Raw genomic sequence first — 141853 nt, forward strand, 5'->3', positions numbered from 1 at the left:
TAGAACTTTTCAGCATGTGCCACTCCTGACGTTCTGCTCTGCAGATGTTGCTATCTGTGTTGGAAGCGTCTCCCCTGCTGAAGGTCACTGCAGTGCCATCGAGCTCCGAAATAAACTCCCCGTGTCTCCTCAGGAAAATGTCGCTGTGACAGTAACTGACCCTTGGATTGTCCCATTAAAAAGCTACTAGAAACTTCATGAACTTACGTCAAACTCTGATTTCTGCACATGTGCACTACTGTCCTTTGGCACTGTAAGCCACAGAGACACAAAGAGCTTCATCGGGCACTTCTGAGTGCATTAGCTGCCTGCCACTCTACTCCTTCAGGAACTCTTTCCCAGAGTCCCAAACTGCAAATCGATTCAGAGAGGCAATGTTAAAAAAACAACAAATCACCAGGTAAAGCTTCCTCCTTCCGTGAGCAGACAGCATTCAGATTTCTAGGCACCTCTCCGTCCTTCCAGCACTCAGAGAGAGGCATGGCTGGGCTCAGGGCTGGGAGAAGGGGACTGCTAGTAGGTAAAGGATGTGCCCCATTTGCAGAGGGAGCCAGTGCTCGTTTCTTGACATGTGAAACCACTGAGGTATCTGAACTTGCAAGTAGAAAATGCTGTAGGTTATTTTCAGACGTTTTTATTTCTCCTCTGCTGTATGAAGGCTGATTTAAATGAACTATAGCTTTTCTGGGTTAGCAAACTTTGATTCCGCAAATGAATATGGGAACTTTTTTTCAGTTATTGATATTAAGAAAGCATGAGAGTACAAGTAACCCAGAAACAGTCTTGTGTTAACAAAAGTGTTACATCATGGTGTCATATTTTAGCTGCTTTTCTAGCCCTGACTTTCTGAACCATCTGTTACAAGTTAAAAGGTTTGGAATGTATCTGTAGTAACAGATAATTCATATTGTTAACAGCAATCAACTGAAACAAAAAGGAGAGATGATTGGAACGTTACTTTAGAGATCCAAATTGATGTTGTTTAATTCAATAAAGTAAAATCCAGTAACCACAAAACTCATTGTGATACATTCTTCTCTCTTACACAAGAAATCACTGAATGCTTGGATTCGACTGTTTTCTTCTAGCAGGATCCATTTTGGAGAAGAAGGGTGGTAAGATTTGGTAGTTCAGGATATGTAGGACTTCACTGTGAGTCACGAACAGGAAAGCTTTTCTCCCACCTAGCATATTTTAGTGGTTTTTTTTGTTTGTTTGTTTGCTTCCTCATGTTAATGCTTTGCTTTTACTCCAATCCCCTCTTATCATCAATCCAATCCGTGCTCTTGGCCCAGGTATTTTCACATCCACAGGACAGGAGAATTGCTCCTGTCACTTTCACCAGCCTTTGTGGTATTGGTGACATCACTTGATCTCACTGTTCCTCAGTTTCCCCAGCCCCAAACAGCACAGCGTTTTCATTATAAAGCAGTATGAACCATGCTCATGGACTACGCAAGATTATCAGGCCACGGTGTGCAGCTTTTCCCTTATTCAAACATGCACAGAAAATGCTGAAGGAGAACAGCACCTCATTTTTCATATGCAACCTAACAATAACTCAGTGCATGCAGTCAAGAATTAATGGCTACAGTATAACTGTATAATGGAACAAAAGATGGAACAAAATGGAATCTCAAAAATCTGCATAGAACAGCCTTCATGCTGTACCGTTTGGCATCTTACAGGCATTGGACTCTTGTTTTTTTTTAAGAAAATGAATCATGGAGGAGCAGGAAGGAGAATGCAACCTGGTATCTATCTCATTTACATGACCCTAGCTATTCTGCTATTGTGTTATTTTTGAGTATGATTATATTCAAACAGAACTATATGAATATGATAATTCAAAAATAATACTTTATGTTTGGTAAAACACTGACATGCACTCTCAAGACAGAATTAAAATTTTCTGTCTAGACGTAGATTTTGAAACACTTCACCAGCCTGGGTAATAAGGAACACCACAAAACTCCTTCCCTCTCAGCATGTATGGATGGAAGAGTTAAGTGCTGTGCTTGTAAGGGATCTGGAATCCTTTTGCAGCTGCTTATCACTAGTTGGTATGTCTAGGGCCTTCTACTCTTACTGTTGTAAGAAGTGGACGATCTGCTCCCAGACTGCCAAGGTCTTTTTGCTATTTGGGAAGAACAGTTCATTCTACCTCTCTTGGTAGTTTGCTCTGGCTGTCATGACTTCAAGCCGAGTTGAGTCCTTCAGAATTATCACTATATTTAGCCTCACAAATCTTCTCTGAACTAGCAAAAGAGGAGAATTAATGCTCAAAGAGAAGGAAGTGTCTTCCCTGAGGTGTGCCAGTGGCATGGAGGAACTGGTATCTTTTGCAGGGAGTAGGGCTGAAGTTATTGAACTATGCTCTCTTCTCCATTTTACAGGAAACACTGCAATCATTCTCTAAATGCTCTTTTATTTCTTTTTTTTCCTTTTCTCTCTTTCTTTCTTTTTTTTTTTTTTTTTTGTTAATGAGGGAAAGAGACAGTAGAGAGATATTTTTTTTTTCCCTACTCAATAGTTCCACATCAACATATCCAGTTGTAGAAAACTGCTTTGTGATGTTAAATGACATTCACATTATTCTTCTCAGTATCTTTGTTGTCTGCAGGGTATAACAAGCAGTGAAGCTCATGGGAAATGCATCAGTTCTCATTCCGAGTCTGGCTAACAAAGATACGAACACTTAATTAAGATTTCTTTCATCTCATGAAAATAGCCCTGAAGATCTGAGCCTGTCATGAGAGCTGCCAGCAAGACTAGCAAAAGCAAAGTTTCCAGCTGTGGAAGATCTTCATTCAAGAACTTGCCCTCACAAACCACATTTCTTTAAATTGTGAGTGGGATCTAGGTGCTTCTAAGTGGATGACCTAACTCAAGCAAGAAACTCTTCTGACCCACTCTAGTCCTCTGAATTCCTCTCTTGCACATGGAGAGACCTACAGGAGGGAGAGCCTCTTTGCTCTGCAGGAACGATGGAATCAGTTCAGTTGTGAATGCTGCAGAAACAGTTGGCTCAGGCTTCCCAACATGCCATCTGTGAGAAAACAGATATTTTAGGTGACTGATTCCAAAAAATGCACATTCTTTTTATATTTATTTACATACTTACATTTATATTGATTAAAATCAGTCCGGTTTAGTTACATTAAATTAGTCTGTTGATAATTAAGCATCTGTGAACAGGGAACATTAGGAGCACTGAAGAAACAAACAATAGTTTATAACAGGATCATTACAGCAGTCTTAGCAGCACTTACAACATGTTTATTCAAAAATGAAATATGCCCTAAGGAAGAAAAACGTCGATTATGGAACATGGGGGATTTAAAATAAAAAAGGTCAGTTTTAAAGCCTTTAAGTAAATCATTTCAAACAACTCAGCAACAGTTCATGTTTAAAAATAGACTAAGTAGCTCAAACAATAAAATGTGTTAATTGTAGGATCTGGAATGTATCAACGGGAGAACTAGTCACCCTTGTTACCTTCTCATTGCTCAGAGCGAACCACCATACTGACAGATAAGGTACCTCTTGGTGTATATACACACAGCAAATATTTAAGTTCTATGAGTGTCTCCAAACAGTTGTATACAGCCAAGAAGGAAACACTTGCAGCTGCAGTAAGGTTAAAATAAACCATGCACGTTTCTGTATCAACACAGCAGGTCTGCAAAGGCAGGGCTGTGCTCGGGTCGGGGGAAGGTTACGGGTGCTCCTCTTACGGGAACAGGAGCACTCCTTATCTCTCACACATACAAAAGCAGCACTCAGGATCTATATACATTACTTCTAATCAATGCTTAATAGCACCTGCAGCTTTCAGTGGGACTAGCAGTGCTGTCACCACACAGGTACATGGACGTGGAACTCATACAGAATTTAAGCACGTGAACCTCTTCTGTTCGCACTTTGCTCATGCATCCTCTCACCATGTAACGCACGACATGAATAACGAGGATTTTCTCTGGAAGAACAGCCAAAGGTTTAAGCGAATCGCAAAGTACTAACTGAATTTCAGTGGAATCTGTGGGATTTGGGTGCTCCGAGATCCACTGAAGTGACTTCGCTGTCCTTTCAAAGGGCTGTAACAAAGGGCTGTCTGCAAAATTGGTTTCGTAATGTTTTACGGCCGCCCCCACTGGCCCTCAGGAGGAAGCACCCCAGGCACCAGCCCCACACAACACAACACAACGCCCACCGCCATGCCAGGCTGCCTCCGGGCCGAGGTGAGGGGGGGCGGGCGGCTCCTCCCCAATATGGCGGACATCGGACAGCCCCTACCGCGCGTCGCCTCAGGTGAGCTCCACCCCGCCGCCGCGCAGGTGAACGGCAGGGCGTTGCACTCGGGGCGCTGCGATTGGTCCGCGGCGCCGCCAATCCGCTGTTGCCGCGGCGACGCGTAGGCCCTCCCTCGGGCACACCCCTCAGCGCCCCCGCTGTCGACACGCGATTGGCCGGAGAGGCGGTGACGCGCGAGCGGGGGTTTTACGGCCCTCAGCTGAGGGGAAGTGCTGGGAGAGAGCGAGTGGCGAGTCCGGAGGAGGGCGTCTGGCGGAGCGAGCGCGGCGGAGCAGCTGCCAGCATGACGTTCAAGCGGAGCCGCGACCGTTTTTACAGTACTCGTTGTTGTGGTTGCTGCCATGTGCGGACCGGCACCATCATTTTAGGAACCTGGTACATGGTGAGCAGCTGGCGCGGGGGGCAGCCGGGGGGGCGCCGGGGGGGCGGTAGCGGCGGCGGCGATGGTTCCGGTTGAGCGCAGCGCGCGTGCGCGGGGCTCCGGCCGTTGCCCGGCGGTGGGCGAAGGGTGGGCAGCGCGCATGCGCCCTGCGCGGGGGGCGCCGCGTGCGGTTGGGGCGGGCGGTGTCGCGTGGGTCGCGGTGTGGGCGCCGGCTGTCCCGTGTGTGCGTGTCGTGTGGGAGAAGCAACGTGGGCTTCCCGAGGTGATTCAGCCCTCCCGGTGTTGCCTAGCATTCGACGTCCCTCACCGTAGTGAGGAAAAGTGCAGCGAGACTGAAGACCGTGGCAGCTGAGCTGTTAGCGTTCCTCTTCCCCTCCTTGGGGGCTTAGAAGCGGCTTTCAGTCAGTGCTGAGCGTGTCCTTGGCCGGGAAGAGCTGGAGGAAGGTGGAATTCGGGGCATGTGGGGAATAAAGCGATAAGAGGTGTGCCTTCGAGTGGTGTGTAGCCTTTGAGAGGCAGGTGCTGTGTGAACGTTGAGCAGCTTCGGCTGTCCTTTGCCCTCAGCTCTCAGCACAGCTGCAGTGGTGAAGCTGAGGGATTAAAGACTGTTTTGAACTGAAGTGGGGAACTAAAAAAGTAAAAACGTGAGAACAGTACCCACGAGTTAAGGCACAGAGCAGAGTTCCCTTTTATTCAGTTTCTTTCCTCATCTTTCCTTCCTCTTACCCCCGTGGGCAGGGAAAATGTGGGGATGATGTAAACAGGTTGCATCACAGCTTTTCTGTTCTCCCAGAGCTGTAACCAAACTATGTGCACCTTCACACTTTTCCTGATGGTAAAAATGAAAAACTGAGTTCTTATGCCGTGGCATGCACACAAACTGATTCGGCAGAAGCAGAAATAGTGGGGATTGAAGTTTAGCGAGTTCATGGTCTCTCATGAGTATTGAGAGATGCCTGGCTTTTTTTCTTTTTTTTTTTTTTCTTTTTTTTTTTTTTTTTCCCCCACTGTCAGCAATAGTGTTCTGGTAAATGATAGAATGACTGGAGAAAGTGGGGCAGGGTGTAAGAAATGCAGCAAAACTCTAGAAGAAGGGGTATTATTATTTTTCCAAAAAAGAATAGGGAAGATGATCTGGCACTGATTTCACTCTAAAATTCGTACAAAGTCCATATAAAATAACAAAGACCTTTGTTGTAGTGAACATGTAACCTGTTGTGGAACGCTGTGAAACTTCTGGAAGTTGATCAATCTGCTGTGTCAAGTAGAAGTGTAAGCCTTTGCTCGTAAGGAGTTGTTCATGTTGTTATGAATCAAATGTACCTTACTGCATTCCACACTTTTGCTTCCTGGTAGCAGGATATTGAGAAACCCAGGATCTCAGAGGGACGTGGTTCTGCTTTCTGTTTCGCCTGGCCTGGTAGCACTCAGTTTTTTCCTGTGTTTCTGAGCTGCTGTTTATTCTTAGCTCATGGGTGCAACCCCTTTTCATCCTCTCTAAATCTAAAGATATACCGCAGTGCTTATAGACTTGGGAAGGCCTTGGTGTGGTGACAGAGTGTCCTGTGGTCTCGTGTGACTGCAGGCTATTAGAATTAAAAAGAGTTGAATTCTGGATAGCTGGGTGCTGCTGAGGGGCTTGATTGCTGTGTTTTGTTATAAGCCTACCAAATCCTTTGAAAACGTTTCTTTTGGTTTCCTCTGAGATGCCAGCTGAGAAAAGGTGCTGACTGTCTGTTCTGTTAGCTGTCTGAGCTGAAATAGGATCTTAACGTGAATTCTTAGGTGGTTTGCCTTGCCTGATGCTTTAAATCAAAATATATTTTATTATTTAGCTGTGTTGACATCTAATAACAATTCAGACAGTGAAAATAAAACTAATCTTTCTGTTGAGAAACTTTTCCTTAAAAAACAAATGCATAAATGGGTTAAGGCACGTCAGGTTGTTTGGACATTTTCATTAGTAAGCCATTTATTTATAATTTCAATCTTTCAGACGCTAGCTGGTGATAAATGTTTCTAAACCAATTTAATGATCTGCTTGTAAGTTATGGTGGGACAGATAGGGGGAACTTCAATGTCCTGTTTCTTAGGAGGCAGGTAGGATATGCAGTCCAGCCGTAGGTTGGTGTGGCTGAGGCCTTGGCACCAGCCTGCATTCAGTGGATATGCTGCTCTCGTGCTGTGCACCCCTGGAGGAATTTGATAGCAACCATAAAATGGAGTCCTGTAGCAATCTCCTCCAGATGTTTTAGTAAGATAAGAGGTTGGGCCTTTTAATACATATGCGTTGTTCTTATGTAACACTTCAGGCATTTTTTCTGATTCTTTGCTTATACAAATACTTTAAAATCTCGTATCAGATGAACTCACCTCCTATTAAAGCAGCTACATGTTACTGTCCTGAAGGTGTACTTCTGTCAGTCTGTGGAGAGCAGTGGCGTTATCTCCAATGCCTGCTCTTGGTGCCGTGTCACACACCCGCCTGCTCTAAGCACATGCAGTCTGCTTGCTGCTGCTGCTTCTGATAAACAGATGAGCTGTTTATGTGGAAAACTGAGTTCAGACCGTTTCTAGAGGACCATGCTTAATTTTCAGGACTAGTTTAGCTTGATTTATTCTATAATGCTCCCTGCTGTCCTGCGTAGGAAGGAAAGAAAACCTCCTATTCCCAGCTTCGTAATTGCAAACATGTGGCTTTGAAGTTTTTTTTTTCTTCCTGTAAACTTTCTTATTAGGCACAGTGCTTTCCAGAGACCGGAAACATGAACGCTGCATTGGCAAAATTGGATCAGAATTCAATAAACAGCCTGAAAGTAACAGCATTGTTTGGGAGGGAGCGGCTGTTTCATTCTGGCAGGAAACTTCAGCGATGGAATCAAAATGATGCGAGTGCTACTGGATAACAGGAGCATCTCTGGAGATGGTTCTTCTCCGAGCACAGCTTCCAAATGTGAAGGATTATAATAGTGCTGGAAGCTGTGGAATACCCTGTTGAAAATATGCTTTTCTCAGTAGATCGGGGGGGGAAAGAAAAAGCAGGACTAAAACGCACAGAAGAACCCACAGGCACACAGAAAAGCACTGCCAAGAAACTACCTCATTTTGTTTCTTCAAGGATGTGTTAAAGTACTGGGAAACTAAGAGAAAGCTGGGGAAATGTAGTTGTGCAAGGCAGCTTCACTTTATTTCCCTGCTCGTGTAAGCAGATTGCAAGTAGGAATTGTTTTTAAGTCTTGTAAGCACTCAGAGTGCTGGGGGAAACCTACATTTCATGTTTAGGCCTCCAGAGATGCAAAGCAGTGCGTGATTAGCCATTAAATATATACAGTGGAGATAAGAGCTCAGTAATTAAAAAGCTAATGCTCATTACAGTTCAGTCTCTGGAGTTCTGAGCGTACAGGGAGCTGATATTTCTGTGTGTGGAATCACAGAATGGTTGAGGTTGAAAGGGACCCCTGGAGATGTCTTCGTGCAACCTCAGTTTGTTACCTGGTTGAAGTAGTAGCTGGCAATGTAATAAATGACTTTCTAATGTTATTTGTGGTGAGTGGGTTCTGTTAAAACTTGGAAGATGCCTTGCAATCCAAGCTCTGGCTGTTGTTTGCGTTGACTGTGGAGCTGAAATGAGCCTTGTGGTTTTGCTGTTATCAGGCTTGTGTGGAATAGCAATGGCTGCAGCTAAAATGCAGGCTCGGGCTTGAAAGGATACCTTATTTGGAGTTGTTTGTAACTTAATATAAATCCATATGTTGTACATGATGAATTGCTCAGTGCTGTGTATGATTCAAGTAGAGCAACAGTGCAGCAGTGGAAGCCCTGCCGTATTAATTAGCAGAGGTGTTTGGTTTTTGCTCTCTGATCCAGGCTGGAGGGGGGGAGGATCAAACCACACTGTTCATGTAGCAAACCAGGGGCATTCAAAAGCCAATCCGTTTTCCTTGCACTTTCTGGCTGAGCTCTGATACTCTGAACTTAACTGGTGATGTCGCTAAGAGTTGGTTATGCTAAATCAGGACCGTGGGTAGAAGGAAAACCGAAACAGTGGCAGTTGTAGCAATGGGAAGGCATTAAAGCCTTCAATTTTAAAGACCAGACTGACAGCTAAAATTTCTTCTGCACTTCTGCGTTAATGCAAGTGCTGCTTGGCCCTTATCTGCAGGCAGATAGCCTGTCGCAGCAGTTAAACTCAGCAATGAAGTCATTTCAGTCTGAACTTAATCACTATTCGAGTTAAAATGGTGATGGTGTATAAACAGTAAGTGAATGGGCTATGACTGAACAAGTCTCATTGTGTTTTATGAAGTAGAAAATAATGTTTCAGCAACCAGATATCCAGACTTGACGTGAGCTTATAAGGGTAAATACAGCCAAAGAAGTTGTTTTCCAAAACATAGGTTGATACCTCTGATTCATTCACAGAGAGGAAGGAAATAAAAAGCTTGAAAAAGCATTGAGAGCAGAAAGGCAGAATAGAGGAGGAGGAAATGAGGGTGAGAAAAGATCACGTTCTGTACCTCCAAGTGATGGTGGAACAAAGTCAGAGCATTAAACCAGTGGCAGATGAGTAGGTCTCCTACAGGGCAAACTCGTGAGGGGAAACATCAGTGTATTGTGACAGGGAAGATAGTGGTGGGCAAACTCAGTGCCAGTTCCTAGCAGCTGCTGTTTCTAAGGCGTAAGAGCAAGGATACCAAGGAGAACCTGGCGTGCCTAATAAGTTCTCCTAATGCACGATGCCATGGCAGTGCTTTACACCACTGCCACCTTTCACTGAAAGGTTCTTTTCGTGTAAGTGTTAATCTCTAAACCTTAATAGCTAAACCTCCTTTTAAATGTTGTCAAACTATTTGCCTTACTTAATGTAAGGAAACTTCTGTATTGTGCATGGATTTGCCTTTGCTGCCATCGCAGGCTCCTGGAACACTGCCAGTAACAGAAGAAATCTCTGGCAAATAATCTTAGGAGAAACTGCGGGGCACTGTGTGGGATTTTCTTTTCTATTTTTTTCTTGCTCTTTGCCTCTTTTGGAGGCTAATTGTAAGAGATCCTGCTGCTGGTGCTGAATACTGATGCTGAATACTGAAATGGCTGCGGCTTGGAAATACTGCTGCGAAGGTTTCTAGTAGGAAACCTTTTTCTTTGGCCTATCTCTCCAGGTAGTAAGAACCAAAACTATGCCCTGTAAATCCTGACCAGCCTATAAATGCTGTGAAGGTAGTTTTCCAGAGCTTTAATCTACTTCTGACTCTTTGAGCCTTACTGAAAGCATTTCTGGTTTGTACCAAACAGGGGAGCAGGAGCAGTCTTTGACAGTAAGGAGGAGTGCTGGTAAGCATATAGCCAAGTGCTGAATGCTTATGGATTTTTGGAGTTCAGCCTTTATGCAAGATTTCTTCAGCTTTCACTATTTGTTTGCTTAGCCTGTCTGATAAGACTTGAGGAGGTTTTAATAAATGTTCTAGGTAGGAGAGAGCCAGTTCTCCATAGCTTCTGTAAACTGGTAACATGGAGGGATGGGGAGGGCTGGAAGCAAGCTGCAGCTGAGGATGTGAGCTGTAGCATGGATTTTCCCCTTTGCACATCCATTTGTACTGCCTTACCCTAGCACCATTTGGAAGAGTAGCATGCAGTACCTTATTTGTGTATTAAATTACCTCTGCCTTTCAAGTTGTTGTAGGAAGCAAAATCTCTTCCAAATGTGCTTCATTGTGTCCCTCAGTGTAATCTTTCATTCCTGCCTCTTTTAACTATTTCCAGTTCACAGATCTGCCTTGATCAATTAGTATCTGTGTTGTTTGAATGACTGCGAGCTCTTCCATCCTCTTCATCTGCAAAGTTACTTCGTTTTGAATTCATTAAAGCTAATCCAGTGCATTTTTTGGGGGCATGGCTTTAACTAAATTAGCTTGCAATTTGATCTTAAGTTGTCCTGTGTTCCCTTCCTGCATTTTCACAATAGGCAAAGCAAAGAGCCTGCTTCTCACTGAAGTGAAAAGCTTACTGGTGTTGTGAAGATGATCAGAGCTGTTACAGTAACTTACCCAGGAAACTGTGATCTTTTTCAGGTGGTGAACTTGCTGATGGGCATCTTGTTGACTGTAGAAGTGACTCATCCAAACGTAGTGCCAACTGTTAATATCCAGTATGAAGTCATTGGAAACTACTATGCTTCTGAGAGGATGGCTGGTAGGTGCATAGCTCTTCCATGCAATTAAACACAAAAATGCAGTGTCATAGTGTACTTGCCTTGCAATGGTGTATCATGAAGGCGTGCAGCTTTTAAAAATGATTTCCTTGTTTGTTTGTTTGTTTTTGAGTGTCTTTTGAATTACTAGTAATTCAGGTCTGCTATATGTGTAAAAAGGTTAGTGGAATATTATTTTTACTTCATGTTATTCCTAATCCTGTTGAACAGCAGGATTTCTAAAGGTTTCTTAGCCTTCTTCAACACTCAGTAAATGTAGAACATCAGTACTTTGCTTTCTCTGTGAACATTTGGTGTCCTTGCTGGGTCAGTAAAACAGAAATAGAGCTTATTTTTAGGAAGCTCTTGGAATTTGTGTTGATCTTCCTGAATGTAGGGAAAGAGCTCTACAGTCTACAGGCTTGGAAGTCTACTGAAAGAGAAGCACAGTATCTTTCTAAGAGAGAAAATCAGACTATGAAGTACTTCAGGGAAGTATTTATTCTGTACATCAAATTTTGAGAGAAACCAAACAACAGAAAGCATAGAACAGAAAGAGCAAAATTAAACCTAGTTTTTGGCTTGTTGTTACAGATGAACTGTATGATGCTCACAAAGGGAATTGGTGTCAAACTCTCATCTTCAGTGACCAAGTTTCTTAGCTCCAGTGTGACATGTAATCTTGTGTACATACTTACTAAGTTCTGGGTTTGTTTTAAGTGTGCAGGAATATGCTGAGTGGCACTTCTAATGTGTCAGGTCTTCTGTTATACTGAAATTTAGCAAGATCTGGTATGAAGATGAATAGTACAGCACAAGTCTGGGTTTGGAGAGTTCCAGTTCAGTCTTTGTTAGTTATCATACAGTCACAGAATCACCAAGGTTGGAAGAGACCCCCAGGATCACCCAGTCCAGCCATCACCAATAGCTCTCATTAAACCACGGCCCTCAGCACAATGCCCAAACATTCCTTGGGCACCTGCAGGGTCGGTGACTCCACCACCTCCCTGGGCAGCCCGTTGCACTGCCTGACCACTCTTGCAGAGAAGCAGTGTTTCCTAACGTGCAGCTTGAAGCCGAGTTGTTCGTGACCTGGCTTCTCATCTGTAGCCATAACTCATGTATGTTAGTAGTTAAATGGGAGCAGGAGCAAGGAGCAAACAAGGTTTTGTGGCTACAGAGGGGCTTCACCCTCTTGCACGATCAAAATTCTATTGTGTGAATTCTATTCTAAGGATTTGTCAGTATGAGTTTAACACTTGTTTATCATTCACAATTTCTGATGAAGACAGTGCATTTCAGGAGGGCCTTCTCGATGCCATCTATGTGTGTAGTTATTATCTCATAATGAGTTAGGTATGCAAATGTGGTATGATTTTCAGATCAGTTGCAGATAATTTCTTTTCAAGCATGTTGAACCACGGGAGTTTGGCTTCAGCTTTGCTAAAATCAGGAGCTTACAACATCTATAGGCTCGAGCTGGTTTCTTTCTCTGTGTTTAAAAATACAACTGTGCTTGCTGTAGGACAGTGAATATAATCTAACTGGTGGAAAGCAGCTGTGCTTCTGCCATCACTAACTGTGTTGCTCAGGGGGGATCTTTATCATTCAGCTTCCATGGGCGTCCTGGATTCTGCTACCATTTGGCTTCTGTTCAGCTGCTTTTTCTCCCAAATAATAGGATACCTTCCACACGGCGATTTCCTGTTTTCCTTACTGGTACTTAAGCAGCAGTGCAGTTCCTGCTGCCAGTGACCAAATTATATAACCCAAGCACTTTAAGCAGAAAGGTTGGCGTTGTGCTGACTTCACTTGGAGTCTTTCCAGTAGTAAAATTAATCACCCGCATCCTTTGGGCACTGACATACTGCAAATAAGCATTGTTACGCTGCGTTACAATTATACGATGTCAGGCTTCTAATTGGTATGTCTGAGCTTTATGAAGGCTTTTGATTAAGGTAAAGCCTTTTTTGTTTTTTTTTCCAGCTGGTTTTCTTGAGCCAAACCTTTTCCTCTTAGTAAAGAACTGAGTTACTCAAATCTGCAGCTTCCAGTTTGTGTAGATAACCATGATTTCCCTCTCAACTGTTTTATGTATAGAGATTGTGTACCAGTCAGTGTGCTAACGTGAAGTAATGATTGACTCTAAATTGTTTTTTCTTTTAATGCAGAAAATGCCTGCGTTCTCTTTGCTATCTCCCTCCTCATGTTCACAATCAGTGCAATGATGGTCTATGGTGCAATTGCTGTAAGTATACTCAGTCTGTATCTTTAAAGTTGCTATTTGAACATTTAACTGAATACCTTACAGATGGCTTTTTTCTTTTCCAGCACCGTGTAGGCTGGCTGATCCCGTTTTTCTGTTACCAACTCTTTGACTTTGTGGTCAGTTGTCTGGTTGCAATCAGTTCTTTAACCTATTTGCCAAGAATCAAGGATTACTTGGATCAGTTGGTAAGTGTTTGTCCAGCTCGCGTTAGTATCTCTCGTCTGAAGTTGAACTTTGGTTTGATAAGTGCTACAAGAACTTGAATTATTTTCCACAGAGAAAAAAGGCTCTGGGGGGACCTGATAGTTACCTTCCTTATCTAAAGGGGGGCTGTAAGAAAGAAGGAGATGGCTTTTTTAACAGGGTCTGTTGTGGTAGGGCAAAGGAAAGTGATTTCAAACTGAAGGAGAGGAGATGTAGGAGTTTTCTTAAGTCACGGTGGTGAAGCACTGGCACAGGTTGCCTGAAGATGTAGTGGAGGCCCCATCTCTGGAGACACTCAGGCTGGGCAGGGCTGTGAGCACTGATGGAGCCATAGGTGTCCCTGTTCATTGCAGGGCAGTTGGGCTAGATTGCCTTGAGAGCTCCTTTCCAACTCAAACAATTGTGACCTTGTAGCTCCTTAAAAAAGAGTAATTTGGACTGCAGCAGCCATAGGGGATGACAGGGTGGTTGTGAGCATGAGATCTTATCAGAAGTGGAAGGACTGATGCTGTAACTTCTCCCTAAATGGAAACCTAAGGGGAGGAGAGAAGTATCTGTGAGGGGAGATGTTGGTTTAAACTCTTTGTGCTTAATTCACTTGACACAAAGATTTTGCAAGCTGAATAATGTGGTTCTGTGGTACGTTTGTTACTGCAGAATAAAAACATCAACTCTTATTTGGTTGGGGTGAGAGGGAAGGGTAAGAGTCAGTATAGGGCAGGACTGATGGATGCAGAGTCTACAACATCATAGGATGGAGCCTGAGGTTCTGAGGGTTCTTTTTTTTTTTTTTTTTACATCCTGTATTGTTCTCACTTTTCAGCAAGACTTTGAGGAAACAGCAGCAGAATGTTCATTAATGCTGCCTATGTTTAACTGTGAAAAGATGCAGTGTGTTGGATATACCAGCAATTGAGTTGGGTGACAAGCTTATTTCTGGCTGGTGTGTAGATCTGTGCAAGCAGATGTTTAAAAATGAATACTGAGGAGGAGCCCTGTTAGTGTGGTCAGGGGAGAAGAGAGTGAAATTTGCAGCAGCTCCTTGCTGTGTTTTGGCTCCTCTTCTAAGTTTGGAGTCAACTCTTCTTGCTTTCTGCTTTGCAGACATAACATAACTGGTTGGACTGATAAGAGGTTATTAGTACTAAGGCAATGAAGGCCTCTCAAGTAAAGGACCTGTATGGATGCTGTGCTGCAGTTGCTCAGAAGGAAATTTCATGGATGTCTGTCCTACTATAAGACAGAGAAAATGACAGAAAGTACACTGCTTCCTTACAGCTCTCTTTTGCACTGACCCATTCTTGCAGGACAGAAGCAGGATAAAAGCTCTGCTTTGCGAGAGGGTAAAGAAGGAGCAAAGGAGAGAGTAAATTTCTCATTGTTTCTGAGAGGATAATTTAGGCAGGACTTGGTGGAGTGTGGGTGTCTGATATTTATAAATGTACTGTTTGTGCTCATCTCCTCCATTTCTCTCTACCCCCCCTATTTATTTTTAACTAGCCGGATTTCCCTTACAAAGATGATCTTCTTTCACTGGATTCCAGCTGCCTTCTGTTTATTGTTCTGGTGTTCTTTGCTTTATTTATCATTTTAAAGGTAAGTTACAGTTTTAAACTTGTGACCATTTAATGAGTTGCTCTGTTCACATGCTATCAGTAGATACAGACATACTGAATTAACTTGGAGTGCAATTGCTGACCTGTTAGGATGTTCAGTTACGACACAACTCCAGTCATGCATGTGGTGTACTGTTGTCTCCCATGAATTTGTGCTGCCTGCAGTGGGGCATGTTTGCACCTTAGTAGGGAGCAGGAAAGCACAAAGACCCCAGATACCTTTTTTTTTTGTATATGTGGAAATAATGTTTATAGATAAGCTTATGAAATAATATTGAATTGTTGCATGCAAGTTACTTAAATAAAACTTTGAAGATCTTAATCATAATAAACCAGGGTGCGAGGAGTATAAAGATTAATCATAAAGATGAAGTACAGTCATCAGAGCGTGACGGTGTGTCCTTCTGCAGCAGCTGATGTTAGCTTAACATCAGGCTGCTCTGCTGTGCTGTCCTGTCCTTAGTGCCTCAGGCTTCATTCTCTCTTCTGCATGTGGTTAGACAAATAATAACATGAATTTGGGTAAGTGGAATTGTGCTGTTGGCCTGTCCTCCTCCTGCAAGCAAGTTTGGACTGAGATGCACAGAAGCATAAGCCAGTTAGGGATCAATTTGACTAGCAGTTCTGAGGCACGCAGATGAAGTGGCTCGATTGTGAATTCCTTTGCTAAGATCTGTGGGGCTCATCCTGTCCTGAATCACTGTGGTAGCAAGGCTAAACAGGACTACACCTGCTAATAAGCAGCATCCCTCATGTGTGTATCTGTATGTCAATGGACATTGCTCCTTTTTGTCACACAACAGTTATCTAGCATCTAGTTTCTGAATCAGCTAATATATATGAGGTCTTTAAAAAGAGAAATCTTTCCTCTTTCAGGCGTATCTAATCAACTGTGTATGGAACTGCTATAAATACATCAGCAACAGAAATTTGCCAGAGATAGCAGTGTACCCTGCTTTTGAAGCACCTCCACAGGTAAAGCCTCTTTGTGAAGGGAATCAGAAATTAACTTTGGAATAGAAAAGCACAGCATCCATGTTTACATGTCTTGTCTGGATTTCTGAACAAAGAATGGGAGGATTAATATCAGCTGCTTTAACTTGTTTAAGGTAGATTGGCATTGCGTTCTCACAGCACATAACAGGAGGGCTTTACAGGGAGGAATCTGGTGGGTTTTCTTGTAATTGAGGGAAGCTTTCTGACTGCACCTATCAAAGCCTTCTTGCTGCTTGCAAAACCAAGAGGCAGTGGGGTGGAACTAATGGCCTAGGGGAGCCCAGCAGTGAACTGCTTGTGCACCATCTTTCACTTTGTCACTCATGTCAGCTCATTGGAAGCATCGCTAGGTTCCTACATCAGCCTGCAACAGAGAATTAAATTGCAGTGGGTGTGTGTAGATATTTCACTCTGGGCTTTTTGTACCCTCAGCCTTCTGCATTAATCTCTTCAACATGTTTTCTCTTCAGTACGTTCTGCCAACTTACGAAATGGCAGTGAAGATGCCTGAGAAGGAGCCTCCACCTCCCTACATACCTGCCTGAAGCACCCTGGATGGTCGTTCACACCTGTACCAGCTCCTTGGGGGTTTTGTCTTTCAATCTTGCAAAACTGCTTAAGTAATAGAAATATTCAGGACTTTAGGAGCAAACTGTTTTAAAATGTTTGATAGAAACTTACTAAGCAAAACTCATCTGGGAGTGATTTTGTTTGCTTTAATTTTTGTTCTCCTTAATGCTTTTAAACATTTTATTGCCTTAGGGCCTTCTACTGCAGGAACTTCTGCGTGTGACTAACCAGTGGCTTTTCCTAATACCATACCTGAGCCCATCTGTGATTCAAGTTAGCTACAAACATAAGTGTCTGCAGGACTGTGCCCTTAATTTATATTCATTTTTTGTAAAGTAGATCATAAAGACAATCTGTGCAGCAGGATGACAGTTTGCCTTTATTTGGTTTTTGGAGGGGAAGGGGTTTGAATGTGGTATATACATGAATTTTTTTTTTACTTTGCACTTTTCTCATATGTTACCTTACTGTGGGTTTTTTGTTTTATCCTATGTCCTGAAACATAGTATTTTCAGGAAGAAGCGAGGTTGGCACAGGACTTGTATTACAATGTGCTGTCAATGCAAGGGAATAAATAGAAACGTAGATGATGGTTGCATGCTCCTAATCTTATACGTATTTTCATCTTTGTGATAAATGATACTTAAATAAATCTTTTATGAAATGTTTACCAGTAGCCTGGATTGGTCTGCCTCTTTTTTAAATGCTGAAGTCCTTCAGTGCCCTGCAGGCAGGTTCACTAAGCCGTGTCTGTATGGCACTGACTGAGAATGGTGTTGTTCAGCGGTTGATCCGTGTTCTCTAGCAGAAGTCCTCTGTATAGAAAGCATGGATTCCCTTCAGTATACAAGCTCATATTGCAGCCTTGGTTGCAGTTGAACGACTCAGTGACCTTCTGTTTGTCTGGTTGCTACTTATATAAGCTGAGTAAAGGGAATTGTACTCAAACCTTCCAGACCTGTGGGCAAATTTGATGCCTGATAAGGTCAGATGTTAAGAGCAGGACAGACACCCAGTGGGACTAGAGCAGTACTTGCACTGGAGAATGTCCAGAGCTGTTGGGTGTATGCCATACATTCAGTACTGTTCTCTTTTTAAACAGATGAAATTGAGATCTTTCTATTCTTCCTCCTTTGCAGTAACAGAAAATACATTTTACTGATTTGATACATCTGAAGAGGAATTGGCTTCCTACCATGGTAGACGAAAGGGATCTGTGATTAAACTAGGGAAAAGGGGCAGGCAGGCTGTTGGTTATTCCAGTCAGCTGCAATAGGTACCTCCTTCCTGTTGCTTTGCTGTTTAAGAAAATGCTTTTGGTCATTCCCACGTATCAGCACGAGGCTGCTTAATTTCTACCTAAAATGCCATCCATGAGAGCACCTTGTGCTGCAGTAGTGTATGGACGTCCTGTGCTGCCCTTCTGCACCCTGCCTCTCCCGTTACCTTTGCACACTGGTGTCCTGTAAGTGCGCTCAGTTTTTGAGTTCTTGAGAGCTTGAGTTCTTGAGAGATTCTTTAAGAGCAAAGACCACTAAAATACAAGTTTTTGGAGGAGAGCTGGAAGAATTGATCACCGAAGTTAGAAGAGATCTTCCAGGCCATCAAGTCCCAGCATCAGCCTGACTGCAGAGTGCACCACTGAACCATTTCCCTTAGTGCCATGTCCACATCTCTTAAATACCTGCAGCTGTGCAGACTCCATTCAGCAATCTGTTTCAATGTCCATCCACAGAGAAATTCTTCCTAATATCCAATCTGAACCTCCTGTGGTGCTGCCTGAGATAGTGTCCTATTGTTGGTAACCGGGCAGGAGAGGCCTTACACCCTCCCTGCTGCAGCCTCCTTTCAGGTCACTGTAAAGAATGTGTGAAACTGAAGTGGTCTTTAACTACATCGCATGGAATTGTAGGGCTTGGGGTCTGCAGCTCTGAATGGTGGTGATGTGGCCCCTGTGCTGCTGTCTGTCAGCTCTGCAGATGCCATCATGGCCTCTTCCAAAGTCAGAAAGGCAAGTGGCTGAAGCGACTAATGCCAAAGGCTATTGCTGGTGAGGTGAGAGGCTGTGGTTCTGTTCCTCATCACAGGTAACAGTTCCCCTTCCAGAGGTCAAAGGAGACGAGCTCTGGCAGCCCTGCCCGTGGCTCTGCACGGGAGTGAGCTGCCCGCAGGCACTGGATGATGGCAGTCCTGCGCCACAAGTCAAGTGTTCGGCCGAGGCTTACGCCGCCTGCCCCGAAATTGGCTACCGGGCAGCGCAACCGGGATTAGAACTGAAAACAAAGGCGGGTTTGTGCGCCTCGCAGGTCGCCCGTGAGCCTTTCCCCGTATTCTTCGCAAACGTTGCCTTGGAGACGCTCGCTTGAAGCTCGAAGGGCAGCGTTAACGGAGCCATACGAATCATTTCAACGAGAGCCATGAGTTCAGCCCTCCATCCCCTCCGCTCCGAGCGCCGAGCCGTCTCACCCCTCAACCCTTCCCTCCGAGGCTGCGCGGCCGCGGGGCGGGCGGGGGCAGCGGCCGCGGGCTTTTAAAGGCAGCGCGGCGGCGGCGGGCAGGCGGCACCATGCGGCGGGCGCTCGGAACGCTGGGCTGCTGCCTGGCGCTGCTCCTCCCGCTGCTGCCCGCGACGCGCGGCGTCCCGCACCGCCTGCGCCGGCAGCCGCCGGGCAACGGCCCGGGGAGGCGCGGAGCGGCAGGTACCGCGCTGCTGTGCCGCGCCGCCGCCCGGAGCTGCCCGCTTCCCGCTGCGCTGTGCCCGGCTGCCGCTCCTGCCGCATGCTTTGCTTTGCTCGGCGCTGCGCGGCCTCTGCGGGCCCCCGCTGCCCTGGCTTCCCGTGGGGCTTGCTGCGTGCTTGCTTCTGTAAGTGACTGCCGGAAAGTTGGGTCCCGAGGACATCTTAGCTGCAGCTGTCCGGGGCCCCATGCGTGCAGACAAGAGCGTCAACTGCTTGGACCAGCTGACCTCCAAGGGTCCCTTCGAGTTTTACATGATGTGATTCCTTTTCCCCTTCCCTTTTTCCTTTTCCCCTTCCCTTTTTCCTGTTCTTTCCCCCTTCCCTCTTTCCTTTTCTTTTCCCCTTGCCTCCCCCCTAACACCTGATTTGTACCCACTGAATTTTCAGAACGTCTCTATTTCAGACTCAGAAGGAGTTGGCTGCTGAAAAGTTTTGTTCCCTCTTCTGAGATAGATGATCATTTTACCTGCAAATCTCACATTTGGCCTTTTCCTTTGTAGGATGAGAAGTGTGCCTCTTTCTTTCATATCTTCAGAGGCACATGCATGTACTAACATTACCTTACATTTTCTGAGCTTCAGGAGGGTCACAGAGCTGTGCTTCTAAATGCTAATGCAGACAGCAAGCTGTGGGATGCATGTAGAAGTATATATAAGGTGCCTGGTTGGGATCTGCAGTTCAGCTGACAGCTTCTCTGTCCCAAAGCAAGTCTAACTGTAGTGCTGTTTCCTGGCTGTGCAATTTGATTTTTTCCTTCCTTCTCACTTGTGCAGGAAGTTAATATGCATTGAATTTTCATGCATTGGAAGAAAACATTTTCACCTCTACTTTGAAAAGCCTTCTGAAGACAGGGATTTATTTATCTGTTTTTAAACCATAATGAAATAATAGAAGTCAGCTTGGTAGTAGCTGGACAAGTGTGTGAGATTACACTCTAAGTGTACTCAGGCTGCCTGAATGCTTAAGATTGTGCTGGCTAAAGGGCTGTTGGGCAGAGGTGCCTCTATGCCTCTTTTGTAGGAATACTTTGCTCCTGGGTTGTCTTTTTTTCTTGTGCCAGTAGTACAAACCCCTTCCCTGATGGCAAACCCTGTTTACATCAAGGTCAGGGTTTCAAGATGGGGTTTCAGAGCATACGGCTGAGGCTGCCTCCTGGTACCTATGGTTCTTTCTGAGTTTTCCTAGCAGAGCTGCTTGTCTTTGCTCTGAGCTGTGGTGTCTCTGCTCAGTCCAGATTTCTGTCAGTGAGGAACTGTTGAAGCTACAAATATGTGTGTATATTTTTACATGTGAAAATACTTTGCTCTTTGCTATGGAAGCTTTAAAGCAGCAACAACAGTATTTGTAATAGCATCATCTGCCTCTGAATTTCTTCTTGCTGTGTACTTTCACTTTGGAATTGCAAACAAGAAATAATTTCTAATCGTTACTCTGCTGTATTTTTACAACTGCTAACAAATACTGTAAGAATCTGCTATGTAGACTGTCCCTTTTTTAAAAAAACACTTTATTTCTATTGCTGTAAAAATTCAGGCTTTATAAAAATAAATGCATTTATGTATCATTGCTAATCTGTATAGGCTGCAACTCATCTATGCAACTGCTTGTATCAATGATAGATTGACATTTTGTGGGCTCAAGTGTATTTTTTAATGCTTAGAAGCTTTCAATTGTATTAAATGAAGATCTTAGAATTTCAGTTGTGTTGCTCGCTGTAACTTTTGGCCTCTGCCTTGGTAATGAAGGTGCCTTTATTCATTTGGTGTGAGTACATTGCCACTGCAGCTGTCACTGCGCTGGGAGCTCTGGTCTATATGCTCTGGTAGATTGAAGTGCTGTCCTTCCCTCCTGACAGATGCTGCCTGCAAGAACCGTCCCCTCGACCTCGTCTTCATCATTGACAGCTCCCGCAGCGTCCGACCTGAAGAGTTTGAGAAAGTGAAAGTCTTTCTGTCAGAAATGATCGATACTCTGGACGTTGGTGAAAGAACAACGCGTGTGGCAGTCATGAATTACGCCAGCACCGTCAAGGTAGAGTTTCCCCTCCGGACCTACTTTGATAAAGCCTCCATGAAGGAGGCCGTGTCTCGCATTCAGCCCCTGTCTGCTGGCACCATGACCGGCCTCGCCATCCAAGCTGCCATGGACGAAGTCTTCACCGAGGAAATGGGTACCCGGCCAGCCAACTTCAATATCCCCAAGGTGGTCATCATTGTGACGGACGGACGGCCGCAAGACCAGGTTGAAAATGTGGCAGCAAACGCCCGCACGGCTGGCATTGAGATCTACGCGGTGGGGGTGGGCCGTGCTGACATGCAGTCCCTGCGGATAATGGCCAGCGAGCCGCTGGATGAACACGTCTTTTATGTGGAGACCTACGGTGTGATTGAGAAGCTGACAGCCAAGTTCAGAGAGACCTTCTGTGGTAAGGTGGTCAGGCCAGGACAGTAGTGTAATTTGGCTCCTTTTGGCTCCTGCTGTGGTTCCACAACCTAAGAAAGAAGTTTTTGAGCAGTGTTATGTATCGTATTTACGTATTTGCTTCGCCATTGGTTGGGCAAACAAACCAACCCTTCTATTCAGTTGAGGCCAAGTAATGACCTTTCATTTTGAATAGCAACCTTACCGTGCGACACGACATCAGTCCTGTTCCCATGTTCCTCCTCCTCTTGATTTTGACGCAGAAATGCTTCGGCAGCACTTGGGGCTGGATGCATATATGGCTTGGCGTAGATACCAGTAATGCCAGTGCAGGGTGGGCTGCTACCATCATTGACAGAAGTCTGTGGTGTATCTGGAGTGCTTAGGATTGCCTAAAAGCAACCTTGCCACGGAAAAAAAAGAGTCTTTTTGTTAAATACAAAGGCATGCACGTAGTAGATTTTTCAAGTAAAATTCAGAGGAAATGCCTTGTAAAATAAGTTTCCAACAAGAAATGGATTAGATCAGGTGTAAACAACATTGTGAGAGAATTAACATAGCAGCCATTGCTTTAGGAACTCGGCTGATGAGAATGTGTTACTTCATTACTTCACAGCCCTATTAAAAATGCCCATCATATCTTTTGAATACATTTAGAGTGAATAGACTTCTTTCTCTAGATATGAAATGAATGTGTGGGACCATCTGTAGGCAGGACACTTTGCCCAGTAATTAATATAGGAAATGCTTGAGGTTTGGCTTGACATTGTGCTGTGTTGCTGCTGTGACCACATCCTCTCCCTAACAGCTAGAAGATACAAGCTTCCCCCTGGCTGGGCAGGTACGAGTGCTGTGAAAATAGCATTAATTTTCCACCTATGGCCTTAGCCAAAGTGAGGCTTTTGATAGCACCAAAGAAAAAATTCTTGTTCTGAAAATTGCCCTTTATTGTGCTGAGGCACAGCAGTTAACGCTTCTGCTAAGCTGGAGGACTTACCGAAGAGAGCTGACTTGTTTGTACTCTCAGAGTAACTCTGAGTTTCTTGTATAAAGTTAGCCGGGCTCTTTAGGACTTATGAATGAGACTGGGGTAAAGGGAATAACTTTTCAAACGGTTCTTATAAGCCAAGTGAATTGAAGACAGTCTTGTAAGACAGTGTGGGTAAATTGGGTCTTTTCCAACTACAAGCTGTTTTTTTGGACAGCCAGAAATTTGGACTCACCAGTGACAATTAGGAGGTCCTTTGCATTGGCCAAGCCAAACAAGATTGTTTGTGGGGTGAACTAGGAACAAGAAAAGTAATGTTCAGGGGTGAAACAGTTGGCCAGATTCAGGTCCTTGATGCACTGAGAGCATCATTCAGCATGAGACCATCCCGAAGATGGAAAATCTTCTCCCTGAGTTGGTGTCAAGGTCAATGGAAACTTGCCTTTCCTGCCACAAAAATCTGACCGTTTGAATCTGAGCTTCTCAGTTGTGTTTGAAAATATCACCCACAGATTTCGTTCCTAAGTCACTGAGATGGATTCTCTTATTCCCAAGGTCATAACTGAAAAGACACTGGCTTAGCTTGAGATAGTGTTTGCCAAGGGAAAGACAAGGCACACTTTCAATCAGCCTTATTAGGGGACACCTAAATTTTCCACATGTAATGTTAACTCACATTAGATGAGACAATTCAAGCATTCTCACTTATTTTCTTCCCCTCTTTTCCATCACCTGTTTTTTTTTCTGCTCCTGCTCTCTCTCTTCTTCCCCTTTTCATCTAATCTACAGACAGTCATTTAAAGATCATTTAAAGTCATTTGAAGTGAATATCTAGCCTTCCTGTACAGGGCAGCATTGCATGGACACTTTTTATCCCTGATGGCCTGTTCTCCTAGTACCTCTGAATTACTTTCCTGTTCTTCCTACTCTTGATGCTCTTTCTATTGTAATTTAATTTGTCTTACTGTGCTGTCACATTTCATTTTACATGAGAGGTTTTTTTTTTGGAAGCATCAGGTTGTGCGCCACTAAGTGCAGCTTCGCAAGCTAGCCAGAAGGTCTTTCTTATTGCTGAGTTCCTATGCCCGGTGTAATTAAAGGCTACTTTAATAGATGAAGCTCATGGAGACATGGGTGTATTTTCTGTGAGTTACTGTAATTGCTTCTAATAAAAAAAATTGCTTTAGATGTCAACTCTCGAAGTGAGAATTCACCTGTAGCCTTCCCCCTTGGTTCCAAAACCCATGTTCCAAAATGCTCAAAACCTCTCTCTCCCATCCTTTTGCAGATCAGCCTGTCTATTTTGTGGGGAGCTACTTTGGTGTCATTCACAACCTCTTTCTGAAAGGCTATAAAATGTTGTGAAAGATGCCTGTAACTGTTGTGATGGTGATACAGCGCTGAGATTTCTCACTACTAATCCGGCAAAGAGTACAAAACCTGAAACACTTTCATAGGCTTAAAATGTCAGTGAGTGTTTCTTTCCCCTGAGATGACTGAAATGCTTTTTCTGAAAATGCCCTCTGTAGCTGCAAATACGTGTGCACTTGGGACCCACGACTGTGAGCAGCTCTGCGTGAGTAACGGCGGATCCTACCTCTGTGATTGCTATGAAGGCTACACTCTGAATCCGGATAAGAGAACGTGCTCAGGTATTACTCCTTTGGTAAAAGTACTATTCTTGCCATTTCTGAGATGATTCCAAATAGAAACCTATTAAAAAATGTTCTTTTTGCAGCTGTGGATGTGTGTGCACCTGGGAGGCACGAGTGCGATCAGATCTGTGTGAGTAACAACGGGTCCTATGTCTGTGAATGCTTTGAAGGCTACACCCTGAATCCAGATAAGAAGACTTGCTCAGGTAGGAATTAAAGGCTACGTCTGTATATGGAACTCAACAATATATGAGCATATCTTTTTCATTGTTTCTGGCTGAAAATTTGCTTGGAGATGTCAACTCTTGAAGCCCTTCCTCTTGGTTCCAATATCAATAGAACTGCACTTTTCTTTAGAACTCTCAATTGAAAAAATATATATATATATATATATATATTCATCACTTACCTACCACTGTACTGTCTTCATGGTACTTCCTAAACATTGCCCTTGGGAGATGGGAAACCTATATCAGACATGTTGACCAGCACTGTGTCTCCACTCCAGTGTGAGTGCCCCTGCTTGGATATTAGGATAAAATTCTTCTCCAAAAGAAGGTTATGCATCGTCACAGGCTGCCCGGGGCTGTGCAGCTCACTGTCTCTAGAGGTGTTCAGGAAGCGTGGAGATGTGGCAGTGAGGACCATGGTTAGTGAGCATGGTGGGGGTGGGTGGTCTGTTGGACATGGTGATTTTAGCAGACTCTTCCAACCTTTATGATTCTGTATAGGACTTAAACCCCGTCCATTTTTCCATAACCCCTCCATCTCCCTGTCAAAATTCAGGTGTTTTTTTTTTTAATTTTTTTTTTAAAGCTTGCTGTTCATAGGCTATGCAGTGATCCACAGTATAGCAAGGCCAGTCTTATACTAAAAGCAGCTTCTTCCTTTCCTACTCCTTGAATTTTCACCCTGAAAAGTTAGCCTATTAGGAAAACTTTTTTCCCCAGATATTTTTCTGGAGTTGTCACAGAATCATAGAATCACAGATTGGCTCAGGTTGGAAGGGACTCACTGATCATGAAGCTCCAACCCGCCTGCTGCAGGCAGGCCACCAACCTCCCCATTTAATACCAGACCAGGCTGCCCAGGGCCCCATCCAACCTGGCCTTGAACACCTCCAGGGATGGATGGGGCATCCATAACCTCTCTGGGCAGCTGTTCCAGCACCTCACCACTCTCATAGTAAAGAACTTCCCCCTGACATCCAACCTAAATCTTCTGTTCTTCAACCGAAAACCATTTCCCCTTCTCCTCCTATTATCTACCCTTGCAAAGAGTTGAAGAGTTGTTCCTTTGGATCCAGAAGTTTTGAGCCTGGTAAGTGCCTCCCTCTTTCAGAGAGTGAAAAATCACTTTCTCACTTAACAGCAACATGGCTCATCTCAGTACGGTGCTTTAGCTTCATCCATCATAGGGCTGTTCAGGGCAGTCAAAACTGCAAGTGAAAATCAGACTGTGTGAAATGTGGTGCAGCAATCTTGGAGCTCAGATATCTGCCTCCTGCATTAAATAATTAGGAACTGAATTCAGTTATCTGCAGCATAATAAAAGAATGTGGTAGGTAGGGTGCTGGTTGAACCCTGATTAAGTTATATTTATAAATGTTCAAGTATTTACGATGCTTGAGTGTCTGGGAAGGATTAATTGCTTTCTCCTCTAAAACATGGTCCACGGCAGCCATGGATATGTGTGCACCTGGAAGGCATGATTGTGCCCAAGTCTGTCGGAGAAATGGTGGATCCTACAGCTGTGACTGCTTTGAGGGGTTCACTCTGAATCCAGATAAGAAGACTTGCTCAGGTAAGACTTGGCCAAGGAAAAACTGTGTTCAGCTAAAAACGCATACTCTTCTAAGGTTAATTTACATTATTTTTCTGATAGTAATTCAGGAGTTGCTGTACAACTCCTAAGAGCACAGTACAAGTTCAGTTTTTTTTCTTCATATTTACAGTAATAATTTGAGACTTTTGAATCTTCTGCAGTTGTGGGAGGCTTGCAATTGCTGTAATTATTGCTGTATTTCCCTGGGGGCTTCTCAGTATTTTCACACTTCTGGGTCATGAGTTGCCATATCCACCTGAACAGCAGAGAAGGATGGTATATCTGGTAGGAATATGTGATACACACTACCTGTAAGGTAACTCTTCAGCAAACCAGTATAATGAAGCTGTAGGAATGAGATGAAGAAGAGCAAGGACTGTGCTCAGGAGAGATGAGAGTCCATACCTCTTCCTCATGGATGTGTTTGGACCTTAAAAAAATACTCCAGCCTTAAAGCTACAGGGGCTGGAGAGAAATGGTCTTTCTCAGTGCTGGTCTCTTGCAGAGAATAGGAGCACAGATCTTGTTGGTACATGTAGAAATACATAGTACATACAGACGAATGTGTACTCGGTGTCATTTTCACTCCATTAGGGTTTAAACTTCACTTTCCATTTCCTTACATGTCTCAATGATGATTTATTGATGTAAAAATCCTTTTTTCTACTTCTGTCAGTCTCTTTCCTTACCATAGTTGCTGTGACAAATCCACATTTACAATCCCAGGAAATTCCTAGGGAAATCTCTCCGATTAATTCAAAGCTCTCACATCTCAAAGAAGCAAACTGCTTAATACTTCTTCCTGCGTAGTTCAGGAACAGATTTTGTAAATACAGTTCTAAAGATTAACTCTCAACTGGTGTTATATAGAGGCAATAAACATCCGTGAGGAAACATGAATGTAGAGAGGCATCCATTTTGTGAGTCCAGTCCTGAATCTCCTTTCATAGCAGTGATTATCCCCGTGCAGACTCAAATTTCAGAGTATTTCTCCAATGTACTTGCTTTTTTCATTCTTTTCCCTCTTCAGTCTCATTTTGCAGCAAGCTGCTTGTGATTTCTCAACTCTCCGAGTCTTTCTGATATAATAAAAATAGCATAGATCCAGGAGGGGCTCTTTCATTGCTCCTTTGCTTGTTTTCTTGCTGTCTCTGCTTCTTTCTTTCTGTCTTCAGTTACTTTTGCCTTACAGAGCCTCCTTACTGCTGAGATATCCAAATATAGGAACTCCTCAACTTGCTCCTTTGGAGTTGACGTGTTAAATTTGGCAGAAGACATTTTCCTCACACATAAAGTACCCACTTTGTGACTGGCAGCGGTTGCCACGTCTTTCTTTTTTTGAGCAGCCTTGAATACTGTCCTGATTATGGTCTTTTCACTCCATAAAACAGCATCTTATCTAATTAGAGCTGACTTAATGCCAAATGCTCTCTTAAAATCCAGATATTTGTTCTCTGAAATTCCTTTGGATCATTATTTTGTAACTGGGTCACTGCTAGTTCAGTTCATTTCACAATCTGTCACAATGAAAGAAAAGTGTTGCTGGAGTTCCCAAGGTCGTATTAACTTTGTGATGCTGACAGATAAAAACACACTCTGTGTGCCTTACTGTGGCTAATAGCCTGTGGATGTGCAATAAAAACATGCTGGTTTGAATCCAAATGTGAATATGGTGGCAAGAGGGAATTGCTAATGCCAAATACACAGTCTGAAGTTGGGATATCTTTTAATGTTCTTCTCCGATGTCTTTCTTAGCTGTTGACATGTGTGCACCTGGAAGGCATGACTGCGAGCAGGTCTGTGTGAGAGATGATCTGTTCTACACATGCGACTGCTATCAAGGCTACGTCCTGAACCCAGACAAGAAGACTTGCTCAAGTAAGGCCAGATTGCTGTCTCCTGTCCCTCTCCCCACCTAATCACTGAAGTGCTATAAGACAGCTCTATGTCACTCTGCCCTCTCCTCTTTCAGCACTTGGATATATGAAGTGCTTCATGCCTAGCAGCACTCATAGCCTGACATTTCACCCTTCTTTATCACTCTGTAGTCAGCAAACCCTGTTTGCAGAGCCTGTGCAGAATTTGATGTGAAATCATAAGTTGGACTGGAAGGGACCTCAAGTGGTACCTTGTCTGATGTACAGCTGCTCAGAGCACGAATAGTTAGACATTGCATGAAGCGGCTAAAGACCTGTGTAAGAACAAAGTCCAAAAGAGGTGGATATAGCCAAAGACTATCTGCAGAAACAGTAGTTTTTTGTAGGTCTGGACTTCAAACATAATTACAGTGTAAGAACACCACCCTAGCATGCTTTGTATGATTTGTTGCGCATCCCATGAGCAGCAGAATTGCACAGTATTTTGAACAGCAAATGCTGGAAGGCTCTGACCTTCACAGAAGCTCTGCAGAGAAGTTCAGGATACTCTTGGACAGTTGTCATTTGAAAAAGTAATTTGGTTAAAACAGACATAATCCAAAAAGGATCTGTATTTGCCACTGGAGAATTCAAATGCAAACACACAAGCTTCACTGGCAGTCAATGGGAAACCAACCATGCTGGTGTGATATTTTGAACTGGCCTTGCTCCAGCCAAATTCTGAACAGCTCTTCTTTGTAACACTGGCCATAAGGCTGGCAGGAGGTTCCAAAAAACGGGAGCTGAACAAATACGTGTTCAGTGGAATCAAGGAGACACCAGTTTCAACACTGGCTCTAAGGTACAAATGATTTTCTGCACTGCTGGAAATGAATCTGTTTACAGAATTTTTTTTTTTTTTTTTTTTTGAGTGAAATACTGAGAGAACAAACTTGAAAATCAGTATTTCAGTCATTTTCTGTAAGTCAAGCAGCCATCAGTTTTCTTGCAAAATGGAAATATCAGTGGCATGGTAAAAACAGTAACCAAAATAATTTAAGAAAGAAGAGAAATTGTATCCAGGTACAATATTTCTATTGTTTTATTGCTAAAATGCTTTCATCATTTGTTTAGCATTGATTAGCTTTGCACTTATAAATCTGGTGAAAAAAGAAATCATTTGAATAATCTACTGTCAGTGCCTTTGCAAGCTGTTGTGGTTCAACGTGGCAGGTGGCTGAGCACCCATACTGTTGTACACTTGCTTCCCTCCCTGCCTGCTGGAGTGGGGGGAGAGAATTGAAAAGAACAAAGTAGAACTTTGTTCTACATGTTAACGTGTTATAAATGTTACAAAATAATGTCCATCCATTACTGATAGTTCACGCTGGCATTGATGAAGTCACTGAGAGAAGCCTGAGAAACTGCAGGGAACTGGGGTGGTTAGTGCTGTAGGAGTACAGGGGGTGTTTTCCTCTATCCCTTTGGTGACAGGGAGGGATATTGAGAGCTCCAGGAAAAGCCATCTGATAAATGCATGGCTGAGAGGCTGGTTGGAAGCAGGCAGGGGGTGATAGCAAAACTGCCCTCAACAGGGTGCAGGATGGCATAGCTAAGTTAAGGGACAGGGTTCTAGCAGGAGCCTTCAACCTGCTGCATCTTATGACTATGAAGGCAACAGGGAGACTAAAAGTAAATACTTGAAAAGGCCAGCTGCTCAACTGAACTGCCTCTACAGCAATGCCTGCAGCTTTGGAAATAAACAAGAGGAGTTTGAAGTCCCCGTACCACTGGAAAAACACAATGTAGTTGCCATTACTGAAACCTGGTGGGATGTTCCCACGACTGGAATGTGGCTGTTGATGGCTACAAGCTGTTCAGAAAGGACAGGCAAGGAAGGAAGGGAGGAGGCAATGCCCTCTACATCAAGGAAGGAATTGAGAGTGAAGAGCTGTTCCTGAAGAATGGCCATGAGCAAGTTGAAAGCCTGGGGGTGAGTCAGAGACCAAGGCAACAAAGGGAGCCTTGTGGCTGGGGTCTACTACAGGCTGTCTGATCAAGCAGAGCCTGTTGGTTAAGGTTTCTTCCTACAGATATAGGAGGAATCACAATTGCAAGCTCTCATTGTGATTGGTGACATCAGGACTGGAGGCTGCCTGGGCTGTGGTGACCATGCAGTGATGGAATGCACACTTAAGGAATATCAGACATAAAAAGAAGTAAAATCAGGAAGCTTAATTTTAGGAAAGCCAACTTCCAGCTCTTCTGGGAGATAGTCAGCAAAATCCTCTGGGAATCTGTCCTCCAGGACAAATTATCACATATCTGAGCCTTTTGTTTGTGAACATCCATGTTTTGTGGTAGATTATGTTAAAAAAAGAATTCTTAAGGACAGCTGAGGCCCTGGTCCTCAGTACGCTTGAGGGCAAGACCTTGGAACAGATTAAGTCGAATCACTGCAAAATATGGCAGTGTTTGCTTTGTCTTTCCTAAGAGGCTGATTACCTTTCCTCCATATTAACTGCTCAGCTTTCCTACTGGATTTTAAATTCATTTGGACTGATTGGGACCCTTCATACGTATTTATGTGACATTGAGTGGACTGATGTTCACATCTCTTGAGAAATGAAGGGTGATGCTCCCCATGCATGCGTACTGCCAGTGTTAAAAGCATACCTGTGGGGTGAAACATGATGATGGCTTAGCTGAACCTCTGCTGCTTGCTATTTAACATTATTGAACGTGTTCCTCATATTTTGTATTATTTACAAAGTGGCAAAATGAATCATTTTAATTCTGTATCATGCTAGATACTTAAGTATCTAAATTCCACCCGTATCTCATAAACCAACCCAAGCCAATTGATTTCTGACACTGATAATTCTTTATGTACTCAAAATCACTACCTGCCTTTCTGCTTGGCTGCAAAACTCCCTGGAGAATTAACTTTGCCTGTTTATGCATTCTAAGAAATTCCTATACCTGTGTGTCATAGACAGCCCAAATGGCACTGTGTTCCAGGTTTGACAGGTAGCAACCCAGGTTCTGAAGCAAAACCCAAAAAGTTAGTCATAGCCTACAATATAGCTGAGTTAATAGAAGGTGATTCTAGTAGCCTTCCTGCATGGATGGTCGAAGTGCTTCTTACAAGATGGAATCTGAACTGCAGGTTCTTAGTGTGTAGCACTTGAGCATCCTCATCCCATTTCCCAGTGTGCCCTAACTTTTGGGGCAGGGGATATTCTGGATGAGAGGGAAAATTGGTCTAGTGACTATAGTTGATAGGAGGAGGCTGGTTGGTCCTTGCCCCCAGGGTAGGGTGTCTGTGCTTTACTCAATAATGGTCTGATTTGTAGAGCTCAAGAGGATCTGCTCAGGCAGGCCAGCTCCAAGCTCTGCCTCCTTTTCAGTCAGAGCTGAGCTCTGTCTTGCTTGCCCTGCTCCTGGAGATGGGACATGTGTGCTACAAGATGACCTCCATCTATGTCACCTCTTCCTCCCCCCTGCCATGGGCTGCAGTCTGACAGTCTGGCTTCAACTCTCTGTGCCTTTTCCTGGCTTATAAATATTTTCATCAGTATTTTAAACACTGTTTTCTTTCTTAGGAGCCACAACAAGCAGTCTTGTAACAAATGAAGAGGCCTGCAAGTGTGAAGCCATAGCTGCACTGCAGGATTCAGTCACCTCACGCCTGGAAGCTCTGTCCACAAAACATATCCTTTTTCTTATGTGTTCAGCTCTTTACTGCTGTTTCAAAGGTAGCTGTTTTGGTGGAAGCTGGGGTTACACACCTCACAAACAAAAGCATTTTCTTGACTGTACAAATGTTAGGGAGTGAAATCATGGGTGTTGCAAATACTGTTCTGTTTTCACATTTCCTTGAAGGGTTTTCCTAACAGGGTGCAGATAAAATGCACAATCCCCATCACCTGGACTATATTCATTATGTTGGACATCAAATGTTGTTCTATTTGTAATTCTTCAAGGTGACATTGACAGCAAATGCTTACATTAGAGCTTTTCTCTTAGTAGCTTGTGTATGTCCCAACATTTCTAAGGGCCCTTCAGAGGCAGCATGGCTGCAGTCTGACCAGCTGTGGCTTCCAAGCTGGCATACGAGCTCTTTTATATAAAAAACAAACAAACAAACCTACTAACTTGTTAATACTCAACTGCTGTGAGATATTAGGGATCTGTTGGACAGAGTGGGAGGGCTGCGAGGCAGGCTGAGCACCCAGGCTGCAAGGTTTACTGACTCCATTCACTGCAGCAGCAGAGAAGAGAAAGGTGCCTGGCTCCCAGGTCAGACATTTCACAGACACGTGGGAGGAAAAATGAAAGTGGTGAATTCTGTGGTGTGGTGGCAAACCTGAATGCTGGAATAAATGTCCTCAGATGGAATGACAAGAACTACTGATGGGAAGTTGGACAAGCTGTAATTCAGCAGAAGGCACAGTTTTTAAAAGTGAGAGTGGTTGATGGCAGTGACGGTTTACCAAAGGTTGTGGTATGTTTGCAGCACTGGAAACTTCTGAGACTGCATGCTTGTTTTTCTGTGAAAGGTGCTCTTGTTCAAATAGGAATTAATGCAGGGCAGGGCCAGGCCTGTGGTTGTCATTGTGATAGCTAGGGATTCAGAATCAACGAAGAGGGGGATACGTTGGATTAGTCAAAGCAGGATGCTGTCAAGTTTTCTATATTTACATTTGTACAGATAAATGAAGTCTACTACCAAGGACGCAAGACTTTCCAGGCTCTTTAATAAATTCAAAGTTATTTTTATAGGTTTAAGTGTAAATCCTTCTTTTAGGGTCTCTAGAACTGAGTTCATCTGCTTTGGAAAGGTGAAGGGAAGAATCTGATTTTCCTTAGATTAAAATACGAGGGCTGCTCCAAAAGTAATGCCTCCTGTTTTACGATGTCGGCCCATGACATCTGAGGCAGATACTGTTGGGATGACTGTAGAGTTTCAACCTTCTCAATGTTGTGTTTTGTTGCCATGTAACAGATGGCTGCAGAGGGGCTATCTGACAAAATGACATCTGACATGGAAGTGCATACGTAGCAAAGGTGTGCCATTGAGTTCCTCCATGTTCAAGAAATGGCACCCAGTGACATTCATCAGCGCTTGCTGAATCTTTCTGGAGACCAAACAGTGGATGTGAGCACAGTGAGGCAGTGGATGGTGCATTTCAGCAGTGGTGAAAGCAGCAGGGCGTTACTTGTGCTGGTGTGGATTTTTATGACCTTGGCATGCAGACTTTTGTTCATAACTGGCAAAAATGCATAGCTAGTGGAGGTGACTACACTGAAAAATAGAGCTTTTAGCTGAGAGTGTGCCGTATCAAATGGTGTTACTGTGCTGTTTGTACCGGTTGTCGTTTCCGTGGAAATAAATAGGAGGCATTATTTTTGGAGTAACCTAGATATATCATTCCAGGAATGTAAGCAGTTAAAACTGAGTGCTGAAATAATTGAGCCTATACTGTAATCTCAATAGTAATAGAGTATTTATCTCAAAAGCACTGATATGAAACAGGACGGTGGTGGTTTCAAGTTAGGAATACACTTCATTACAAATAACCAATGCTTTCTTTCAAAGTAATTCTCTGAGCAATCTGTATCCTTTGCACCCTCCCTGAACAAACTGGAAAAAGCAGTGGAGATTATCATCTGCTGCTCCTCAGGTCTGAATGTCACTTGTTCCAACTCCTTAGTACAGGAAATTTGCTAAGTTACTAGATCTTAATGGGTCTCTAAAACATCTTGAAATCTCTAGTTCAAGCACTTATTCAGCTCGCTTAAAAAACAGTGTATCTGTGTGAAATGCAGTAGTGAGAAAGATTATAAATAGACCAAACCTAGTAGCTATTTATTATATCACCCTTAACATCTGACCACTAGATGAAGTGTCTCAGAAGCTGCAAGCCTATCAAGGCACACAGCAGGTTGTCTGAGGCAGCGTTCTACTCGCCTTCAAAATGATCTTTCATAAGCAATTCTTTTTATTGTGTTCAGCAAGCTTTATTTTGTTGCGCAGCTTACAGAAAAGCAGTTGGTCGTTGTTATTGGCAAGTGTTAAGAAGACTTCAGGAAGACAGCAGTCTTGAAAGTACAGTGACCCTGAGGATCTTCATTTTGTAACCATAAAGCCAACTGTACCTGCTTTGGTCTGTACTGCAAGGAGTACAGCAGGTATTTCTGTGCTGCAGTAACTGCATTTTTATTGTCTTATTTAAAAGCAATACAGGAAAAAAAAAAAAGTACGGGTACAGTATTCACTCATATAAAGCTGTGAAATGGCAAGGCAGAGTAAAAGTGTGCCCATGGAATCTGTCCATTAAAAGGGAAAGTAATTTGGGGTCTTGTAACTTATTTTGATAAAATAAAGTATGAACAAGCACACTGATGTTGGAAGTGTTTTTTTTTAATGCATATTAAAGTGTGTGTGTTACAAAATAGTTTAACAAAGACCAGGAAACAAAACCTCGAAGAGGCACTGAATCACAGAGCTCTGCATCATGAAACAGGACACTGCTGCTGAGTCGCACACATGGAAAAAGAACAGTTTGATTTTGAAACCTATGACTCCTTGCTGGTGTCTGTGGAAGACTAACAGTCATTTCAAGGTTCTGCACTTGGAAAGACAAAATATTAGCTCCATTTCAAGGTTTTTTATCTTGTAAGAGTTATGTAAGCAATCAATCTCTGCTTTTGTCACTCCAAAATCTCTCCCAGGACTATTGGTCTCAGTTGGGCACACAAAGTTGGGCAACAAAACTTGCTGTATCAAAGGAAACCCACTCATTCTGCACATTTGCATGTGCAATCATGCAAATGGTTTTAAAACTATATTAAAATTACACAAAGTATTAAATTGGTAGATGGTATGCCAAGGGCATGCTGTAACAACACTGATGCTCATGTCACACCCTGAGCTTAGTAGATAGAGACAATTTCAAGGAAAGTCAGAGGACAGGAGTTCACTTAGACAGCATGTATGATTTTTGAGTGAATGCTGTTGAGCAGAGGTTCACCCCATTAATGGCAACAGTAAAATGGAAGAGTGAAAAGCTGAAGATCTTTCAGTAGGATGAAAACACTGTATGCTTCATTCTATTCTCTCATGTACTCGTGTTCTGAAATTGTAAAATGGAACAAAAAGCTGTATATATGAGTGAGCCTTCAGGTATGTCTGTCCAGTAATGTTAAATTGGCATGAAATTCTAAATGATGAACAGGGGACACAGCTTCAGCAAGAACTGAAAATGAGTCTGCAGACTCTCCCAGGCTGCTGGATTGGTGTGTCAGCGTTATGCTGCGAAGTGCCTCCACCCGTTTGCTGCCTTTCAGCTACAGTTGGCATGGGACAACCTCACTGTTTCAGTTGCCTCCTCAAAGTACTGTGCATGCATTTTTTTCTTCTGTAACTCATGGAGTTTTATATCCAGCTCTTTACTTTTATGTCCTTGGGTTGAACATGGGTATTATATAAGGATTTATGGGAGCAGGGTACGCCACAGCCTCCGTAATTAGAAAAAATAAACAAGTTGTAAATCTAGTGAAAGACTTCTCAGGTTCCTGGCAGCTGGGAGCAAATTACGGTAATCCCACTTACACTAGGGCTGGTTGTCAGATGAGATGTATAATTTTATATGACAGTGGAAAATTGTCCTGGAGGCCAGATCTGCCTTGCAAGCTGTCAGCTGGACAAGCTTTGTTTCATGTGCTAGCATTCATAATGCCATTCTACCTTTATTCTACTTCATTACCATTGCTACCAAAGCTACTAAACCATATCTCACAGCTCCTCATCCAGGCACCTCTTGAACACTGCCAGGGACGGCAACTCCACCACCTCCCTGGCAGCCATTCCAGTGCCTGACCACTCTGAGAGAAAAAGTTCTTCCTCATGTCCAACCTAAACCTCCTCTGATACAACTTGTGGCCATTTCCCTGGGTCCTGTTTGTTGCCTGGGAGAAGAGGCCAAAACTCTCTTCACCACAACCCCCCTTCAGGAAGTTGTAGAGTGCAATGAGGTCTCCCCTGAGCCTCCTCTTCTCCTGACTGAACAATCCCAGCTCCTTCAGCTACTCCTCATAGGATCTGTGCTCCAGACCCCTCACCAGTTTCGTTGCCCTTCTCTGGACGCACTCCAGGGCCTCAATGTCTTTCCTGTAGCAAGGGGCCCAAAACTGAACACAGCACTCGAGGTGCAGCCTCACCAGTGCTGAGTAGAGGGGGATGATCACCTCCCTGCTCCTGCTGGCCACACTATTTCTAATACAGGCCAGGATGCCGTTGGCCCTCTTGGCCACCTGGGCACACTGTTGGCTCATGTTCAGCCGAGCATCAACCAACACCCCCAGGTCCCTTTCCTCTTCACACTCATCCAGCCACTCATCCCCAAGCCTGTAACGCTGCATGGGTTTGTTGTGGCCAAAATGCAGGACCTTGGCCTTGTTGAACCTCATCCCATTCACCTCAGCCCAGCGGTCCAGCCTGTCCAAATCCCTCTGAAGGGCTTCCCTATCCTCAGGCAGATCAACGCCACCTCCCAGCTTGATGTCATCTGCAAACTTACTGAGTAATGATAGTATCTAACATTTAATTCCTCTGAGCAATTACCTTGTCTCACTTTGTAAGCACTGGATAAAAATCCAAGGTGATATAAGCAATTAAATAAAAAAAAAACCACAACAAGATATAAGAGCATGTCAAATTGAGTGAATTTCTAAAACTTATTCATTTTAAATACAGATGCTCTTGTATGGATGAGTAAACATATTATTTCAATTATTGAGACAATATAACTTCAGTGCAGAGAACTGTTACAAAAAATAACTAAGCAGGATTTTTTGGGTGATATTTTCAAATTATTATCATTCCACTTACGAACTTCCTCTGGCTCTCTTGTTCAGCTCTAAGATGCTGTAGTTCATCACACATAGGAGTTGAGCCAACTTTGCTTTATAATTCTTACGTATGTGCTCCTAAATCAGCATTAGTTAAAAAGTTGGATGTCCAGCACTTGAAGTTACATACAAAGTGTACCTTCAATTAAATGATGTGATGATAACCAATGGTTAGTTCTATCTCTACGTTTTCAGATAGCCTCTCAGAAGAGGGATACGGCATTGAACTTGACAAGATGCAGGTGTGAGTACTTCATCACAATCCTCCTTTATGGAGGACACTGAACAAAATGTTCCTATTTTGGTGTTCAGGGGTGCTAGCTGGCAACCAGCTGAACATGAACCAGCACAGTGCTGAGGTGCCAAGAAGGCCAATGGCATCCTGGCTTGTATCAGAAACAGTGTAGTCAGCAGGACTAGGGAGGTGATAATTCCCCTGTACGTAGTACTGGTGAGGCCACACTTCCAGTGCTGTGTTCAGTTTTGAGCCCCTCACTACACTGAAGCCCTGGAGCATGTCCAGAGAAGAGTAATGAAGCTGTGAAGGGTCTGGAGCATAAGTCCTTTGAGGTGCAGCTGAAGGAACTGGGATTGTTCATCCTGAAGAAGAAGAGGTTCAGGGTGATACCCTGGAGATACATGGCACTTGCATTGCATGAAGTGGATGATTGTTCAGAGCAGGATGCAGAAAACACGACACTGATAGCCTACTGTCTACTCCTATGCTTTTTTTAGGTCCATCACCTAAAGGGCAGCTTTGGCATGTAAAAGGTGCATTTCATAGTGGTGTCCTCAGTTGGCCACAGGCTGCTTCTGGAGCACTCTGCAACAGTGGCAGGGACAAGGGCCTGGGCCTCATGCTACTGCTGCTGAGGCACTGTGCATATAACCAGCACCATCTCTCTCTGAAGAAAGGGACAAGGAGCAAGGAGGACCTGGAGAACTACAGGCTGGTGAGTCTCACCTCTGTGCCTGGGAAGATCATGGAACAGATCCTCCTGGACGACATGCTTGATCACATGAGGAATGAGGGTGTGATCCAAGACAGCCAGCATGGCTTCACCAGGGGAAGGTCATGCTTGAGCAATCTGGTGGCCTTCTATGATGGAGTGATGGCATTGGTGGACAAGGGAAAGGTGACCGATGTCATTTACCTGGACTTGAGCAAGGCCTTTGACATGGTCCCCCACCACATCCTTATCTCCAAACTGGAGGGATGTGGATTTGATGGGTGGACCACTTGATGGATAAGAACCTGGTTGAAAGGCCGCAGTCAGAGGGTGGTCATCAATGGTTCTGTGTCCAGGTAGAGGCCGGTAACGAGGGGTCTGTTTTGGGACCTGTGCACTCTTACATCTTTATCAATGACATCGATGACAGAATCGAGTGCACCCTCAGCAAGTTTGCTGACGACACCAAACTGAGTGGTGAGGTTAACATGGTAGAAGGAAGGGATGCCATTCAGAGGGACCTCGAGAGGCTAGAAAGGTGGGCCCGGGTGAACCTGATGAGATTCAACATGGCAAAGTGCAGAGTTTTGCACTTGGGCTGGAGGAATCCCAGGCATCCATACAGGCTGGAAGGAGCGGTCCTCGAGAGCAGCCCTGCAGAGAAGGACCTGGGGGTCTTGATGGATGAAAAACTGAACATGAGCCAGCAGTGTGCTCTTGTGGCTCAAAAAGCAAATGGTATCCTGGGCTCCATCAAAAGAGGGGTGGTCAGCAGGGACAGGGAGGTGATTGTCCTCCTCTATTCTGCTCTTGTGAGGCCCCATCTGGAGTACTGTGTCCAGGTCTGGAGCCCCCAGTACAAAAAAGACAGGGAGCTGTTGGAGAGGGTCAAGAGGAGAGCCAGGAAGATGATCAGAGGACTGGAGCACCTCCCCTATGAGGACAGGCTGAGGGAGCTGGGCTTGTTCAGCCTGGAGAAAAGAAGGCTGCGGGGTGACCTCATTGCAGCTTTTCAGTACCTAAAGGGAGCCTATAAACAAACAGGAGGGAAATCAACTCTTTGAAAGGGTTGACAACTGCAGGACAAGGGGAAATGGTTTTAAGTTGAGGGAGGGAAGATTTAGGTTGGATGTCAGGGGGAAGTTCTTTACAGAGTGGTGAGGTGCTGGAACAGGCTGCCCAGAGACGTTATGGATGCCCCGTCCATCCCTGGAGGTGTTCAAGGCCAGACTGGATGGTGCCCTGGGCAGCCTGGCCTAGTATTAAACGGGGAGGTTGGTGGCCCTGCATGTGGCACAGGAATTGCAGATTCATGATCCTTGAGGTCCCTTCCAACTCTGTCCATTCTGTGATTCTTTGATTCCGAAGGGCTCCCTTACACCTTTAACACACTGAGTGCAGGTACCAGCCCAGGTAAATTGTGAGTGTCCAACACAGCCTGTGAATGAGCATAATTGTGTCTAATGCCTGCTGCCCTCCATCGTTTACCCCAGCCAACAGTGGGGCAATTCTGGCGTAATTCTCTCTATAAAAATACGATGTGGGATTCACACACTTTTTGATTTTCCTTTATGTAAAAGCGGAATGGTCTTTATTAATTAAAGAAGTACGAGCAGGATCGTTTCGTAGCCACAAAGACGGCGCGCTGCCACTGAGCACACACTGAGCTGCCAAACCCCCACCCTCAGCCCCGCCGCCATGTCCGGGGTGGGAGGAGGAGAGGAAAAAAGGGGGGAAGGAGGAGGAGGCGGGCCACTGCTGCCCGGAAGTAGAAGGTAAGCGCCAAGAGTGCGCTTCCGGCGGCGGTTGCCAGGGCAACGAAGGAGGTTAGCGCTGTGGCGCCGTGCCGCGCGTCCTGTCCCAGGATGTTCATCTACCTGTGCAAGAAGGTGCTGCCGGCGGACCGAGGGGCGGCGGGCGGCTCTTGGGGGGGGGGGGGGGCGGAATTGCAGAGAGCGGCGGCTCGGGGGGCCTTGACGGATCGTCGGGGGGTTCGTTCGGCTGTTCTCTCAGCGGCTGTGCCCAGCGCTGAGCAGCCGTGCGGGATTAGATATTAGGCAGAAATTCTGTACTGTGAGGGTGGTGAGACACTGGAATGGGCTGTCCAGTGAGGCTGTGGATGTCCTCTTCCTGCAAGCGTTCAAAGCCAGGCTGGATGGGGCTGTGAGCAGCCTGGGCTAGAGGGAGATGTCCCTGCCTATGGCAGGGGTTGGAACTGCGTGATCTCAATGGTCCCTTCCAACCCAAACCGTTCCATGATTATACATTAGATGCACTGTGTTCCCCTTTTCTAAAGTTTTGAGTTGCTGGTGTTTTACTTCTGTATATAATTCTGTTTAAATTCTGCGCTACGAGCATTTTGAAGCATTCTTAGAATATTCTGACATTAAAAAAAAAAAAAAAAAAAAGGTTCTTTGGTACTATGTACGGATAAAAAAATGTTTTGTTTTCAGATTGCAATTCCTGGCAACGTCCGATTAAGATGTATTTCCTGGAACAAGGAAGAAGGCTTCATAGCCTGTGGTGGAGAGGATGGATTATTGAAAGTTTTAAGATTAGAATCGCAGACAGGTAATTCACACTTAAAAAAGAAAAGAACAGAACACACTGCGATTCAAAGTTCTGAAAGCACAACTCTCTCCAGAAGTTACTTGACAATACTGCGTATGTTTTAAATCTGTTACAGATATATATTTGCATAAGCATCAGAAGCACTGCCGTTTTCCACTGTTTTCCTTTGGCTTGCCTTACCTGGCATACTTGTTATTTATTGAGCTTTACATTCACTGAACGTCCAGTGCATCTTCTTTCTGGGCATAACGTTCATTTTTGTTATTTTTATATAGACGTTTTTATATAGACATGGCTCTGAGCAGCCTGGTCTGCTGGTTGGCAACCCTGCACATAGCAGGGGGTTGAAACTAGATGATCATTGTTGTCCTTTTCAACCCAGGCCATTCTCTGATTCTGTGATTTGTTTGTTTTGAAATGAATTTCATTATTTCTTGTTTATTTTTAAATATTGTTATTCTAGCAAGAAAGTTGCATATTTCCTTGAAGTAAGTTAAACATGTTCAGAGAGAAGTGAAATCTGATGTATTCTCCAGTTCTTTTAAACCTGTTTCTGGTGTGATAGCCATAGATTTTACTTTGTTTTGTTTTGTTTTCCTAGAAGTTGTTCAAGTGTAATGATCAATCTGGATTTGGATGACAAACATGTTGAACTGAGGGGTGGAAAATCCATCCTACAGATACGCCTTTATAATTTAATTTATATAAATGGTCATTAGTGTTGAAGTACTGTTACATACAGTAATAACCTTACTTTGTTAGGTTTATTTTATAGTTATTTTTGTTATTTTTAGATGAAGCAAAAATAAAGGGCCTTGCAGCTCCTAGCAATCTTTCTATGAATCAAACTCTTGAAGGCCATAGCGGTAAGTCTTGGGCATTTCATGTTTTTTTTTTTTAAATTATAATTAAAAATATAGGATTTGGGGAAATGTATAGAGTATTTTTTCTCAAAGCTTTAATTAAAAGTGTAAAATAAAGATATCAGTATTATAATCAGGCATGTGACAGCTTGGCTGCCTACTTCCTGTTGAGGTACCTGATGAAATAAATAGCTAAAGTTAATCCTTCATGATCTGTGAATGAATTACTGGGTTGAGAACCAACCTGATCTATCAGCCCTGTTCTTCTGGCTGGTGTGCTGTGCGTGATATAGAATGCATGCTGCACAAACTAAGCCTGACCCTAAAAGTTTGCTTATGAGTTTTTCATGCTTAGATCTGCAAACTTTGACCTTACAGCCTAATTTTTTATTGCTTCAGTTTTGACTTGTTCTAAATTCCTCAGTCTCTGTTCGTTATTCAGGAAAAGGTGTTTAGATTTATTTTGAAGTGGAGGATGCTGCTTGTTATGGCAGCTTAATGTTTTCTGAAGAAGTCACAGTTAGTTTAGCAAATTCATCTTTCTCTTAAATATTTATCTTCCTTTCACGTTTGTTGACAAATCATAGAGTGTTTGTTGGCTGATAGACAGAGTTCAGAGAGGTTGGAAAACAGGTTGCAGGAGGATAGAGTGCTTGAAAGTAAAAACTGAATGCAGGGAAACTGGGGAGGAATTGGAGTCTCACATGATAAATAGCCATTATCCATGGACAGTGTGATAAGATGGGGGTGCTGAAATCTTTAGATGAAGAAATGACCTTTTTATGAAGATTTGCATTTGCAGCTTGATAGCAGGTTACTTTAGGGGCCTAATTATGATAAAAAGGTTAATTTTGAAGAATTGATTTAGTGGTATTTGAAATGGATATCTTTGATTCTGAAATAGGTTACATTTACCCCATTCAGTATATCTTCGATTGTCTTTAAAGCTTATGACTGAAGTAAAGAGAAATGGAAAGGATAAAGAGGAACTGGCTAACCACTGATGAAGAACTGAATTATTGTGATGCTTGAAGTGATCAAATTCACATCCAGCATTAGACTGATATGAACTAATAGTAGAAATTGTTTGGAGGTGTTTCAAATCAAATTAAACGTTTGCAAGAAGGATCCTCTTGAGACTTGAAGGTTTGAAGTAGTGAGGAGAATGTGCTTTTTGGTAAGCAGGAGAGATGTTTGGTTTTAAACCTACAGCACTACTGAGGATCAAACTATTTCTATGAAGAAGAAAAAGAAAAGAGCACCAAGAAACTTTCTTAGGACAATAAAGTTTTGTCAAATATGTGTGAGACAGTCAGAAACCACCAGAAACTACGATTTGTTTTTGCATACTGAAACAATATTTTGGGTAGAATTTGGAGAAGGAGTTGCTGAGGTGGGTGAATAAAGGAGCAAAGGGAGGCATTTAGCAGAGTTTTGAAAGAGGAAAGGAATGGTACAGAAAGAATGTCTAAAATGAAATCCAAGTTGGCAGTACAAATTTCTGTTAGCTCCAGGGCAATCACTTTGTATGTCATGCTTTCCCTTAACTTCTTTAAATGGCATAAACACAAAAAGTATATGATTTTCTAGGTTCGGTGCAGGTGGTGACGTGGAATGAACAGTACCACAAATTAACAACCAGTGATCAAAACGGGCTCATCATTGTGTGGATCATATATAAAGGTACTCTGCAGACAGCTTTGAGACTGGATAATAATCCATACGGTGGGAGATCTTTGCTGGTGATTTTAATAAATCTTTTTCAGGCTTCTGAAAAAGTCAAAATAGGCTTAAAACATTTTTCAAGTTTTTATTGTAATTGTCTGAATTTTTGTAGCGCCGCTTATGAAAAGGTGTTTGTCCTGCAGAGTTGTCTAAGGAAAAGATAGCAAGTTTTAGCCCTGTGCTTGGTAAACCACTACAAATGTCTTATTTTAAATGTCTTTTTCTTTATTTCCTTGGACAAAAATAGCGTACTGAACAATAAAGAAGCACATGAGTGATCTCCTTTAGCTTAACGGCTGTTTACAAGGGTGGATAGCGATAGGACAAGGGGGAATGGTCTTAAACTGAGACAGGGCAGGTTTAGGTTAGATCTTAGGAGGAAGTTTTTCACACAGAGGGTGGTGACACAGTGGAACAGGTTGCCCAAGGAGGCTGTGGATGCCCCATCCCTGCAGGCATTCAAGGCCAGGCTGGATGTGGCTCTGGGCAGCCTGGTCTGCTGGTTGGTGACTCTGAACAGAGCAGGGGATTGGAACCAGATGATCACTGTGGTCCTTTTCAACCCAGGCCATTCTGTGATTCTATGGTTCTAGTCTGGGAGAAGAATCTGTAAATTACTTAGTACTTATTTTTATCAGTGACAGTTTTTTCTTGTTTATTTCCCTGTGTGTTTTGGTCTCTTTTGAAATTATGTAAGCATGGATTTCTTCCTATTGGGCCCCTCCCAAACTTTGGCTTCCGTTTCTTATTTCTTGTTCCTATCTTTTTGGGAATAAGAAAAGCACACCAAAGCACTGGGTTTCACACAGTGGTATAGTCTTTCTGAAGTTCCACAAAAAACTTTGGAACAATGTTCTCTTTAATTTCTTTCCAAAACAGGCTATTTCTGCAGCTCTTTATTGCATTTCAGAGTCATTAACTTGTATCCCATCTTTGTTTAAAGCAGACACTTCAAAAGCTTTTCCATTTCATTGAATTTCTACTTTGATTTGTTGGTAATTTTTATAAACTCTTATGTTTCTGTATTATGTTGTATTTGTTTTTAGCAGCTTCTTGAAATTATATTGCTAAGAAATGTGATTAGCATCTCATTGGTATCCTATTTGTATATCTTTTAATCGAGGGTTGTTTTATTCTTTAAATTTGGCGATTAGTCTTGAATCCACAAGAGGATTATCAAATCAGAAGTAGAACTCAATTTTTTATTCACTGCTAACAGGTGCTTGGTATGAAGAGATGATAAACAACAGAAATAAATCTGTGGTTCGAAGCATGAGCTGGAATGCTGATGGACAGAAGATTTGTATTGTGTATGAAGACGGAGCTGTGATTGTTGGATCTGTAGATGGTAAAAGCTTTGCTAATTTTGTCTTGTTAGATAGCTTTCATTTTCCAGAAGTTGATTCATAGCAACTCTTTCTCTATATAAATACAATTAATAGTTACTTTAGAAGTTGTTGCTTAAATTCTTTCGCAGCTTTAGTTTTTGTATGGGATTGCATCCTTCCTTTAGTTTGTGGTATGCTTATTAAGGACAATCAATGCTCTGTTACAGGCAATCGCATTTGGGGTAAAGATTTGAAAGGTACACACCTGTGCCATGTAGCCTGGTCCTCTGATAGCAAAGTCTTGCTCTTTGGAATGGCAAATGGAGAAATCCACATTTATGACAGTAATGGAAACTTCATTGTAAGTCCATGCTCATTATCATAAATTATTAACTGTAATATGCATAAAAGTGTATTTCCTTTGTAGGTTATTTCATACTTATTTAGTTGGAAGAGGTCAGTTAGGGCAAGGTTTTCTGTGTAACATTTTTATGCAGGATTTATTCAGTTGCAATTTTATAATGAAAGTAACAACCAAAAGTTTTATTTTTTGCAAAGTTCTATTGTGGTAGTGAGTGCCTTTTGTGCGTATCTGTTTATTTTCTGGGATACTTTTGAAAGAATAAAAATGCCAGAACTGAAATACTTCTTTGTAATTAGAAGATGTGTTCTCATGTCTGATCCAGCATTGAATGAAGAGTTCAATTTAAGAGTTTCAAACTCTTAAATTTTTTATGCCAGCTTTTTCCTTGGCTCAGGAGAACAGTTTTGCATGTGTATATCTGGTCTCTTGCAAGCTCTTTGTGTAGATATAAATTGTTCCTCTACACAGAGTGTTATACCTGACTTTCAGTACTTAACCATTCTTGTCTAGGTGAAAATGAAGCTGAGCTGTTTGGTGAACTTAACAGGAACTTTCCGCATTGCTGGAATACATTGGTACCATGGTGCAGAAGGCTACGTTGAACCAGATTGTCCTTGTCTTGCTGTCTGTTACGAGAATGGAAGATGCCAGATAATGAGAGATGAGAATGATCACAGTAAGCGCAGAATGTGGGATGCTAATCACTGAGCTTTTATTGACCTAAAACTCCTACTAATCTTTAAATTTTCAATATGTATTTCTCAAACCCAGATCCTGTTCTGATTGATACTGGTATGAATGTAGTGTGTATTCAATGGAACCATTGTGGAAGCGTATTGGCACTGGCAGGCTCCCTAAAAGGAACATCTCCAGATAAAGATGTGAATGTTGTGCAGTTCTACACTCCATTTGGTGAGGTAAAAATATTGAACACACTAATGAAACCTTCATTTTCTTTATTTTAGCATGTTTTTTCTTTTTCCTGTGAGGGTTTCCCAAGGCTCCACCCAACCTGGCCTTGAAGGCCTCCAGGGATGGGACATCCCCAGCTTCTCTGTGCAGCTGTGCCAGGGCCTCACCGCTCTCTGAGTAAAGAATTTCTCATCAATTTTGAGAATGCTTAGGCAGCAGTGAAGATGCTAACTTAATGTGCATGTGTGGAATCTGGACTTACTTGTCTTTCTCCACTGTGTCAGACCTAGGGATCTCCAGATCTCTAGAAACGGGTGTTTGAGACTCTATAGCTGGAGTTTAAAGCCAACAGTCAGTCTGGGTTTTAGATTGGTTTTGTGCTGGCTGTGATAGTCAAGTTGTGGGTTAACGTTTTGGAAGATGGTGTCTTCTGTGAATAGGGTGTAACCAGGATTGGATTTACAGTTTGCTGTAGTGTCTGGTCAGACGCATGAACTAGGTACTAAATTATGTAGGCTTATTGGCAGCAGTTCCTTTAGGCATGAAGTCTTACCTTCAGAAGAAGGGCTAGATCTAAGCATGAGTATCAGTGCTCTGCTCCCTAAAGAGGTGTATTTTATTTAAGCTAAGGATTACACTAAGGAGTAGAGGTGTCCTTTATTACATCCATCCATATACTTTGCAACCAAGAAGTTTCCCTCAAACAAATGGTCTGTGGGACAATGGTTATCTTTTTCAGAAACATTAGTTTTTATTTAATTCATTGTTCAACTTAAGGTGCTATAGAAAAGATATTTAAACAAAGGGAAGTTTGTTAGCTCTTAGATTAGAGATTCGTGTCTAAATACTTAGGCTTTTTGGAAAGGGAGGGAGATACAGGGACAAAGAAAATGTCCATTGCCTCACTGCAAATTGTGTACCAATCAGCTGATTCAGTATATGCCCTTGACATAGCTTAAATGAATAAAAATATCTCCCTAACCTATCAGATGTAGTTAAAGGTCAGCTGACTAATATAATTCATACACTTACTGTCAGTGAAACTTGAGTCATGTCAGTTATCAGCGCCGTTTGGATATGAGGAAAAACTTCTTTACAGAAAGGGTTGTTAAGCACTGGAATGGGCTGCCCAGGGAGGTGGTTGAGTCACCATTCCTGGATGTGTTTAAAAACCATCTGGATGTGCTCAGGGACGTGGTTTGGAGTTAGGGTGGTATGCTTAGGCTGTGGCTGGACTTGACGATCTTTGATGATCATCCAACCTGAGCAATCCTGTCAATAGTAACTGAAATAGTAAAGGTGATTCAGATTACCATACGAAAGAAAAAATCATTATGCTGTTATTCTCTATTGTTTATTTTTTTCCAATTGTTAAAAATGTAGTATCTAAATGAAATATTTCCCTTTCTGAAGAGGCAAAAAGAAAATTAAAAAAATTGAGGTGTGGTTTATTGTAATATTTATCAAATTGTCAAACCTCATTAGCATGTGTATGCTAATTTGGGAATTATTATGGGCTACTCTAGAGAAGATGTACAAGCCTGTATTTCATCAACCGGCAGCACTGTTGTTATGTATTTTAGGGCAGTCTTCTTATGATATTCAGTGTTATTTTTCTTTTCCTGTTTTGAAACAAGCACTTACGCACGCTGAAAGTTCCTGGCAAGCAGATATCAGCTTTATCTTGGGAGGGAGGTGGACTGAAAATTGCACTAGCTGTTGATTCTTACATATATTTTGCAAACATTCGGCCAGATTACAAGGTAAGTGGTTATGTGGCACTTAATTTGACTAGCACATTTAGTTGAAAGAAGAAGATGATGCTTAAATAGCAGATAAAAGGATAGTTAGGTGATAAATGGATTTCAAAGCTAATTGGAGAGGAGAATTTATTCATGGAAAGTGGAAAATATGATAGTTTTTTTTTTATACTGACAATTTTTCTTTTCATTGGGCAAGGAATAGTTTTTTACATCCTGTAAAAACCGTAAGAGAGAGACCCAAATTATGGTATTATGGACTCTTTTTTATGTACTTACTTGTTTTTTTAACTTTGAGATTAGTTTCTATGGGCTTCACAAACAGTAGAGTTAGTAGAGCACGGGAGCATCCTACTGCACATTCACCAGTTGTGATCTCATTGCTGAGCTCTCTCTTGAATTGCTTAGCAGCTTTCCACAGACAAAGCTTGGATACAGACCTAGGTAATGATGAGAGCATTCTATGAGCAGTACATTTTATTCCCACTGCTAAGCAGTGCAACACTAAAACTGTGAGAGACCAAGGTTTGAAGAGCAGAAGTCTCGTGGTTGTGTCATGGGTTCACTTTCACTCTTTCCTTTTGGAGTTGTTCCATGGCTTGGTTGGGTCAGTGTTTATTGAAGCATACTAAAAATACTTCCTTTGTACCAGCTCAGTGCCATAGTCAGCTATAGAGTCAGTCTTTATTTTCAGTTGTTTGTACAAAACAGAATACCTTCAAATGAAAGATCTGAAAAATGTCAAACTTTGAGGAAAACAACCAAGCAAACCAAACTTGTAATTGTTTGGAATTTGGATTAAGACTCCACCAAAAATTAATGTGGGGTAGTATTGTTCATGCTCTTTTTCCTGTCTGTGATCAGTAACTCGTTCTAGATTTTGGATTTATTCAAATTGATATTTTAAGTGAAATTCCAATACAGAGCTTTCTGACCCAGTCGTATCTTGGCTGCATATTTTTTTAAAGCCCAATAAATAAAACGATGCTTCATTTATGATTTCTGTTTCATCAGTGCTATGACTTGAAGTTTTAGTGACAGGAATGTCTTTGTTGGTGATGGAATGACTTAGCAGTTGTTTTTTTTTTAAATAATGAATTTGTGGTTTTATTTCATATCAAGGAAATGTATACTTGTTAATATTAACACAAGTAGGCAAGGTTCTGAATTTGGCAGTGATTGAGGCTGTCACTTAAGTAAGGCTCCAAGAAGGGCTTCACAGTTTTCATTGTTGTTTGATTGAAGTGGATGAGCAGAGTGTTAAATTGGGAATTGTTTGAGCCTTTTTCTGTTACTTTGTTGTGGTGATTTAATAGAACCAGGCGAGTTAAACGCTGGAAATGGTGCAACCTGATAGATGCGATTCCTATTCATATTTTCATATTCATATTTTCAAGTTGCCAGTACGCTGCGTTTGTAAGCTATTTCTTTTTTTCCTCTCCCTATTAAAGTGAAAAAAGATGTGCTCAAATTATTTCTGTGGCAAATAACCTCTGTCTTGTTAGTCTACTCAGTTTATACTTGTTAGTATACTCAATTTCAACATGAAATATTTTTGTGATGGATGATGTGTGTCATCCTCCAGTGAGCAGCACCTTATCATCACTATACTTTCATCTGGTTGTATTGATAACTTTATTTTAATAACTGGGTAATCTGAAAGGTAACAGTTGTTAAATGACAGCGATTCAAAGCTGTCATGTATTCCAGCTGGATTGGAATGGACCTGGAGATGAAATGTTAGTATCCTATTACCTGTTTATGCATAATCCAAGTGTTTAGGTGTTGCCATAAGAAGAGAAAGTAGATTCTCAATTGATATAACAGTAGTTTCATTACATGTAAAATGTAAGAACCCTTCTGGGCAGCTCTCTAGCAGGTTTTCTTCATCCCTCTAGTAAGTGCTGGTTACTTAGAGTTCTGCTGACTTCTGCACAATGCCATCATCATCCATAAGTGATTCTCTGTGTCTTGTTTGCCTGTCAGCTTCACCTCCCTTCCAGATGTGTTTTCAGTTTCTGGTGTGTTGGAAAGGCTTTTTATTCACTTCTGTAATTTTGTTGAATTTTTGTAGTGTTTGAATGTTCTATTTCTCATTTTGCCTTTTTTCCTCCTTATATGAATGTTTCTTCTGGGGGAACAGGAGGGCTTTTCTCATGTTACTAATACAGGAGAAAGGATGGAAGTTACTTCAATGCTCTAACATAGTTGCTTATTTAGACTGCTTCAGGAAGTGCACTGTTTGAGGTGTTTATTATCTTCCATTGGGAAGTGAATGTTGTGTTGCCAACTTACTTGTCAAAGCAAGCATTTTCATGGTAAAAGCTGTCATCGCAGCGAGTATTTCTGTGCTCTCTGAACAAGAACAAACGTGGAGTAAAGGTTTTTTTTTCTCATTTTGGGAATAGTTCTCCAATTCTGATCAGGTCAGTTTCTGGTGATGGGAAGGCTTCTTTTTCCATGCTGCTAGTATGCAAATAACGTATTGTCAGGGCTTTCTTCCCATTCTTTTTATAAACAAGTTCATCGCACGACAGGTAAAGAACATTGAATAGTGATTGTATTATGTACTGATATGAAGTGAACACATTCATGAAACAACATATGTTGAATTAGTCCCATTTCTTGTAGAATTGCTCAAAGTAATTTCTCTTGGCAGTGGGGTTACTGCTCCAACACAGTGGTTTATGCGTACACCCGACCTGACCGTCCTGAGTACTGTGTTGTGTTCTGGGACACAAAGAACAACGAGAAGTATGTGAAATATGTCAAGAGCCTGATTTCCATCACAACCTATGGAGATTTCTGTGTGTTAGCAACCAAGGCAGATGAAGATCAACCTCAGGTAAGGACTTCTTTGTAAATGTCCTTTGAAATACTGTCGTGTATGTGTCAGTGCTTTACAAATGAAATAAGATTAAACATCCTGAATCTTTTTCAGTGTGTGACAGGGTGAGGGGAAATGGCCTTATGTTGCACCAGGGTAAGTTTAGTTTGTGTATCAGGAAAAACTTCTTTACAGAAAGGGTTGTAAAGCACTGCAATGGGCTGCCCAGGGAGGTGGTTGAGTCACCATTCCAGGATGTGTTTAAAAACCATCTGGATGCGGTGCTCAGGGACGTGATTTAGCAGAGGGTTGTTGGAGTTCAGGTAGTATGGTTGGGTTGTGGTTGGACTCAATGATCTTTAAGGTCTTTTCCAACCTGAGCAATTCTATGATTCTGTGATTAACTGTCATTTGACAGAAGGGCATTGAACAGGCTCCATGTTTACATAAAATGAACCCCATGAAGCTACCAAGTCAAGAACCAAAGTGCTAGCTAAAATGTTCAGAACCTACTAACTGCCTTTACTTACAGCCACTAATAACTTCACAAAAGCCACAGACTTCAGGATTACTATTGCTTTGGACATATTTTTCCACAGCAGAACAAAAAGTAGGAGAAGACCAGAACATTAAGAGTTACTTAATCAGCTGGAAATGGAAAAATAGAATGTAAGAAAGGGACAGTTTTTGGATGGTACAAATGCCTGTTATTACAAAATTCTCTTTTTTTTAATTTAAGTGATAGTTTATATGATAGACAAATCCTTTGGTTAATATACATTCAGTTAACATTAATATTACTGTCACACAGCTTTTCTTACTGGATTCAGTTCTGAATTATTTTCTGTATCACTTATGCATCGCTTACAAAGGAGGAGCATGAGATGGAGTCAATTGGTGCAACGGTAAAGATGTCTTAGTGCTGCTTCGTTGGAGTGTGCAGTAGATGGTGTGCTATGATATGATCTGAAAATGTGATATGTATGAACAAAGGCATTTGGTGAAGTCGAGTATGAAGTAATGTGATTTTTGGGTTGCATTTTTAAAATGTGAAGTAAAGAGAGGTGGGATCTAGTGTAACTTCCTGGAGTATAAGTAAGAGATTGCATTTATCACCTGAAAATTGCGGAATAGTAAGTTTCTTTCAATTCTTTCTGAATGGCTTCAGTCTAATTATTAATGCTACGTGGGAGGCAGCTTTTAGGAACTGAAGTAAACAGGTTTATCCTTTTGGTAGCAGTTCATTCATTGCTTTCTGAAAAACACACCTATTCTGCAATAGATTTCAGGGGATGGAATTGTGATTTCAAGAGTACAGAATGGATAGCAGTAGCTGATGGGGCAAACAAGATGGATTTTGGCAGGAACTGTTGTACTGTGAGAGGAAGGCGTATTAGTTATGAAGAACTCAGTTTTGATAACCACAGTGAACTTTCTGCTCAATGAAATGGGACAGTTTCATTGTCCTTGGTCCTAACCCACCACCTGTGTTGTTCATGCAGTCCGTCTTGGATACTGTCACTCCAGCACTCCTTGGTAGTCTCTGATAGACGGAGAGTCTCAGAAACAAGTAAAAAGGGCATAAAGGAGAAATCAAATAGAGTGAGTGCTGAAGAAGAATTAATGTAGATATAACAGAAACAAACAGTATGCAGGTAGAAAGGTTAAAAAGGGCTCCTGCAGGGGCCACATAAAGGGGAAAACTGGAAATGCTGGTGGAAAGTTTAACTTAACAAATAAATAAAAGTCATGCTTTTGAGGTGTTTTCTTTGATGACAGCATAAGAAAAAATATAACTCAGTGGGAAGAAATCCTTGTTCATATTGTTGTCTTTGAATGAACATAGTTCAGACAGTAGATGAAGCTCTAAATTCTATGCATTCTGCCATTCTCTTATTATTAAAAGCTATCAATCCATCAGTTCAAAGGAGCAAGCTGTACAGCTGCAATGGTCTGCTATCTCAATTACATGAGTTGGTTGGGAAGTGAAAGAATTAATGAGCAACTAACAGTCTTCCATTTCCTGGGGAATCAGGATGCCAGCTCTTGAGTGATTCAAGTCTAGCAAAACTGTTCTTTGAGTCTAAAGAGCCTGCAGTGGAAATCACTAGTTAATTTTCACATTTCTTATTCAAAACATTCTCATTTCCCTGTGTAATCATGATAAAGCTATTTAATCCTTGGTTTACATCTAGAAAACTGCGTTGGCACTTGAAGGCAATCAATTAGATGTTGATATCTTTTTTTGTTTGTTTGTTTTAATCTTCCTGATTTATCTGTGCTGATTAAAGCTTTCCAAAGTAGAATTGCAAGAAGGGCAAAACTAACAAAACCAGTCTGTTTCGTGGCATGTTAGAATAGTGTGGAGGAATGGCCTCACTCCCAGTTCTCCCCTGAAGGTAGCCCTCAGGAGGTTCGTGATCAAGTAAGCTTTCCTAAGAGTAGAACAGGAGCCCATACATCTGGGAGTTAGGGGCCTGCTGCAGTTTATCACATTATCCTATGCACGAACAACTAGAGAAGAGTTGAGTTGCTGAGAAAATACTGGTGTGTCAGTCAGTCAGTCTGACTGTCTGACTGGTGTGACACGTCAGTCAGAGTGCAGTCAGTGCTCTCCAAAGCTGAGGTGAGACTGGCCGTCTCACCAGCATCTTATCTGTGGACCCCACTGGTGGTACATCCTACATCCTGTGTTCTGTCTGATAGATTTGATTATCTGCTTAAAACAGCTGATCACCTTCCTGTTTTGTGCTTGGCTTCATTTACAGTGTTAATTGGCAAATCCCCCATTACAATCATGCTTAAACGTCTTTGTATTTTCTGCAGCCATGGTGTTCCTGTTTTCTGTTGCTGTTCAGCGTTAGATTGCGTGAAATGTGGGCTGTGAGATATGCCTTCACTGAAAGCCTTGTGCAGCTTACTAACTTACAGAAAAACGTGGTATTAATAACACTTTTGTTTCCCTACAGTATGTGCTGGTTCTCTGCAATTCTATTGGCACTCCTTTGGACCCAAAATACATCGATATTGGTAAGCACCTTGTGGTTGTTTTGTTGTTTGGCCTTTTGATCGTAGTAGGAAATCAGCTGAGTCAAATAACGTACTGCAATATTCATGTCCTATATTGCAGATTGTCATTAAAGTGTAGACTGTCCTGCTCTGATAAGTGACTTATTTGTCCTGTGGAATATGAAATATTGTGATACTTTTTACCCTCATAATTTCTATTCATCAGTTTGATGCTCTCTTGTCACATGTTGGAATCTTCAGGAATAAAAATGCCTGGGGAATTCAATACACAAATTTTGCAGTGGTTGTAGGGGGGAAAAAAAGATAAATGGCTGAGCACTGAAGTCAGATTATGTGGTTTTGTGTAGGGGTTGTTGTCCCTCCCTGCCTCTCCCATCCACCATCAGCTGTCTGCATTACTTACTGTTTACCAGTATCCAGGACTTCACTTAATGGTGGGATAGGGTGGAAGGAGAAGGAGTCGGGGACTTATAGGCCACATTTCATCTCATTTCTACAGCTGGCATCTAAAATAAGTTCAGTGAATGATTCCTAGATGGGGCCTATTTGCTCTGTGTTGGCTACAAAGAAGCCCAGGGCAACCAGCTTAAATGTGCTTGTCTCTGTCAGAGATGTCTGCAATTGGATGAGATGGATCCCGCTCAGACTGTCATAATTAGCTTTGTGTGTACATCTCTAACTCTTCCTTTTAAAGTTTTTCCTTTTCATTTTCTAGTGTTGTGCTCGTAAGCTTTCTAAATCTGTCCATGATTGTTTATAATGTAATTAAAATCAAGGTAGCAGTTCTTGTTTTCCCCCGGTACTGTCTCCCAGAACTGCCTCTACAAAAGAAAAGAATCTTCTCCAGTGACTGAAAGCAGTTAAAGAGAAATGCTGTTTAATTGAAGAGATGATGTTGTTATTGCAACTGCATTTGAGTTGTCCTAAAGAGGTGAAACAATATGTAAGAAACTTTTCTTTTTCCTTCAGTTTAAGTAAGTTTTCCATGATCTGCTTCGTCTCAGTGTCGGCTGATCGATGTGGTGCATAGGCTTACAATCTTCTTTGCAAGTGTGAATTCATGTGTGAAAATCTTAGATTTTTGAGCCTTCATCTTCATAGGAGGCCAAATATTTGAGGTTGGGGTTATTTGCATTCTTGAGTCCTGAAGAATTTTTGTAGTCTCAGTACTTCAAATGTAACAAACCAGTCTTTCATTAGTGTGTGAACACAGCCAAAGATACAACTTCTTTTTTTTAGATGTGACTCCTTTAAGACTCCTTTAAAGTTAGCTGACTTTAAAGATTGCAGGTGAGAGTGAGAACCCAGCCTCTGTAAATGAAACATTTTTGGATTACATTGTGCAGGTTTTATCATATTTGCTTTCCTTTGTTGTAACCTTTGAAGATACAGCTTTGTAGAATAACTTAAAATATTTCCTTGCACAAATTGATCTTATACTGTATAGATATTTGAATATAATCAGGGTTTTTATATACAGCATATCATGCTGTTTATCACAGTTGGTGCTTATGGCAGGAGGAGGTACGGTTGTTTCAGTTTTACAGGTGCTGAACTTGCCTTGTTGAGGTCAGTAGAGAGGGGAAACCTTGTCAATCTTTAGAGGCTGTAATTTACATCTCTCTAAGTTCTTCTAGGATTCCAGTTGTTCATAATTTCTAATGAAGTAATTATTTTGTCCTGCTTATAAATTAATTAGAATTTATTAATAGTTTAATCATTAATAGTTTAAGAAATAAAAACTGTGTGAATAAAATTAACATCTCTTGCCCAAGATAATTAGAAGGCTGTTTCTGGGTTGTGAAAACTATATTATCTCTCTATGAAATTCTTGTTTCTTTTCTTTCTAGAACAATTTTTCAGGCTTTTCTTTTTTTAATCAAGCTGTAAAATTGCTACGTTGAGTTCAAAACAAATAGAATATTTTCTGAAGCTTTATGTCAAACTTTCAATCAGTCCTTCATACAAGGCAGTCACCTTATTTGATATTTCACAAATGCTCATGAAAAATGCCTTCTGATATAATAGGAAGTTCTGCAACAGACCAGCTGGTGTTACTGTGCTCCTGCCTCCTCTTGAGTGCTTTTGACTACCACGAGTCTGAGCTGCATTTTTCTGAGTGACCTTGTCAGTTATTACAGACTGAACGGACAGTAACTCTGCTTTTGCCAGAGTGCCTCTTGCTGGAGTAGCAAACACCTGGAGCCCTACAGAGCATAAACGTTTGTTTCATGAGTCTTTGGTATCCTGCAGGACTCCTGGGCTGCAGCCTGGCAGGAAATTGGTACTGAAGAAGAAAGATTTCTAATAACGATGTTAAGTAGTTGACAGAGTGTTTCAGTAATGCATCTGAGAATGTGTGTTAAAACACTCTTTTTGTGCATTGTTAATTTTTGTAACGGTTTATAAGATTAGTTTTACAAAGCAATGCTAATCTTCTAATGACAAAGTAGCTGTGAAATCATGCAACGTTCCTTTCTTCCTCAAGAACTGCAAATCTTATGTTGTTTGGCTCTAAACCAGTAGCTTAAGATGAGTTCACAAAAATACTGATGGTTCCCTTTATTCTGTTGGTTTTCAAATTATGTCATTAATGTCATTAAAGCTAATGTCAAACATTAGCTTTCTAATGTTTGCCTGCAGGCTCTGATGGATGGTTACACCTTAAAACTCTACCTAATTTTCCTCTTTTATTTTGTCTAATGCATCTTTTTCCTTTGTTTGCTGTGTTTATAGGGTCTTTCAGAGCAGCTACTGTTTGCTAGCCTTTAAATTGATTTTCTCTTCGTTGACTGGCATTATATCCCATCCTACCAAAAAATTAACCAACGTAGGCTTGCAGGCTTTCTGTCAAAGTCCTTTTGTGAGTAGCTAAATATAAATTACAGGTGGTTAAATACCTTCTTTTATAATGTCTTTTTAATGGAAACACAACAGATGGTATCTGCTAAGGAAATATCACTCAGACTGGGTTATATCATCTTACATGTGCATAGGAGCACTGACATTGTTACGTTACCACCTTTCACACGTACTAATGCCCAGTGTAATGCACAGAACGGCCTGATCAGCACACAGTGGAGAAGAGGCAGAGAGCTGACAGTCAGGACCGTGTTGTGACAAAGAAGTTCAGTCGGAAGGGACCTTCAGAGATCATCTGGTTCCACTGCCAGACCACCTCAGGGCTGGCCAAAAGTTAAAGTATGTTGTTGAGAGTAAAGTATGTCCAACTGCCTCACCGCTGGGTGTGGGACATCAGGCATCTGTCTTGCCTCCCTCCTAACTTACCTTAATGGTGGCTGAAACAGCACTTGAATTGCTTTTAGTTACAGCTGATTGTTTAAAAGTGAATTCCTTATTTTGCTGGACTGTAAGCTGTTCCATGTGCAGTTCAGCTGTCCCTGCTGTTGCCTGATGATTTTCTTCTCTTCGTGTTTGCTCTTCATGGAGCAAGCACCTCCAGAGACATTTTAATCAAACTCTGAAGTTAGGTAGATGTTATTCTTTGGACTGAATTAGTTATGGTTTCTCTGGATTTCAACACGGCAAAGTGCAGGGTTTTGCAATTGGGCCGGAAGAACCCCAGGCACCTGTACAGGCTGGGAGGAGTGGTCCTTGAGAGCAGCTCGGCAGAGAAGGACCTGGGGTTCCTGATGGATGAGAGACTGAATATGAGCCAGCAGTGCACTCTGGCAGCTCGAAAGGCAAATGGGATCCTGGGCTCCATCAGGAGAGGGGTGGCCAGCAGGGACAGGGAGGTGATTGTCCCTCTCTACTCGGCTCTTGTGAGGCCCCACCTGGAGTACTGTGTCCAGGTGTGGAGCCCTCAGTACAAGAAAGACATTGAGATTTTGGAAAGGGTCCAGAGGAGGGCGACTAAGATGATCAGGGGGCTGGAGCACCTCCCCTATGAGGACAGGCTGAGGGAGTTGGGCTTGTTCAGCCTGGAGAAGAGAAGGCTGCGGGGTGACCTCATTGCAGCCTATCAATACCTGAAGGGAACCTACACCCAGGAGGGGAGTAAACTCTTCAAAAGGGCTGACAACAGCAGGACTAGGGGAAATGGTTTTAAGTTGAAGGAGGGAAGATTTAGGTTGGATGTTAGGGGGAAGTTCTTTACTAGGAGAGTGGTTAGGCCCTGGAACGGGCTGCCCAGGGAGGTTGTGGATGCCCCGTCCTTGGACGTGTTTAAGGCCAGGTTGGACGGGGTCCTGGGCAACCTGATCTGAATGTGTATGTTTGGTGGCCCTGCTAGGCAGGGGGGTTGGAACTACATGATCCTTGGGGTCCCTTCCAACCCGGGTGATTCTGTGATTCTGTGATTCTGTGGATTTTGCAGATGTGAACAGGCTTATGTGAAAACAATTTACTCTTCCATGTCAGATCGCTTCCTTTCCATCAGATTTAAGTGGGATTATTTGTCTCTTGTGATTCTGTATCCTATTTTAGACACTAAGAAGTGTCTCAGCTTTTTCATGTGGCAAAGTAATACAGTCATGGATCAAGTACCTTTTCTACCTACTATTCTTTCAGAAGATTAGACATGAAAGCAGGTGTTTTCTGTTCCTAAAATACAAAGCTTCTTTCCTTCAGGGAGGAGGTATTATGATGAAACAGTGAAGAGAAGTGAGTGAGGAAGAGAAAGAAGGGCCAGAGCAAACTTAGAGTATCATCCTTTTATATGTTGCTGTTGTTTTAATGGCATAGCATGTTAAATCCTTTCAGTATATGATTACTGAAAAGTAAGGCACCTTTCAGAAAGATTTTCCTACATTTTCAAATTCCAAAAAATCGGGACCTTAATACTGAAATTAGCTGTCTTCAAAGTCAATGGAAAGGGCTACAGAATTGAAGAAGTCTGCCCTTGGAGTGGAAAGCTGCTGTGTGGTAGAAATGCTGAGCAGAGGAGTATCCAATTATCTTGCCTGCTTCTGACTTAAGGTGCTTGCTTTTCTCTCAGCTTACAACTAAGAGTGCAAATTCTTTAGAAGGGTCTGATGCCTAAGTTCCAAAGGGTAAGTGCTGTTAAAATGTAATAGGAATAATAGTTCAGAAACTAAGTAGTTAGACTAACTGCCTAGAAAGGGATTCTAGATCTTCCTCAGCATGAGAGAACTGAAATAAGCATCTTTCCCTTCCCATGAAGGACATCCCCTTTTCTTTAGAAGCTGTGCTGTTTTGCAGCCAACATAGGAGTCACGTCAGGAGCAGTGTAGCCCAGTGGTTCAGCCCTGAAGTGGGAAGAGGGAGATCAGTGTTTTTCTTCCTTACTCATAGACGGTTCTGCATGACTTGTTTGTTTCTTGTAGTCTTTGTTCAGTGACTGTCCAGTATAAAATGCTTAATCAATTCTAGAAAACTCCATCCATCCCACTTCTGTCCAGTTTTAGTTATGTAGCAATTGTGCAAAAAGGTCAGTTCCTATGTACAGATGCGTCTCTCCCAGATGTTTGAATCCATCTGATCCTGTTGACCTCTCTGTGCTGTGTATAATGTTATCCCTCTCCATGTGTTTTCACATTTGACTTAAACCCAGCTCTAATTGCCCTGCTGTTGCAAAGAAGAGAAGGTTTGTGCCCCTCGTGTTAGCTTCTCATTCCTGCTCTTTTATGTTAGCTCCGTCATTTGTGATTCTCTATTTAATCCAACTTAATCTTTTACTTCTTTAACTTTGGGATTAGTTTTCAGTCAGATCAAACAACAAACTGATCCAATTTATTCTGTGGCTAAGCTACTCCTAGAGCTGATTAAAAGTGGCAGGGAAGCGTGAGGGTTTGTTGGGAAGCAGCTCGGTTTTGGTTGTTATGACGGATAGAGCTGCGAGTTACTAAGAGAATTACAGCGAATACACAGAATTTTTGGATTTGTTTATTGAATCTGAGACTGTATTCTTCAGGTGTGAGCACAGAACTAATCACTGAGCTGTGTTACAGGTAAATGAAATACACTGATTTCACGAAACGTAAACAGCTGCTGTATCTGTGCTACTGCTCACATGTTAAGCATTGCCTCTCAGCCTTCTCATCCAGTACTGACATTTATACTAAAAAGAATTAAACAGCTGTTAGGTAGCTTATCAAAATCCTCTTGGTTTCAGAGAAATGAAGTCTGTTCAACCAGTCTTCCCCAGTCTGTCCATCATAGTGCCATTCTACCTTATGGCAGGCCTATAGCACCCCCCAGAGTTCCATCCTCTGCTAATATAAGGAAAGGGTGGAGAGATTCATTGCAAAAGAATTAGATTTTGTGCTTACACCATGTTATCTGCAACACACTTCACTAACAGACAGGGCTGTAAAATGGAATTTGCTCAGCTTGTCTGGTGGCATATTGATTGAAGTGTCGAGTTTGAAGACATTGAGGGATTATTTATTGATTTCTGATTTTTTTTCCTATGTATTTTATGTGCTGATTCTTGATTTTTGATTTTCAGAACTCAAAAAAACGTGAAAGAAAAAGCCATGATAGAACCAAGACAGTGTAGTATAAAGAATAATGTGATGCCTTGAGTGCCTATATCCACCAAACATTGACAGCAGGAATGAGACATTGCCTTTAGCCGTGCATTCTAAATGGTTTTAAGGATGAAGTAAAAAAGAACCTTGGCTTTCCCTCTGCAGTGATGTCTGGATACCTTTCAGTATCTGAAGGGGAGCTACAGGAAAGAATGGATCAGACTCTTTAGCAGATTCTGTGGTGATAGAACAAGGTGAAATGGCTTCAAGGTTAAAAAGGGCAGATTTAGGTTGGACGTGAGGAAAAAATCTTTACAGGGAAAGTGATGAGGCACTGAAACAGGTTACCTGTCTTTATGGTGGATGCCCTGTCCCTGGGGACATTCAGGGCAAGGCTGGTAAGGCCCGGGGCTGCCTGATCCTGGGCTGCCTGTGGTGTCTCTGCTCATTGCAGGGGAGTTGGACTTGCATTAAGGAAAAGGAAAAGTGCTGGAATAATGGGGAGAAAAATATTAATTATAAAAGCAGTGCCTTGAAAGAACTTCTGGAATTTATTAACTTATCTGCAATTAAGTAAATCTACTCTTTCTTTTTCCTTTTTTTTGGTCTTTTATCCTATGGAGATACAATTTCACACATTTGGAAAAAAAAATCCCAAGTTCCTACCTAGTCCAGTACTTGCTGCTCTAAGTTTACAACCTTTTGGATATCATAACAGGGCCGTTGTTTGTCACAATGACCAGAACACACGTGGTAGCAGCTTCCAAAGAGGCGTTTTACATCTGGCAATATCGCATCGCCAAGAAGCTCACAGCAATGGAGATTAATCAGGTGGCACGGACCAGAAAAGAAGGCAGGGAAAGGTTTGTCTCCAGGCTTTTTCATGTTCTTTCTTTTGCATAAATATGATTTTGATAAAAGTGGATTCTCCCATACCTAAAGTATGAACTCCTCATTATTGTTTTCCTACTCAAAATTGTTAAGTGTAGTTTTTCATGACAAATGCACAGCTATTATCCAGATCTCTTAGACTTTTTTTCCAATTAGTTTTCTGCTTACTGTCACTGCTACCTGTGAATGCCTCCTTTACAGAGCTGCATGTCTGATGCATGTGGGTTTTTGTCTTCTCTGTACCCTTAATTTCTCAGCAGTTATATTCACTCTGATAACTTTAATCATTACTTCTGTGTCAGTGGCTGTTAGGGCATATTCTGTCCAGCTATTCTCTAAATAGAATTTTGCCCTACTGTGTCTTTGGCCTCTAATCTTGTATGGCCTGTTCTCAAACTAAACAAGCCAAAGTTGTTATCATCTGCCCATCCAAAATAATTACTTCATATAATAACTCTATGCTCATGTTATGTTAACTTAGTTACACTGACTTCCTCTTTCTAATGCTTTTATTTTTTAAGGCAGAAGAGTTCTGATAAAGTTTTGAATATAGTAATTTTGTGGACGTGATACTGACATTCTTCCTAAGTAATGGAAAAGAGCATGAGGAAAATAAAGTGTCTGAAAGGAGACACTGAGATGATTGATCGTTTGCAGGATCTTCTTGTTGCAGAATGAAGGACTGTAGATCATATGGAACTGACATTATGGGCCATCGTGTAGTGAAGGTGAAAGCAAGTACCATGTCTGTATCAGCTGAAATCAGGGTTACTGGGGGAGCACGACTGGAACACAAGAACAGGCTTAGCTTTTATACTTTTTTTTCTGGTTACAGTGGTTCCTTCTCCAAGGTTTGATGATACCTGTATTCTAACAAAAATGACCCTTCTTTCTTCAGAGGCACTTTTTCTCCTTCCTTCTCCACAGGATTTATCATATTGATGACACTCCTTCAGGATCTGGAGATGGACACCTTGATTACAGTAAAGCTTTCGAAGTGAGCCTTGTTTTTAACTTGTTTATCATGGTATCACTGGTAGCTTGAAAGCAGTAGCTGGCATTGCTGTATATATTTGCTTGGGTTTTTGTTAATGGGTCTTTTTGTTTTCTTCTACTTTTTGTACAAAAATGTTAGTGTTGCATCTGGTTAGTAAAATGTTCTTGTATCACTATGTATTACTAGAAATGTACATCAAACTGTGTAAAATGCAGTGAAAAAGTGTATTGTGTATTCTGGAGAATTAATGGGCCCCAGAAGGAAACTCTTACTGTTACCATGTTTCCCATACCAAAGGCCACTGATACCATAAACCCTCCATTTATTGTACAGTGATAAAGCTTGATAGCCCCTTTTTGTGTAAACACTTGGCAGCATTCTTGGATATTTAAACATAACTTTTTTTTTTCTGTAGAGGTTCACTCCTATTGCAATATTAAACAAGTGTTGGTGTTGTTTGTATGCTTTCAGGGAACGAGAGATCCAATTTGTGCAATAACAGCATCTGATAAGATACTGCTTGTGGTAAGTTGGGGGTTAAAACAACTCCTAGTTGCCACTTGCTCTTGTAGGCGGGACTCTTGTGCAGTTAAGTCACGAGCAGTCATACTTAAAATGTTTTCCTGTGCTTCTACTCCAGTGATTTTTTTTTTTTTTGACATCATTTGAATGAATTACACAAAAACACTGAGACACAGGAAAGAAAACAGATGGAGAAAGTGTGAAAGTCATTAGTTGATGCAATAATGTGTGTTACAGTGGTCAAACCTTTCTAACTCTTCTAGCCAAATCTGCCTTTCAATTTATAGGGTATACATATATGAAAAAAGTCAAAGATGTGAAAGGCAAGGAGGATCTTTCCAGGTGAATTGGATGGGGAAAAAAAAAACAGGACAGGAATGATGTTTGGGCTGCCTTTAAAATGACTGACTATCTTCCAAAGTAAGGCTTTAGCAGCAGGTAAAATAAGCTGCCTGGGCTGTTCCACATGACTGTGTTTTAACATCTTATTTAAGCAGATCTTTAACTTGTAGCCTCTTAAGAAATTATTTTCTTGAAATAGCAGAATTAAGAACTCCAGAGTGATGACGTTGCCTCTTCCCACATTGGTTCAGCCACTCATCCAAGAGCTCTTCAGTCTAGAGCAGCACATAAAGAAAACCATGTTAAGCTGTTTATTCATAGAAAAATTCTTTAAAAATGCTTTTCTCTAGGGAAGGGAATCTGGCACTATTCACAGATACAGCCTTCCTAATGTCGGCTTAATTCAGAAGTATACCCTGAATTGTCGGGCACATCAGCTGTCTTTGAACTGCAACTCTAGGTAAGATACAGGTCTGCTTCTAACAAAGGCAAACACTTTTAAACTAAACTACTGCATTTGGTGAAAACATTGCTAATAATGCACTAATTTTACTTCAATATAAATTACTTAATTTATTGGCTATTAATGATTTCTTTATTTCTTACTGGTCAGTCTGCTGTAAGAGGCTGAGTTGGTAAAGCTTCATTGTGTACTGCACTCTTTAAGGTCTGTAAGGAAACATACAAGGGAAAATTTCAGTTAAAAGATAAACCAAACACGAGCTTCTTGAGGTCAGGAATTGATGAAAGTATGTCATAACATGAAACTTCATACCTCTGAGGTTTCTTTTTATTTCTGTCCTCCTAATGCCTAGAAACCTTCTTTGTCCCATGTTAGTTTTCCACTGTTGCAAACTGTAATTGGTGGTAAAGCTCCTAGCAGGATTTCCTGCTAAAGCTTTTCTTAAGCCAATACTGGAGCTGCATTCTACTTGGTAGACAACCTTTAATGTTTAACAGTGCCTTTGGTTCCCCTTCCCCTGGGGAATTAGAGGATCTTGACAGAAAAGGCAAAAATACACTAATGAGCGCTCATAAGACAATTTTAATCACTTCAAAAGAACTTTATAATTGCAAACAAAATTCGTAACAAAAGTGTAGATATCTTCATTTATAGACCAAAAATAGATTGATTCACTTAAAAAGCTACCAATGACCAAGCCAGATCTGCATTAGTTTTGTTTTGAACCCAAGCTGTTACCTTCCTAAATGGTTTTGTATTACTGGAAAATACTCAGATTCACAAGGTTTTCCAAGTTAATTGGATTGTTTTTGAAATTATAATGAAGATTAAGGTTGTCAAATGCATTTCAATATTGAAAAATATTAAAAAATGCTTTTAAAACAGCACTGCAGTAAATGACTGACAGTAAATAGAGGCTACTGTCATTCACTGATAATGTATGTAACTGTAAATTTTCAAATGTAACCCTTTAGAAATTGTATTTGACATCATTTAAAACATAGGGAAAAGATTAATTGGATTATATATACTATTATCTAGAAAAATATATATATATATCCTTAGTAGTAATATTGGAAATCCTGTTTCAGGGATGAACACTCTGGATCATTGCACTATATTTTTAATTTAGGAGTCTGCCTCCTAGTAAATAATGAAAAGCATGTATGTTAAATTCTAGGTTATGCCAAGAAAACAGTTTAGTCAGAAGCTGAACCTGTGTTTTACTAAATTTTTTATCTGAAGTACGAAGCATCTTCAGAGTGCTGGATAAAAAACAGGCACAGGTCAGTACAGTCCAGAGCCAGATCCAGAAGGAGATGAAGGCCTCTTTTCCGTGTTTCTAGTCTCTCTCCGCTGTACAGATCAAGGAAAATCACGGGCATCTTGCTGAAACCTTGGAGTTGGTTTAGAGGGAAATTTGGCCTGAGTGTGCCAGTTCAGGAAACTTATTTCAGATGTACAGCTTTGAGTAGTGTTACTTAGCTGTCCTTTTATTACTCCTTTGTTTTGTTTGTTTGTTTTTTCTCTCCTGTTCTGCAGCCGTGTTGCTATCATAGACCTTTCAGGTGTTTTGACTTTCTTTGACTTGGATGCACGAGTCATAAGCAGTACTGGGCAGCAGGTGATTGGAGAGCAGCTCAAACTGGAACGTAAAGATGTCTGGGATATGAAATGGGCCAAAGATAACCCAGATTTGTTTGCAGTGATGGAGAAAACAAGAATGTATGTCTTCAGAAACTTGGATCCAGAGGTAAATGTAAACAAACGACTCAGTTTATGAGTTCACTCTAAGATAGTGGCTCTGTGTTGAATAGAATTACTTTTATGCTTGCAGTTTAATAAGTATTTTGATATCAATAAACTTCATATAAATCAATAACTGGACATCTCAACATCTCGTCAGTTCTGATGTGAGGGTCTTGTTTAAGATGAAATAAGTGTGAAATAAACTATCAGACCTGCAAAGATTAAAAAAAAAAAATGCTTGCTATCCTTTTCTTCCTTACACAAATTATGCTCCTAAAAATAATAATATGCTTCAGAAACAGGAAGCCCAATTTTAATAAAGGTATTTGTAATGTGTGGTTTGGGTGAGTCCAGATGTTGTTCCTTTATCTTTTCATCATAATCTGGTTATAAATACCAGGATTTTTAATTATGTCTGTGTATATGAGATTGTCACTAACGCCAATGGTTTTATTTCCTGTTGGAAAAGCAGTCAAATCTGAGTTTGGACAAGGGGGAAGACTTTTTACATACATTAAAAATTTGTTTAGAATGTAATTAGAATACAGGTTAATTCCCTTTTAACTGTTTTACTTGAAGGAACCTATACAAACTTCTGGATATATTTGCAACTTTGAAGATTTAGAAATCAAATCTGTTCTTCTGGATGAAATACTAAAGGTAAGTATAATGAGTTTTATTTAGTGGGAAGAGTTGGTGTCTAACTGATTTGAACAGTAGATGTCATTGATGGGTGAGAGTAAACATGACAGAATAAAAATGTTTTTCTTTGTTCATTATGTTAGAATCCTGAACGCCCTAACAAAGATTACATCATCAATTTTGAGATTCGATCATTACGAGACAGTCGAGCACTGATTGAAGAAGTTGGAATTGAGGAATCTTCTCAGTTCATAGAAGATAACCCACATCCCAGACTTTGGTAAAATAAAATAAAGATCTCATAATAAGCCAACTTTCTTTGCTTAAATGTTTTCTTTCTTTTGTAGTCTTCTTTTTCAGACAGATCTAACTATCCACTAAGTGGAAAAAAAAACCCTCAAATTAAGAGCAGCCAACCAGCATACAATTTAATGAGAATCATTATTTAAAAAAGTAATAATAATAATGATAAGTAGTAGCAGTACTCTGCTGCAGTCTGAAGGGCTGCTGTTCTAAAAGAGAATGCTGTTACACTGAAGCTGAATCATCTACAAAGGGGTTTTATAGTGCTGATGTAAGACCCGAAGAGAACCTTGCAGTCCCCCTGCAAGCCTGGCTCCCTGCCTCTTCTGGAATTGGTGTGTTTTCAGGCTATGTGGTATGTTTTTCTAGAAGGCAGGAAAGAGGTTTTTCCTCCTAAGCATGCATAACTATACCATGGACCATTTAGGACAGGCTGTAAAGGAATGAAGCGAGAATGGGGAGGGTGCATCAATCATAATTTGTCATATCCTTTCAAAATGAAATAATCTGAGGAAGGTAACTTAGTTAAACAAGTTTAACAAGTTAAACTTGACTATTAAACTGAATTTAAATCCTGCATAGCAAACTTGTAAGAATAAACATGTGAAAACAGTTCTGGAAATCTAGCTAATGTCCCATATCTCAGGGGTTGGAATAATAGAATCATTAAGGTTGGAAGAGACCTCTAAGATCACTTTGTCCAACCATAAACCCATCCCCACCATGCCCACTAACCATGTCCCTCAGTGCCACATCTCCGTGGTTCTTGGACGCCCCCAGGGACAGTGACACTTTCCTGAGCAGTCTGTTCCAGTGCCTCTCCACTCCTATGGAGAATAAATATTTTCTTATACCCAACCTGAACCTCCCCTGGTGCACCTCGAAGCCGTTATCTCTCATTCTATTGCTGTTACCTGGGAGAAGAGGCTGGCCCCCACCTTGCTCCAACCTCCTGTTAGGCAATTGTAGAGCGTAACAAGGTCTACCCCAAGCCTCCTCTTTTCCAGACTGAACAATCCCAGTTCCCTCAGCTTATTTGATGTATAGCTGCTTTTCTATGTGTCGCATTTGTTTTTCACACAGGCGTCTCCTGGCTGAAGCTGCCCTTCAGAAGCTAGATCTGCAGACTGCTGAACAAGCTTTTGTGCGCTGCAAGGATTATCAAGGCATCAGATTTGTGAAGCGCCTAGGCAACCTGCAGAGCGAGTCAATGAAGCAAGCAGAAGTGGCAGCCTATTTCGGCAGATTTGAAGAAGCTGAAAGAATGTATCTGGATATGGACAGAAGGTAATTGCATGTGGTCATCTCAGCAGCAAATAAAGCAAAAAATGTCTTGGAAAACAAATACCCATATAAGGAACGACTGGTTTAGCGTTGAGGACCAGTTGCTGGAAAGACAGAACAACATCAGATGGGAAGAACTTTGTTATATTGACATGTAAGCAATTACTTATGTGAACCAGAGCATTCCAAATCATCTGAAAATTCTGAGCTGCTCTAGGTGGTGCTGTTTTTTCTAGATGTTTTTAGAAAATATTTTGTAGATGTTTCATTTGGGAATCCAAAAACACAATAATCTTAAAACTAATATTTAATTTATGTATTGTTGCTCTCAGCTAGTTGCCAAGTAGCACTCTTTTGAATTACGTGTACAAACAGTGAAGTTTCTAATTAACGTTAATCTTAGGAGAGACAGAAAGGACTGTGGGCCAGTGGAATTTTTGCTGAGGAATGAAAAGAAGAACAAAACTAAATGACAGTATTGCTGAAAAATATAAATTAATGCTGAGTAACAAGGTTGAGCACTGTGTTCCTCATTGTCCTTTTTCTGTAATAGCAGCAGTTGTGTGATGCAGCCTGAAGGTGATGATCAGACATGAAGAGACACGTGAATCACTTAGAGTCATAGAATTGCCAAGGTTGGAAAAGGCCCACAGGGTCACCCAGTCCAACCATCCACTGATCACCAATAGTTCTCACTAAACCATGTCCCTCAACACAGTGTCCAAACTTCTGAACAGATGAAATGTTTAAGCTTTGATTAATGAAGTCATGAAAGAAAGGAAAGGGAATGTTGGAGGAAAATGTCATTCTTCTTTTATGATGTAAGAATGAGGAACATCCCTCTTCCCCAGTATGAAAGGAGAAAGAGCAGAAGGAGAAAAAGCAGAAGCTAGAGAAAGGTGCATGTTAGATCCTAGTGATGGAGAAGTTTTCATATAGTGAGCCCATGAGAGTATGTTGTTCTGGAGAGGTGGAATGTCTTGTAAGACCTTCACTTGCCCAGAAATGTTGATTTCCAGAAATGACATATTTCTTAACGTGTGACTGAGGAGATATTTGATTCCTTTAGGAGTGTAGAAGGCAAAGGCAGGCCTTGTTGTTGTTGTTGTTGTTGATTTCTTCAGCAGTAGAATGTCTTATTCTCCAGCTACAAGCATGCAATTCCGTATTGCCCTGTGTGCCTACACACCACTAGAAAATTCTTGATGAAGACCTACCACAGATTAGGCTGAAACATATTTTTCCAACGCATTTGAAATGTTTTTGATAGAAGTTTTTACTTAACAGACTGTACTGACTTGGTATCTCATTATTCAGCTCACTGGTAAATTTAGAGCATTTTAAAATGGGGTTGTGTCTCTCTCCCACTTATTTTCTATCCACATGCAGAATTACTGCATTTTCACACAAAACAGTTTCAGTGTTACATGGTAGGAAAAATATGCTAGACAGATACAGAGTGGGTCGCATAAATATGCACGAATAATACAAAGGAAAGATTACTTCCAAGTCTTTTTCCTTCTTTCAGAGTCATCTTGAATTGACTCTCTGAAATGAACCTTGTTAGATGTCATCCTTCATCATTCATATTCCTTCCCCTTGGCCATTCCCCTGCCCTTCTGCTTTTCAACAGTGGAAGATGAAAGGTATACAGAGCAAGAGGAGACCTGACATTTGGCAATTGAATTGCCAACTGTAATTCAGTGTTCTTCATGCAGTCGTGTGACTGATAGGGAAGTGTATTTGCATGATGTAATCTATGAGCTCTTTTGAGCTCATGTATTTACTTGGAACATAGTTTAAATTGCACGAGGTATCAGGGATCACTGTGATCACTGTGGTATGGATTATGAATGTGAAAATATTTTTGGAGCCTTGCCTCAAGATTTTTTGTTAGCTAATTTGTCTTTTCCTGCTATTCTCTGTTTATGTCAGAGATCTTGCCATTGGACTACGAATAAAACTAGGAGATTGGTTTCGAGTTCTGCAGCTACTGAAAACTGGCTCTGGTGACTCGGATGATGCCCTTCTTGAACAAGCACACAATGCTATTGGAGATTATTTTGCAGACCGTCAGAAGTGGTATGTTCTGTAGGGGAACTAGTAAGGAGGAAAATACAAAGGAAATGATAAATGACAAGACTTACATTATGAGAAGGGACAGAAATAAGGAAAGTCAGAGTAATATGTTGGATGATTTTGTAATGATGAGATTTAACGCCTTTACATCTGAGAGCTGTTGATCAGCTGTCTAAAGAATGAAGGAAAAAACAAATCTCAGTACTGCCAGAAGTCTGGTCACTTCAAAGAAGGGAGGGAGGAAAGGAGGGAGAGAAAACAAAACAAAAACCAAAGCAAAGACAGTGATACTAGCGTGGGTATGGAATATTAAAAAACAAACAAACAGGAAGAAGGTACTAAATAACAGTGAATTTCAAATCCACAGATTTTCTAGAACATCTAAAATTAGGGGCATTTGAGAAGGTCCAGAGATCTGACATGGATATGTCTCCAGACATTGACAAAACTGAGTACTCATGAGTGTATTAAGAGCTGCATGCAAATGGTATTTCCCCAGAACATGTTTTGCCGTTGGGGACTTACCTGAGAAGTCGTGTCTTAGTGGTTAATAAGTGGCAATGAGACCTTCATACACTTTCCTTGTTACTTTTTAAACTTCCGTGTATTGTAAGCATCCAGAGCATTCTGCCACAGCTCCACTAATTATTACAGTTATGCAAAATGCACTACTAGAAAGACTTTGTCCCAAATTAGTTAAAAGCTTGTGAGTAGATTCTGTAAGTTTATTTCTAGATAATATCGGCAATTAAGAGGTTGGTGTTGAAGGTCGTAGTGCTCATGTTTTAAAGTACAGAGGTGCTCAACTTTCAGTTTTGCTCTGAGTTGCTGGTGACTATCAGGCATGATCTGTGCAGATGTGGGAATACGATTTTCAGGTTCATTGGCATCTTAACCTTATGCTAGTCAGAAAATGAATCTTACTGCTACTTCAGTGTAGTGATTTCTGAAAAGTAAAACATGTAGTGCATTTTAGAAAAAGAGAAATTTTAGTTACTAAAGATCTTGAGCAAAGTTGCCCATTTAAAAGGTCATTTTAAATTTACAGGCACAAAAGGCTTACCCAGTTTGAAGTTTGGCTTGTATGTCTGATTGTACCACATTCATGTTTTGTCTTTATTAGGTTAAATGCTGTACAGTATTATGTACAAGGACGGAACCAGGAACGTTTAGCTGAATGCTACTACATGCTAGAAGACTACCAAGGACTAGAGAATCTGGTGAACTCACTTCCAGAGAATCATAAGTTACTCCCTGTAAGCAAGAAGTATTGTCTTATTGTCTCATTGTCTTATGCTTAACTTTTTATTTGAAGTATCCCATCTTGGGAAGGAGCAAAACGAGGAATGCACTAATGACCTATTCAAGCACAATGATTCTACTTTGGTATTGATCTGAAATATTACTGTTTTCATTCTCCATCATTCCATTATTGGCCACTTCCACAGATAGATCTGATTGGTCATCAGGCTCTGTGGTCACTGCTAAGTTACAGTTTGCTGGCATTTGTCTCTAAGATAGCTGTGCTTCTCTAAGAATTTAATCCTTGTGCCTGGATCCTTAAGCTTTCATTTTGTCGTCTAAGATACACTATTTTTTTTTCCTCCCAAATTCTTCTTGGTTTAACTTCTCACATGATAACTCTGGTAGGAATGCTAATGTGCAGTGAAGATTGGAGCTACCTTGCTGAAGGGAAGGAAGTTTGTGACTTACTGTGCAATGGCTAATTGAAAACTATAATATGATTGATTATTCCACAGTGCTTGAAAAATGTAAAACACACTAACTTAATGTCATTCAGTAGGTGTAATAAAGCAAGATGTTGCATTTTCTATTTAATCTATAATAGCAAAGTTTTGTGAAGTGGATGATATGTAGTAAGAACACAGTCTTTCTAGTGTGATTTAATTAGAAAATCTTCAAGCAGTATTTTCTTTAAATACAGAACCAATGTGTAATTCCAGAATGAGTGTGTGAGAGTAGCATGCTGCCTGGAAGACTTACAACTGCGCATGTATTCACAGCATCCGTGCAACAAACAACCTTCTTATCCAAAGTTTGGTATTGAACTAAAAAAACCATACCTGTTGTAGCTTCTATGCAATGTAGGAAAAATATGGAAAATTAAATTAATGTGGTGCTGTTGCTTTTTTCAGGATATAGCTCATATGTTTGTAAGAGTGGGGATGTGTGAACAAGCTGTTTCAGCCTTTCTGAAATGCAATCGACCAAAGGATGCAGTAGATACCTGTGTACATCTTAACCAGGTGGGACAACAGTAGTTGATGTGCTTTAGCAATACCAGTTAACCATTCAGATTGTTATCCTACTGCCCAGTTAAATACAAATCCTTGTTATCCTACTGCCCAGTTAAATACAAATCCTTGTTAAGCATTAGATGATTCTTCATGACTTCTGAAAAATTTATACTTTGATTCATAAGCCAGTTTTTGAAATGAGTGCTAGACCATCAAAAGAACAGTGGCATGTACATTTACAGCAGTGCTAAATACAATTACAGCAATGCTCTGGTAAGCGTGCTCAGCATACAACAGTACATGGCCTTGTGGCCTTTGTAGGGCTAGGCTCTGCTCAAGTCTGTGCTGCCTCCTGATGCAGTTGGGGGGAAAACTAGGAAGCTTCTGTATCTCCTTTCCTCCCTTCTACAGATACAAATTACTTGTGGCTGCACTAGGATGTAGCTGGAAAAGAGCTGGTCTGAGAAACTGTCAGCGTGTTCACAGATGGAGCTGTTCTCTAGTATGATTTGCTTGCATGTATGCTGTGTCAACACAAATGAGAGAAACTGAGGATGGCAATGAGGGAATCTGTGTGACTATGAGGGCTGGTTAATGGTGGTGTTATGTGTACAATTTCCTACCTTATGGATAGCTATTGGATATGAGATGGAGCCGGGCTTAGTGCTGCCAACTTTGTGGGCAAACATAGTAGCCAAACTGTTGAAGACAGGAAAATTCATGGACAAAAATGAGGTGTGTAGAAGTTTGCTTTGAGCTCATAGACTGACGTGCTTTTGAGAGTCTGAGTTTCAATAACATCCAAGTGTTAAAATCCACGTATCCAACTATGAGCAGCAATGGTTTTGCAAAGCTTTTATCAAAGCAGAAGCAATTGTTTTCTATGTGGTTTTGGACCAAGGTCCAGTATTTGTTTCACAAGTCTCCTGCATCACATGACTGGCAATGATGCTATTTGCTTGAATTCTACTTGAATTGTACAGTAGAGTCATTCTAAATAGTAATGAAGTATTGTGCACAGTTGTTGTGAATTATTCATTAGAAAGCTTGTTCTCAGAGTGCATTGAAAAATGTAGATTCATCTTTGTTTGCTTTCATTTCTAGTGGAATAAAGCTGTGGAGCTGGCTAAAAATCACAATATGAAAGAGATTGGATCCTTGTTAGCAAGATATGCAACTCATTTACTGGAAAAGAATAAAATCCTTGATGCAATAGAACTCTATCGCAAAGCCAATTACTTCTTTGAAGCTGCTAAGCTCATGTTCAAGGTATTGCAGATTTTATTTTTATATCAGGTATCAAAAGCTAGTCCAAAACCTCAGTTATTTCCATGCTATTTATTTTCTGGGGGGTTATCTTGTTGTTAAAAATGTACAGGAATGTACCATTAAAGAGGAACTGCCAGGATGAATCCATTGCTAAAGTTTAAGATATCTAGGGTAATTCAAGATAGAGATGTTCTCTTTAGCCAGTGATGAAGAGAATTTCAGAACACAGACCACCTGATTTGAGACCATCTCTTCCGAATGAGATGAACTGCACCTCAGGAAAGGTCCTTGTCTACTTGAAGGTGTATGGCAAGCCAGCCTGGATGCAATGTCTGCATTGTTTTATGCTGGTTTTATCTCTTTGTTTTTAAGAATAATGATGTTGTGAAGTACCAGTTAAATAAAAAAATACCAGTTAAATTTCTTTGATTGAAAAATGCTTTTGTGCTTTCAAGATGCAGATTTTTCCTACATTTGGTTTACCTGAAGAGACTTGTGTACATGGCTTATAAAATCTGTAAGAGTGATATGCAATTTTTATAGTGAATACATATTTTTCTGTATGTCTGTTGCTTTCAAAATGCATCCTTCTTATTGAAGGCAATTTCTTAACCTACAATGTTGAAAAATATTTCTTTATTGTCAGCAGACATAATGGTGACACTGAAATTTTTGAATATCTGGCTTCACGTAGTTGTTAGCTAAACAAATAAAGAATGATGTGCATTCTTCTCTGAGACATTCATTTATAGTTCTGTTTGCAGTCTAATTTATTGCACTCAAGTGCAAAATCATTTCTGGCATAAATTCTGAGGACTGTGCAATGTGTGGCTGTCCAAGAGAACTGTTATTTTTCTTGTACATGCATACATATATATGTATATATATCTACAATAAATTCCTTCATGTTGGATTTTTCAGATTGCAGATGAAGAGGCAAAGAAAAGAACAAAGCCTTTGCGAGTTAAAAAGCTTTATGTATTATCAGCTTTACTTATGGAGCAATGCCATGAGCAAATGCAGAATGCACAGAGAGGAAAAGTTAAAGGTTCAGAGGTAGGCTTTTCCTTTCTCGAGTTCTACATATTAACTCTTACATGCTCCCTAGTCAGAATAAATAAAACTGCCTTAGGTTATTTTTTAATAACACCCTTTCTTTCTAGAAGAAAGGTTTTGTTTATTTCTTTAAAGCAAATCTACCACGAAAACAAACCATTTAATATACTGTTTTAAAACATTTAAGTAACTTGTACTAATAGACATTTTTCTGCCTGAGGTTAATGTGTGTGTGTGTGTGTATTCTTGAGATTTTCACTGCAACAAGAAAAATCATACTAAGAAATGCAGATTTTCTTTTCCTTTGAGAATCTCACTTTACTTATGTTTAGGAATAACTGTCAATCTCACAGTGAGATTTTGTGATTAGTTCAAGTTGGCTATAATGTAGCAGGGAGACTACTCCAGATAGGGGGGAAGCAAATGGATGTGGTTTTTTTTTTAATGCTTATACTTTCATCTTTGTGTGCACAAATGAAAGAGTTTAAACAAAGTTTTAGGAGATCTGGTGTTGAAATGCAGTATTAATCCAAAGTACGCACTAGCCTGCAGATGTGCACATAATATATTTATACACATCTGCACCATATGTTCTGCTTATGCACTGTCAAAAATGCCTAACAGCGTTCATTTTAGGTCCGTGTATTTATATTTTCTCCACTTAACACAAACAGTTGGTACAATCACCAAATACAGAAAAGTTCTTTCCATGTATCACCATTTCCCACTGTATCCGTTTTCTGTATAAAAATGACTTGTGACACTGCTTTGCTTCAGACTGCTTCAGCTCTGGCGGGTTTGCTGGAAGAAGATGTCCTTTCTTCAACGAATCGCTTTGCAGACAATGCTTGGCGAGGAGCAGAAGCTTACCATTTTTTCATACTTGCACAGAGACAGCTCTATAAAGGTTGTGTAGATGCAGCACTTAAAACAGGTAGGATTTCTTCTCTCAGCATGTAAAGAAATGGCTCTAATTTTACAGGCATGCACCGAGCATACTTTCATCTACAGTTCATACATTTTTCTGTTGTTGCTAGATCCATGGGATTTAAAACAGAGCCATGTAACAAACTGTAGCTGAATCTGGCTGCAGTCAAGATACTTGGAAAGTATGTTTTTGGATACAATGGAAATGTAACTTCCCAAGTATTACCTGGTTAAATTGGACAGTCTCTTTATACCTTCTGTTGACTGTTTTGTTTTCTTTTTAAAATTCATGTTGGACATCCTTGTAGACAGCTTTTTAAAGTATCTGTGGGAGGTAGAGAAATAAATAGTGCCCTCTACTTGCTACAAATCTTGGAGGTCCATTTCAAATACTTCTACATGGTTTCTTTTTAAATTATTATTAATATTTTTAGTGTGTTTGAGGAAAAAGTGTGTCAACCTCAACAAGGCTCTTTCAGTTGCCATTCAAATGCACTTGCTTTTCCTTTATTTCTGTTTAATTTTTAAATATGTTGAATCACGAATGCAGGCTTTATAATGATGTCAGTGAAAAGACTTTGGTTTGTGTTGTCCAGTGGAATTATTTGCAGGACTAACACTAATCTAAATACTAATCCATAGTGACTGTTTTGTACAGAAGCTTGCATTTCTCAGGAGATACATAATGATGTCCTTTGGATTTTCTTTTTTTCATTTCTTAGCTCTTCATTTGAGAGATTATGAAGACATTATCCCTGCAGTTGAAATCTATTCTCTTTTGGCTGTCTGTGCGTGTGCAAACAGAGCATTTGATACTTGTTCAAAAGCCTTTGTTAAACTAGAATCCTTGGAAACTCTTAGCCAGGAGCAAAGGCAGCAGTATGAAGATCTTGCTCTAGAGATATTCACAAGACATTGTCCAAAGAACAACAAAAAAACTGATCTGGATGATGTTCTGGAGAGGTGAGTTATACATGTATGGTATAAAAATATTAACCTGTTTTTTTTTTGTTTGTTTGTTTTTCCTGCTATGGTGTGTAAGCATTTGAGCAGTCTTTGCTCAAACCAAATACTGTGCAAGAATGAGGCAGGTGTTAGCCAGTTCATAGAACATAAAAAAAATGCTTCATTTGAGAGAATCATAGAATGGCCAGGGTTGGAAGGGACCTCAAGGATCACCAAGCTCCAAGCCCCCCGCCACAAGCAGGGCTGCCAACCTTTAATACCATTTAATACCAGACCAGGCTGCCCAGGGCCCCTTCCAACCTGGCGTTGAACGCCTCCAGGGATGGGGCAGCCACAACCTCTCTGAGCAGCCTGTTCTGTTGTAATTCGGGGAAGGAAAATATGCAGAGGGAACTGAGATCGTTGATGTTCCAGGAACTGGCCAGAAGGATGTAGCATCTTAATTTGAAATATACATGGACAGAGTACCTTTACTAAATATGTTATCATATATTATGTGCCATTAAGGTAATCATGTTACTGTGTTTACATCACCATTGTGGAATGATGCAAGTGTGAACGAGTTTAACCATTATGTGTACAGTATTCTGTGAATTACCTACATTGTGTGGTGTGAGATGAGTACTGCAAGTTAAAGAGTCAGGATATGAAAGTCATAAGATGTAATTCTTTGGAGTGACTGTACCCCAAATGCTGTCACTGACATCTGTTTCCTGCTGAAAGCCTGGAATATATGAGTATGGAAATTGCTTGTGAATCCATTTTATTTTCAATGAGTAACATTTTAACTTTTCAGAATCCCACTAGTAACTTTTATGTTGATTCTCCAGAGGAATAAATGCAGTAGTAGCGCAGGTGTTAACTGGACCTTACCTTTATATATCTTTCACTGCTTTTCTCTTAGTCATTGGGTCAGCTGGTCCTAATTTGTTGGCTGTATGGTTCTGCGGGTGTGCATTCCACTGTGTGAAAATTTACATACTTGGCTCTGCTAAGCATACACAGTTATGTGATGTAATAGCTTGTAAGAAGGAAGAAGCACATTCCTGAATAGAGAAGCAGTATTTTGTAGGTGAACAGCACCACTTTTCAAAGTATCTGTAAGCACACAATGAAGACATAGTTAAAGGTATTTATGGTGTTTTACAAATCTATACATGTAGGGTTTTAAAATTTATTTTACTGTTTTAAAACCATGTTTTTTAATCTTTATGACTCTTCTTAAACAGCGGAGATGGGAAGCTTCCTGTATGTGTTGCAACAGGAGACCCTATCCTGGAATATCGATTCTGGATGTGCAGTGTGTGTAAGCATTGTATGAAAGCCAAAGAAAGAAGCAATTACAACTTCTGTCCTCTGTGCCACTGCTCAGCGTAGTGGAGGACAGGACTGTGTGTCCCCAGTCTGTTGCATCTTAGGAAAGGACCTTCAAAAATCGTTATTTCTGTATGTATGACATTTCAAACCACACTGCCAGTTCTGCGCTCTCACAGATAGTGCCACTGCTACAGAAATGATTCAAAATAACAACCTTTCTTCCTCTGTAAGAAAGGCTTAAGGTAACAGCATTCTTTGAGCCTAATTTCTGAATCATGCAAAGTGTTCTATTATATTTGAGCTCCTTTTCATTGTTGCAGTGCCATAGGAAATGATTGCATTTTGTCAAACTGGCCATTTTTCTTGGAGGGCACAATTCTTCAGCTGAAACCATTGTGATGGGATTATACACATTTTTCTACTACCATTTACCTGAAGCGGCGTTTCTATTTAGCGACAAGCCTGCTGTTTCAAGAGCTGCCTGTCCCGCATCCATCTTACTGCACAACGAACCAACGCGGCTTTATGTGTAGAATGACTTTATTAAATATTTTTCAATTCTGACACGCGAGGCTCTTCTCCGTTCGTGTCGCGGGCCGCACCAGTCACCGCAGAAGCGGGGCGGTTCTCCTCAGGCAGCGCCACGGCGTGCAGCGCGGCCCTCTTTCCCACACGCGCCCGTCCCCTCCGCCGCCCCGGAAGTCTCCACACAGCGCCGCGCGGGAAGCCCGCCATGCAGCGTGAGGCGGCGGCGGGAGGCTCGGCCGAGCTGCTGGCGGCGGCGCACGCGCTGTTCGCGGCGCGGCGGTTCGAGGCGGCGGAGGAGCTGTACGGCCGCTTCATCGCTGGGGGAGCGGGGTACGGCGGGGAAGGGAGGGGGTGGGTGCGGGACACTACTCGCCCCACGGCCCTGACGGCCGCTCTCTCCCCGCGCAGAACCGGCCGCGATCTCGCCACCGCCCTCAATAACCGCGGGCAGATCAAATACCTCCGGGTGGACTTCGACGCCGCTATGGAGGATTACACGGCCGCCATCCAGAGCCAGCCCGCCTTCGAGGTGCCCTACTACAACCGGGGCCTGGTGCTCTACCGGCTGGGTACGGCGCCGCCTCCATGAGTGACCCGGGGCAGTCTGACCCCAGGCGGGCGGAGCGACCCGACCGCGGCCCTCGGTCCCGCTCCGAGCCGGGAGGGGCGGGAGCTCCGTCTGAGCTGGGAGGGGTTGTGATGTCTGACTGACGGCCCGGGCTGGAGAGCTCCGTCTGCGGGAGCCTGGAGACCGACGAGCCGGGGAAAGATACCTGGAACCTGAGTGTGATGGGGCTGCAGCTGGGAACGGGGGTTGTTCAGAATGGAGGAGACCTTACTGCCCTCTGCAACTCCCTGAAAGGAGGTTGTAGCGAGGTAGGGTTCGGCCTCTTCTCCCAGGTAACGTCAACAGGATGAGAGGGAATGGGCTCAAGTTGCACCAGGGGAGGTTCAGGTCAGATATTAGTAAACATTTCTTCTAACATGCATATTTGGCACAGGCTGCCCAGGGAGCTGGGGGAGTCACCATCCCTGGAGGTGTTCCAGAGCTGTGGAGATGTGGCACTGAAAGAAGTGGTTAGTGGGCATATAATCATGGAATCACAGGTTGGAAAGAACATACAAGTTCATCTAGTCCAACCATCCTCCCATTGCCATTGCTACCACAAGCACTAAAAAACCGTATCTCATAGCTTCTCATCCAGATGCCTCTTGAACACTGCTAGGAATGGTGACTCCACCACCTTCTTGGACAGCCATTCCAGTGCCTGACCACTCCGAGAGAAAAAGTTCTTGCTTATGTCCAACCTAAATCTCCTCTGGTGCAACTTGTGGCCATTTTCTAGGGTCCTGCTTGTTGCCTGAGAGAAGAGACCAAACCCCTCCTCACCACAATCTCCCTTCAGGAAGTTGTAGAGTGCAATGAGGTCTCCTCTGAGCCTCCTCTTCTCCAGATTAAACAATCCCAGCTCCCTCAACTGCTCCTTGTAAGACTTGTGCTCCAGACCCCACAAGTCTGGCATGGTGGGGATGGGTGGGTGGTTGGACAAGGTGATCTTAGAGGTCTTTTCCAGCCTCGCTGATTCTATGATTAGGAGCCCTTCTTCTGCTTTATGACTATGCAGTTAACAGAAAGATTTTTTTTTTTCTTTTTGGACAGGATGCTTTGATGAGGCCATGAAAGATTTCAGGAAAGTTTTAGAGTTGAACCCTCAGTTTGAGGATGCTGCATTAAGTCTAAAACAGGCTATTCTTGACAAAGAAGAAAAACAAAAGCGAGGTTATTGAAGACGTGGCTAATGGTGTGAACATGTTTTACTGAACACTTAAGTGATTTTTGTCATTGATGGATGAAACAGAATCATTTATTTATGTTCACTATGCTCTACTGAAGAAACGTCATTCTGGGGTAAATAAGTGAGAAATGTATTGTAATTTTAAAATAAACTATTTTTGGATATTGTCTGTGTTTTAGAAAAGCATAATTTTAGATCTCTGTGGGTCACTTGTCATTTTGTTCAGGAGCACTTCATATAAAGCTATTGGAAGGTCAGCAGCAGCTATCGAATTATGTTGTTCCCTTATTAAAGCCGTGATTCTGTCTTTTCTCTCATATTGTGTTAAATACCTTCATGGAGAAAAACCCTAGAATGGTTTGGGTTGGAAGGGACCTTTAAAGATCATCCAGTTCCAGCCCCATGACATGGGCAGGGTTGCTGCCCACTGGGTTAGGTTTCCCGAGGCCTCATCTACCTGACTGAACACTTCCAGGGTTGGGGCCATCCACAACTTTTGTTGGCAACCTCATTTAGTTTGATTAGGTTTAGGGTAGATATTAGGAGGAAGTTTTACACACAGAATGGTGAGGCACTAGGAACGGGTTGCCCAAGGAGGCTGTGGATGCCCCATCCCTGCAGGCATTCAAGGCCAGGCTGGATGTGGCTCTGGGCAGCCTGGTCTGGTGGTTGGCGACCCTGCACATAGCAGGGATGTTGAAACCAGGTGATTATTGTGGTCCTTTTCAACCCAGGCCGTTCTATGATTCTATATGATTCTGTGATCTAAAACATTTACATTATTAAGACTGTGATTTGTGAAAAGTACAGTGACAATAATGAAGGTCTTACTGTTTGTCTACATGACAGCAGTTTGAAGCTAAAGGCTTCAGGGTGTTTGTGTATTAAAAACTGCAGACCTTTTCAGGAGACACCAAGTGTACCTTTGATGATGAGTTCAGTCCTTTTTAAGTTCATTTAAGCTCTTTAGAGCTACTTTTACATTACCTGAAAAGATAGCAGAACATTTTTTTGATCTCACTGTAAAAATATCAAACAATCAGAGATTAATAATGGAATTAATAATGCTTATAAAAGTATAAAGGTTTTAAGAAAGGAAAGAATATTAGTTTGCCCCAGTTGACACTAGGAGAATATATATAAATAAATGGTCCTAATGATGATTCTCCTTCCTCTGACAATGTGGATGATCCCGAAGTCTGCACAGTTAGTGGTAGAAACATTTGGGTAAGTTATGGGAGCAGATGTCAGTCTCTGAACTTCTTTGCCTTCTTTCTGTGTTCCCTAGCAGTCATACCAAGAGTGCTTTCGGGTTTGGGATGAGTGACTAACAGCTGCAATGGGCAAATTAAGTAAATGTGATGCGTAATGACAATAATTTAACCATTTACAGTTTGGAATGTGGCTCTAGGAGTTAGTGACTAGGTTTTACAGAGATGAATTTTGGACTTTGTGAATATACCAAGCACACGCTCCATTTCCACTGTTGTATCTTGATGCTCTGTGTCCAAAACAGCACATAAGAATTTGTATTTTTCATGCCACCCCAGTCTCCAAAGCTGAGAAATCTTACCAGCTCATTTGATGGTGAGAAGGTGAGCTGAGACTATACTTGTCATCAAAATTGGTAAGGCAATATGAACAGTTGAATATGACCTCTGAAGTTCTACTTTGAGAAATTATTACATAGTGCTGTGTGGTGGTCTGTCACTACAACTGTTGAAAACGTATCAAAAAGCTTAAGGACGTGTTTATTAACTTTCCTTGTCCTGCAAGGTTTCCTGTTTATAATCCTTTTTAGAACTAAAAATCTAATGGAGAGCAGTCAAACTCTTTACACAGTGTTCCATATGCAATTCAGACAAATTTCAGCTTGTGAAAGAAGCCCGGACTGTTTACTTTGGATGCACTGCAACACTGAGGTGTGGTGGCTTTATACTTTCACGAGGCTTTAGGGGTTGTCTGTGCTCTCAAACTGCAAAGCTCTGTAGAGCATCTGGGTCAGTCCTGGCTGTCCGCTCCACCATGGCTGCAGTGTGGTACCATGAAGTCCAACAGGTGGCTGCTGCTAATGTGTGCTGACTGGCTTGTTGCTCTGGCCAGAAATGTTTCAGACATGAATAATTCACAGCTGCTATCCCAAGGTTTCCTACCTATAAACCTACTCTCCAAAAGCCGTTGATTCTTTCCTTCGCGTAGCCTTCACTGGCAGTTCCACGTAGCTGGGATTAATTTGGCAACAAGTAACTGTTCTCACCTGATCATAGAATCAGAATTGCTCAGGTTGGAAAAGATCTTGGAGTCCAACCACAACCTAACCATACTACCCGAACTCTAACAACCCTCTGTTAAATCATGTCCCTGAGCACCAAATCCAAATGGTTTTTAAACACATCCAGGGTTGTGATTCAATGTGACTCAACCACCTCCCTGGGCTGCCTATTGCAGTGCTTAACAACCCTTTCTGTAAAGAAATGCTTCCTGATGTCCAATCTAAACTTACCCTGGTGCAACTTGAGGCCATTTCCCCTCATCCTTTTCCCAGTGAGAAGAGACCAACCCCGCTCTTGCTGGAAGCACCTTTCAGATATTGGAAGAGAGCCATAAGGTCTCCCCTCATCCTTCTTTTCCCAAGACTAAACAGCCCCAGTTCCTTCAGTCTCTCCTCGCAGGGCACATTCTCCAAGCCCTTCACAAACCTTGTTGTCCTTCTTTGGTCCTGCTCCAGTACCTCAATGTCCTTTCTGTACTGAGGTGCCCAAAACTGAGCACAGCACTCGAGGTGAGCCTCACCAATGCCGAGTACAGGGGCAGGATGACTTCCCTAGTCCTGCTCACCACACCATTCCTGATACAAGCCAGGAGGCCATTGGCCTTCTTGGCCACCTGAGCACACTGCATGATACCCTAAGTTTAAAAAAAATGTCTTGATTTCCCTGTTGCATTACAGAATGTTCCAGGTACTGAAGGAAAACAATCAACAACCTCCAAGATCTTACTTGTTCAGAGGATGTGGCAAGGAATAACATCATCCTGTGCTTTTTCATAGTACCCTGATTTTCCTTCTGCTGAGACACAGGAGGAGTCACAGAGCTTGCCCACTTTGTGTTGCAAAGGCCTTTCCATGCTTTTGCAGCAAGGGAGGATAACAGAAGGGCAGGGTAGCAGGCCAAACCAGGGCACGGAGCAGTCTGAGAAATGTTTCATGTATAGTTAGCGTGTGAGGTGCAGCATGGAGAACAAGGAGGATCATTCTGATAGAGAAGTGGTGGCACGTTGAGGGGAAAGGCCTAGGTTATAAGGGGTAAGAATTAATTCCTTTTCAACGTACGGGCAGCAGAGGTAAGCCAACATTAGATAACTGAAAGTCTGTTAGAACTGAGGGCTGTGCTGTGCACTGTCTCATTTGGTAGGTGACCTTGTTAAAAGTGAAGTAGGAGTGAAAGGTATGCTGTTCATACAGGGTGGCATGGACGCTTTTGTGCAACCCAGCTCAGCTATGCAGCAGTGCTGGCCCCTGTGGGAAAGACAGAGGTTCAAAAAGGCGAAAACAACGTTCAGAACTTGAAAGTACTGATAGAAGGAGGATGCGTTTTGTGTGTCAGTGCATTAGTGTAGGTCTGAGGAAGAGGCTGGATCTGTAGCTTTCACGTGTGCTGGAAGGGCTGGGTGATTGACTAAAGCACAGTGTTGGAACGATGCACTCAAGTCTAAACTGAGTGCATAAACCCAACATGCTTATGATTGAGCATTAAAAAGTTTGTATGCCAAGAAGAGCAACCAGACTAGGAAGAGGCAAGCAAAGTGTGGAATTCCTCTGTTGGATCTCTGTAAATGTGGGAACCTGAAATGCTTGTGGAAAAAGAAATGCAGGTGCATCTCACCTCCTGCTGTCCCCTCCCAGCCTGCCAGGGAGGGAATTATCTCCTGCTGGCCAGGTGCTTGCTGCACACGTAGGGAGCAATGCTGGACTGCTTCCTGGCTTCCCAGGGCAAAAGGGAATGATGTGGGTTATTCCACTTGCTGCAGAGGAGTTTTCCTGAGATGCATAGGGAGCAAACAGCAAACCTCAGGGGACCTGATGCTCTGGGCAGCCTGGTCTAGTGGTTGGCAACCCTGCATATAGCAGGGGGTTGAAACTAGATGATCTTTGAGGTCCTTTTCAACCCAGGCCAGGCTATGATCCTATTCTATGATTCTATGATTCACATCTGCATGGAACCAGATGGTGTCCCCTGTGGGTGGGGAAAAGGAGAGCTCGTGTTCACTCATCGGTATTTAACTTTCAGCCCTGGTTTACATATTTCAAAGTGCTTTTTAGGTGAAGATAAAATGATGAGCTTGCTACTGCGAGCACCAAAAATGGGGACTGCGTTGCCTTGAAGAACGTGTGGTAGACCAGCTGGGCTGTGCAGTGCTAGCTCCGGACAGCAGAGTGCAGTGCGTGTACAGCACAGAGGAATGCATCTGCTGGGCTGCTGCGGGAGGGAAGCATCCACGTCTGCACTGATCAGACTGCATGAGCTGTACAAACCCAGAGGACACTACTCATGTGTGTGTTGTTAGTCTGAATTGGCATTGGTGCAGTTGCCACATCTTTGCTGCTGTTGAACACCGAACCATGTTGCAGTCTACCTTCAGTTAGCGTAGGCACGACCTGAGAATGAGTTAGAGGTGATTACGTATCTGTTCTGTCCTTGATCTCTGGAAAATAACCCTTCTTATTTTTTTATTCTCTTAAAAATGCTTTCTGTGCTCAAAGAAAATAAATAGTCAAATGAGTTGTTCATTTCCCTAATGTTGGATCATCTGTTCTCCCTCATTGGAGTTAGGAGAGACAAAAGCAGGGAACTAACAAGCTTCCAAGAAGCTAAGATCAACGCAGTATTATAATCAAAAAACAACTGTTATGACACCGTATTGCATGTGGAAGAAGCCCTAAGTTGCAGGTTGCCTGACTCTTTGGAGCCAGTGGTAGTACACCGGACGGTTGCTGTTGCAAACTAGCAAAGAGATGTTCTGTGCCTACATTAGTTTGTACGTATTTTTATTTGACTTTTCAGATTTTCACTTTACATTCACATGGAGGAATTGGCAGTTACTTCAAGAAGCAGCCATAATCAGGATTGGAATAAATTTAGTTATCTGCAAATCCATATTTCAACAGCTGGAAGAATAATTTTCGTGATCTGCAAGTCCATATTTCAACAGCTGGAAGAAGCAAGAAGTGTTATTTTGAAGCTTGGGGTTACTTTCTGGTAAGTTTTCTTTTGTAGTCACTTCAGAGAGACAACAGGTTACACCATTTGCTAATCCTGTTGGCAGACCTTAGCACTTTCCAGTGTTGTAGAGCTGTCCTGAGTCCCACAGTCTGAACTTTTCACTTCAAGCAAGATAGTTTTATAATCACTGAGAGGTAGCTTCAGTGTCTGGATGCATGTTGAGAGAGTAGCCGGCATAGCAGAGCCTTTGAGTGCTGTTGGAGACACACAGCAAAGTGATGAGTGAAGCTGGAGCACTCGGTGAATAGCTCTGGTCCTCTAAAGACAGACAAAGCTATGGGGTGTGCCCTAACATTTTGGGGGGATTTGGATGCAATGATGTTTTGTTACTCTCTGTATTTAATATTTTGAATCCGTTTTCTTTCAGTTCAATCCCGATGACTGCTGAAGGCAGTCCAGTTGAAAACCTGCTGAAATAGCATCTTCCAGGTTTCCAAAACTGCCTTCTACAGCTTGACTCCAGCATACCATGTTTTACTGCTGGCATCTTCTCTAGAGCTGTACCACCTGTGTTTTGCTTGGCAGGTAGCTCTCCTTCTTTCCTTTCTTATTGGTTCAAGCGTAAACCAGGAGACCACATACCCTGCTTGTTCCCAACTTCTTATCCCAAATGCTTTTGAAAAGGTAGCAGAACCAAGCTGGAGACAGTGTCCCAGAAAGGTCTTATAAGACAAGGTATGTATCAAGTGACTCAAAACAAGGTGACATAAGTGAGGGCACAGGGCCAAGCGTTCTTACCAAATTCAGTTTATGTGCTTCATCTTAGGTCTGATTCAACAATCCAGACTGGTCCAGCAAGTACATAACCATGGAGGTGGGCTGAATTGTGACCTGGAAAGGCTGAGAATGACACGTATTTGTGTATCTTTTCAAGAACATATAAATGCTGTTCTTCAGTGCTAATGTATTAAACTATGAGCTCAAGGTAACATTACAGACTCCATATTGAAGACATTTCAGATACCAAAATCAAGAGTCCTAAATCCCTTGAAATCATCAGGCCAGGAGTGCTTTGCTAAGGATCTTTTTCTCCTGAGCACTTACCGTTCCTCTCCGTGCTTGGGCTGCACTGTCCTCTGCAAGGAATGCCAGGCAGTGTGTTAGCAGCAGAGCAGACTGCCACTGAACAGTGCACATACACCTGAGAAGAAGCAGAACCATTTGATCCACATGAGATCTCTCTTGCAGAGCACTGTTATGCCTTTTGTTCTCCTTTTGCAGAAGTTACAGCTGATTAGACTCAGGTTTGTCTGAACACTTGCATATGACACCTTCTAGCTGAACCTGCTTTGAATTTCAAATTTGGTGTCAAAGAAGCCCTCAGGCAGTTTGGTAACTGAGAGGCTGAGATGAGAGAAGTGAAAACCTCATGAGCCTCGGAGAGGCTGAGTGTTAAAGCTAGACAGAAACTCAATCTTGCGCTAGATGCAGCTGCCCGTTTAGGAAGTAGCACATGCCAGAATTGCATCATGTTCATTTCTAGCAAGTTCACAAGTTGAACAACTCAAAAAAGGCCAAGTAAAAAAAGTCATGTGCTTAAGCTGCCTAGACAGTGGTGCTGCCATGACTTGAGCTAGAATCAACTCAACTGGGTACCCGAGGTACAATGCACTCCCAGATGACTGTCCTGGGTTTTCTTTGCTCTTCTTACAATGTTGAAGGAAAACAGATTCTCCAAAATGTAAGGCCAGACACACATTCCTCTGCTTCCCTGCCTACTGGGCTGGCTTCTGAGCAGATGTCTGACTGGCAGGTGAGAGATGACAGGGTCAAATTCCTGTTGCATGTTATGGTGTAAAAGTTGAGTTTTCTGTTCTAGACATGTTCAGTTGAAGTGCTGTGAATATGTCCCTATAAAATCTCAAGAACACCATATAAAAATCATATTTACATACCAAATTTCATTGTTTACTCCAGACTGTCCAATTTCAAGTCACTGGAATCATGTTACAGAGGGGATTTGAGAAGAGAACTAAATTAAATCTACACTCCAGTCAGGCTACTTGGGCTGGACGCTGGATAGGTTTTAACTCTTTGAGGTATTTAAATTGGCTGGGTTTTTAATTGATCTTAAGAAGTACTCCAGATTGGGTCCATGAATGGTAGATGAGCCTTTTACTTAACCTTACCTGTTTCAGTCGATGTGTCAGGGTCCTTACTGCCAGCCTTTTGAAATGAGAAGGGTGTCTCACTCTAGAGCTAGCAGCTACTGAGCAGAACTCTGCAACATACTCACTGCCATTAATCTCACACCTATTTGAGAGAACAGATCAAAAGATCTAGAAGAAATCATAGTTCCTCTGATGAACACATTGGTCATTCAGTTACTACTTGCCCATCCACAGTGATGTTCCACCTTGGGGTGCTGTTGAAATCTAGAGACCCTGTCACCCAACAGTTATCCAGGTATAACTCAGCATCAGGGCTCTCATCTTTCAGCTCCACCTCGAGAAACACAGGCTCTGTGGGTCGCTTGAGTATCGCCACGTCGGGCTCGTAGAAATCCACGAAAGATTCACCTTGAGAAAACATCAGGGGATTTTGTTATAGGTTAAAATTTTTAGATCAAAGCACGTGTGGAGTTTTTCTGATTTTTTTTTTTTTTTTTTTTTTTTTTTTTAAGACTTACTTTTGGACACTCTTGAAACTACATTCAGAGCTTGTCTTATCCTTCTGTGTACTGCAGATAAGGAAATGTTGGTGATGTTCTTTAGTAGAAAGCAGATTACAAGTGAAAAAGTCACAGAAGTTCCAAATTGTAGGAAGATCATAGAATCATAGAATGTCTTGGGTTGGAAGATACCCCAAGGATCATCAATTCCAACCCCCCTGCCACAGGCAGGGCCACCAACCTCCAGATCTGGTACTAGACCAGGCTGCCCAGGGCCTGACCATCCAACCTGGCCTTGAACACCGCCAGGAATGGAGCATCCACAGCCTTTCTGGGCAGCCTATTCCAACACCTCACCACTCTCTCTGTGAAGAACTTCCCCCTGACATCTAATCTAAACCTTCCCTCCTTGAGCTTAAAACTACTCCCCCTTGTCCTATCTCTCTCTACCCGAGTAAAAAGCTAATTAAAAGAAAAAAGACAATTGCCTACCTGCAGAATTTGACCTTGGCACTATTGTACCAGAGCCAGAGGGATGTGATGCAGAAGGCTTGGTAATGAAGGCACCTAGCATCACTGTCTCTTTTGCTCGATAGTAGCACAAGACTGTTAAACTATAATAGGAAAAACAGTAAGGTATGTGTTCTCTTTCCACCACCAAAGTGTGTTGCCATTGAGCAGTTGCTGCTCCTACCTGTAGTCTGGATCTCTTGTGATTGTCGGCTGGCTTTGTCCTGGAAGAATCTCTTTCTCATAAGAGATTTCATTTTCATAAACAATGTGATCACCTTCAAACTGTGCATATAGGAAGCTCATTAAAAACCAGATTTTCTCGGGTTCTGGGGCAAGGCAACAAAAGAGAAAATGCAGAAAAGACAGAGACTTACCCTTACTGAAGTGCCACAGGTGGTGACATGGAATTTGAAGAAGGCATGTTCTTTGTTATACTCTTTAGGCTTGCATGAGCTATCCCTTAGTTGGGTTCTACTCATATCAATGCCAGGAACTGTCTTCATTTGGGCAGATAGAATTACAGTACCATCTGGGTAGCATACTGAGAAAATCAGAGTTGGTTGTAAACTCAAGGGAAGAAGTACAGACCTCTTTGTTGATTGACCATTTTTACAACTTACATATAAATGCTGGGGAATTAAAATTGCAGCTAACAGAGAATGTCTGCAAGGTCTCCATGGTTCTCACTTTCCTTAGGGCAACATCAAACCTTGCTTTAATTTTCTGGAAGGACACTTCCTGTGAAGGAGGGGATGGAAGAGATCTCCTGTTAAGGCCAAAATTCTGCTCTTTAGTTTGTGCCATTTGAATACCAAAAAGTCATGAGAGTTTTGTCAGTGTGACAACTCAAGCCTGATGGAGCATGGAGGCAGGAGTTTTCTGTTATGAATTAATTTGTCACTGTCAAAGAGAGATAAATTTTGTCTGATTATTGTAAAATGCTCCAGATATTTACTACCACATCAATTTTAACATTTCTACAAGACGTTCCTTTAAAAGGAACATCAAAGTTATGTTGAAATACAGTTTTTGGCTTTGCGCAGAAGGGACATTTTGCCTCTTCTTACTATTAACGCTAAGGAGTCTGTTTTGAACACTTGGTGCACATCTTTTAGCATTAGCACTGCAGATCATGTAACACATGGCATTACCAGAAGAGTCTGCGTTGATAACTCTTGTTCTCCTTGCACTGGTTTAGAGTCATCCCCTCTACAGGTTTTCCAATACCCGTTATACTATGGCACTGTGGCAGTGTAACTATATCTGTATGGACAAACAGCCCTACGTGCTTTAAAGAAGGCTGTTAACGCAGTTCACATACCTCATAGATGACTCCCACAGCAAACAGAGGTATTTGCAGGATCAGATGAGTAGCATTGGTAGCTGTCAGGTACCCATTTGTATGTGCAGTGTGCCTGTTCAGAAGCTTGGTGCCAAGGTACAGGTTCCAGTACTGGTGCAGGCCAAAACCAGGAATGATCAGGTAGAGGTTTTCTTCGTCACAGTAACCAGCTGCTTCTGGTATTTCTGTGGGAGGAGGTGGGATAAAGAGTTAGCAGTGAATGAGGGTTTGCCTCAGGCACAGATCTGTATCTGTCAATTTTGCACTGGCACTGCAGCAGTGCACACATGTATTGGCATCACCTATGGTTGTTGGCTGTGCTGTGGATGTACAGCTCACAGTCAGCAGGATCTGGAATCCTCATACTTTAGCCCTGGCCTGCCAGCTTGCTGACAGGATTGCTCCCTGTTTAGTAATGCAAGATGGACTACGTATGTAAATTGATTTTTTTGGTCAGTCTTCTTTAGGCTGAGCTCAGAGCAACTTTGAAGATGGAACAGGACAGTGAAGAGACTGTCACCTTTGGGACATCCAAAATCTAAGAAGTTTGAAAAAATACCAACTGGACCTCCTGGCTGTTTCAATAAGCTGCTAAATTCAGCTCGTAGCAGATGATTTTCTCTTTATAGAAATGTTCTCTTTGGAGTTCACAGCAATTTATTTGCATTTTGTCCTGGACACAGAGGCAGAATTGCATTTGAGGACAAACTGAAATTCGTAGCAATGTCTGAAAGTTTTGCCAGTAGATGTATGTTCAAGTTATGAGGCATCTTGTTCGCTGAGTTTGCTAGCCAACTACTTTCACACACTGGTTTTTATAGCTCTCAGTGTCTCGAGGGCAGATTGTCTTGCCAGTATGCAGAAGAGCTGCCATCAGAAAAGCAGCAAGTTGGCCTGGTTACCAATAATGAGCTATTGAAGGGTGGGGTTTTCCCAAAAGCTCTCATCCTCAGCCTAACTCCCCTGTGAATTCAATGAAAATCATCCATGCTGTTGATGCAAACCATTCAATACTGTGGCAAAACTTACCAATATCTGCAATCACACATTCCACCTCTGCAGAATGATAATAGGGTATCATCTCTGGACCCACGCTTATAGTGTAGTTAACAAGAAGGGTATATTTTGTTTCATTTCTATTCACATACTGAAAGAGAGAGAAGTATAAGGCTGTGGTAGCAATGGCTTCCAGCGCAGACAGAGATGCATACCCTGAGCAGCACTAAATAATCATTCTAGCACTCTCCTCTCCCTAACAAACAGCTTTTCTCCAAAAACATCGCTTCAGTTGGCCTAAAACTATTCAGAAATCTGGACTGGATTCAACAGCTCTGTTGGCCAAACATAAATATGGAGAATATAGTGCTGCTCAGAAAATGGAGGCAGAAGCCTGCTAGCGAAAGAGCACAAAGAGGGAGGTCTGGGTCCAAATCCTTGTCTTTACTGTGGTCTGAATGCAGGAGAATGATCAATTGGTAAGGTAGAAGATATGAGGAGGTGCTATGAGAAATTTCTCAACATTCTCATTTATTTCAGTAAAAGTGCCCCTGAAGCTAAACCTGCTGTTCAACCTGAAAGAAGTATGAAACGAAATGTTGTGGCTTCCTTTGCTCCTTAATGCAATTTAACTGTGGTTTGACTGCAGTCTGAAATTATCTGTGCAAGTCCAGATCCCGTGCGTTCACAGTGTTGTTCCTTGTAACAGAAAATAGCACTGCAGCTCTGCGTGATTTGGTCAAAAAGGTGGCAGAGGTGCGGCTCAGCATCCTCCCACTAAAATGAGAGGCTGAATTCCCTCTGCAAGTTTATACTTTTTAGAAATATTTAGATTACAAACGGTCTGAAGCTGAACAGAATTACATATCAGCCTGTACTTATCCGTGTGGTGCTTGCCCTGTGCCAACAGGCAAATGGCTCTGCATAAAAGCAGGTTTGGGAGTCACTGGATGTTGGTAATGGCTGGTTTGCAGGATTGTAGTAATTGATTTATTTTTCCAAGGGACTCCTGTTTCAAGGGGCAGCATTTAACAGAGATTTGACAAACTTCTTCCTGCTCAGCATTGTGCTTGGAAATTAACTGTGCTGACAGACACTAAAGGAAGTCATATTTCATGCTATCTAGCTACCCTTGATGCTGCAGAGGTCTAGGGAGAGCAACATGCAACAGACAAATCTCTAATCTTAATTCAGATGAGTTCAGAATCACTGACACCTTTAATAAAGGAATAATAAAGGAATGATAAAAGAATGGTTGTTGATTAATAAGAGACAGGCAATTGTTCAGCAAAAGGACTGCCCTACTTCCTCCACACAGCAGAGATCTACTGTATCTTACCTCCTTTAGAACGTATGGATCATCAAAGGAGACTTCCAAGATAAATTCTTTCGTTCCATTAGAAAAAGGAGTTTCATAGATCTTATACCCATGCTGCTGTGCTTCTCTGAGGGTAAATGGCACATTTCCTATTGTTATTGCCACCAGAGAGACATCAGGAAGAAAGTGTCCAAATGCAACATTAAATATCTTTTCCTCTGGCAGAGTATCTGTAGGGAGAGAACACCAAATTATTGCTGATGTGGATCAAGTAACTAAGACAGTTGGGGTGGCCTCCCATTCATGTTCCAGGAAACTTAGCCAACAGCCATCTCTTTAATGGCCCTGATTAATGACTGTTTGTATTCTAGTCAGATCTGAAATACTCTGAGTACATGGGAATTGCTTCAAGCTGCGAGAGATTAACAACAAATATATACATATATACAACCTCACAGAAAGCGGGTTCGGTAACTTTCTAGAGGTGCACTATGACATGCAATGACTTTTCAGCCGTGGAATCTAGAATCCACTTCAGCTGCATAAAATAGGGGAAAACTATGATAATAAATGCTAAGGGGCTCTTCTAAAATTTATTTTCTTTTAAGTATCAGTTATCCAAATATCTCTGAAAGATGTCTAGTGCCTTAGTGCATTGGAAAATATCATTTAAGAAAATACAAACATTTCTGCACCACTGTTTTACATGATGATTTCAGTATTTTTCAGATAACAAATGCAAGCTGGTTTGAGGAGAAAATGCCGTTTGTGGACACTGGCCTCAGACAGTTCTTCCCCTCAGTGTGATTATTGCATAATGCAACATCTTTACTCTAGATCTTTATTCTTGGAAAAAAATCTGGTGGTTGGAGTGACAGAAATGTTCTTATCAGCAACTTAAAATTGTCGTTTCATCTCATAAAGACAGGGGATAAATGGTACACTTATGCGTGCTAAAGGTTCATTTTGTTTTTTTAATGCCTCGAATCTTGTCTTTGGCTAGCAAATTGGAAGTGGGAGTTGAGAACATTCTGGCGAATATCGATGTGTAGCAAAGGTCGAATGGAGCAACACATTGCAGCAGAAGGATGAGAGTGGGAAAGTCAAAGGGAAGAATGACTTACTGTTGATAACAGTTGGTATTTGTGGCATGAAAGGTGTAGTGATGGATTTGATGACAGTATACTTAGTGGTTTGCCAGTCTGCATCTGTCCACGTGTGCTCCAAGAACAAGTCAATGCTGTAAATGATTCCATATACACCGCCAGATACAGAACTCTAGGAGGTAAAATCTGTGATTAGGCCTCAATAGTCAAAGCCTCAATGAAGGAATGATGGAATAAGGTTTAAATTCTTACACTAGGAAGGAAAAACAGTGTTGTAGGGAAGTTTGGGATGGATTTTGCTATGTTAGGATCTTGTTTCTTTGCCTGGCCCGTTTGTCAGGTCCATGTTTTGCTCACATGCTGCTGAGATCCTTAGTGAGGTAGTATTGGGTCTGGGACATTCTCAGTAAATTTAGTAAATAAGTTTAGTATTTGCATGTATTTTCTTTTTTAGCTGTCACTGGGCAATCAGTTGTGTCTCTCATTCTGTCCCATTTTGCTTGGAAAATTTTTCAGCGCTTCAGCAGCTCTTCAGACTAAGTGTGCCCGGTGCTATTGTGCCCATGGTGATGTAAGTATCCACTGATACACCAAAAAGTTAACTGCTGAGGAGGATAAGTCAAAGTCACACCACTGTCACCTTCATAACTTAACTAGTCAAGAGTCTTGTGAGAATACTGCCAGCTCCATTTTTACTTTTAACATTTCTTTGGTCTCTGCCTCTGTGCCTGTAACTATAGATTGACACAGATTACGCTATGTCCAAAACAAGTGGCTGGGCCCAAATTATGTTCTGGCAGTGAACCCTGTTTCGTGTTAACTCATGATGACTGCATGGAAGTTGTCTGGGAAACTGCTCATTGACCTGGCCAGAAATATTCCAGGACCAGATCCTAATGTAATAATGTAGATGATTGAACTGCAGTGCCCAGGAATCCCTTATAATTTATTAGCATAGACGTTATCAGGAAAATACAGTCTTTTGCATCTACCGTGTTTTCTAATCAGAGATACTTTTGAGAAAGTTCTTTTGAGACACAGAGAGGGAGTATCTAGTCTTCTGGTATCGCTTGTATCTGAGAATTTTAAACAGCAATTGCTTTTTGGAACATGGCTTGGAAATGTTTTCCGTGGTGCATCATCCATCTAAAACGTATTAGTCTGTGACAGGTTCATACTAACCTTTAGTTTTCCTCCTTCTGCTCCAATGGGGATAGTTACTCCAATATGTGTCTTGTTGTGCTCCAGTAAGTAGTTGTTCTTGTCTGGGTTTACTATATATTGGCCGTCGACTCCCATTAGAATGGTTTTAGACAAAAAGGTGGATTCTTGAAGCACTAATGTGGGGATAATACTTGGTACAGTCCATGTCAGCGTAGTATCAGTGAAGCTGGTACCATCTGTTGAGTTAGACAGACAGTCCTAGAAGGCCGGGCAGTTGGAGTTACTAGTGAGCCTTCCCTCTGCAGTGGTTGTTTTCCTTGACTCCTTTTCACTAGAGCACTTCCACAGCTTTCACTAATGAAACACCTTGTAGAAAAGCCTGGATGGCTTTTCTGCCATACGAGACTTCAATTACCAGTTTCAAATGAGCAATTAATTTATTAATTACTGACAGTCATGCTCCCCCTTATCTGCTCTGTTGTCTTTTTTGTCCCAGAATTTTGCTTTACTGGCAAAGGAATAGGACACAGAGCCACTTGCTTGGATTTTTTTCCTAAAAATACTGGCTTCACGGTTATGACAATTTACGATATCCTTTTTCCTCACTGATTGATCAAATTATGTTCAGACTGAGCTGAGAGACAGAAGGTGCAGCTACCTCTGTTCTGCAAAAAGCCAGACTAACTCTACATCTCTACAGAAGAGGTCTAGGTGAGTCCCAAGGACAGGGCTTCATCCATGGATGGAGTTGTGTTGACAGTGAAGAACCAAAGGTGCTGAGGTTAGAACAGGGGATGCTCCCTTCCCTTCTGCAGCAATTCTATTTGTCTCCAGCTCTAATGCGGGAGTCTGAGAAACTAGACTAGGGGCCAAAAGTGCACCAGGAACATAAGTAATGTCACAGCAGGGAACAAACATGTTTGTTCAGGACTAAGGCCATGGACTCTTAGCTCATGCTGCTCAGAGGGAAGCTTGCAAACCTCTTCTCTTAAAGAGTAGGTCACAGGGAAACAGGGAGACTGTGTTTCTTACTAGCTACTTAGGTAGTAATTTTTGGTAAGCATGGAAGAAAACCTTACCAAGAGGACAGGAGACTGTCATGTCAATCAGCAAAAGTAACCACCGCTGCCTATACATAGAAGTGGAAGTGATCATGTTCATGTCTACACCACCGACCTGTTGGGATACAGGAAAAAAGACAAACTGATGTGCTAGGGAGGCAGTGGAAGAACTCAGTTTTGTTTCCAAGTGAGAGCAGCAACTCACCACACTGATTTCAGATTCATTGCTGTGGTAGGGAGCACGGAGGTACACTCGGGAAAGTGTGTTATTAAAGCTGTAGCCCAGTTTTGCTGCATCGCTTACCAGTATTCTCTTTCTCCCTGATGGAGAAACAAACATCAGTTGCCATACCTGGTATGCAACATTCTGAGTCTGCAAGAGAGAGATGAGCTGCATCAGATCAAAGTCTATCTTATAAATAGTTGTGATGTTGTAGTATCTGTTCTATCACTAGGACACAACTGGTCCACCCAGACAAGAAACATGCTTGATATATAAAAAACTAAGGAATTTTCTATAGAGATAGTCCCATACCAACCCTGTCAGAAACTCTCATTGTTGCCCTTGTTCAAATCCCCTTGGAAAAAATGCCTGTACAGTTAATAAGATGATTGCCTTTGTGTCTGTCAAATATTGGAACAGTGGAGTAGTCACGTGACAGAATACCTTTTATCAAAAGTGGCCATGCTGTGTCAAAGATAAGATGAGATGAATGTCTGTTGTGGTCTAGAATGGCCTCCTTCTCAAATGGTTTCCATGTTTGTGTGAGGGGGTGGGGGTGTGGGAGGTAACCAAAAGGAAAAATGGCCATATGAAGAAAGTGAAACGTAAAAAAAATAGAACAAGCATATAGATTTGCCTCCTAATACTTTCCAGCCTCAAATTATTTTCAACTCAGAGACTCTTGAGCTTTCTGTCGCTTCTTTGTATGTCCTATTGGATTTTGCCTATATGAACGTTTCCAGGCTATCCTTGACACCAAGCAAGATTTTAGCAGCCACATCTTTTGGCAGGATATTTGACAGCTTCACTACCCATTGCGTGAAGAACTGCCTACCTTTGTCTGTTTTGTACTCAGTTTCCACAAACATAAGAAGCGAATGGCTCTGGTCTCCCTCCTAAGTGTTTTTTTTTGCAATCTAGATCTCTAAGAAAACTTGAGAGCGTTTTTGAGTACTTGGTGACATCTTTGTTGTATCCCTGTTTTTGACAGAGATGGGAGTTGTGCCCTGAGCATTACTCATGAGGTTACCAAGAAGAAGCAGGCTAGAAGCTGCTAGAAAAGACTCCTTCATACCTCTGGCAGTGCTGACATCCATGCTACGGTGTAGTCATTTGAAACTGCAGGGACATCAGTCTTCACTGACACCTGGGAACACAGAAGTTATTATTTGGAAACAAGCAAATCTTCAGCATTATTATAGGCATAGGAGGCAGGTAGAGGATTTTCAAATTTATTTTCCACTGTCTGTATGGATTTAGCAAGTTGCATTCCCTGCAGGTGATTAAAATGTGTCCTGAAGGGTTCTGCACTCTTTTAAGTTCCATGACTTTAAACTGGAGGTCAAAACCATTGCATTTTTAATGTTTCATGTACAAAAGGAGGAGTACTTTTGTGTATAACCAGGTAAATCAAAGGTCCTGTTTCATAACTGGCAAGCTGAAGACTAAATCATTCTGTAGAGACTTCCAGAGGCATCTGGTTCTCTTCACTGAAGGTACAGGGAAACAGGCAACTTGTTATGACAGAACTGGTTCCCCCTTCCCATGCAGGCTGTGCACCCAGGAATGCTGATAGAAGGTTGAACAGCCAAAACTAGAAATAGGCAGGCTCTAGCTCACAAGGGGTGTCCTCTGAGTTGCATGATGCAATGGTTTCCAGGTTTTAATATTTCATACAGAAGAATAACATCCTTGTTTGTGCTGCAGCACTCTATAACATGAAATTATTGCCACGAATAGGTCAGGCTGCATCACTGCTGATTTTCTTATAGGGTCAAGCTTACAGCATCTGTATACTTCTCTGAATTTTCACTGCATGTAAATACCTGTGGCAAATAAATGTTTTATTGATAAGCATCCACAGCTGCAGCCTATGCTGAATAGCAGCGTGCATCCCAACCTATGTCTGATGGGAGGTTGTGGAGGTTGCTGTGCTTGGAGAGAGCTTGGATGTGGCTTTGCCTGTAGTGGTAAAACTTTTACCTCCATGTAGTTTTCTTCACACACAATTTCTCTCGAGGCCCAGGAAGAGTAGGAGCAGTACATAGGGTAGGTGTAGGTCACAGCTGCCCTCATGCTTGCAAATGAGGAGACCTTAATGTTCACAGTCAGTGAAAACAGCTCATCTGCCTGAGGGAAAATGGAGGTAAAGCACTCTTGACTAGCTCCATTACAAGGTCTTCTTGATCCTTCAGTCCTGCAGGAGCTGAATGTGAAGCCATGGGCTATGCTTCTATCTGACATGGAAGTATATTTATCTACAGAAACGCAAACAAAGGCAAAACCCTCCCGAAAATAATTTCAGTCTAAAAATCTTGGTCATTGCACAACACAGTGTACACCCCCTGTTCACGTTAACATAAGATTTCCCCATACATTTCTACCTTATTTTCTCTGTGGGACTTTCAGGACAAGCCAGAAAATATGCGGGCAAGATAAGAAGGTTTTTCTCTGGTATGTTCTGTTTCTAGGTTTATTTAGTTTTGACTAACATTAGAAATTAGAAATCCAGGCTAAACTTTATACATATTTTAGGAAGGAGTGAATCACCTTCCGGAGATGCCTGATTCTCTCCATTGACTATTGTGGAAGCATAAACAACTAGTTTAGACCAGACGTTATCTTTCAGATGGCTAAAGTTACACCAGGCAAATTTGGATCTAATAGATGTGTGTGATCTACGTCCCTAGGCATGTGTTAACAGGCACATTACCACACAAATTAAGCCAGAAAATGATCTGCCAGAATCACACTGCAAATGTTGCTTTTTCAAGCAGATGCCTACTTCTTTCCAGAGAGGTTTTCAAGAAAGTCTCTGGCAAAACAGCAGTAACGAGGATATGCTTGGGGGCTGGCAGCTTATCAGCAGCACTACGCTGTCATTTCTTGGGGAGAGGAAATCCCACGTCAGTCACACTGAACAAACATCATACTGAAGAGCCATTGCCTCTTCGTTCCTACACACCATCAACACTAGTTCAAGTTCAATACTTCTTGGGTTCTCCAAACATGATGTTGGAATGCTATATAATGTCCCAATCTTGCCTTGCTGGAGAAGATGTACCATCTGAAGTGGCTTTAGGCCCATCTGTAGGTCTTACCTCATTGGCCACATGACAGCTGAGCACTGACGCGCGGAAGACGGGGTTGCCCCACACATCTTCTGACAGGACATAGCCACAGCGAGATGCTAGTTTGTCATCCAGCAGGACGGGGCCAGCATAAGGATCTACAGAAAAGGGCATTGGGAAATGACATGTGGATTGGAAAGCTGAAAGCAGTGGGTTGAGCAGAACTGAGTCCTCCTCACGTTGCTCTCTTCAGAACAGAAGTCCAGCTGGGGTGGGTGTGCTCCAACAACATGTGTTGTTAAGAAGCTGGCAAAGCTCTGCTGGTGTGTGTTAGAGAGCATGTGATAGTCTGGCATGTCTCATGCTCACCCACATTACATGCATACACTTCAATGCCCATTGTGCTGTGTCCAGAAGCTTGTGCCACAGCCCTCTTGAAGCGCTGTTACCGAGTTCCACCAAGATATCACATGTGTTCCTCCTTTCCTGATTTTACTCTCAAAAAAAGAGTTACGGGCCATACATTTCTAAAAATCCTCAAGATGCATTTTGGACAGGCAGTTCTACGAGTGGGTCAGGTTTGCTCATCTTGGCAGGATGCTGTGTGCTGTTAGGCCTATGGGAGAGCCAAGTAATAGGCACATTGGGAGCTGGCTGTGCTCAGCTCTTGATGCTGGTAGAATTAACGACATCATATTCTGTTAATTATCTGCTTTTCTGATTAAGGAGCTATTTTGGTCTTGGGTTAGACACAAGAATCTGTACAAATAGATAGGGTTTAATTAGCTGTCATTGTAATTTCAAGATTTATCTGTCATCTTTATATGTCGAACAGTACTAATAACTGCTGTTTCAGTAGATGTATTCTTGCAGCCAGGATAGACTAAGCAGATAAGTGAGAGGAATTTTGGAAGAGGAGAAAATAGCTTTCATGAGACCAACTGATAGAGCTGGAAGAAACAAACAACCTTTATGTGCCTGAAGGCTTGTATGTTTTTTCCAGCAATATCAGTTGCTCTCATAAAAGCTATCACTTCTCTCCACACCCTTGCTGTACTTGACTTTTTCAGTTCTGCCTCCAAATCAATCAAAAAAAGCTCACAACCCAGGAAAAAGTGGACTGATCTCAACAGAAAGAAATCTGTTTTGGGGTCAAATTGCATACTTTGTTCAATTCAATGCTAACATTTTCTGGTTTTCATCTTGGTTAAGTAGATTTTTGTTTTCCTCAGCAAAATGGAGACCATTTGTTCGATTTGATGTAGGACAGTTTGCTAATATCGTGATGCTGAATTAAAAAAAAAAAAAGAAAAAAAAATCCTTTATTTGCTGAAGTACTTGCTCAGCTCTCACTGAGAGTGTTTTCTAAGTATTACCCAGGCAATACTGCCATAGTCATTTATGCTGTCTAGGATGTATCCAAGTTGCAATTTCATCTTAGTTTCCCTCGTTAGATGTGAAAAGTCTCAGCAGAGAAAAACATGACATCCAAATGTCAGTCCTTCCTCATTGGACCATCCTTCCATCTTTCCTCTGGCAAGATACACGTAAGGGGCAAAGGGGCTGTGACTGTAGATACAAGCTTTGCTCACCAGTAGGACTGCTGGCCAGACTGAAGTGTGAGAGGCTAGGTGTAGGTAGGTTGTTTTGGGGTAAATGAGCAGCTAATTGCGACACAGATGGCAGCGGAATCCAGATCACATGCATGGTGATGGTGCAGGTGATTCCCCACCCATCACGGTGCTCAGGGCAGCCCCTTATGACTCACCGTTGATTTCCAGCTGGAAAAATTTCCCCTGGAGCAAAAGTTTATTCAGTTTCATCCAGAAAATTCTGGAGCGGCAACTGCTCTGTACCAAACCTGGTGAGGGCACATGGAGAGCAGATTAGCCAGTGGGACTGAAGGACAAGAGGCATTACTTCCTACAAGTGAAATGACCATCCTCGCTTCTCCCACTACCCTTTCACCAACCTGGGGGAGCCATCTGCCTCTCTTGTCCCACACAGAACAGCAAGAAAAGCATCCAGATCCTGCAGTGTAAACATAAGTGCAAACATTGGGGTGAGCAATAAAAAAACAAAAGATCAAGATGGAAAATGAAAGAACCAGCAACCAAAGCCTCAGTACCTGCATAACGAGTAACCCACAGCTTCCATCAGTCCACAGAGACCTGTGCATGGGCAGTGAAGTCCTCCTGACTGTGAAGGAAACTAATCCAGCTGTGGAGCTTAATCAGACGCAGGGGGAAAGGTAAATCTGACCTTTTACAACAGAGGTTGCGCCGTCTCCTCCAGCCCCTGAATGCTGCAGTGCCCTCCCACGTTATCTGAACTGTTGGCAGCAGGAGGCAGTGTCCCTCTCGCTCAGCCCCTGGGAGGGCAGAGCACCCTCCTGCCAGGAGTCCCAAGGTCAGGGGCTGCTGCTGAGCCCAGCTTTAGTGAGTGCAGCAGGGGGTGCTCACGGCTTTCCTTCAGGCCCTTCAAAGCAACCTCATTCCCGGTAAGCCAGTGGAGTAGCTTTGGCTTCAGGTCTCAAGTGCACATGAAACATGTCTCCGGAGATATTTTAATTGGGTCTATACAGGAAATACATTTTTGTTTCTGTGAAATGTCCCAATGACCCAGCCATGCCAGAGATAACAGCAGTTCTTTGGCAGCCACACTCTTCACTTTTGTGGATCCAGTTAGCTCGCCCTTTGATTTGTTTGATTATTGGACAGTGTTTTGTTGCAAACATCTTGTGCTCTGCTATCACTGGATCAGTCAGACCATGTACAGGTCTGTAAACGGCCAAACTTACTGCCTGGGAAGAGAAAGTTCGTGCTCCCGGTGGGAGCTGTGGCAGATGGGAGCATGCCAGGGGAGCAGGAAGGCTGAGGCAGAAATACAGCTTGTGTGGCATGGATGTGGTAAGGGGAGGTGGGGAATACAGGGCATTCAGAGTTCAATTACCTTTTTGTCTCCATTTTGGTGTTACCCAACCAATCTTAATTTACTGTTCTGATGTGTAAGCAGAGCTGTGCTAAGGAAATGGGACTGTTTTTATGGAGTGCTTCACACTGCTTTGGGGTCAACAAAAGCCAGCAAGAATGTCCACTCTCAGACCAGAGCCATTTTCCCATTAGTCCCCCTAGCTCAGAGGACCTCGGCAGTAACGGCAGAACCATACAGCCACCCTGCGAGATACATACACTCACTTCATACAGCGGGAAGTAGAATAGGAGTGCTCTGGAGCAGAGCCCTGGGGCTTCAGCAGTCCTGTAATGAATGCCCGTTGGCCATAAGACTCTTTCCCGTTCAGCAGGACCTGAAGTCCGACTTCTGCAGCGAACTTCTCGTGAGCTCGCATCGAACGCGCCGTGTGATCCCGGCCTGCGGTAACACCGTGTCCTCAGACTCAGAGTGACTCTTCATTGAATCCAGCTGCGGCTGAATTCGGCTGGAAGTGGCGGTGCTCAGATACCACAGTGATGAGTGTGGTGTAACAATGAGATTTTGATTTTTGAGTGAAAACTTCAGTATATTTGGATAGCAAACCGTTCCAATTCTGATAAGCCACTTCCAAGAGCCATGTAGCATCTCTCTGAGATATGGGAGTCAAGGTCTGAGGGAGCCATGTTTGAAAGAGCATGCTTGCAATTTATTAATGAACAGCCAGCCATCAGGGTAGGTACACAACTGCAATTAGCTGCCTTCTTTGCACAAGCAGTGGGGAGATGAATTTCTGCGTCTTTGGACAACTCAGAGCACCACGATTACTTTGCTTCTGGCAATACTTGTGGTCCTAAATATGGCAGGCATAACTTTGGATGTGACATAGTAATTGTGGTCAGCGTGCGATAGCCAGCTGTTGGCCTCGTTGTCAACCAAGCAAAGCAAAGCAAGTCCAGGTCAAATGGTTTTGGCTTCCAAGGATCACTTAACTGCTGCGGAAAGCATTGTTAGCATTGGGAGGCTGCTTGTGGTCCCTAAAGTCTCTCTGGTACTCATTATAAAGGTAGGGAGGATAAGCTTGTGCATTCCAGGTTATTATATTTTGTCTACTCAGTTTTCCTTGCTGTTCTGGCTGAATAAGAGCACCCATCCTCATGTTCTTTTAGGATAATAAACAGCTGCTGTGTTTCGACACTGAGATGATGGCATTCTGTGGTGGATAAGATGATTCATGTCTTGGGTTCTTTTGAGTGAAAGGTACTGTTTGAATGTAATGTTTTGGTTTCTCTCTTGTTTTTGTCTCTTTTTTTCTTTCTTTCCTGTACGGGTTTGGAACTTCTGCATTATATAATGTGATTGAAAGTTTAAAAACGGCCACTTGGAGCAGCATACATATAGCACCTCTCCCAGATAAGCTTGCTTTTGATGGTGAAAAAAGGCTCTGACCCATTGAGTCACAGGGTTTTTCTGTTGTTCTGTGGCACTGGAATCCCTAAGAATTTTCCATTTTTCTATCACAAGTCTTTTAATTAAAACTTTATTCCCAACTTGTTGGGATGGAAGAAATATTCCCCCCCCCCCCCACTAGATCCCATATGATGCTTTTAGGTAAGTTTAGTAGTCTGATACTTGAGTGTAGAATGGAATTAAATGGCATTTATTGCTGGACAAAAAGAAAATGTTGAACAATAAATGGGGAAAGAAGGGGGTGAAGTCTGGTTTTTACAGAACTGTATGTGTTGGAAGATCTGGAGATCGAGTCCAGCTTCCTGCTAAAGCAGGTTCCCTAAAACCTGTGTTTTTTCCGACTTGTACCAGACTGTACCAGGTTTTAATGTACCAGAGTCTTTTCTACACTGAGATGGGAGAACCCAAGATAAGAAATCTTTCTCCTGTCCTCTTGAAGCTTTAAGACTGGTATATCTGAAATAAAGATTGAATTGTTACTAATTCAGTGTTTCTGAACGGAGAAATAGCTGCCCTCTTGGTAACCCAAAGCATGATAACCAAATAGAGAGACATGGGGGAAATCTTTTGAAGGAGATCTTTCTGAATGGAATACCTTGTGGTAAGCTAAGAATTCGATATCTAGATCGGAAATTCAGTGAATGAGGAATGGGACTGATGCTCAGCTTTATGTCTGGGGCATGTTTTCAGTGAGATGCAGGGAGGTGCAAGCAACCTTCAGCTGCAGGAAAGCATTTTTCTCTGGGGAGTCTCAGTCACCTGAGCAGGAGTGTGTGCCTGAGCTCTGCCCTGCATGCTCTTTGCGTACACTGGGAGCAGTCAAAGAGCTTTTAAGGAGAAACAGCATATGAGTGCAGTAGTCATTTAACTTGATATAGAACCTTACGGTAACCTTGTTGATGCAGCTAAAGTACTCTGCCTATATTCGTGTGCACACAGTGCTTCTGAGGGCTAAGGCCTTACTCTGATGTGCATCCCCTGTAAGGAACAATTGCAGAATAAGCTGAAGGAGGTAATTTCTTCCTTTCCCCATGAGCTGGTAGCTGGGTTATACCCTGGCCTATGAGGATTTGCATTCTCCATCTGTTATAATAAAACTATTATTCATATTATTGTCTGTATAATGTGTGTTTAGAAAGTGCCCTTGTATTTAAGCCATTTTTATCTTCAAAATATACCACACTCAAATTCTTATGAGCTCCAGAAAGCAACACTTGCTGTCATTGCATGCCACTAAATTGTTAAAGTGGTGGAAAAAACACTTATAAGCAGATTGTACAGCGATGGACTTTTAATTTTTTTTTTAAACGTGCTGTTGGTGTTAATTTCTGTGCGCCTGTAATGTTTGCGTTCACTGTAACTGAACAATAGAACTTTGTTTTTGTTCTTTGTGTAAATTAAAAACATCTGTTCTCTTTATACAAAAAGTTGTTTTTTAAAAGAAGCTGGTCTGATCTAACTAAATACCAATGCTGTGTCCACAATGAGTTACTATTAATATTTGGGAAAGGCAACCATCCAAAGCAAGTGTAATGTCAAATCACTGGCGGGAGTGCATATTTATTGCTAGAAGTGACAGATAAAAATGCAGAGGTTACAAAAACAAAATTCTTGTGGATGACTAATGATGCATATATATGCCCCCAATGCCCCATCACCACATTTACAATTGGCGGGGTGTTCTCCGCGGCCTCTGCTCCCCAGGATTAATTGACAAGAAGCAAGTAGCTGGCACCCTCCCTGGGGGAATGGCTCTGCTCCACCTTCCCTCCGGCAGACCCTGAATGGAGTGACCCTCAGAGCCTACTGGAATCTGGTCCATCTATTTAAGTTGTCTGACTTTTCCCCCACCTCCCTCTGGTATTTGATTGCATGGGACTCTTTTCCAGTGAAGGCATGTGACTTTTTGTGCAGGTGGAGGAGGTGGAGCACCCCATCCATGTTCTGACTGCGCCTGCGATGCCGGCACGGTGGTTGTCTTTGGAGCTGGCTGTGAAGTCTCGATATGAAGGAGCTGGCAGCCTAAGGCTGGAGCTTGTCATCCTCCTCCCGAGGAGCGCTCAGCAGTGGCACACTGGATTAGTTAGAGATTATTTCAGGGAAATACATATATTACCTGTGGCAGAACTGGGGTCTTAGAGGTGCAAAGCTCTGTCTGCCTAAGTGGATAGGTTGTGCTGTCACTGAAGTGTTTGAGTACCTTGGAGACTAAGAAATTATCCTCACAGACAGACACCTCGGGAAGGAAATATATATAATTAACATTTCTTGAGATCTTTCGGACAACTCTACTTAGCACAGTTTTTGCTTAAATCTCATTTATCTCAATAAGATATCACTGTATGAGCAAACACTGTCCAGAACCTGGATCTGCAGGGTTTGGATCTGCTTCTTCCCTTCTGCTACCTCTGGTGCTCTGTGCCAGGAGCGTGCAACCTCACACCAGCAAGAACCAAGAAGAAAAAGTGATTATTTCATTGATGTTATTCATCTCTATCTCTTTCTACAATGTCTTTCCTCTTACTGCAGTGTCCCTCTCTCCCTTACCTTCCTACCCACACCTGCTCCTGCTGCAGCTCACAGGGCTCGGGAAGCCACGTCCTATGGAGACCAGCTATCATCAGCCCTTGGTTGTATTTCCCCTCTGTATCAGGCACCACTGGCTATCTCCAAGATCCAGCTGAGTTCAGAACTTGCTGAGTCACATTTTTACCACAAAACACTCATGCGCTTCCCGAGAGTCACAGTGTTCTAGGCACGGCTTGGCCAGAGAGGAGCAGACAGCTCTCACCCTGAAGCTCATCCAGGAATGCTGGCAAGGAGTTGCTTTTTATTTCCTATCTCGAGTTACCGCAACACGGTTAAGACTACAAAAGCCTGAAATCCCTGGCAAGCTAACATTGTACATCTGTCTAAGATGACGGCCAGCATGGACAACTGTGGGCTTCGGCCCATGACCAGGATGAAGCACTTTGCTTCTTGCTGAGCAGCTGTCATTAACAGTGATCTGTGAGGTTTCTTCCTGACTTCACCTCGTGATTTGCATGGCTGCTTTCCTCTCTTGCAGGATCTTCACACTTGTCTCTTTGGCTGCAGAGGGAATCCACCACCCCGAGCCACGTGTTTGTTGTTCTCATCACTGCAATGCAAGAAAGACATCAAGGCCCTGGAGTGTGTCCAGAAAAGGGCAACAAAGCTGTGCAGGGTCTGGAACACAAGTCTGATGGGAAACGGGATTGTTCAGTATGCAGGAGGCTCAAAGATCTTACTGCTCTCCATGGCTCCCTGAAAGGAGGTTGTGGTGAGGTGGGGCTCAGGCGCTTCTCACAGATGACAGCGATAAGACTGGAGGGAATGGCCTCAAATTTCACCAGGGGAGGTTCAGATTGGATGTTAGGAAAAATTTCTTCTTAGAAAGAGTGATGAGGCATTGGCACAGGCTGCCCAAAGAAGTGGTGGGGTCACTGTTCCTGGAGTGTTTAAGGAAATGATAGTTCTAGTACTGAGTGATGTGGTTTAGTGGGCAGTATTGGAGCTATGTGGATAGTTAGACTAGATCTTGGAGGTCTTTTCCCAATCTTAATCACCCTATGATTCTATGATCGTTTTGCTGTTGGCAGGGTGTGTGCTGTGTCTGTATGCTTGATGAGCCACAACCTCCTTAATCTCCTCAGGTGGATGAGGACAGAGGGGCAATCTCAGTTCTTTCATCTGTCCAATGGGGACAGTGCTTGCTCCCCAACGTGGTTGTTGTGAATTAGCAGGTAGTACTTAAAGAGTTGCTTCAGAAAAACTAATTCACCAGGCTGTCCCCTGGTGAGTGGAGGTCTGACAGGAGAAGATCTGTGGATTCATTGTCTCAAATCGTTGGCAGTTTATGTGGCTTCCCTAATGGTGGAAATTGGTAAGCGAATATTCAACACCACACCAGAGCAATGGGGTCTTCCTCTGTGTTCCATGGAAGAACTGTCAGACTCATCCCTTTGTGCCTGGCTTGTAAGAAGCTGCCCAAGGTGCAGTGTCACCCTCCTGACCCACTGGAGGGGAACCTTCATGTCTTTGCTTTTTTCATCTCTGCTTTGCTGTCCCTTAGTGCACTTTTGCTTAGGTGCTTTTTTTGCCTGTTCCCATTAGGTGTCTCCCTTTTCCTCTTTTTGAACCAGCTGATTCTGTGCACGTTCTGAAGGACGATCAGTTTTTACAGCACTGATCCAACCTGGGGCACCCAGAGCAGTGCTGGGGTCAGAGACCCTCTGCCAGGACATCCCCCTGTGTTACAACTGCATGAGAAAAACAAATGCCAGAGGGAACCCTGGTAGTAAGCCATGAACAAAGGAATGTGCCCCTTCCCCAGATCTTAATGTGATGTGATGGCAATGATACTCCTAAACCTACGCATGTGGGAAGAAAGCCCCTTTCAGGCACTTGTGCCAATGGGATAAAGAATTCTGCCTGAGCTGATATCAAGACCTGTTAATGTTGCTTTGCTGTGAGTCTTTTAACTGTCCTTTCTGTAGCTGATTTCAGAATCTACCTCTGCTTTTATCAGTTAGATCCATGTGTTGCCCCTGTGACATATTGTAGAGCTGTCTATAACTAGTCAGGTGCTGTACATCTCTTGACACTGGGCGCACATTCCCACTGATCCAATTTAATGCAGGCTGGGAAGGCAATAGCAAGCGCAGCACTCTCCATGCTCTGTCATTCAGTGGCATGCTCCTAGGGCATCCAGAAAGCATCTTGCTCATGGATTTTGTATGTCACTAAACCCTTTAAAGCTGACTGCGTTATTTCATTCTTATCCACATTCAATGCTGAACGCACCGCTGCCAGTCTTATAGTGTATACACCTAGGGTATCTTATTGTCATGTTGTAGAGGTGGGAATGTAAGCTTGAGACTAAGACAATATTCTATGACTTGGGTCCTGGAGCAAGACTTTCTTTTGGTGTTTTTTTTTGGTTCTGGAACTGGGCTCCTGTAGCTGGCAGTGGTGTTAGTTCAGCTGTCCCACAAACAGGGGGTTGTGCCAGGTGCAGCTGCATCTATAATCTTTGGAGTAGACTGACATGTAAAGATCGTGTTGCATCTGGTCTCTGTGGCTTGGGTAACTTACCAAAGGTTGCACAGCTGAGGCTGGGAAGCAATCCAGCTCTCCTGCCTCTGATTTCTGAGATCCAACTTTTACAACTACTTCCTCTACCACAGAGTGGCATTGATGAGGTAAGTCATTAATGTCAAGAGAGGTAACATAGAGGTAGCCAGGTTGGCAAGACGTGGAATACAAGGTGGTTGGAAAACTGGACCGATGTGCTCAAAAGTGAATGCTAATGAGTGGAAATGTGGCTGATGGTCAGTGCTGAGTCGCATTCCTTGGTTGTTGGCACTGGAGTGGATCAACACCTTCATCACTGTGCTGGGGGATGGGATGGCAAGCATCTTGGTGACCCATAGACGATAACGACTGAGAGGGATAGTGAGTGCACTGAAGCCTTGGCTGCTGTGCAGAGAGACATGACAAGCTGAAAGATCATAGAATGGCATGGAAGGGACCTTAAACATCATCTAGTTTCAACCTCCTCTTATAGGCAGGGTTGCCAACTAGTAGGGCCTTATCCAACCTGGCCTTGAATGCCCCCAAGGATGGTGTATCTGCAACTTCTTTAAGCAAATAAATGGGCTTAAAGGAACCTCAGGAAGCTCAACAAACCACATGTGTTCAGCCAAGGACACTGGGCTGCAGTACGTGGTGTACAACGTGAGGTTAAGAGAGCTAGGTTTGCTCAACTTAGAGAACAGGGGCTCAATGGAGGGTTGGCTGTTGTGTCTAACTGCTCAAAATAGGATTGCAGAGGAGGGAGAACCAGGCTTTTCTCGGGTGTTCATTGCAAGAGGACAGGAGGCAATAGTCACAGTATGCAGCAAGTGCAATTCTGACTGAATATAAGGAAAAAAAATCATAATCAGTGGTTAGTGATCAGCGTAATTGCCCTGCCTAGAAAGGCTGTACGCTGTCCATCTCTGAACATTTTCAAAACATGACTGAACAAAAGCACTGGGCAACCTGATTTACCTTTGAAGCTCTGAGCCCAAGTTCTGACCAGACGACTTTCAGAGGTGCCATTCAGCCCCATTCATTCCATAACTCTACAACAGCTGGATACCTACAGTATAATTCCTGTTGTATTTCCCCAGTGAACTGATATGAATCCTTCATCACTACTGTTTTCACAGGCACACCTTTTGTAACCACCACATATATCACAAAAGAGAGAAAAATTCTAACATGAGGAAAAATTGAGGCAAAGTAGTACAAGAGAGCTACACAGAACCTCCAGTGTTTCAAAGCTGCTGGACGCTGCTAGTGTTGGCATGAGAGGAAGCATAAAGAGGATTAAGTGCAAGGGCAATTCTGAGTGAGGCATTCTGCTAGCAGAGTCTCCTGTCATCCTCCCACTTTTCAACATGATGGCAATCCAAGCTGTGCAGTCTTGGATGTAGCTCCAAGCGCTGAATCACTTTGACTCCCCTCCCTCCCCTGCAGTGATCACACGTAGGAAACAGACATGACTGAGAGAGACATGGGCCAGTTTCTAAAAGAAAAGTCACTTCTGAACACAATCTTCTATGGAAAGGGACTGTTTGGTTTCATCGCTTAACAAACACTCCAATAGCCTGATGAGAAACACTTGTCAAGCTGAATTTCCTTCCTCGGACTTGGGGTTAGGAAGCTATACTTGCTGCAAAAGGATGTTTGTAGCCTTGAAATGGGATTAGTCCCTTGATATCCTTCCTCCTTAATAGTCCCTACTCACATTCAATACCAAAAGAATGACAAACAAGTTGTCCCTGACGCACATTGTCCCTGTTGTACCTTCACAAGGTAATTTTAACATGGTCCGAAACCTTTTATATTAGAATATTAAGGCTGCAAAGTGAAATTCTCTCAGTGATATGATATTAACTCTGTTCTCTTATTAGTGTAAATGAGTATCTGAAATTGTGACAAGCTACTGCCTAATTGGCATTATCTTCTGCATACGTGGGTAACGTACCTGCTTGATATCGACCTGGTAACACAGCAAATGGTGATTAAATGTGTGGTTAGTTGAACATTCTTTGTGAACATCTGTTTTGGTACTTTAAACTGTGCCAGTGCACAGGACCAGGTCACTTGAACAATTCTGCCCTGGACAAATTTGGCTTTTTAAATTTCACAGACACTGTTTGTGAGTAGAGTCAGGCAGGAGATCTGAAGTGAGAGCTTAGTGGGATGGGTACAACAAAAGAAAGCTCAAATTTACTAGTTTAGATACATTTCTGTGTAAATATATATTTGTGCTTTGCCCCTAGCCCTACTCACACCAGGGCCATAGTCTTCATCCTTGATAGGACAAGAGGTAATGGGCTTAAATTAAGCCAGGGGAGTTTCAGATTGGATATTAGGAAAAACTCAGAAATCAGTGGTGATGCATGGGCACAGGCTGCCCAGGGGGGTGGGGGAGTCATCGTCCCTGGAGGTGTTCAAGAATGGACAGAGGTGGCACTGAGTGATGTGGTCTTGAGTAGTCATAGACATGGGTTGATGGTTGGACTAGATGACCTTAGTGGTCTTTCCATCCTTAAAGATTCTATGCTTCCATGATCCTCAACTTTGATCGGGCTTTCCTTGACTTGGACTTTCTTACCAACCTGCATCTGCTCTGCCTAATTCCATCCCAAGGTGCATCCTTGCCTTTACATTCTGTATTAATCCTGCTTTTCTTTACCTCATCCTGTCTCTAGGATGTACAGTGTAGTTTAGATCACCTCTTTGACCTGCAAACTCTCCCTGTATTATTCTGCCACTGTCAATTCCTGTACTTTTGACCCCATTTTGCCTTAATTTTCATCACCAATTTCAGTCTGGCCGAATCAGTAGGCAGACCCATGATTCTTCAGCAGAGCTGTTTTCCTCAGGCTATGAGCAAGAGAAACACTTCAGTATGTCCTTAAATCTCTCCCCCTAGGCATAATTAAACATGATCTCCTGTTGCCATGAGCAAGGAGGATGCCTGCTGTGGAGGGAGGCAGGATTGCCTAGAGAACTCCTGAACAATGTGGACTCCTGAGCAATGTGAAATAATTCAGAGAGTCTCGGCAGGACTGATGCTAAATCACAGATGAAAACAGCAATCTGTCAGCAGTGTGTTTCCTGTTTTTGTTGTGGCCCAGATGATTTTGCTGCTGAAAGGCCAAAAGTGACACATACGAAGAAAAGATAGGAGTAAATACAGGCTGGGGGAACTATTCAGTATACAGTAATTGTAAAGCACCAGAAATTAAAAGCTAGACTGAGTCTAGGGATAATCTACCCTAGAAATTGGTGATATGCCATAATCTGGGGAAAATGGATTTGGAACCAGCTAAACTAAACAGCCGTGCCTTAGGCTGGAATTAGCACTTTTCTCTCACTTGCACTCAGTATCATATTTAATCCAAGATCTGCATCAAAACTGTTTCAGCTGTGTTGGCCAGATTTTGAGACCTCAGTAATCATTGTTTCCTTGCACCTCTGGTGTTGGGCTATTGTTAAGTTTGTTTTTCTTTGCTCTTGCACAATTTGACCTTTTACCTCCTATAACCAGCCTTAAAAGTAATTTTTAAAGAAGTATTTCTCAGGTTTTAGAAATGTTTGAGAAGATTCTCTCAATTGGAGTGACTCCGCTTGAAGCTGTATCAGGCCAGAGTCCACCCTAGCTGGGGAATATGAGCAGCTTCAGGCACTGAAAGGTAGTAGCTCTGTGGTTAGCACAAACTGTCTCAAGCGGTAATTACAATTATTTTTTACCCCTCTTACCCAGAGGAATAACTGCTGCACTCTGCTGCCTTGCTCCTTTTAAAGCCTCTGCTCTTCATGATTTTGATGTTTTGCTCCAGTATCCTCATTGCACTTGCGCCAAATAATCCCACCTTAACAACCCCGTTGGCTCCAGGAGGAGCCATTGCTGCTTGCATGTTTCAACTTATAGAATCACCACAAAATTGTTTGAGTTGGAAGGGACCCTTAACCGTCGAATAGTCCAACTCCTCAGCAATGAGCAGGGACACCTGCAGCTCCATCAGTGCTCAGAGCCCCGTCCAGCCTGACCTTGAGTGTCTCCAGGGATGGGGCATCCACCACAGATCTGGGCAAGCTGTGCTTCACCACCCTTATTGCAAAAAACTTCTCCCTTATATCCAGTCAAGATCTCCTCTCTTTTAGTTTGAAACCATTTCCCCTTGTCCTATCACAACAGACTCTGCTAGACGTGTGCTTACGTGCAGTGCCTTTACCAGGCTTTACCTTGGGTTACCAGCAAGAAAACTGATGGATATCTATTCAGGGAGTACAAAAAAATAATGAAGCATATGTCTACCAGTCTTTAATTACATAAACACTCTTATAATAAGCATTCTTGGCAAAATCTATGACCCAGCTGTGCCACTTTTCCTGTGGTACTTCTATGCCTGGACCATCCTGCCTAGCTGAATCTCTGAAGCCAGGGCAGAAGGGGGATAGCATCAGGTGTTAAAGACAAAGAGCAGTCTATGTGGTTATCAGCAAAGCCCTTGCACCCCAAACTTCCCTTCCCTTGACTTGAGCTGGTTGCTCAGGGTCCTGGTCCTGCTGCAGCTCCTGAACCAAAGCCATGGGCTCAAGCGAGGCCACGGGTGACTGCAGCCGTCTGTCCTCTGTGCCCAGAGCTGTGAGATCAGAGTCTGAGCATCCACATTCTCCACGCAGATGATTTTACACTACACGTACAAACCGGATTATTGTCAGCGAAGAATCATGTATCACGCAGCAAGGCAAGAAGGCAAAACGCTTGTCCTTCAGGAATTTCTAGCTATGGAAAATAACAGATAGCGTGTATCCACAACAAAATAAGAGAAAATACTCAAGAGTTAAATCTGATGCATACAAAATGCTGCATGAACTATAGCTCAAGATATTTGCTATGTTTGTTGAAATCTCTCTCACGCAGCGGTTTAAAAGACATTCACGTTTTTTCAAGTAATCTTTTCCCAGCTATTCTGTATTAATAGCTATTTACATAATAAGCTATTGTAAAAGATATATGCATAGCATATTTCTTTGAAGATATGCTCTGGGTAACTTGGAATAAATCCTACCTCATTTAATACAGATTTTCTGAGACGTGTAGAAAAAATGAGAGCCCTGAAAAACCTGGAAAGGATTCAAATCTGATGAAAAACAAAAATATTTTATATGATTAAATTTTCCGAGCAGCTTTAATAAATACACCAATATTTAAAACAGAGCAAAACAGCGCGGTGAGGTATGTCAGCATTTCTCAGGGCTTCGAGCGGTTCTGCAGGATGTGAATACTGCAGACTTACAGCCAGCTGTTAGCCCTCCTTGTCCTTCTAAAATGGCTGTGGAGTAATTGAGTAGGTAAAGCAGCATTAGCAGGTGCTGTGTAAAGGTGTTAGAACACCTGAATTCTTTTGACTGTAAGCAAAATAAAATGGAGATCAATACAGCCAGTAAGTCGTTTAAAAATTAAGCTAAAGTTTACACTTTATTTAATAAAAATTAATGTTTTTTTTTTCTTTAAATTTTATTTTTAATAGCAGGGTAGTAAAAAGCTGGAAAGAATCACGTTTACGCCTTAAAATTGAGGTTCCTTCATGACTATTTTGCCTTTGGAGTCCATTCCACACGTAAGCTATTTAAAAATTCCCACTTTTTCAGCCCTGATTTTTCAGGCGTTGCAGCAATTGAGAATACTGTCTGTGTACAAAATTCAGTTCTTTGACTGCATGTTTTTAGTATGCAGAACTCGAGGTTCTGGAAATATTTCATTATCTATTTACAGCACTCTTTTGAGAGTCACTCGTGCACTCTGATTGAAAAAAAAGAGTTAAAATGGGGAAATGAAAGCAGAAAAGAAATTGAAACATGTGTCTGTTCTGCCGCGGCACAGCCCGTCTGTTAGGGCAGATCTGAACTCTCATCTCGTTGATTTGCATCAGATGCCTTTAACTTTTGTCTGAGTCCTTACTGAAGCTGTTGGAATTCGTTTGTAAGCGTAGACCGAAGGAGCAGTTCATACCATTATCCCGACAGGCGGCTCAACCGGGGCAGTCCATCGAAAATGCCTATTTAAAACTCAGAGGCAGAACATTTAATGCTTTCCTTTTTCAAATACACAAGGATCGTTTGCTAAGGAAATGGGAAATTGGAACTTTGTTTTTTACATTTTCTAGAAAACAGATGTACTTTTCATCTTATTAGCTTCCTTCGCGTTGATGTGACAATGCACAATGCTTTCCAAGCCACAAATGAGGCTTTTTAAGGCATCTATAAAAAGTACTTTTAAATAGTAAAGTTCAGGTTTTTAATAAATAAATTTTTACCAATCTGCAGCAAGAGAAGCAGTATCCAGGGTAATAGAGATTTAGTAGGGCTTTAACTCATAGGCTCCAATTCCACAAATCACTTTAACATGTAGTTCAGTAGATGAAAAATTCCTTTAAATTAAACATATAATGAACTCCGTCACCACAATGAAATTCGGCCATCTAAATAAGGAATCTTTCCAGTAATTAATAAACACAGCACTCATTTTCTGAGACCTGCTTTCCCACGTGCTTCAAATTTAGGTCCTGGACAGGAGTGCAGGTTGTCCGAACTTCACAGGTAGATTTTTCCTGATAATTTCACTGTTCAGGAGGCTCCATTTGCAATTCTTGTTCGGGTGGATCTTCTCATCACCTTGTAACACAAAGAAGGGCTTGCAATCTCTGAGAGCATGGGATTATCCCTAAGCTTTGTGAACATGGATTGCCTGCAGGGATGCAGCTTTGGCCAGACATTGACAGTTGCTCGCCACCAAAATACGAGGGGCTGGCAGTGAGGTGCAGGAAGCGTTTTCCTAAAAGATGCTAGTGAAGAGCAGAAGCCTGCTGAAAAGGGTTTTACATATTGATGTGAAAGGAAAACCTCGACTGGAAAATCTTGACCGACTCAGAGGACAGTTTTTCATTGTAGAAAATGCTTAAACATTTTGCAGACAGGAATCCTATGAAAGAGTTGCTATGTTGTTCTCTCGGTAACAGTGACGTGGTCTGTGGGCATGGTGGGGATGGGTTGATGGTTGGACCACATGACCTCAGTGGTCTTTCCAACCTTCATGATTCTATGAACAACAAATCTAAGGTAAAGAAGACTTTTTTTGTTCACTTTCTTTTCTTTTCCTCCCAGCCAGTGGTGAAAAGAGTCCTAATCTCCGTTTCTAGGACATGTGTTTGCATTGCTTCTTCTTTTCATGTAAAGCTAGTAACAGATTTGTATCTTTTGATAAATAGATACTTACAATATTTTAAAATACACTAGAGAGGAAAATGGGAGCAGAATGCGTTAGTCTGAATGTGCCATTTCAGGGAGAACATCTTGGTCTTTTCGGTTCACATGTGAAACTAGTGGAAACGTTAATTAAATAAAAAAAAAAAGTGAAGGGAAAAGGATAATAATGAAGATTTTAATGCTTAAGAAAGTGGACATTTTCAGGAATGCGCAGACAACCGGACAGGTGGAGGAAGAGGAGGGTGCTGGGGGCAAGAGGCTCTCCAGGCTCTCCTTGTGCCCAGTCAGTTCTAGCAGGTTTGCAGGTTTCCTAGGTTTGCAGGTAATTATTCTGGAATCTTGGCCTATTTTTGGTGGCAGTTTTTTAAGCTGCTTAGATAAGGGCTGCTTAGAACTTTTCGTTTTAAAAGGCCGCTATTCATCAGAGAATGGAAATGATGAGTTTTCCAAACAGCGAGGTACAATGACAGAAACTGCACAGCAGCACTGGAGAAGAAATGCACGCATTTAAGGCTGATAAGCATCGGCGTACAAACTGAGTACGAAGATAATTTATATTTGTTTTTCTTTGGCTATTATGAACTTTGATGATTTTCATCCTCATTTAATAGCACAATAAATCATTCTTACGAACATCGTGCTCTTTAATTGCTTCCTTGTTAAAATGTGAGCTAATTGTCCTTGGTCTTGAAGTAAAATTTTAGGGAAAATGAAATACAATTCTGAATAACCCAAGTTTCTTAATTTCAACATAGCTGCAGCAAAGTACAAATGTTGGAACAGCCTGTGGACATGTTGCCCTCTGGAAAAAAAGGACCAGCGGATGTTAGTCACTATTGCTGGGTAGAGGGCTGTGTCTGAACAAATTCTAGAGCTAGGTCTTTGTCTCCAGCCACTGCTGCCTCTTCTGACTGTAGCACTGACTAATGCTGAAGGCACACCTATCTAGGCCTGAGTACCCACGCTGAACATGCTAGTGCTACCCTCTCTCAAATGGAGCGCTTTCTGGAGAAAAAGAGCTCTGCTGCTCTAGTTGCTTGTATGCATGCTCCTTGGGAATAACACCAAAGAATACCTTATAAATGAAGTATGCTTCCCATTAGGGATTACAGCATCATTTGATCAAAGTCCACTGGAAATAGCTTTTGGCAGCATAGATGTTCTCTGTAACTCTTCGCTCGCTTAAGACTGATTGGCAAAGTTGGGAAAAGCAAAGCTGGTCTGAGGGTGAAAGGATAGAAGAACACAACAGAGGTTTTATTGTTGTTTTTGTTGTCTTTCTCATTTTAAGGAATGCCTGTGTGAAATTGGTTTTTCGAATGCAAAGAAAACATTGGCAATGGGTTTATTCTTCTGCAGAGCTTATCGTGCCCTACATGCTGGCTCAACTTGTAAGAAGTAATGCAATACAGGCATCGTTTAAAATTAAACAACTTTTTGGCAACTCTGGTGAGATATATTGTCATCGAATGTAGACTCAAGCTCTCTCTGCTTTGAATTTAATGAAATCTGGGCAATCAAAATGTCTACCTGGCAGCTCACAAGAGACGTTTCATGTTCATTATTTTGTAGTTAAAGTATTTATCTGCCCCTATGTGCAAGGCTACAAATTTGTATACATTTTTATATAGTCTATTTCCATTGTAAATTACCCATAAATTAGATACAGACTTTTAGGCACCTCAGAACGATATTTTTTTCAATCTCTACTTGGTATTAGGGGTAGATACTGTTGAGCTTTATACATTGGTTCCTCTTGAGGAGATTGGGGCTTTTTGTTGGGAGAGAAATACATCACTCTGCTGCCTCTTCTTCCCAATCTGTGAGATATAAATCATAACATTTAAAAAGATAAAATACTGGTGCACGGCCATTATTTATAGTTTTTGTCTGAAGACTGCAGAGTGTCTGACAAATGCAAATTGATCCTGACAAAATCTCAGTGAGTTATTATGCAGCTAAATGCGTCCTCCATAGAGATGGCAAAACATAAGTAATATGATTTATAAAAATCTCCCTGCCCCAAATTGCCCCCTCCCGAATGCATTGTAAGCATACTACTATTTAAATGTTTGTCTGTTTTCATGTTTCAAGTAAATCTGCAAGACCAAAGGCAGAGACAGACTATAAAAAGTACAGATCCCTCTCTCTTGTCATACTGTATGTGTCGGGCTTAGTTTTTAGACTTTGGTGCAAGAAAAAATAAGGACCAGTGCAATGACTTGATTGGAGTTTGTCTTGATCCCAGATGATGGTACCAGGGATCTGATCTGGTACCTGATCTGAACAGAGAGATGCATATGCATTTGGTTTTCTCCCGTCAACGGAGAAGAGAAAGTCCTGCTCTTGGCTTCTACCCCTTACTTGGAAACTGCTGAGCTATATTCAGCTACTAGCTATTAAGCAAAATGTCCCATTGTTAGTTTATGGGCCATTTCATTAAAAAGAACCAAAAAAAAGCAGTAAACATATGGCTCCTATAGAGAACCAAGGAGAATGATGGAGCGGAGCGCCTTCCTGCTGAAGTGAGTCCTAGAAGAATTTCTCTGTAAGGTCTTCAGGCCTCTCTCTCTCCAGGCACACATGTTCCAGTTCATTTTACTTTTATTTCCTTTTTGTGAGTGTAATGTGCAGATTACACAGCTGTCTTTTTGGTTATTAAATGGGTTTTTATAGTTTAAATACATCTCATGTCTGTGCATATAATGGTCCCAACATGTTTATGACAGGTTATGTCATTGGTTCCCTTGTTAGGGAGACTAACAAAGCTTCCCCATTAGCTTAAGAGGCCTGGGAATTTTGTGCATCCTGTTCTTGTTGCTGTATGTCAGCGCTGGGCAGAATGCCATTATAGCACTGTGCATAATTCACTGGTTAAGAACATGTGAATATGTCTCCCTCTAATGTGTGGCTCCAACAACGACCTGCTCTTCTCCAAAGCCAGCGAAGGCAGCCTTGCCAATTCTTGTGATTTTATTGTGAGTCTCTTGACATTTGGTGTGTGCCTCAAAAAACACAGCTCCTGGAGTTAAGACGAATGCATAAGAACCTCAGCTTTCATTTGAAAAATAACATAACATACTCCGAGCCTTCCTGTTGTGAAAGTGTTTGGAAGTGGACCCCAGTGGTTAAAACCCCAGAAAGTAAATGCAACCAAACCCAAATGTGTTATTAAAATCATATCTCATGGTGTGATTTTTATTTAAAGACAAGCTCATGGCTATGGGAACCTGTCTGTAACTTTTGGATGGCTCAAGCTGGCAAAGTACGAGAACTGTTCCTGTTCAAGCGCTGAGCTTTTGTACTTCTGATTCTAAAATTCCCATGCTTGATTCCCAGTGACAAATATAGTGCTGATCTGTGTGTTGCTAGGGATTTGTCTCATTGGCAGCCAACATCCCCAGGCTGGCCTGAGGATCTGAAATCCAGGTATGTTGCACTCAGTAAAGAACAACTCTGCTTTAGATCTCTTGCTAGGAAGAAAGATCAGACCTGTGAATTCCTCCTTGGTTACATCTGTGTGGTTCACAGAGATCTTAGCTTCTTTCTTCTGAGTTCCAGAAGCCACACAGCAACGAGCTCTGGTTAACATATCCCGCTTTTCAGTGTGGTACTTATCTACACAACTTCCAGAAGGGAACTGGATTGCATCTGACCAGCTTGGAATTTGGGGTAGAGTGTGTTAGCCTGTCCACACCATAAATAAGAAACTTTAGGGAGTTGCTTCTTCATGGTGAACTGCCAAAAAGGGGTCCTTTGCCACTAAAGCTGAAGAATGTGCTTTCTTAGTGCTTTGTTCCTGTGCACATTTTGACAGGTGTCATATTCATACCTGTTAAAAAATGGAGCAACACAGGCTGGATTTGAAGGTTATGTCTTGGGTTTGTAAATCTCCACCCATGGACATATTAATAAGTAGTCTTTTATCTGAACTGGGATTCATAAAGACTGCAGTCCTTTCACCAAAAATTGGCATTTGCAGCAACTTCAGCACGGGTTTGATGATATTTACTGCCACCATTCCTAATATTCTTCATCTTGCTGTCTTTTTTCATCCTTTTCCTCCTTGTGTTGAGCCAGCACCTGTGGTCCCACATGGGCAAATTTGGCAGGTCCAGAGAGTGGATAACAAGCTCTGTAATATATTTTTCCAACTGTGTCATCTGGCTTATAGGAGAACTCTGGCTTAGCTGTACTGCCAGTACTGGAATGACTTTGGAGCTGTCTCCTAGTCCAATGGTTGTAAAGCTGGCTGGCTTACTTTGTTTTCCTGGACAGTGTATTGTCTTTAAAAAAAAAAAATTATATATATATATATATATATATATATAATTCCCTATTCACTGGGAGAAATGTGGTCCATATGAAACATCTGACATTAAAACCTGATTTTAAATTGCTTCTGCAATCCATGTGCTAGGTCTATTAAGATGAAAGAAAGTCTTTTTTTCCAGTGTCCCTATATGTTCTCATTGTAGCTGGGAAGGGTATTCTAGGAACTACCTGAATCTGTGCTTGTGAGCATCCAAATATGAGCTCTAAGAATGAGAGTAGACTTCCTCACTTGCAAAACCACAGCTGTGGTTAATGACTGTAATGGAGATGAAGCAGCACATTTTCTTGTGAACATTAATAACTCCTGTGCACATTTGTCCACATTTTGCAACCACATTTTCAAACCACTGCATATTTTTGCGTGGAAGCTGCTTGAAAGAAGCCTCTCTTGCTACCAAAAGCTGGCACTTGTTTTTAAAGGTCTGCATTCGATTTAAAGAGTAGAAGTACAACAGAATTGGTGGCTCGGTACTAGAAAATCAACAACCAAATAAATCAACTAACTGTTATTGATCTCAATTTCCCCCCAGAAATGGTGTTGGACTTCAGCATTCCTCAAACTGGCGGAGTTCATTTTTGAGTGCTTGCCACGGTGCATATGTCAGCCTTAGCCACCGACTTTCCCTCATCACAGCCATCTGCAGCCCTCCTGAACAAAATCATGTGCAGCATTGTGTTTAATGTTCCTGAAAGAAAAGGGAACATGTAATAATTATTTTAAAATAAACACCAAGGGGACGAGTACTATGTTCTTTGGCTTAATTCATGCACGGATGAAATCATTTCTCTGCACATGCCTGCCAATGTCTTGTTTCAAAGTCTGAGCCTCGGAGGAGGCCTGCGATCACTGAATGAAGTGTCAGCCATGCCTCTCTCCTCCCCCTCTGCCTCAGCCTCGTGAGATGCAAACCGCAGCCACAGCGGCATGGTGGCCGCAGCCATGAGATATGAAATATCAGCTCTGGCTAGAAATACAGCACAAACAATAAAAGTGAGAAGGCCAGCTTCGACTGTTCTGCTCTGGGTATGGCCTTCCCTCCATTTCAGTGTGCAGTTTGAGTCCACACGCTGGTATAGGGCAACTCACAGGCAGGAAATGCTGCTGCTTTGGCTACAAAGCTTGAATGGCTTATGGGGAACCTGCTGCTCTTTGAGGAGAGCCTGGGGATGTGTGGGTGCTCCATGGGTCCCCTGCAAACCAGTGGCGAGAGGCTGCCCAAGCTGGAAGGCTGAGGCCCACTGTGGAAGGGTCCAGCGCCTGTGCTTCAGCTGTGGCATGGGAGGCATTCATCACATGTGCAGGTGGAAAATTTGTGTGTGTATTGGATGCATGTGTTGTATTCCTTCCTTCCTTCCTTCCTTCCTTCCTTCCTTCCTTCCTTCCTTCCTTCCTTCCTGCCTTCCTGCCTTCCTGCCTTCCTGCCTTCCTGCCTTCCTGCCTGCCTTCCTGCCTTCCTTCCTCCCTCCCTCTCTCCTTCTCTCCCTCCCTCCCTCCCTCCCTCCCTCCCTCCCTCCCTCCCTCCCTCCCACCCAAGAGAAGGTGCCCTCTATCACAGTGTACATGGGATTCTCAGATCTGATGTCTTACCACCATGGCAGGTCCAAAGAAAGCCACCCACTGCTCCCAGCAGGTGAACATGGATGTGCCTTCCTTGTTTTTGTTGATGCCACCGTGGTCACTATAGAGCAATAGCGATGGCACAGAGAAGAAACCCAAGGTTGGCACTTAGCACAGACAATGCTGAAGCTCACACAAGACTGCAGAGTTCTCAGCCCATGCAGGAAAGGTCTGTTAGGTTGAAGATATGGAGACACTGGGATGCCAGCAGGTTGCTATGGCCTTCTGAGGTCTGACATGGTGAAGTTTGGGGTAATAGCTATTTCACTCATGTTTCAACTGGGTATTTTACAGCTGATTGACACAGGAAAAATTGCTATTCTGAATGTATTTGTGTCAAGCTGCAAGAGTGTGGATGTGATGACTTCTGCAGTGTCCTTTCCAGACCTGTGTTCTCGTGCTATCAGTACATGAGGACAGAGAACCAGAAATTTGGCCAAGGCATTTCCCACCTCTTGGCGACCACTCTCCAGTTCAAATTTTAATTACCTCTGAGGCCAATCTCAAGATATTGCCAATGCCCTCAGCAGGAGTTTTGTCAGCCTATATTCAGAAATTACTGTGAAAACATAAACTTTGCTTTGGCATTTGTTCTGAGGAACATTTAAAACTTTAAATACAATTCAGATGATTTGGGGTAATTTAGATGTAACTCACTTGTGTGGGTTTATTTACTTATTTATTTTCAAATCATTATTTGAATTCCCTGAAATGGTGACCATCTTGGCAAAGAGCAAACAGTACATAAATTACTTATTTATTGTTTAAAGGAAAACCTTCTCCTATGAAGAGGACCCCTGTAAAAACCCACTTAATACTTTTAATTAGTGAACTTTGTTTCGTCTGTCTGCTAAAGGCTGATTTTCCTCTATCAACACCATCGTGTTAGTGCTGAACCAGAGTAATTCATGCACCAGCACAAGGAGCTTTTACCAGCAAACACCATCCTCTATCTGTAGGCAGCACAGAGCTGGAACATAAATGCTTAAAAGACTTGTGGACATCTCAGTGAGAAGATGCTGATCCAGTGAGCAACATCCTGAACAGATGCCTGCTCTGTAATTTCTTGCATGCATCTTGGGGGCTGTTTGGCCTGGAGAAGAGAAAGCTCTGGGGGGACCTGATAGCAGCATTTCAGTATCTATAGTGGAGCTGTAAGAAAGAAGGGGACAGACTCTCTAGCAGGGTCTGTTATGATAAGACTAGGAGAAATGTTTTCAAACTAAAAGAGAGGTTTACATTGAATATAAGATTTTTTAATGTTAATTTTTAAGTTAAGGACAGTGAAGCACTGAAACAGGCTGCCCAGTAATGTGGCAGATGCCCCATCCCTGAAAACACTCGAGGTTAGGCTGGATGAGGCTCTGAGCACCTGATGGAGCTGTAGATGTCCCTGTTCACTGCAGGGGAGTTGGACTTGATGACCTCTAAATGTTCTTTCCAACTCAAATGATTCTATGATTCTACATTAGCACTAGCAGATGTTGATCTGATAAGGGGGCTGTGTATTCATGTACAAGTGTGGGTGTGTGGGTTTTTGTGTTGAAGAGGGTGGTTTTCTTGATGACAACATTTTTGATGTACAGTAGCATTGGATGAAATGCATCATTACCCCTGAAGAGGGATCAGATCTATCACTACAGGTAGAGCTACCTCGCCTTAGCCATGTGGCTGGGTGGCTAGGGAGGAAATTGTTACTCTTCAGCCTGAGTGAAATGAGTCATGAAAGAAGCCAAGATGCTGGCTAGAGATCCTGCGTGAGGTTGATACAATGTTCAGTATGTCTTGGAAGAGCTATTTTAAGAAGAATTTGGCCAGAATCCTCGACTTTTGATTATTCTTTTTTCCTTCTCCTTGCATTTTACTGTTTCCCTGTAGCATGTTTTAAACGTTGTGTTTTGATTTATATCTGTAAATAAATCTCCCTATTTATGAAGATGTAATGTCCCTGGGGTCTAGAAGGCCCCAGCCATTCCATGTAACTGAAGGAGACGTTACCTAAGTGGGCAATGAATCAGAAGTGGGGCAGGCAGGGAAACCTATTTTTACCAACCCACTTGACTTGGGAGGAGGTCTGCCCATAAGGCAAGTGGGGGCAGCTGGTGGGGGCTCTGGGAAGGTGCTAGGAATTATGCCCTAGGGTGTAATTTCTGAGCATAACAAAGTACTTGGACTGTGCTGAATTATTCAAAAGAGGAAGGAAGCAGGAGAGACGGTGGGAAAGATTTTAGGATTCACGTGCTGTCTAAGCAATAGCCAGGGCATTCTTGACAGCAGAAGAGAGGTAGAAACTGGTGGAAGCTGCTAAAATGAACAAGTTACTTTTTGTTGCTCTCTTGCCTGTAGCAAATTGATAAAAATGCGCAGCAGCTTAAGTTATGCTGGTCACTGTGTGGAATTACAATGCAGATTTTCTCTGAAGAGTGTCTCCTTATAGGCTTCGCTATCATTCCTCTGCTGCCACTCTGATGCCATGAAATAAAGCTTAATGTTAACAGTACAACTTCTGGCTAGCATTCACCAGCATACCTGTTTGGGAAGAAATCTAATAGGATACTTCTTCTCTTGGGAGGAATCATCCTTCCACCTCTTTCCAGGCAGGTTCTGGTTGCACAGGTGCAGTGTGATCTGCAGCGACTCGAGGTTGTGAGGGGTGCACGTATCTCTCATTCAATCTTACTTTGTATTTATGGCCATTTTTGGTAGGATAGAAACCTTGTCCTAATATGAATATAGTTTTTATTGCTGTTGCTGAGATATTTCAAAGACTAAGGAGCAGACATATATTTAGATTTTTTTTTTTAATTGATCTTTTCAGGAATTTTTTTAGTCATTCATCTTGGTAATGATAGTTTGCTAGCTCTTCACAGTGAAAAGAAGATGAAACATGGTTTTAAATACTTCCTCAAAAGGTTTTGAGAATCTGTTATGCTATGGTCCTGAGATGTGGTTAGAAAAGTATCTCTTGGAAATGCCATCTTCTCATCCAAAATATCTGCTACAGGATTTTTTAGTCTAAGTTATTAATCTCAATTACTGAAGATAATGTGGCTACTTCAGTGAATGTTAAAATGTTCTGTTTGAAAATATTTTCATTGATTTTTTTCCTTAAATGCTCCGATTTCATGAAAAGATGGGACCTTCCCTATGAAAAATTGCAGTGATTTGAGTAAAACCAGGAAATACTGCAAGTGGAAACCATCCTTAGACGGTGCCATTTCAGGCCTCCGTCATCTTACTTTCTTATAGGGGACTCACTGCCATCTCTGTGTTCTGTTGTCAAAGTGTTCCCATTTTGCTTTGCCTTCCTTTGCCCCAAGAGGGGTCATGGTGTGATAAGAGATGAATCCAACCAGCCATTACCATTTAGCAAGCAGCACATCATTTCAAAATTGAAGTGTTTGTTTTTCAGCTTTTCCCCCAAAAGGCAACAGTTTTCCAAAAAGGGGAAAACTATTGGCGTAGGTAGGAGCTGACTGAATTCCTCAACATGTCACATCAGCACACTTATCAGCTTAGTAATGATGACAATGTCTTCTTACCAGAAGTGAGGTAAGTGGCAGAAAGCAGCCAATTTGATTATCAACTCCCTTGAGGAGTTTGGGGAGTGACAAAGAAGAATAATTGTCTTTCTTCTTGCACATAGACCAAGTATGATATGTAATCACAGAGAAAGAGCACACACCGAGCCAGTCTCTGTCAGCTGTCTAATTATAGCAAAATCCAGCTAAATAGCCAGCAACATGCAGTCCTCATTAAAACAGTTGCTCATGCAAGTCATTGCTAGGGTCCAGAGGAGCTGGGATGGTGAGGGGCTGGACAGAAGTCATGCAGGGGAAAAAGGATTTGAAGGAGGAATGGCTCTGCTGTCCTCCCCCCCCTCCCCCCCCCCCATTGGGGACTAAGGAATTACAGTATTAATATTATTAGGATCTGTCTTTTTGTCACCATTTCAGTCGTGAATCACCCAAGGGATGTAAGGGACGATTACTCAGCCACTCCGTGGTACCTCTGACGTGCTCTCCTGATGAAAACTCTCCTTCCTACCTTTTTAAGATCATGTTTTCCTTTGCTCTGGACTCTTATTCATTGTGCTCACCGGTAGCAGATGGGGCTGCAACTCTTGTCAAAACAGAGGAATATATAAATAAACCTCCCAGGCATTTAGTATAAAAGAGGGCTGATTGCATGTAGGGAGCTGCAGAGTAATAACACTGAAAACAACAGGCAAACACATGGCAAAACTGTCTGAAATGGTTTGGAGATGTTCAGGTGGCAATATCAGCACGAGGGCTCTGAGAATCCTTGAAAGCACCTTGAAGTCCAACGTACAGAACATTTCATAGAATCATAGATTGGCTTTTGTTAGAGGTAACCTTAAAAGTCATACAGTTCCAACCCCTATGCCTTGGACAGGGTTACCACCCACCAGATCAGGCTGTGCAGGGCCCCATCCAACCTTGAAAACCTCCAGGGATGGGGCACCCACAGCCTTTCTGTGGAGCCTGTATCTGTTCCTTTTCCTTCTTTCCACATCTTTTTTCTCTTAGGATCTTACAGTGGAGGAAATGCCTTCTTGAACTCTTGCTATAGTTATCTATCTTCTGCTTCACTTCAGGTCATATACAAACCCAATCCTCGAGCCATATTAATAGTTTGATTCAGTAGCCATAGCTGAATGATATTGAAACAGGTCAGATCAGCATTTTTTCTCCTGAAGCAGTTCTCTAGGGAGGCACAAATTTAAAAAAACGAGGACAACTGCAGAAAATAAATCCCACACCAAACAACCGCAAGCAAACACTTGGGGCTCCCTTGGGGCTTGGAGGTGCTTAAAAGCCAACTTGAAAAATCCCTTGAAATCTTCTACAACATGCAAATGTCTGTTTGCAGGCAGCTGCCACCAGGACCTTGCTGTGTAGCTGGGAGCAGGAATCATATCTAGGAGAGAAATGAGCTCCTGGCTGCTCCAGCTGCACCCACCTCCAGCTCTTTCCTGCCTCTGCTGGTATCAGCAGTGGGGAATGAAGGAAAGGCCTCTGTGGCCTTTCCCTCTTCATTAGGAGCCTGATAACCATTGCTTCTAGACCGTAATGCTTTCAGCATGCCCTGAATACAGAGCTCTGAGCAGAGAGGTGATGTGCTCAAGCTGGCCACTAAGATCTAGAGGATGTCCAGAGAAGCTTTTGGGCTTAAAAAGGCAAGGATACATAAAAGGCAAGACACCTTACTGATGTCTTTGCTTTTATTTATTCTCAAAGGCAAACATGAGGGAGTTTAAGAGCTGAATTCACTTTCAGCTGTGCATTGAAGTCAACAGAGTTAGACCAGGACTACATTTGGCAGTATTTCCATATCCTGCAATTCAACATGGAATATGTAATCATCTGACAGAGAGTTCAGTGTGTTTAGTTGTATAACTGCTAGAACAGATAAAGGATCAGCCAGGCAAACAGTGAAATATGAAAACGGTTCTCGTAAAAACATCCCAGCCTTGGGGCACGCATCTGCCAAGACTACTCCGTGGTGACATGAATGGACATAGCATTTAACTACTCTCCAAGAAGAGAGAGGATTACAAGGAGGTGGGGAAAGCAGAAGAAGCCAGTGCAACCCTGCCAACAATAGCAGGTTGCAATACTTAATCTCACTGCTTGTGCCAATGCGCTTCGAAGCTGCTGTTGTTTTTATGAGGAAAAATGCAGAAAAGACTAATCTGTGTATTTATGTCTGTCTGGAAATGTTATAAGTGCCGTGTGGTCATTCTGATTCCAGAACCAATGGGGTCGGTATTCCCAGGATGGAGAGACTTGGATGGGGTGCCAGAACTCAGCAGCCACACGTGGAACAGAATGCAAAGTGAGTAAATGGAGAGATTCAGTACAGTGGGAGACACAGGCAAAGCAAGAACTCTGCAGCATTTCCAAATGCCAGGATTCTGGGGGGCTGTTTCAGCTCATGTGTGCTTGAGAAGTTCTAGAGCATCATCTTCAGCCCTTTCCGAACACACTTCCCTCTTACACAATTAATTTGCTCATTTGTTGTCTGCTGTGACTGCTGGTGTGATGTTTATGCTAGAGGAAGCATCTTGTGTGCCATAAGCTTTAATTAATATACGAAGCAATTGCAATAAAGGGGCAGTGGTTCCATGAGCTTCCTTCTACACCACTATTTTCCTGTGCTTGCCAAGTAGAAAGTTATTTAGCGTAAGGGGCTGTGGCTTATTTACTCTTCTTTCTGTTCTCAAACACAACAGACCACTTCTTTAAAAAATATTCTGGATTTTTAATGATGGCTGCTCCAACCTGGTCTTTGTTCTCATGTCTCTCTTTCGACAGTGACAGCCAAAGTGGTAAATACAGCCCCGATTTTTTTGAGGCCACTGGGATCTGTATTCAGATCACAGTCACACCGCACAGATTGTCAAGCGGTGCTGCGGTAGGCCAGGCTGAGTAGGACTGTGTCCTGTTCCTGTTTTTAACTACTGCTGTTACTGCTGGATGTTGAGGGAATGGGTGCGTGGTGTCAGGTTATGTCACTGGCGAGAGAGCAACAAGGAAGCAGGTTTTCTGCTGGCTGCTTGAAAGATCTGCACAAGAAGTGGATTTGGACTCGTCAGGACATGCATTCCCAGAGGAGGGTGAAGGAATAACAGAGATGATTTGCTGCTACTTCATACTACTCTTTGGTTACGTAAAAAACCATAATATACTGATCCATCCTTCTTATCTGATTCTGCCATGGTAGTCTCCATGCTGTCTAAGGGTTTGTTTGATAATCTGTCTCTGGTGGTTTGCTCAGTTTTGCTTTAATCCAGCTAAAGCTTAGCTCTGTTTGACTGGTAAAAGACAGTGACATGTAGGAGTAAGGCTTCCTTGGCTTTCTTTGTTGGGTAGGACAGATATTTGGCAGCTGAGTTTTCCAGGGACCTAGGGATTAAAGTGAACCTTGAGTTTCTTCTTACTTAAAAGTCTCCATCCCTCCAAACTTGACATTCTTCTTCTATATAAGATATAAACTACTGCGGAGAAGAAACATTTTCCAGATGACAGTGCTCCTTAAATGGTGTTGTAGGGCATTGGTTATCTGTGACAGGAGTCACATATCTCTACAATACTCATGGGATCTCTTTTGCAATGAAATGGGTTCCAAGAGAAAAAAAAAAGAAGTGTATGGACAGGTAACAAGGTGATCATTAACGTGATCCTTGCTACAACATTTTATGAGCTTCAAGAAAGATTCCTTGGCGAACTTGGCTAAATCAGGACTAACATGAAGTATTTTGCATCCATTTGACACATTTGTAGAAGCTCTGATCTCTTAATGGCTCTGTATCTGCCAGTGGTCCTACAAATTTTTAAGGAATCAGAAGAGCATTTTCACCATAGTGGTGTTATATTTTGATGTTCAGTCAAGTTTGTTACCTGCCAGAGCCAAATCTGTCTGTTTAACATGACTTCCTTACACAATAAGGACATTTTGGAAGTGTTCTGTACTGATGGGAGCCTCAGTTGAAGTGGAAGACTGAAATAGTTTGGAAAAGAAGTAATTGAATGTTCAGTAGTGTAGGTACTTAAAATACAGATACCTACATGTTTGGCTCCATTTTGCCTTGATGATTCTGTGAAAACCATTTCTTCTTGTGTTACCTGGAATCAGATTTCTCAAAGATACAGGATGCTTTGGGGAAGGAGAAACTGTATTTTGCTGGAAAGCAACAAACTAAGCAACAAATAAATAAATGAAACTTGCATTTGTGTAGTCAGGCGCTGATACCACGTACCTAAAGCTTTAACATCATATGAAGTTTATCAGAGGGTTGGAACACTCACGCTGGCATCATTGCCAAATTTCTCTTGGGCAAATTACTATTCATCTTCCTAAATCCTCTTGGCAGTTTCTACTGGAGAAAGACAAAAGGTTTGCGGTGTGCTGAGGCCCTGGACAGAACACTGATCTGGGCTCGTCTTCTGTCTCTGCATGCACTCCTTGTCTGTGAAAGGCAATGCTTACATGCTGTATGGGTCAGGTGCCCACCAGGCTGATAGATTCAGGTGGCTGATGAGGGAATAAATTACAGAGAGGCCTGAAGTCTCTCTGGCAAGGGCAGCCTCAGTGGATGAAAGCCTTCCTCATACCCTGTCCTAGACACCTGCACACTGCTACCGTAGCAGCTCCAACACTCACTTGCCCTTTCTTTGGAGGCAGTTGCATTTCACTGGCATTATGGATGGATGAAATGACTCTCGCAAGCATGTAGTGCAAATGAGCTGTGTGAGTGCCATAGTACATGGAAGAAATGTGAGTCATAAATCATCATTAACATCTGCTGGAAGACGTATCGGTGCCCCAGCAGCTGTAGGTTACTCTGTCAGAGGACTTGACACAAGACTCAAGACTGGTGTTGTTTGGTATGTTTGGGACGCAAGTTTGTCAAGATTGAGACTACTAATAGCTGCTTTAGAAGGCATGTCAGTTTTGGCTTAATAAATTTGTTAATATCAAGCAACTTTCTTATTCCAAACAATGGTGTTGGTAATTCACAAGCTGTTATTCTTGGAGCCCTAGTTTAACAAAAGCCAGCCTCTCTGTCTGAATGTTGCTCCTTTCATATTTTATTGCAGAAATTACACAGAAATATTTGGCTTGTCTAATCAGGGCTTGACAATATAGTATATATTGCTGAAAATGTGTCATCGCATTATTCCTACAAAAATAAACTTTTGTGTTTTTTCCCCTCGTCCATTGGCATTTTGCTAGTTCAAACTGGGGAATACGGGATGTCTGTGCAACTTGTCTAATAATACAAAACAAACGATTTGGGTGTAATGGTGGTGTTATCAGGGCTACATAGATTGTTCTTTTGAACCAGTGCATGTTTTCCTCCCTCTTTAGATCTATAGGTTTAGATCTGCAGACTGCATTAGACTGTGCTGCTGGCATCTGCAATTCCAGAGATTCTGAAACATGGGACTTGCCCTTCCTGAAAGTCCTTATTAATCCATGTTCTTACATGGGCTAGATCATGAAATTTGTTTTGCAAGAGGCCTTTAGGGCCAGGAAAGCTTATTGTGGTTATCTAATCTGACCTATTTCATTACAGAGGTCACTGAATAGCCCCCACAGGATTTCCTGCAGCTGGGAGAAAGAGTAGTTGAAGAAAGTTTTCCACTAAGATCAGAGATGGCCGAAGGCTTTTTGGCAACAGAAGCAAAATTTAATTTCAGGGCAGCGGCAGAGTGGGTTGTGAGAGGAGGGGGGCTGGAAGGGGACAGGGGATTTTGAGGGGGTGCAGATACTGGGGCAGGTTAAGAAGACTCCAGTAGGCAAGTGTGAGATAACCGAGCTTTTGGAGATGTCGAAACAGGCTTAGGGAAAATCACAGAGGATTGCAGAGAAGATATGAAGGCAAGATTATTTTGTGGTGGATGTACAATTCCCTGCCAGGGGTCACAGGGCCAGGTTGTTTCAGGTAGAAGTCAGGGTGAGGGCATAGCCCTGGCTCAGAAAAGCCCCCTCTTTTCTGTCACTGCACAAAAAGACAGCCTGTGCATCCTTCTTCCCATTGCTTGGGGCTCAGCACTGCTCACCTGCTTCCATGAGCTAGCTCTGACCTTAAACAAAAACTGTGCAAGTGAAGGAGAGCCAACCAAGGCTCTGGGTAAGCTGTTTTGGTGAGTGTTCTCAAAAATGTACACCATATCTCTAGACTGGATCTATTCAGAAGTGTGGGAGAAAACAAAATAGGGTGGTTTTGGAAAGGCTGGTTGACTGCTTGAAAAATGTATAGCAAAGTGGACTTCTATGGATTCTCCTTCTCTGGAGATATACAACACCCAACCTTTGCAGCCTGCTATAGGGGGCCTGCTTTGCAGGGGGTTGGACTCGATGATCTCTAGAGGTGCCTTCAGACCCCTACAGTTCTGTGATTCGGTAAGAAACGCAGGGCAGCAGAGAAGAGAAAAAGCTGACAAGAACTGGATTAGGCAGCTAATGAAGGATTGAAGCAGTATATCATATTGCTACTGTGGAGTAAAACGAATACCTTCCTCTCAGAGATGAGAGGTGAGGAAAGAGGAGGATATTTGTTCAGCTTAGCATGTGAAAAGTTGATTGTTGTCTTGTCAGGCAACAGGATCATTGGCTCTGTGAAAAGGGAAGTGTGGAATGGTTAAAACTTTTAAACCTGGCCCAAAGATTTATAAGAATATCCTTTCTAATAAAAAAAGGATAATTTTGCTTTGATTAACAGAATTTTTCAGATATCATATCTTCTCTGTCCAATTTGGTATTCCTTTCATGTAAGAGACCTGGTCCTCCAAAAACTGGAGCTACAAGCAGTAGCGCAGTGTTGTAGAGGGGCATCAGGACACATGCAGTCACCTAAGTCCAATTTTGTTTGCAGACATCCTCTAAAACAGCCACTAACTGCATATTCTTTTCTGTTTTAGAAGCTATTCTGCTTTACCTGTGACTGGAAGGGAAGTTAATGCCTTGCAGGCTTCCAGAAAGGATTGTGTCTTTCATGACACTGTGCAAATGCAAAAGCGTGAGAAGAGACTAAAATTACACAGTAGCATTGTTAATTGAGTGCTGAATAAACCAGAGCAAAGGGACATGACCATAAAAGCATAGGAGATCAAAAGAGAATGACCCTGTGGCTGCTTACCTGGTCTGTTACTATCAGAAGAATACAGAGATGCCATTTGCCAGACAGAAATGAAAATTTAGAAAAAAAAAAAAAAAAAAAAAAAAAGATTTATTTATTTTGAGAACAGTAAAGGTTCTGGGAGAATATTTGCACATTTGCATCTCTTAGGAAAGCTGCTGCTTCAGTGACAGAAGGAAAGGGCTTTATGGAGAAATCAGATTGTCTCAGATAGGAGGTAGGTGCCCAGGCAGCTGTTTCGGGCGTTTAGTGAGGCCAATACATATTTGGATGCACTAGGTGGCAGGGTCTGCCTGTGACAGTGAAACTCGCTGTGGGATGGTGCTTGCTTGGGACAGAGCAGCAGGTGGAGAGCATATTTCCTCAGAGATGCCAAAAACCAGAGTCCAAAAGATCTCTATCTAAAGATGGTATGCAATTCATTACCAAATGCAAAACAGCCTTCCACAGCATAGTTCACTGATGAGCAAGAGACTTACATTTAGTTGTTTGAAAAGGAAAAAGGAGAGTTTCGCTATCAAAATGTCTGTGAACCGTGTCTTTGGGTAGAAAAAAGACCGCTGAAAAGGGCTTAGCAACTTCTTCCTCTGTCCTTTAGATATTCAATAAATTTAAAATTGCTTGTTAAGTTTTGGGTGGACTGAGATTCACGTTTGCTCTCATATCCTGAACTTGGCCTGACAGAAACAGCTTTTGATTCCTGTTTGGAAACTGAGCTCAAGACTAACAAACTGCAGGTGCGTGCAACGTGAGGGCCTGCTGGCCAGTGCAGTCAGGACCTGAGGCCCTCTCAACTGAAAGCCTCACCTCTTATGAGAAGCCTTGATGTAGGGGAGGGCTTTTCATGAAGAAAAGGGTGTTAGAGCTGGTGAAAGCCACAAGAGATAGGAGCAAATGCAGAAACCTCTACATGGAGGTTAATAGCAGGGTGAAATTTGGCACCAAATGAGCTCCCGGGGGCCGTGAGCTAGGATGGTTTGATCGCGCCTGGAATGAAAAACAGGGTAAGGTCCTGCTTTCTGAGTTATGGGTCAATGATGTTGATTGGCAAAAAGATCATGCTTGGGAATAGCAATAACCCTGACCACAGTATTTGAATGTGCTCATCCCAAAAGCGTGCTTTGGTGCAGAGACAGTTTCCGTCCTTCTCTGAATGAAGCATGATGGTTTTCAACCTTCTTCCTGCAGATTGCAACATGTCATACGTTGGGTGTATATTTTCTATATACAGACATCCGTTTCTTTGCTAGAAAGTTTTAGGGACCTCCAGATTACAGAAACTTGAAAAACAGTGTGGTTGTAGCCTGCTCCATTTGTACTTCAGAGGTGTACGTATTAAAGACAGACCCAAACCAAGAGAGGGATCTTCATCCTCTGGCTCTCTGAGGGAATATGACAGGTCTCTCTTTTGTACACTGAACAGATTAACAGTATGAGCCCAGCTTGGGCTTTTATCTTAGGCACTGATTAAATGTCATGAAGGGCTTGACTTGTTATGGACATCAGCTGTTTTGGCTCCAAGGAAACAGTTAAAAGATAAACATGGACAGGTAGTGGACAAGATTCAGACATGCTACCAGTTATACAATTTTTTTTTGCAGAGTCCATCTATGAAAAAGCAATGTTGCTTTTTCCTACTGCTAAATTTACTTATGGCAGCCTCTGCTCTCTTGGTCTTGTTGCACATAATTAATTTTGTCTGTCATTCTCTGATCCCTCTTCCCACATCACTTGCTGCTTGTACCACTGAAATTACAGCCATTGTTTAATTTCTTCTGGCCTACAAAATATTGAGACTTCTAAATCTGTTCTGACCAAAGCTATGTTTGATGTGATATGCTTGGACTGACAAACAAAACCACAGGTAAGAAAAATAAACCTACAGGTACTTTGCCAGGTATGCAAAGAAGGAAAGTAAAGATGACCTCTACCTTGCTTTCCTCTTCTCGTAACTAAAATGGAAACTTTTAGAAGGCTGAAATTCAACGGTGTATAGTCAAAGAGGGTGACTTTTCATTGCTCTGCTGATGTGTGAGGACCATAAAAAGAGGCTAACAAAGAGAGGGATCTCATCTTCCTGAGATGATGTAAAGCCAGCGATGGGTTCATTTTTAGTGGGGAAGGGAGTGGGATCTCTGCATTTCTGATTATCCTCAGACTTGTCAATGAATGCTCGGGGCTGCTGCTTCCTCCTGAAGTCTGACTCCCTGCACAGTGGCTATAGTGTATGCCAAAGGCTTGATGGACTGTACGTAGGGATCATGCAGGTCTGTCAGGTCATGCCCTAAGTGTTGATTGCTTCCAGTGTAGTGAGCTTTTACTGCTTGGAGCCCATAAATATGCCTTCATAAAAATTGGCATCAAACTTTGGCAATGCTCCAATGTAAGGGCAAAGCAAATCATCCTGAGTTGAAAAGCTGCATTTTAGCTGTATGTGACCACTAGTGCATTAACTCTACACCTCTGGCTTTTTCACTGCTTCACTGGATTCCCCTTTCATTGCCAATTACACATGCTTTCTTATCCACTTACCCCAGTGAATCATGCCTGTTTTTCTTTTATTGGCTGTTTTCACTTCCCTACATCCCTGTTGCCCATATTTTGTCATCCCATCTTTCCTCTGGTGCCTTACCAAAATCTTTTGCCAGTTAGAGTGCTCTTTTCATTAGCAACATCCAACACTTGCCTCCTTCCAGCAGATGAGCCTGGAAGAGGCCAATGCAAGTTCAGGAACGGCAATCCAAGTGCACCAGCAAGAAACACAAAACCAACACACTTGAATCAGTACATCGTTTTGTCACCAAAACCTCAGGCCCCAGGATTGAGAATCATAGGAGATGGAGTGTTTTTGGCAGTGTAGAGAAATGAGATCTAGTCAGGGCTTTCCAGGTGCTTGCAACATATGGTTTTATTTCCAAGGGCTCTCTGAAAACAAGACACTGAGGAGGGAACATGGGCAGCCTGTGGTGATGCATGTCTGTCTGCAGGGGAACATGAGTGATTTTCTAGCCTGTGTTTACAGTGGCTTATCTATCAGGAGCAGTCTCCTGCCCTAAGAGCAGCCCGAGCTGGTATCCAAATACTGCGGATGGACTTTCCTCTTGTAAATGCCTTTTTGTTTCCAACAATGGTTCCACCAGACACCAGTCAGCCTTGACTGGGCTGAGTTCACTCAGCAAGTACCTCCACTCAATCACTTGTTTTTGGATTGTCTGAAAAAAGGAGAGAAAAAGAAATCCCAGGAAAAGTGAACATTTCTGAGAATGATGGTTGTTTGCTATTTCAATTCAATTTTATATGAACTATTTGGGTTGGCTACAGCAGAGCTGCCAGGTGGCTAAACATGCCGAGTGAGTGTGGTCAGTGCTTGGGACACGCACTGTGCTCAAAGCATCCAAAAAATTACTCCTGACCTTCATTTAGTCTGCCAATCACTGCAGGCTGCCCTTACATCACATTTTTCACTAGCCAGTAACAGATTCATAGAAGTTAGGGATGGAAAAGACCTGTTAGGTCACACAGACCATTTTCTCCCCTCCCTCCCCTCCATTTCCCAAAGGTCAGCCCAGGGCTGTTCCCTACAGTGTATTTTCTAGTGCTTTGTCCAGTCTTATTTTAAATGACTCAAGTGGTAGGGCTGCCAGCAGCTCCCTCTGGGAGCCTATTCCACAGCCTAATGGGCTTCATTGTTAATTTTTTCCTGATTTCTAGCCTAAAATATCCCTTTGCTAGTTTTGTCCCGTTACCCACTCGCACCACCCTCAACAGTTGCTTCCTCCTTGTTAACAGCGCTGGTACTCCTCACTGCTCAAACACCACTTAGCGGAGAATTCAAAAGTGGTTTGAAAAAAGGAGATGCTATTGCTTCCTTCACAGCCACTACAAAAAGGAGAAGTTAAGGAACTGGGAGAGAAAGTGAGTGATGAATAGAACCAGACACAAAACGCACGTCTCCTAACTCGTTTCATGGCCTTTGTAGATAAGAGCCTGTTCTCACCTCTCCAGTCAAATTTATATGCAGGGAGTTGAGAATAAGCAGAGAAGAGAAGGATGGATCTGTGGTTTTGATGCTGATCACAGCAATCCCTTGACACTCCAATTTATTGAAGTGGTGACTGGGAAGAAGGCTCAGTATCTTTCTACTACATTATTTTCTCCAAAAAGTTTTTTGATTTCTGTTTGGACATAGCAATATTCCGGGCATTTGTTTTGAATAGGATGAGGCAGGTTGCCAGTATATTCTGAAGAGATAATGTCCTAAACCAAATTTCTGGATGTAAACAGATACTGCAGTAGTCTGACTCCAGCTCCAAGCTTCGCAGCTGGGCCTTGTCTTTAATGATACATTGAACCAAAATCCCAGCTCCAAACAGGCACAGGATCAGAGATGGATTTTGAGTTTTGAGCCTCTGTCTAGTCAAAGAAGGAAAACTTTTTCAAATACCCTTCATCAAGCATTTTCAAAACCGCTCTCAGACTTTTAGACTGAGTTTCACTACTTGGGATACCTTTGTGAAGGTGCTTACTGAGTCAAGTGGAATGACGAATCTCTAATAATGTGGTTCTAGCTTTATCGTAGCTCTAGTATTAATGCTCTTGAAGCAATCTGACATGGCACAGACCCAACCTGCAAGGTCCCTTGAGGACTGGGCCCTCAGAAACTAGAGATGGAAGAGACCTACAGGATTAGATCATTCTGTTCATTCCCTCGCCAATACAAGTCTGTTCCCCACGGTACATTTTCCAGTTCTGTGTCCAGACTGATCTTATTTTTAAATGATTCATATGATAGGGTTTCCTCCAGTTCCATTGGTGACTGGACGGTTGCCAGAACAAATTTTTTTTTTACTCTTAGTTTGACTTTGTATCTTTGGATTCATCCAGAATTTTGAGGTCTGTGATTTGTACTGAGCTCTAACTGGCAGTATACTGACTAACTGGAGGGAAAACTATAAGGACTTTGTCTTAGTTTCTCGAGACAAACAAATCACTGAAAGAAGCCAAGAAAACTGTTATTTCAACAAGACTGGCAGGGCTGGCCCATCAGTGAACATCCTCTGCAAAGGATAGATGTGGGCTTGTTTGGAAACACCTGTCCAAAACTTTGTGCTGACATCAGTGGTAAGGCTGCAATTTATACCCTTGCTATTGTACTCTCAGGGATGGTGACCATGATTGCTTTCTCTGAATTTACAACCTGAATTTCAGGGGAGTTTGTGGGCCTACAACTGAACAGTGCTGGTCAAGGAGCCTGTAAGGGACAGGACTACCCAGGTGCACTGCTGTGAGCACAACTGCTTGTTTTGCCATTCTGCATCACAAACACTTTGATTACTCACTGCCACACACTGTTTGCACTCCAGTGTTGTTTGACACTGTCATCCACACTGTTTGGAGTCCATTGACGCTGATGTCCATGCTTTTTGGATCCCATCTTTCACGAACAATAAATTACCTTCTTGAAGACAGACATGATGAATAGTGCAGCCAGATTTCCTGAGGCCTTCAATACTCTTCTTGGCCAGATGCTTTTTAAAAGGACAGAAACTCAGCAAGCTTTTGCTCCCTCCAGCCTACGAAAGAGCTAAAACTAGTAGCAAGACTCCCACCGTGAGAGGGCCAAGATTTCTCCCCTTATACTTTCTCCTCTTTTTGGACACTATTTCTCTGCTTCATCTCCAAAGCTGTTTTTCTTCTATGGGATTTTTCATTATGAGAGTGAGATGTAGCCTCCGCTTTCAGGAACTGGTGCATGTATTACTGCATCTATGGATGGGTAATGCTTAAAGGCAATGTTGCCAACAAGAGCCTGGTTTGGAGCTTCAATCATTTGTGAGGATTGATTGAATACCTGCTGTGGAAAAAAAATGAGAGATCTGGAAACAATGTGTGAGCAAAAAAGAAGGGCAAGAAAGAAGAAGGCAGAGCACTGAGCCACTTCTCACAGACAATCAGAATCTCTAGGAGCTTGCCTGCCTTCATCCATGATGGGAGCCGTGATCCTCCCCTGCAGGATGAAATTACCTGTATTGGTTCAGTTGTCCACCTCTTCGTGCCAGGCCCTGCACTTTCAGGGCAATTAAAGATTCAATTTAAGTTGCCAGAAATCGTGCATCGTTGGAGGACAAACTGTGCTTCTTATGATTAAACTTAGCAAATACCTTGGTTTTCACTAGCACTGTTACTTAAAGGAATGGCAAAGCCTAATTGTTTCTTATTTCATCTGGCCAACCGCAATAGTCTCATCTAATATTATATTATATATATTGTGATTGGAAACATTTTGGTCTGGGAATATGGTAGACCATTAACAAATTATCTGTAGGAAAGTGTTATTCATTCTGCATTGTTTGAAATGGAAGACTGACCACAAGATAAATTATGTAAATTTTTACACAAATTAGTGAAAGTAAGATTAGTAGAAATCTAAGGTGAAAATTGAGTCCAATTCTTTCCAAATCATGTATGTGATTCTAGTTACTTTGAGCCTGCAGAACATGTTGTATTAATCTAACCCAGTGAATGCATTTGATGTCACTGTTTGGAGGGGGTAAGTTGTGTGGTCATGCAGACCGTGTGTGATACAACATCAAATCTCTCTACTCTTCATGAAACCTACCACTCCTTCAACAGTGGTAAGATTTCTCAGCTGAGATCTGCACATTTAGATTGTTATTGTTCAGTGTTTACACATGTAGGAAAAAATCACATTCACTTTGCAAAATTTTTTAAAATTTATTTGGATAAACCTAAATTCCAAATACTAATCAGTGTTGTAGACAGGAATTAAAAGGTTATCCAGTTTCACAGTTGCAGAACAAAACCAAAGATAACTTTTTTTTTTTTTTTTAAACCATCCCACACTGCACAACTTCAGGGTAAAGTAAAGCGAGCATTTATTTTATCTGACATGTAACTTATTAAAGTGAGTGTGTTTTTGGTCAGTTTATTTATAGCACCACCAGTACTGTAGATAAGGTGGGTTGCAAAAATTATGTCACAGTCATTTTTGGATGAAAGTTTTGCTTTAGACAAAACAATTCATTCCGGTGAAAAATGCTCACTCTTGAGAAAATGGCAATTTTCCCCTGAAAAATAGCATTTTGGCTGAAAACTTTTTTTTTTTCTTTTTTTTCTGTTTTTCACTTTCTGATGAAAAGTCAAAATTCTCCGTAGCGAGAAAGGAAAATTCTGAGTAGCTTTAGCATGAGGTATTTTATAGATAGGCGAGAAATAATCTTGCCTCAAAGGGAATATAAAATAAACTGACAAAAATCTAAGCAATTTGGATCAGTAATTTTGACGTTACAAAAGTTTAAATTCAGCAGCTTTGCATGTGTTTATTAGAACATCTCCAGTGATGTGTTTTTAATGCCTCAGTTTGGGATTACCCATGTGAGAACATCTCATTCCAATTGCAAAGTCCTTTTCCATAGTGTTTAATGTCAGTAGAGACAATGAGATCATCCCGTTTGGCCTCCTCATGTACAATTCAGTTAACCCCTCTTTGAGTCCAGGACTCATGATTGGCTGAATCACAGACACCAGAAGAACGCCTAAACTTCGCTTTCAGACAATTCTTTTGTTTCTTTTGGTGTTCAATGTAGGTAAGCATTAATATTATTTAAACAATAAACTGAAAGTATGTTGGTTGGGCTATTATCAGAAGTTCTTGTTTATTATACAGCAGATTGGAGATCGCCTTTGAAATCGGTATTTTCTTATCTTAAGGTTGTGGTATAGCAAAAATTGAATGATTAATAGAATTTTGATGGCAGATGTAGCTGATTCTTTCTGTCTGTGCCCGTGTTTATTGGTGCATGAAAGGAGTGGGGAAAAGAGAAATGCAGTATTCTTTAAAAATTTGGGATTTTGTTCATTGTAGTGGCTTTGGTCCCATCAAAGCTGCAGGAGGAGTTTAACATTTCAACAAAACATCTCCTAAACAGCATTTTTTATTTATTTATTTTTTTTTCCCCCAGCATAATGCTGGCCTACTCTGGCTTTAAAATCCATCTAAGAATTTCTGCTGTCCAGAAGACCATTCTTATACCAACAGCTCATTTTTTTCTTTGATATATAGAATCATAGAATCATAGAATGGCCTGGGTTAAATGAATTTATGGAAAAGCTTTGTTTGAGTAGATTCAGATTACCTGGCAATTCAGATCAATCTGGTTGTCCTCTCCCCACTTCTTCTGCCATACCAGCTATTTTTACATCTTATAAGAAAATTATCAGCAGTAATTGTTCATTTCCTTCTAAATACTTGAGGATGATAGAACATAAGCCTTAGCTTATCATAGCTGTTATTTTGTGACCCTCCTAGAAACAGCCCTGTTTAGTGACTCTACTTAGCAATACTTTGAGATGTATCAGCTAGCTAATTGTCATTTTTTTGGTGTGCAGTTTTTTGGTACTGTATACTGTTTTTATATCAGAACGTTGTGTGGTACCAACTCAAACACCCTATAAAATTTTATTACATTTACACAGTTACATTTATCCAAAAAATCTCAGAGAATGAACTCAAGTTTTTTCAAGGAACAGTACTTTCCATAAAGCATTTCACATTGTCTGGTATTCATTATAGAATTCTCCTTTATTCTGTTATCAGTTAAATTCCACACGAGCCTTTTAATTCTTTCGCTTGAGGTTGATGTCAAGATAATGAGTATTGTAACACTGGTAGGTACAGGTTGGCCCTCTCAAGTGTTTGTACAAGATGATCATTTGTCTACCATTTTGAGACTTATTTAATATTCTGGGATTTAGTAAAAATAAGCAAAAACTGACTAGTGAATTCTTTAGACAATTCCTTTAGGACACCTGAGTTCAAGCTATCCAGGCTGATGGCCTTAAAACGTGCATCCTTAGAAGATATGATCTCATTCCTTCTATTGGACAGATAAAGTAAAAATAGTCTAATCATACTTAGTGAATGAAAACACATTGTTATCAAATAAAAATAAATATTTTTCTTTGTTTTCATTGCTGCTATTGAGAATTTTGTCTGTTGCTAAGAAATCTGCCTTCATTTGCTTTGATCTCACTGTATTTAAACTTCTGACAGCCAGTTTTGTCAATAATAACTTTTTCCTTTAGGATATTTTATCTTTTTTATGCACTACTAATCTGTATGCTTCAATATCTTTGTATCTTCTTCCATTTCCTGGATAGCACTTCTGAAATTCTTGCATTTAATGTATCACTAGGCCACAGCAAGCTTCAGGCAATGTTGTACTTTTTTTTGGTTGATCCCATGGCCATCTAACTGGTTCTTGAAGAACTCTGTTATGTCTCCCATGTTTTTATGTCTACATTTTTCCTGCTAGCAAACTTCTCTTACAATGTTTCCTGTCTCAGAATTTGTCTGTTTGGAAGCATGCAAGTGTTTTTGTTATTTGAACTGTACCAAGTTTGCATACGTGAAATAGAAACCGGTCATGACCTACAGTTCCTAATCAAGTACTGTTTTACTGTTTAGAATTCAATTCATCTTTATCCATCATAAGAAGTTACCTTATGCAATTACCTCATGGATTTGCTTCCCATTAATGGTCAGGTGCTTTGTCATTCCTTTTTTCCCTTTGACATTTATGATGTCTCAAAGCCCTCTGCCCTTTCTCATTAGAAACTTCCTTTGGACCTTGCTAGTTTTGATGACCCATCATTGTCCAGGATTTTGCTCTTCTAACGCATCAGAATTCAGCCATGAGTTATCAGGGATCTGAGTTATCTTCTTTATCTGATTATCCTGCAGTACTTACAGTTTTGAAGTCTTTCTTCTGATATGGTCAATATAGATTGCAGCTCCACAGACAAATTCCCATTTAAGGCAATGTACTTGGTCAACAGGGGAAAGCTATATTTAAGATGTCTCTGTTGGGTCTTTCTGATTAACAAAGTACAGAAACCTTTATATTCTACCAGCTGAAGCAGTGAGATTTATGAATCCCTCAACAAATGATTCATAGGCTTTAAAAATAACAAAACCAAAAACTTCCTACAATTAATTTTTGAAGTGCTAAGATTGAATAGCTGGTGCTTGGAAGGTATGACATTCCAGAGTTTGACTTGTTGCAAATCGGCTCTGTTGCCTGCCTTTTTCCTAGTTTCCTCTTACCTGCAAGCCTTACTCCCAGTGTAGCTGTACTATATTAAAGGTGCATGATGTGTAATGCACGCAGGCTAGAGTGAAACTGATAAGCAAAACAATGTAAGCGTTCACACATTAATGAGGTTTGGGTTCAGAGATTTGGGGAGGAGAAGGGATCAACTGCCCGAGCTTATCTGGCTTCCTGTGGGGGCAGACAGTAGTTTTGCATTGCAAGGAACTGGAATTATTTTACAGTTGTACAAGTGAATGTTACCGTGGTTGCTAACTTGCCATTGAACAGCATGTCACATAAACATCCAATCTGCATTTAAAGGCTCCGAGCAATGATGAATTCACCACTTCCCTGGGTAATATGTTTCAGTGATTAATTACTCTCTCAATGTTAGGAATTTGTGTCCTATTTTCAGTTTACATTTTTCTACTTTCCACTTTCTGCCCATTGATCTTGTATGGCCTGCTCATATTCATTGCCTCTCCATTTCAGAAGCTTTGAAAACTGGTTTCTGTTTTTTTGAGTGTTCTAACTGAACACATTACACCTCTCCTTAGAAGAAGCGTTTTT

General features: G+C 42.1%; 5 protein-coding genes across 9 annotated transcripts; 4 read left to right on the plus strand and 1 right to left on the minus strand.

Annotated features, from left to right (window-relative positions):
• The first annotated feature begins 4491 nt into the window (after positions 1-4491).
• Positions 4492-17214, plus strand: LAPTM4A (lysosomal protein transmembrane 4 alpha). The gene is made up of 7 exons (XM_048935082.1): positions 4492-4696; positions 10765-10885; positions 13055-13131; positions 13215-13337; positions 14857-14952; positions 15849-15947; positions 16439-17214. Exons 1-7 carry the CDS (start codon positions 4598-4600, stop codon positions 16511-16513), a joined length of 690 nt encoding a protein of 229 aa, XP_048791039.1. The 5' UTR covers positions 4492-4597; the 3' UTR covers positions 16514-17214.
• Positions 17215-19104: 1890 nt separating this feature from the next.
• Positions 19105-34415, plus strand: MATN3 (matrilin 3). The gene is made up of 8 exons (XM_048935072.1): positions 19105-19237; positions 21132-21701; positions 24215-24337; positions 24424-24546; positions 26021-26143; positions 27920-28042; positions 31626-31731; positions 33920-34415. The coding sequence occupies exons 1-8, from the start codon at positions 19105-19107 to the stop codon at positions 33975-33977; spliced, it is 1359 nt and encodes a 452-aa protein (XP_048791029.1). The 3' UTR covers positions 33978-34415.
• Positions 34416-39667: 5252 nt separating this feature from the next.
• WDR35 (WD repeat domain 35) lies at positions 39668-77311 on the plus strand. Of its 2 annotated transcripts, XM_048935057.1 has the most exons (28): positions 39668-39775; positions 40340-40457; positions 41252-41323; positions 42911-43003; positions 44265-44393; positions 44601-44734; positions 45248-45413; positions 45509-45654; positions 47287-47412; positions 50069-50254; positions 51109-51141; positions 53206-53266; positions 60440-60584; positions 61540-61609; positions 62081-62134; positions 62824-62933; positions 64479-64689; positions 65265-65345; positions 65471-65607; positions 66714-66917; positions 68850-68996; positions 70117-70249; positions 71150-71260; positions 72356-72520; positions 73442-73576; positions 74354-74510; positions 75226-75466; positions 76699-77311. In XM_048935057.1, exons 1-28 carry the CDS (start codon positions 39752-39754, stop codon positions 76844-76846), a joined length of 3537 nt encoding a protein of 1178 aa, XP_048791014.1. In that variant the 5' UTR covers positions 39668-39751; the 3' UTR covers positions 76847-77311. The 2 variants fall into 2 exon arrangements, with proteins under 2 accessions (XP_048791014.1, XP_048791015.1); XM_048935058.1 differs by lacking the exon at positions 51109-51141 and having other exon boundaries at positions 76699-77310.
• Positions 77312-77414: 103 nt separating this feature from the next.
• On the plus strand, positions 77415-79277 carry TTC32 (tetratricopeptide repeat domain 32). Its single transcript, XM_048935085.1, has 3 exons — positions 77415-77644; positions 77723-77883; positions 78975-79277. The coding sequence occupies exons 1-3, from the start codon at positions 77520-77522 to the stop codon at positions 79100-79102; spliced, it is 414 nt and encodes a 137-aa protein (XP_048791042.1). The 5' UTR covers positions 77415-77519; the 3' UTR covers positions 79103-79277.
• Positions 79278-84146: 4869 nt separating this feature from the next.
• On the minus strand, positions 84147-100132 carry LOC125688722 (uncharacterized). Of its 4 annotated transcripts, none has more exons than XM_048935069.1 (23): positions 99926-100132; positions 99770-99828; positions 99566-99658; positions 97828-97955; positions 96710-96856; positions 95802-95873; positions 94709-94876; positions 94522-94618; positions 93461-93678; positions 92297-92450; positions 91194-91402; positions 89888-90005; positions 88838-89043; positions 88137-88254; positions 87891-88057; positions 87698-87798; positions 87496-87617; positions 87022-87072; positions 86749-86911; positions 86522-86645; positions 85437-85533; positions 85131-85232; positions 84147-84586 (listed from the first exon to the last, which is right to left on the minus strand). In XM_048935069.1, exons 1-22 carry the CDS (start codon positions 99952-99954, stop codon positions 85150-85152), a joined length of 2724 nt encoding a protein of 907 aa, XP_048791026.1. In that variant the 5' UTR covers positions 99955-100132; the 3' UTR covers positions 84147-84586; positions 85131-85149. The 4 variants fall into 4 exon arrangements, with proteins under 4 accessions (XP_048791026.1, XP_048791024.1, XP_048791025.1 ...); XM_048935067.1 differs by having other exon boundaries at positions 86728-86911; XM_048935068.1 differs by lacking the exon at positions 84147-84586 and adding an exon at positions 84604-85030 and having other exon boundaries at positions 86728-86911.
• Positions 100133-141853: the final 41721 nt, after the last annotated feature.

Source organism: Lagopus muta, chromosome 2 (genome assembly GCF_023343835.1).
Source record: "Lagopus muta isolate bLagMut1 chromosome 2, bLagMut1 primary, whole genome shotgun sequence".
NCBI classification, from domain to species: domain Eukaryota; kingdom Metazoa; phylum Chordata; class Aves; order Galliformes; family Phasianidae; genus Lagopus; species Lagopus muta.

Excerpts from the sequence above, each read along its gene's own strand:
- LAPTM4A (XM_048935082.1), top strand. The coding sequence starts at position 4,598 with ATGACGTTCAAGCGGAGCCGCGACCGTTTTTACAGTACTCGTTGTTGT. Across the intron at positions 10,886-13,054 it reads TGCTTCTGAGAGGATGGCTG|AAAATGCCTGCGTTCTCTTT; the intron begins GTAGGTGCATAG and ends CTTTTAATGCAG. Across the intron at positions 13,338-14,856 it reads AGGATTACTTGGATCAGTTG|CCGGATTTCCCTTACAAAGA; the intron begins GTAAGTGTTTGT and ends ATTTTTAACTAG.
- MATN3 (XM_048935072.1), top strand. The coding sequence starts at position 19,105 with ATGCGGCGGGCGCTCGGAACGCTGGGCTGCTGCCTGGCGCTGCTCCTC. Across the intron at positions 24,547-26,020 it reads AGATAAGAAGACTTGCTCAG|CCATGGATATGTGTGCACCT; the intron begins GTAGGAATTAAA and ends GGTCCACGGCAG. Across the intron at positions 28,043-31,625 it reads AGACAAGAAGACTTGCTCAA|GAGCCACAACAAGCAGTCTT; the intron begins GTAAGGCCAGAT and ends TTTCTTTCTTAG.
- WDR35 (XM_048935057.1), top strand. The coding sequence starts at position 39,752 with ATGTTCATCTACCTGTGCAAGAAG. Across the intron at positions 44,735-45,247 it reads ACAGTAATGGAAACTTCATT|GTGAAAATGAAGCTGAGCTG; the intron begins GTAAGTCCATGC and ends ATTCTTGTCTAG. Across the intron at positions 65,346-65,470 it reads TTCTGGATGAAATACTAAAG|AATCCTGAACGCCCTAACAA; the intron begins GTAAGTATAATG and ends TCATTATGTTAG.
- TTC32 (XM_048935085.1), top strand. The coding sequence starts at position 77,520 with ATGCAGCGTGAGGCGGCGGCGGGAGGCTCGGCCGAGCTGCTGGCGGCG. Across the intron at positions 77,645-77,722 it reads TTCATCGCTGGGGGAGCGGG|AACCGGCCGCGATCTCGCCA; the intron begins GTACGGCGGGGA and ends CTCCCCGCGCAG. Across the intron at positions 77,884-78,974 it reads CCTGGTGCTCTACCGGCTGG|GATGCTTTGATGAGGCCATG; the intron begins GTACGGCGCCGC and ends CTTTTTGGACAG.
- LOC125688722 (XM_048935067.1), bottom strand. The coding sequence starts at position 99,954 with ATGGAAGCTGTGGGTTACTCGTTATGCAG. Across the intron at positions 96,857-97,827 it reads GCTGTCATGTGGCCAATGAG|GCAGATGAGCTGTTTTCACT; the intron begins GTAAGACCTACA and ends ATTTTCCCTCAG. Across the intron at positions 85,233-85,436 it reads CCCAAGCACGGAGAGGAACG|CCTTTCCAGGTCACAATTCA; the intron begins GTAAGTGCTCAG and ends TGTCATTCTCAG.